Source organism: Pelophylax lessonae, assembly GCF_965119305.1.
Source record: "Pelophylax lessonae genome assembly, chromosome: 1".
Classification (NCBI taxonomy): domain Eukaryota; kingdom Metazoa; phylum Chordata; class Amphibia; order Anura; family Ranidae; genus Pelophylax; species Pelophylax lessonae.
The window spans coordinates 258,714,982-258,859,160 of NC_138768.1; the positions used below are offsets into that span (position 1 = coordinate 258,714,982).

At 46.0% G+C, this 144,179-nt stretch overlaps 3 protein-coding genes across 4 annotated transcripts; all 3 read right to left on the bottom strand.

Moving 5' to 3' along the window:
- Positions 1-8,035: 8,035 nt before the first annotated feature.
- On the bottom strand, positions 8,036-71,718 carry LOC309546256 (serine/threonine-protein phosphatase PGAM5, mitochondrial-like). Of its 2 annotated transcripts, none has more exons than XM_082245830.1 (6): positions 71,476-71,718; positions 62,108-62,286; positions 44,800-44,925; positions 44,024-44,112; positions 43,799-43,932; positions 8,036-8,571 (listed from the first exon to the last, which is right to left on the bottom strand). In XM_082245830.1, exons 1-6 carry the CDS (start codon positions 71,628-71,630, stop codon positions 8,421-8,423), a joined length of 834 nt encoding a protein of 277 aa, XP_082101956.1. In that variant the 5' UTR covers positions 71,631-71,718; the 3' UTR covers positions 8,036-8,420. The 2 variants fall into 2 exon arrangements, with proteins under 2 accessions (XP_082101956.1, XP_082101957.1); XM_082245831.1 differs by having other exon boundaries at positions 43,799-43,929; positions 71,476-71,716.
- Positions 71,719-90,651: 18,933 nt separating this feature from the next.
- Positions 90,652-114,035, bottom strand: LOC309544877 (serine/threonine-protein phosphatase PGAM5, mitochondrial-like; the record flags this gene model as incomplete). The annotated part of the gene is made up of 6 exons (XM_082243873.1): positions 90,652-90,799; positions 95,640-95,770; positions 99,760-99,848; positions 104,458-104,583; positions 110,183-110,280; positions 113,893-114,035. The coding sequence occupies 6 exons, from the start codon at positions 114,033-114,035 to the stop codon at positions 90,652-90,654; spliced, it is 735 nt and encodes a 244-aa protein (XP_082099999.1).
- A 15,544-nt stretch (positions 114,036-129,579) lies between these two features.
- Positions 129,580-141,034, bottom strand: LOC309544928 (serine/threonine-protein phosphatase PGAM5, mitochondrial-like; the record flags this gene model as incomplete). Its single annotated transcript, XM_082243934.1, has 6 exons — positions 129,580-129,727; positions 132,779-132,909; positions 134,567-134,652; positions 134,996-135,121; positions 137,527-137,699; positions 140,892-141,034. 6 exons carry the CDS (start codon positions 141,032-141,034, stop codon positions 129,580-129,582), a joined length of 807 nt encoding a protein of 268 aa, XP_082100060.1.
- Between the last annotated feature and the right edge of the window lie 3,145 nt (positions 141,035-144,179).

Below are 144,179 nucleotides of genomic sequence, written 5' to 3' on the forward strand. Positions count from 1 at the left end.
GTGCCTTTTAATGCGCAGGTAGAGGAGCAGAGGAATCATCCTCACTATCTAAGCATGCAGGGTGCATGAACGCAGACTCAGAAAGATAACTCGTATCCGCGGCGGCTGAATTCTATTCAGGATCTGATGAGACAGATGAAGCAGGTAAAGGCGGGGGACGTATTTTGCTAGCCTGTTTTCCCAGGACCAAATCTACCTTGGACACCAAGGACTCCAGGACCGCCATCACTGCAGTCAGTTGTTAAGACCCGAAGGGCCCAGCAGCCTCTGAGAGGGGATCAAGTGGTGAAATATGCTCCAGGGACTCCATTAATGGAGAGGGGAACCCACAAAAAAAAAAAAAAAGTGTATAACACACTGCAAGGGACACCCCACCGTGCTGGTGGCACTACAAGGCCCAGCACAGAGCACTACTGCTGCTACAGCAGAGGGAAGGAGAGAGAACCCCACAAAAACTCACCACCCAGGGTTCATACACATTTTCACCAATGAAATTCCATGACTTTTCCATGACTTCACGTAAATATTCATGACCTAATCTTTCATGAAATGTCTATGTATACGTGTTAAATAAGAAGAAAATCTATGTCACACCCAGCATATTTTTACTAATATAAATGACAAGCTTTGTAGTGTACAGTGGAATATGAAATATTTATTTAAATAAAGCTTGCACAGTAACAACGTTTCATAAGATAAACCCTGAGAACCGCTTAGAAATGGATTAACGTAATCCACAGGAGATATAACATAAATCAAGGGGAAGCAACTAAAAAATAAAAAAGTGTCCAGCAACACTGTTCTGAACTTAAAGTGCAATTGACCCGATAACAGTCACAAGTTAACTTAAACCAGGCCTCGACAAACCCCGGGCGCCAGGTCGCATTTGCGACTAGAATTAGCGACCTGGCGCCTGGGGGGCCCTGCAGGAGCTGTCCTGTCCCTTTTGCGCCCCCACCTTCTTTCCCGAGTGCACGCACTTCCACGCCGTCCATAAATTGAGGCCCCGGCTTTTCGGCCTTCTTCTGTTAGATGATAGGCTAGGGGAACTGGCGCCCTCTTGTGGTGGCCGGGAGTAATGCATGTTCTCAATGCCTTCCTTCTCATCTGCTCTTTGGAAGGAGATGGGAAGTTTTTGCAGGCTTCATCTCTCTGTCCAGTTACCTTTGCTTAAAGGTAAGTGGACAGGGAGTGTGGTTATTATTATTAATTTATTTTTTAAATTAAAAAAAAAATAATACATTTTTTTCTTTTTTTTAATTATTAAAAAAAAAAAACAAACATTTTTTTTTTTTTTCAATTCTTATTAAAAAAAAAAAAAAAGATATATATATATTATATCATTTTTTTTTAATAAGAATTGAAAAAAAAAAGTGATTATATATACAGCCGAAGGCCCCTTTCACACGGGCTGTCTGATCGGGTCCGCCTGTCAGTTTTTCAGACAGACCTGATCGGACCCCTCATTCTCCTCTATGGAGCGGTAATCGGAGGATCGGATCAGATGGCATTGGATGGAAAAAGACAGACAGTCTGTTTCCATCCAATTGCGCTATAGAGGAGAGTGGGGTTCTAGTCGTATTTATGTGTAAATTTAGTATCCGTTTTATTAAATAAAGCTTGGTTGTTAGTTTAAAAAAAAAAAAACTGGCTCCTAACTTTTTTAGCTGGCTCCTAGATTTCAGGCAAATTTGTCAAGCCCTGACTTAAACATTGCCAAAAAACAATCAACACCATTTAATTTTTCATTTCTGAAAGCTTCTCATCAATCTGTTTTTCAATTTTCAGCAGAGAATCTTTCTTTTCTTTTGCAGTACGGCGGAAACTGTTGGATTTGCTGATAAAGGTCAGATTGCCTGAAGATTCAGCCTTTTCAGCATATTCATCCGCTGATTTCTCGAGAGCACAAATGTCCGCCTCCATCCTAGCCCTCTTTTTTTTTCAAATCTTCCAGCTCATCTGTGAAAGCCTTCCTCTTTAAGTCAACAGGTTGTTGTTCTTTCTTTCTCTTTTCTTCATCCAGGTACCCATGGTACTTCTGCCTGGCTCCTGCAGCTGAAAGGAGCAGCTCCTTTGTGATTTCTACCTTGGTTATGCCCCCCTACAGATCTGACATGGTCAACAATGAGCCTCTGAGCCACCAGAGATCTTTCCCTCTGATTCTCAACTATTAATTCTTTATTGATTGAAAAACCTCTTTCGACGCTTGCCTGACCATGTGATAACACAAAAAGAAGCTTCACCACATTCCACACTCTGGAAAGTGATGGTTTTGTTCCCATTGTCTCATACAGCAGGGTGTCCACTCAAGCACTTTTGGGGTCAAATTCCCTGAACTTCACCTGAAGAGCAGCCAAATCACAAAACTCTCGAAACTCCCTAAGGATATTGTCGCACACTGCCTCATTTACATGTTTAGCCTCAACAAGTATGTGCAACATCCTTCTCATTTGCGTTACGCAGAGTTCCTTACTACTTCCAGCCATGCGTCTCGGGTCAAGGCACTGCATGCTTCTCACCAACATGTGATGCACTGGAGCCTTTTTCAGCAACTTGTCCAGGAGTGTGATCAAAAATTTCTTGCAGTCCATCTTAATCTCTAGGTTTTGCCTATCTGAAATTTTTTTGGAAGACTTGAGTTGGGTCAGGGTGGTTTCTGCTGCAAACCCAATGTCAATCTTTGAACTGTCCTTGTGCAGACTGCTGTCTTGATAAGGGACATGGAGGAGCTTTAGAGTGGATGTGGCCTCTTCCAGATGCTTTTCCTTTAGAAATCGTCCCATGATGCCTATGAAAAAGTAAAATTAAGTGTTTTTTGCTAATTTACAAGCCAAATTGTAATGCACTGCAGTGTATATCATAATATTAATAAACATTATTAGCAAAAACAGAATTTATGTTTATCCTTACCTTTTATCAGTTTGTATATATCACCGGAGAGAAACGGCAGCATTGGTTGGTCAGACTGATACATGGTGAGGAATAGGTCGACTTCTCTTGCAATGCTGTTGAATATTCCCACTTTCACTGGGAAGAGAGGATCAGCACAGCGCATCTTCACCTCTTCAAATGACTTTATTTTTGGATTGGGTAGTTTCCCTCTCTCTACCATCTCGATGTATTGTTTGACGTGTGGCCAGAGTTGCAATCCTCTTTCTGAAACATTGACATTCTCAATCCACCGGTGCTTACAAAATTTAAGCATGGGAGTTTTACAACCAGTTGCTGTCACTAAAATCCTCGTGACGTGCAGGGCAATCATGGAACAGCCAATACAAGCTAGAGAGTCCATGTTCAACTTCCCATCCGGTGGCTTTACATCCATCTCTGAACGCATTGTGCAGTATGTGCAACCCGCACGAACCAATGTTAATTAGGGACTTTCCAGCATCTTCCTGCACTTGCTTCTGGAGTATTTTGAATACTTTCCAGTTGACGTGCGGTCCGTCCATTGAGCTCTGGACAAGATTCTTGATTCCGATCTCTGAGAGCAAGTTATTCATTTTTTCAGCAATGTCTTGAGCTGATGAATGGCCCATGAACTCTGAGCCGATGTATTTAGTTTTCACCTCGGAACCGTTCCACAGCCTGACATGCATGTCTAACTGTTTAGACTGTAAATAGTGATTGAGACTTTCATCAAAGAGCATAACATAGACGCTTTGCTTCGATACATCTGTCAAAGTCAGTTTCTTAAAAAAAGGAGCCAGTCCAAAAGTGCATAAATATGAGCACTTACGTTCGCCGCATGCAAAGCTGGCCGCTATCTTGCTGCCTGGGAACATAGTCTGGAAAAGCTGGCCTGTGTCTTCACAAGACTTGTATGAATAGTGTGAATTAGCCACCTTTAGAGCCCACAGTACCTCTGCTGTTAGAGTTTCACTTCTGGATACAGCGTGACTCAAAATGGTCCCTTGTTTTACAGTAGATGAGGTGGAAGCACCGCTGCCGCAGCTGTGTGCCGGTGTCACTTCAGGCGCACGGGTGAAAAAGCCAGCGATCGGATTGGAAGCGGTCGAGCACGCATCTGCAGACTGGTGCTTTGCACCTTTAGCATGGCTAGACAGCGCTGCCTCTCCCATGTTCGAAATGTCAAATGTTTTACGACAACACTGCACATTTAGCACGTCCCGGGTCCTGATCTTTCTCCAGCCACCTCTCATACTTTTCGTCATGAAGCCATACATTTATTAAGCTGCATTTCCCTGGCATTGCTGTAACACTGTGAACGGACTGGTATGGATGGCACAAAATGCAGCACTTAATCTTTTTAGGCCCAAGCCACAGTTATGAGGTGCAGGTGGACTGGTATGGATGGCACAGACAGTGAGATGCACAAAATGCAGCACAGTAATCTTTTAGGCCCAAGCGACAGTTATGAGGTGCAGGCGGACTGGTATGGATGGCACAGACAGTGAGATGCACAAAATGCAGCACAGTAATCTTTTAGGCCCAAGCGACAGTCATGAGGTGCAGGCGGACTGGTATGGATGGGACAGACAGTGAGATGCACAAAATGCAGCACAGTAATCTTTTAGGCCCAAGCCACAGTCATGAGGTGCAGGCGGACTGGTATGGATGGCACAGACAGTGAGATGCACAAAATGCAGCACAGTAATCTTTTAGGCCCAAGCCACAGTCATGAGGTGCAGGCACACTGGTATGGATGGCACAGATCTGATGGTGCACAAATGGGGCACTTACTCTTGGAGAAAGAACAGTGGTGCTCCTGCTTGCCCAAATAAAGCTGTTCAGGCAGTCATGAAGGTGCAGCTGGACAAAATGCGTCGCGCACACTACTCTTCAGCCGAACCTAACAGTCCCATAAACAGGCAGAAAAGAGTTCTCACAGAAAGGCGACTCAGGATTGGATGCTTAATAATTTATTTACATTTATTTTTTTAACATTCCCGTATAGGACTGGTACAGTAGGTGTCCTTCCGGGTCCGCAGTTTGCCCTACTGTCGGTCACTGGCCAGCATCAGCCGAGGAGATGATCGTGCACCAATCACTGGCAGCGGGGAGGGCCGGCCGCGGTTTGCCTGGATGTGACTGGCCAGCAGCAGCAAACCAATCACAGGCAGCGGAAGCGTCACTGGAGGGCGGGCCGGCCGCATGAAGGTGATGACGCGGGGGTACGGTAACCGAAACGGTTACCGCCCCTTCCGCGTCATCATCACGTTCATGCGGCCCGCCCTCCAGTGACGCTTCCGCCGCCTGTGATTGGTTTGCTGCTGCTGGCCAGTCACATCCAGGCAAACCGCGGCCGGCCCTCCCCGCTGCCAGTGATTGGTGCACGATCATCTCCTCGGCTGCTGCGGACCCGGAAATCAAATAGTATGTGGCACAAACATTAAATAAAATAATACATTTACACTAAAGTCTTAAGCATCCGCTCCCCGCTCCTCCCCAGTTACATTCCCTTGACTTTTCCATAACATTTGTGGAATCCTAATTTTCCATGACCTTTCCAGGCCTGGAAAGTGTCATCTCCAAATTTCAAAACTTTTCCAGGTTTTCAAGGACCGTACGAACCCTGACCACCGCTTATCAGGCACTTACAGCACCAAACTAACTGAACACCATGCGGCGATCAGGAAGAGAAAAATCCTGGGATCAGCACTAGAGGCCGAGGAGGGGCTCCCACCGCCCATCCAGCTTAAGAAACATGGCTGCTGCTATTTTTTAATGGGAAAACACAAGAAAATTACCACCTACCTGTAGCATAAAAAGCTACAAGAAAATGGCAGCTCCAAGGGGCAGGCACCCCCACCAGGTCCAGCCCCCTCCCAAAGTTAGATTGTCTGGTCGCCAGCGGCGCACTCCCCACCCACCCCCATTGCCAGCTCAACACCCAGACAGACCTAAGAAGGTATGTCCACCCCATGGGGGGGGGGGGGTGGGCAGATGGGGGGGTGACAAAGGTCTGCAGAAGACCACAGAGAAAGGGGGAGCGCTGTCTGGGAAGAAGGGGAGCCCGGGGGTTCGACAATCCCAGGGAGGGGCCCACATCCATCTCAAAACCCTGCAGGGGTTAGGGGGGACAGCTACTTACCACACCAGGAACAGGGTGGGCAAAGCTCCGGACAGACCACCGCTCCATCGTAATGTGGGTGCTGTTGGCCAGGAGGAACGCTGCGACTCAGGCCGAAGCCAGTTCGTATGCGCCCTCGCAAGACATTTAACTCGCAGTTTGGCCCCGTCCAGTGGGGTTATGTCGTGGACGACCTAGCGCAGAGCTGCGGTTTGCACGCGCTCGCTGGCCAGACTGGGGGGGACCCTCTGGATCTTGATTCTCAACAGGAACAAGATAATAAAGAGAGGAAAAAATTCCATTTAAAAAGTACAAAATCGTCAGGACCAGATATCCCAGCAAGGAACTAAGTCCTTACTCCTTACTAGGCAGAAAAAAAAAAGTGAATACAGTCCAAAAAAGTTCCAGCGCTAAAGCATGTGATAATCCCACTCTCAAAGAATTAAAGCTGTCCACTGGTGCTGCTTGCTTGAAGAGTTGCTGAATCAGCATACCAAAGTGCAAAGAGAAGGGGAAAGCAGCGCTAGCCACTGTGGATAAATGGCGACACTCGGAAACCAGCCCGTATAACCAGCATCATAGTTTATTGAAAGAACACATAAATGATTAAAATTAATACGTTTCCAAACCGGTAGGTTTTCATACTGACGCTGCTGAGAAGGTCACACAATAGCAGAGCCGCTGGGTTGAACGATCGGTTGCAGCAATGGCATCTGAGGGGCTACTGGATAGCAAAGCCTAGTGTTCTAGATGGTAACGGACCAGCCAGTATCCAGTAGCCCCTCAGCAGCGTCAGTATGACAACCTACCAGTTTGGAAACGTATTTATTTTAATCATTTATGTGTTCTTTCAATAAACTATGATGCTGTTTATACGGACTGGTTTCTGAGTGTCGCCATTTATCCACAGTGGCTAGCGCTGCTTTCCCCTTCTCTTAGAAAAAAAAAGTACCTATAGCAGAGAGTGTGAGTATACTCCCTGGGACTGCCCAATAGGCGTAGTCAAGTTCTTTACTTCCTAGTGTCCTACTCCTGTAGGGGGCAGCATAACCCACGTAGTCAAGAAGATGAGGAGCTATGTCCGTCATTGAACGAAAGAGAAAATGACAATACAAAAAAATCCATGTAGTCTTCCATTTATTAAAAAAAAAAAAAAAAAAAAAATGTACTGGGCTTCCCAGTTTTTGTGTAATTTCCTTAGTTTTTTACATTGAGAAGGGGAGTTTGGGAGAATGTAATGACATGACCTGAGAGAATATGGTCACATACATACTTGATAGAATATGGTCATAGACATACATGATATAGGGAATTCTAGACTTGTTCATTAACACTTGGCAAGATCACAGATTATGTGCAAAGAGTTGTAACCTCAAACAACAAGTACACTGTCCGTCATGATTGGACAAGAGATATGCTGGTATGGTTTACTGTACTTTGCTTATCACTATAGTCTTTAGCACTATTTTATTCACCACAATATGTGGTAGGTAAAGCTCAACTTAAGCCCAAACTAATTTTATTTCTTTAGGTTTAGAGCAGGGAAAGGTTTAGAACCTCAGTCAGGTTTTTATTGCCGTCTGTGTGTTCGTGGAGATCGACCCTCTCTACATGTGATGGAAACATGCGACAGAACATGATGTAAAGTACAACATTTTACAGTTGTCACAGTGGAATACAGAGAAAATCTTCAATGATGATAGCTGTTCCACTGACAACAGGCTCTCCATGCACTGGAGAGATTTCCTCCTTCTCTGTTGCATTTCATGAACAGGAAGTAAAGTGAAACCTCCCTACTCAGCGTATAATCAGTTAAAACTTTTTTTTTTTTTTTTTTAATATATCTAAAGTTTTAAAAAAAGGGGTTTGTCATTAGATATTAACAGTAAATATCATCCCTGAATTTTTTTTTTCTTGAACCTGAAAAATTCTATTTTGCAGAAAGCAGCTGTGATCGCCAAATTTTCCACATTAATATACATTTCTTATGTTGTAAAAAAAAAATAATTAGGAATAAATTCATCATGAACAACACAACCGGTACTAATACTACTTTCCCTTCTGTATTACAGCATGTACGGTAGATAGCCACCTGTGCCGTACTTCTCTTACAAAACTGAAAGCCCAAAGTGGTCAGCATCCTGTCTGCTGTATTCAGATGTGCTTGATATCCTGAAGATGCAGAATGCAAATAACATACCCTCCAAACAAAACCCATAGAGTGATTGTTTTTACAACAGTATTAAATTTTGCTAAAAATGTGTGAATCACAGAAGAAGGCACAGAAAGGGTGCGTGCTGGTCACATTAAATGCAGCATCAGATTATCCAGGTATCTTCAGGGCAGGCAGTGATGGAGCTGCATGGTGCAACAAGCTTGTGGGCACTCATGTCCGGCTAATTTTCTCAGGTGGCATAAAGCCAGAGTCACCAAGCATCCTCAGACAGACATTACCAGTGGGGCGGATAACCAAGTAGCTGATGCTCCCATTGTTAAGTGACATACGGAGCCAGGCTTCAGGAGGGATCTGCAATGCCCTGTGGAAAAGACAATCATCAAGTCAAAAAACAGGAACATATCCTTCTTATGGGGGGATGGGCTGCTGCCCTGTTCTACTGTACATCATGGAGTATACTTAAATTAATTAAATTAAAGTTTTTACTCAAGATGCACTAATTTTTCAAAGGATTCAATAAGAAAAATGGGTGGATCTTGGGCAGCTCAGCTTGAGCTTAAAGTAGAGCTATAGGCAATACTTTTTTTCTATTTTGGATAGAGCAAGGGAAGAATATAACCCGTCAGATTTTTTTTGGCCACCCGTGTCCCATTGTGGAGATTTCCCTTCACTTCCTGTCCCATAGCCAAACAGGAAGTGAGGGGAAATCCCTACAACTTAAGGGAATTCTTGGGGACCCCGAGATCACCAGAACCAGCGTCCCCGTTGGAAGATTTTCCCACTATTTCTTTTCTGGGGACAACACAAAATTTAGGATTTATTTTCCTTCCACTTTCAATGATAAAGGTAAACAGAACAAATAGAGAGGGTGAATCTCCTTAACCGGGGCACAGACAACAATAGAGACCTGACAGGTGTTCCAATCCCTCCCCACTCTATCCAAAACTAGAAAAAAAAAAAAGTTCTGCTTTGGGTTATACTTTAAGGCAATACATTTCCCAGGATCATGTGCTTACATATCTAGCATAGATTTGGCAGTACACTAGGTGGTGAAATGAATTCATATTCCTTTCTGTAAAACCTAAAAAGTGTTACTATACCCAGAAACTGCATTTACTATATCTGGTCTCCCGCAGTACACAAAACATGAAAATGCACTTATTTTATTAAATATAAATGGATAAATACCTTTTCTCATCAGCATTACATAGAAGCCTTGTGACTTGTATCAGTTCCTAGTAAAGCTTACAGGAGGAGTTTTCATTCTCTCCTGATCCTCTGTCTGGACAGTGCTGATTGGCCCTGTGCTGATCACATGCACTCTCCCAAGAAGAAAATAAAAACTCTCTAGCAATACACACCAAATTGAGCATGTGCAGCCCCTCCCCTGGCTCTGTAAATATCAGGTTATTTTTTAAAGACCATGAAAGAAGGAGGATCAGAAGAGAAGACAGGATCAAACAGCCTTTATACACAATGCAGAGGATTAACCCCTTAGGCTCCACAGTAAATTTAACAAGCATGCTTTACTGCATATACAGACTGATTTACGGTTGTGGGTTTAGTAAAACTTTAAAAGTAGTACTTATTCCTACAATTTATTCTCCGATGTGCAAATGTTAACAGGGTAGCTCGCTAGACCGCTGAAAATATCTGGCTTGCAAAATCACAGATTGAGGTTAGTCTGTTCACAGAACGACACATCACTTGAACTCAGGGTGTTTTATACAGTGTATATTCAAACAAGGTTAGGGTAATAACAAATAAAAAAAGAAGGCTCATGCTAGCAGGTTGTGTAATCCTATATGGTCTTCAATAATACATTTTATTCGTCTAGTTAGAGCATATCATTATTAACCACTTCTGGACCAGAAGGATTTGCCCCCCCCCCAATGACCAGGCCATTTAACAGAAAATTACACAGTCGTGCGACACTGTACTGAAATAAAATTTATGTTATTTTTTTCCCCACAAATAGAGCTTTCTTTTGGTGGTATTTGATCACCTCCGCGATTTTTATTTTTTGCGCTATAAACAAAAAAAGAGTGACAATTCTGATTAAAAAAAAGAAAAACAATATTTTTCACATTCTGCTATATAACATTCCCCCCCCCCCCCCAAAAAAAATGTAAAATCACATTTTTCATCCTTTTAGGCCAAATTGTATTCTGCTACATTTTTTTTTTTTTACACCAAAAATATGTCATTTTTGTAAATTGTTTTTTACTAGTAATGGCGGCGTTCTGCGATTTTTAGCGGGACTGCGAAATTGCGGCAGACAGATCAGACCCCTGACATTTGACACTTTTTGGGGGGACCAGTGACATTACTACAGTATTAAAACCAAAAACTATCAGCGCAAATCAAATAAGTGATGTAAAACTCAACACAAAATCACTGTGCGTGAATAAAGTGCATAAATATAAAACATCAACGTGTAAAAATAATAATAATATCCGGCTGCATACACCAATCGTGTTCACAAATCACAATAAACTGGTAATCATACAAAAATGTGATGCGCCAGAGATACACAATTAATAAAGGTGATAGGACATAAATAATTGTGAAAAAATCAAGTCCATAAGGCACACAGTGGTGCTCGTGCTCAGAACCAATATATAGTGTCCCAGTGTTCAATAAAGAAATCATGTGGTGACAAATAACAGCAAATTGTGAACACCACTACGTAATTCCCTCCACCAGATGGAATGGCCTCTCACCTTCCTGCAAGACCCAACCGGGCCAGCAAATGCATATAACAAAGATTATAAGACTCCAGGAAAGGACCTCCCTGCTTGTCACCTCGGGGGATCACGGGACATAGATGGGGAAAAAGATATGGCAAAATCTAGTGCTCTCTGTTTGGTAGTTTAAATGGTCTTTATTAAAGAAAAACTCACATTTATGAGGCACACAGCCGTGCCTGCTGTATTGGCAAGATCTTAGTACACCGGAGAGAAGGTCTGCGTCGGTCACGCACGCTCCGCCCCCCCTATACGCGTTATTTAAACTCGGAAACAAAAATGTTATATATTGCAGCCTACTAGTCCTTAAATGTGCTTACATTAGCTCATTTGTCGCCTTATGGACCAGTCCAGGCTATACGTTACATTAAAATACAAATTCAATAAACAATGTTTGTCAATCAATCCAATCAGGAATTTTGCCTTGCTTTTAAATTTCATATCTTGGAGTACAGTACAGGACACAGACAACTTATGCATACACCATGATTTATAGGCTTGCATCTTCAGGTGATTGGACATGGTAAGCTTTTGAGGACACACTCCTTGAAGCACCTCACCCATAACCTTATCCCACTCATTGAGTTCTGTAGTGAGCAATGGAGAGTAACAAGGAAAATGTAGGGAGGGCGGCTTGTGGAATTTACAGGCAAGTCAAAATTCTTCTTATCCCAATTTTACAGTACAGGACACAGGCAACCTATTCATGCACCATGGGACATGCCTAAGCAATGAAAAGAAAGGATGGGCAACAACTAGGCAAAAAGGAACTGTGCCAACAGGCCCAAAAAACAACAGGTGTTAAACACCGAAGTTCAGAGTGCCACTACAAGAACCTTGCGACTTAAAGCTGCATATGCACAGGACTTTGGATATTAACAATAATTAATAATCAGTTTTTCTAATGGAAGCAATAGCTTTTAAGTACACTTTAATGGCAATGGGGCGGGAGAGAGAAATCTCCTGCAGCTTCCTCTAACACTACCTCAAAATCTTCTTCATTACCCAAATTCTGCATCCTCTAGGACTAGCATATCAGGGTTGGGCTCTGAGAAATGGGAGTAGGAAAGGAGCTGAGGCGCTTCTGAGTTCTGGGCAAAGATAGCTGTACTAACCTGTTGCTGCCTGCTTAACACACATATGCGGCAGCGAAAGAGAGGGCTTTAATGTCCACACACTGCATTTATGTGTCACCGGGTGGCTGATATTTCTGTACTGACAGCGTGCTCACTGCACACTCCTATCACACAGACTGAGCAGTCAAAGACAGCTTTGGTCCCCACTAATGGATCAGCATCTGGTGGGACTGGTTCCCTATCATGTAGGGAGAGCGTGAGCACGCGGACATTCTGTTCACACCAAGGACATCCCAGAGGATCCCCAGCTATAACGCCAATTGAGTCCGGGCAACATCGCGATCAGGTGGATGGATCACCCGTACCGTGTGGCTCAGTGGGGACAACGTTAGCAGCGGGAGGACCGGGTCTTGTGTCTTGGATATGTTGTTTGCTTAACTACATCCGATTCCATGTGAGTGTGATTTTAACTTTTCAATAAAGCCGTGGTTGCAGAGTGATCAACAAAGAAGCCTTGTTTTTCCACTACACAACGAGTTTCCTATGCACCCAATCTTTTGTGTGACTTCACCCTGAGATTATCATGGACCTATGAACTTTTTGGCTTTATAACATTCACTGTTTTGATAGGCTCATTTTATTTTGCCATATACCCTCAACCTCGTCAGAGGCTGTCTTTAGCGCTGCTAGTGTTTATGTGGGCTGTGGCTCTTATACGCACCTTTTTTATGTTATGATCTGAGTTATAGCGGCTGCTCTATTGGGAATATAGGCATATGAGAATTTACATCTTGCTGAATTGCTAGTTGTATACGTTTGATCCTTGGGAGTATTGCATATACATAAGCGCTGAGTGGGTGGGATAAGGAATTATCGTTTCTTTCTTGCTCCTTTTGTGAACTAATCGATTATGAAAATAGTTCTCAACTATTTTCATGATCGATTCGTTGGTCAGCCGATTAGTTGGCCTGCATACAGAATGCATTATTTATTTACATATCAGGAAAAATAGTGCAGCACACATACAGCTCAGTACACTGTCCATACATGTCAGTAAGTACCTTGAAAGAGAACTTGTTAATGTGAATGTGTGAGGAGCAATGCCTCATGGGAAATGTAGTCCTGGGCAGGAAGTATGTGGTTCTAAAGACAGAAGTTTTTTTTACCTTGATATACTATACTTTGCAGCTTGCCATTGGGGCACTCTGAAGGCAGGAGGAGCCAGAAGAGTCCGTGGAGGACCCCAGAACAAAACACTTTAAAGACTCTGTGGAGGGAAAAATAACCTCTCAACCCAGAGAAGGTGGAGGCTTATAGACTGGGGGTCATAGAAGACATTACACTCGCATTTAACCAGTTCCTGGACCGCTTACGTTATATTTACTGCGGCAGGCTGGCTCGTACAGGCAGAGTGACGTAGGTCTACGTCGCTCTCTCCGGGGGCTCTAGGGCGTGCTCCTGCACGCCCTGTTCCGCGAAGGTCTGATTTGTTTCCGAACCGATCAGTCATCAGGTCCAGGCCAATGATTATTGGCCTGGGCCTGGCGATCCGTTCTGACCAATCCCAGATCGACCTGTGCACGTGTAATGTAAACACAGGCACAGGAAAAGGTTCTCTCTTCCCTCCTGGAGTCCTTTTCGGTTCCAGCGTGAGAGAAGAGAGGATCAACCTCTAAGTACACCCAACAGCACACTTACATACACCTAGCTAGGCACAATTAACCCCCCGATAACCCACTAGTTAACCCCTACACCCCCTGTCACATTGCACACTGTATATACAGTATAGAGCGGTTTTGCTGATTTCTGTAATAGTGTGCCTTGTGACTTCATTTAGCGTTAGCGACAGTTAGTTTCTGTCCCAAATAGGTTTAGGGTATCCGCCATGCCCCCATAAAAATTTAACTCCCTGATCACCCCCAGTTAACCCCTTCATTGCCCTGTCATAGTCTCACTTTTATAGTGTACAGATCCTTTTTTCTGATCACTATATTAGTGACACAAGTGACATTAGTTAGCGTTAACGCTAGTTAGCGTCAGTCTAGGACATCGCAGATCCCTGCCGCATAGTTAGAAATATAATTTAACCCCCTGATCACCCCCCAGTTAACCCCTACACCCCCTGTCACAGTGCGCACTATATATACAGTATATAGCGGTTTTGCTGATTTCTGTAAAAGTGTGCCTTGTGACTTAATTTAGCGTTAGCGACAGTTAGTTTCTGTCCCAAATAGGTTTAGGGTACCCGCCATCCTAAGCCAATAAAGATTTAACCCCCTGATCAACCTTCATTGCCTTGTCACAGTGTCACTTTTATAGTGTACAGTTTTTTTTTCTGATCACTATTAGTCGAGCACAGCGCAGATTCCCACCGCATAGTTAGAAATATAATTTAACCCTTTGATTACCAGTAACATACACACACCAAACACCTACATTACTAGTATAGTATCTGAACAGATCAATATCTTTGATCTGATCAGAACTATACTAGTGTCCCCAATAGTTTAGGGTTCCCAAAATGCAGCGTTAGCAGGATCGGCCACGACACCTGCCAGCACCTGCGTTTAGCCCCTCTGCCCAGCCCAGCCCAGCCCAGCCCACCCCAACCCACCCAGGCAAGTGCAGTAATTAATAGATTACCGTCACTTCCAAAAACACATCACACAAAACTGCAGGCCTGATCTCTGCTAGCACTAGCAGTTTTTTTTTGTAGCGTTTCAAATAGTCCTCGACAACCAGGTGCTTTTTTACCTGCGAATCACACTAGGTACCTGTAAATTTGGTGGCTAAATTGTCCAAACGGAGCTACACTAGTGAAGAGGCCCACAGGATACTGTCCATGTCAGATGAGAGCGATGGGGAAGCCTCACTGGCAGAATCAGGGTCAGTATACGAACCTGTAGAGAGCAGTAGCTCCCTGACAGATAGCTCAGACGATGGAAGGGTCCCTGCTAAAGTCAGGCGTACCCAACCCCGCTCTAGAGTTGCTGAGGTGCAGAGATCGCAGGGTACTCGTATGCAGCAGAGTGTTGGTACTAGTGCCGCTCAAACTTCTGGTGAACTGGCAAGCACCAGAGGCCTAGTACACCCTGGTCATAGACAAACCAGCACTGCAGTAACACTTGATGACGTGGCGAGTCCCATAAGTGCAGTTCAAGCTGGTGCGGTGGCTAGCACAAGTAGTGGCCCGCAGCCACCGAGAATTCGAACACAGGCCCGTAGAGCCCTGTGACTGTATTCACCGTCACTGGAGGTAAGGAGCAGATACTTAATGGTTTAATTGTTTCAGATGATACAGTATCATTTGTCAGCAATATCTTCATATACAAATATGAAGATTAAACCTGTTTTACACTGGGAGACTTAGACTGTTATAGAATATTGCCATGAACTCTGACTAAATAATGTGTTTATTCCATGTCCCTGCATGCCAGACAGGCTTCCCTATTGTTTGTGTATTGGGAGGGAATGTGGATTGGCTGCTAAGGGGGAGGGGCGATTGTCCCACAATGTATATCTTTGTGTATACTGTATGGGAGTGTAAAATTCTGTTTTCATTGGATTGTGAATGTCAGGGCCTGTTTTCAACAAGGTCCACCTGGGCGGTAACCTAGTGGGGGAAAACTGTATAAAAGTCTGTTTCTTGTTCAATAAAGTTAAGTTATACTTCACCCTCAATCTAGAGACCTGTCTCTCATTGGGGGAATTGGCTACAAGGGATTGCCATGTCCTCCATACTCTCTTGGATAATCACTAAGCTTGTGTAAAAGCTTGTTATGCTGCACTCTCTGGAGAAAGAGGATCACCCACGGGAACCTGGAGCCTTGTCGTAGGTCCAGGGTAGGAGACAGCGAGACCCCAACCAAGCTGCGGGTGGATTGTGGGGTCTGACGTGGTTATGGTGACTGGTGGAGTGCTTGGAGCCCTCGGGAAGCACTAGGAGCATCTGTCAACGGAGGTGTCCAGTCGGGGGTTCCAGTGGACCTGTTACAAGCCCATAGTGTCCTCCCTGATGCCCTGGCATATCCTAATTGGCAGCCCACAGATTCTACAGCACCCGTACCTCCCCAATTCACTGTCCAACCCGGAATTCAGGTGGAAACAGTTAATTTTACTTCCCTTGACTCTTATGAGCTGTTTTTTATGGAAGATCTTTACAGATCTATTGTGGACCAAAGCAATTTATATGCTGGTCAATTCATCGCCGCACATCCAAATTCGTCCCTTGCCAGAGAATTTGGCTGGAAACCTATGACAGTTTCCGAGTTTAAAACCTTTCTGGGCCTATCCCTCAACATGGGCATAACTAAAAGGAGTGAATTGCGGTCATATTGGTCCACTAACCCAATCCTCCATATGCGCGTGTTCTCTGCATGCATGAGCAAATTCTGCGGTTCATACACTTCAGTGACAATGAACTCTGTCCTCCCTGGGGGAGACCCTGGATATGATTGGCTCCACAAAATTCGGCCCCTCGTAAACCACTTCAATCAGCAGTTTGCAGCCTTGTTTACCCCCCCAACAAGTTGTCTGTGTTGAGGAGTCCCTGATTAAGTTTTCTGGCCGCCTTGCTTTCAAGCAGTTTATCCCCAGCAAGCATGCCAGATACGGAGTCAAGCTGTATAAGCTCTGTGACAGGGCCACAGGCTATACAGTTAGTTTTCGTGTTTACAAGGGTAGAGATAGCACTGTGGAGCCCCCCCCAACTGCTCAGACTACATAGGGAGCAGAGGCAAGATTGTGTGGGACTTGGTGTCACCCTTATTCGGAAAGGGGTACCATTTGTACGTGGACAATGTTTATTTAAGCGTGGCACTTTTTAGTCATCTTCAATTTCAAATTGGCGCATGTGGCACCGTGCGACTTAATCGCCGGGGCTTCCCCCAACGGCTTGTAGATTCCCATCTTAGTCGGGGGGAGAGAGCCTGCTTGAAAACTGACAAATTGCTTGCAGTGAAGTGGAGGGATACACGGAATGTTTTCGTTCTGTCCTCCATTCACGCAGACACGACGGTCCAAACTTCTACGGCAGCTGGTGTTTTGGAGAAGCCCCTCTATGTCCACAACTACAACCTAAATATGGGAGGGGTGGACCTCAACGACCAGCTTTTGTCGCTGCACTCAGTTGCCCGTAAAGCCAGACGCTGGAACAAAAAAGTGTCTGTTTATTTATTCCAATTGGCTTTGCTGAATGCTTTTTTGCTATAAAAAAGCATCAGGACGAAGTGGATCCTTCCTACAATTCCAGGTTGAGATCATCAGTGCCTACACCTGTATCCAGGAGATGCTCCGGCCCAACTTCCCCTACCAGATGCAGTGAGCTGGCTGCATGAGAGGCATTTTCCGTATGCCATCCTGAGTACCCCTACCCAAACACACTCCCAAAGCAGATGTGTCTGTAGGAAGCGCGGATTTAGGCGTGACACCCGTTATTATTGTCCCACCTGTCCTGGCCAACCTGGTCTCCGCATCGGGGAATGTTTTGAAAGCTACCACACACACTAGTGGAGTATTAGCATAGGGTACAGCACGGCACAGTCTAGGGCACACTTACACAGGGTCTCGAAAGATGTTGGCTATCGTCATTTTGAGAGACCCTAAGCTGGTAACCATTTTTTACTTTTCAGGTACCAATGTAATGTTTTATTGTTACTGTTCTATCTATCCAGTTTGCCTTGCAGGTACACCCATCAGCTGCCACACTGATTTATATATATTCTGACACAAACAGCGTTTGCGCTCAGCATATATGGAAACCTCTGATGGCAGCGCTGTAGGAGGTGATTTCATCACCGCAGTAAAAAAAAAACAAAAAAACAACAGGCATACGTGGCTTTCATCATGTATGCCCATCATTAGAGAAGTGGGTGGATGTTTTGGGCGGTCTAAAGATAGAAAATGTGTAGTATACCTATCGATCAATGTGGATGAAGGAATCGGTTAGGTTCTCTTTTCGTTTAGCCCACAGGCTGCATGAAAAAAAAAAAAAAACTACAATATATGCCAAACAAGGACCAGCAATGTACTGGTATGTTGCTTGACTGAGTGGTTATACGAGGATGATGCCTGCATATTTAGGCATCAACTTGGTATTGTTTTTTTACAGCCAGCGGTCCGCTTACATGTAAAAGCGATCCTAGTGGATAATTAGCCGCTAGACTACTTTTACAAGCAGTGGGGGGGGGGGGGGGAACTCCTCCCCCCCCCCACCCCACATCCTTCCGCGTTTTTTCTCATGGCTCTCCACCGGGTAACCAGAAAGTGCAGCCGGTGGTTCAATTATCTAACCATAGAGCTGATTGGAGACGAGAATGGCTCTAATCACCTCTATGGCATAAGATACCAGAAGCTACGAGCATTTCATGACTTCGGTTTCGCCAAAAAAACAGCGTAAGGGGGTAAAGAGGCCTATGCGCTACCAATGGGGTAAACGAAAGAGGTGGATGTAGGTATGTTGTGTATGACAAGTGGATCACTGAGATCAGCAACCAATTTAGTAGTGTCACCACATACTCAGTCAAATGATCAGAAAGGGAAAATCAGCGCTTAATCTCTAAAATTGGTGTACACCATTTTTAGAGATGGAGCGTTGATTTTCCCTTTCTGGCCAGAAAAACAGAGCTATTGGGAAATTGGGAAAACATCTCATCACACCAGTCTTGGTGTGGTCAGATGCTTTAAGGGCAGAGGAGAGATCTAGAGTCTAAAAGACCCACATTTTTTTTAAAAAAGAGTACCTGTTGCTATCATAGGGGATATTTAAATTCACTGTGATAACAATAAAAATGATTAAAAAAAAAAAAAAAAATGAAAGAGAAGAAGGTGTCAAAATAGCATAAAAAAAGCAAAATAAATAATAAAAAATAAAAATTCAAGCACCCCTGTCCCCCCGTGCTTGCGCACAAAGGCTCACGCAAGCGTCGGTCTAGTGTCATATGTAAATAGCAATTGCAGCATGCATATGAGGTATCGCCGTGAACACCAGGTCAAGGGCAGTAATTCTTGCAGTAGACCTCCTCTGTAAGTCCAAAGTGGTAACCCATAAAGACTTTTAAAAATGCACGTAGTTTGTTGCCACTGCATGGGCGTGTGCAATTTTAAAGCATGTCATGTTTGGTATCTATGTACTTGGCATAAGATCATCTTTTAAATTTTACCAAACAATTAGGAATTATATTGTGTGTATTTTTGCATTAAATTTAAAAAAAGTGTTTGTTTTTTTTCGCAAAAATTGCGTTTGGAAAATCTGTGCGCAAATACCGCATGACGAAAAAAAATTGCAACGTCCACCATTTTGTTCTGTAGGGTCTCTGCTTTAAAAAAATATATAATGTTTGGGGGTTCAAAGTAATTTTCTAGTAAATATTTTTTCATGTAAGCAAAAAGTCACAGAAAAGGCTTTGTCTTCAAGTGGTTAGAAGAGTGGGTGATGTGTGGCTAAGATTGAGCATAAAATGCCAGGACAGTTCAAACACCCCCCAAATGACCCCTTTTTGGAAAGTAGAAACCCAAAGCTATTTGCTGAGAGGCATGTTGAGTCCATGGAGTATTTTATGTTTCCCTAAGTTTCCGCAAAATTACAATTTGTTTTTTTTTTTTACAAAGTTGTCACTAAATATTCTTTATCTACCTGACCCTGGCCCTTCTTTGTCAATGGTCCTGGACCTCATCACTACCTTTGGTAGGTTCTCGGGCCTGACCATCAACTGGGATAAAATCGCAGATCTTGTCCCTGGATGTCTTCCCCCAGTCACAGGAACAGTCTCTTTTGCCGTTATTACGCGTCTCCACCCTTAAACACCTAGGAGTGCACGTTTCCCGTACCCTTGCAGATTACATCTCTCTCAATATTGAACCCTTGTACGCCCTGATTAAGCATAAGACTCAAATTTGGTCCCGCCTTCCCATCGGCGTGAACTTAATTAAGATGATTCTTCTACCTAAAATCCTATATGCCTTGTGGCATTCTCCTACGTATAGTCCTTATAAATATTTTGCGATCCTTGAACGATTACTGAAGACTTTCGTATGGGGCTCCAGTAGACACAAACTGGCTTGGCGTCATGCTCAGAAGCCTACCATATTGGGGGGACTCGCTGTCCCTGACTTTGGGGCTTATTACCTCGCGTCTCAATTACCTAATTTCTATCATATTAACGCTTTGGCTGCTTCTAGGTACATGGCTCTGGCCTGTCCCCCTGCATTGGCCTCGAGTCCTCACCCCTTTTGTGATGTTCTCAGGGGAGCGGGCGGGCCCTCGAATGCCCAGGTGTCGAGCGATGTCTCTTCTCACTATAGAAGGATATGGGATTTGGCTCTGTCCAAGACGGGTGACCCGATGTTCCACGCTAAGACTCCCCTGTGGTTTGATTGACATTTACCTAAACTGCTACAATTACCGGACTCTGGACTGTGGATGACCAAGGGGGTCTTGTATCTCTCCCATGTGTTGCGCGGGGGGGGGGGGGGGGGGCGATCAGACCCTTTTCCCAGTTGCGGACTGAATTTGACCTTTCCCTTACCATGTACTACCGCTACTATCAACTTCGGCATGCCCTTCATGCTCAGTTTGGGGGCCGCTACCCGGACTTGCCCACGGTTGACCTTTGCCCCAAATGTCTTTTATCTCCAGGGCACATTTGGGCATTTGATGTGGCACTGCCCTCGTATCCAGGGATTCTGGGCGCAAGTCGTCCGCTTCCTGTAATCGCTGGATCCTAAGATATGCCTTCTGGGTATATTTCCCGATGAGGATGTCGATAAGCATACCATTAAATTCCTCCATGAAACCCTCTTCAGTGCTAGAAAACGAATTGCCCACACGTGGATCCAGCCTGTGTGGCCTGATTTGGCTATGTGGAAGGCGGATGTTAATCAATCTCTACCCTATAAGAAAGTTATCTACACAAGTCGGGGCTCTCTTGGTAGTTATCACAAGGTTTGGGACAGGTGGCTACATGTTTCGGATACTTGCTCCCCCGGGTGATTACTCGTTTTACTGTGACCGTTTTCCCTAGTTGAGCTGCTCGGCTCTGTACATCCTCGTTCTCTACCCTAGGTGGTGTATGGGTGGGATTTGTCACTGTATGATGGCTTGTATTTCTTTCCCTTCATGGATGTTGCACCTTCCTACCCCGCGCATATTAATATTTTCTTGTATGATGCCTATGCTCTCCCTTCTCTTGTTTTTTATACTGCTGTTATGTTGACTACTCAATGTATTGACTGTTTGAGCAATTTTTCTTGTGAACCCAATAAAAGTTTGTTTTCATAAAAAAAAAAAGTGGTCACTAAATGATATACTACTCACGCATTCCATGGGTATATGTGAAATGACACCCCAAAATACATTCTGCTGCTTCTCCTGCTGCTTCTCCTGAGTACAGGGATACCACGTGTTAAACCTTTTGGGAGCCTAGCTGTGTACGGGACCCCGAAAACCAATCACCGCCTTCAGGTTTTCGAATGGCGTAAATTGCTTACTTTACTTCCTCACTACCTGTCACAGTTTTGGAGGCCCTGAAATTTTAAGATAGCACAACCCCCCCCTAAATGACCCCATACTTATTGAAAAGGGGTCATTTGGGGAGGGGGGGTGTGCTTTCTTGGCATTTCGTGGCCTCCAAAACTGTAATAGATAGCGAGGAGAGAAATCATCAATTTACGCCCTTAGAAAGCCTGAAGGCGTTGATTGGTTTTCGGGATCCTGTACTGTAACGTGACTACTAAAAAGTCTCACACATGGGGTATCCCCATACTCAGGACCCCATACTCCGGAGAAGAAGCAGAATGTATTTTGGGGTGTCATTTCACATATACCCATGGCATGTGTGAGAAAAATATAATATAGTCACAACTTTGTGTAAAAAAATAAACAACAATTATATTAAAAAAAAAAAAAAAATATTCCATGGATTCACCATGCCTCTTAGCAAATAGCTTGGTGCCTACTTTGCAAAATGGGGTCATTTGGAGGGGGGGGGGGGGGGGTTGTGCCAACTTAAAATTTCAGGGCCTCCAAAACCGTGATAGGTAGTGAGAAAGTGCACTGAGCAATTTACGCTCTTTGAAAAATTATGAAGGTGGCGATTAGTTTTTAGTTTTTCGGGGTCCCGTACACAGCTAGGCTCCCAAAAATTCTCACACACATGGTATGTCTGTACTCAGGAGAAGCAACAGAATGTATTTTGGGGTGTCATTCCACATATACCCATGGCATGTGTGAGCAATTTATCTTTTAGTGACAACTTTGTGTTAAACAAAAAAAAAAAAAAAGAAATGTAATATTCCCAAAACTTGTGGCAAAATATAAAATATTCCATGGACTCAACATACCTCTCAGCAAATAGCTTGGGATGTCTACTTTCCAAAATGGGGTAATTTGGGGGGGTTGTGCTATCTCGACATTTCAGGGCCTCTGAACCTGAGATAGGTAGTGAGAAAGTGCAATGAGCAATTTACTCCCTTTGAAATTCTGAAGGTGGTGATTGGTTTTCGGGGTCCCGTACACAGTTAGGCTTCCAAAAAGTCTCTCACATGTGGTATCCCTGTACTCAGGAGAAGCAGCAGCAGAATATATTTTGGGGTGTAATTACACATATACCCATGGCATGCGTGAGCAATATATCATTTCAATGACAACTTTGTGTAAAAAAAATATATATATATATTATTTTAGTCATTTTTCAAACACCTGTGACAAAAAAATTAAATATTCAATGGGCTCAACATGCCTCTCAGGACATTCCTTAGGATGTCTACTTTCCAAACAGTGGTATTTTGGGGGGGGGGGGGGGGGGGTTGTACTGCCCTGCCATTTTAGCACTTCAAGAAATGAGATAGGCAGTCAGAAAGTAAAAGCTGCATAAATTCCAGTATTTACACCATAGTTTGTAGACGCTATAACTTTTGCGCAAACAAATAAAAATAAGCTTATTGAGATTTTTTTGTGAAAGACATGTAGCTAAATGCATTTTGGCCAAAATATATGACAAAAATTGAGTATATTGGATATTTTTTAAAAGACAAAGTAGAAAATGTCATTTTTTTCTAAAAATTTTCGCTCTTTTTCATTAATATCGCAAAAAAAAAAAAGCGCAGAGGTTATCAAATACTACCAAAATAAAGCTCTGTTTGTGGGAAAAAAAGGACGTACATTTCGTTTGGGTACAGCATTGCATGACCGTGCAATTGTCAGGTAAAGTCACGCAGTGCCAAGTTGAAAAAAGTGGCCTGGTCATTAAGGGGGCAAATCCTTCCGGTCTTAAAGTGGTTAAAGTAAACCTTTAACAGCATTGTGCATTACATTTAAAATGATCATATTCATGGAAAAAAAAAAAAAAGTCTCAGCTTTTAGTACTACTTGAATATAAAAGATTTATATCTCCCTTCCACCCTTCATATACTGTAGCTTCATGTCTAACTCCTAGTAAAAATGCCCATATATCCTACTTCTGGGGGTGTTTAATATTATATATATATATATATTACTTTCACTGTTTCACAGTATAAATGACCCCCCTATCGTAGCAATTATCTGCTTTTTTTTTTACTATAAAGGGCTCATTTTATTTGTTTTAACCCCATTATGACAGGTGATACAAAAAATAGTATGCTGCTGCTACTAAAAGTCTTAGGCCTGGTTCACATCTATGCATTTTTTGGTGCTTTTTTCAGAAACGCACTATAGTTTTTTTTTTTTTTTTCGCCTAGGGCCCACTTTTTATCTTGCAGACGGGCCCGCTGATTTCCCGATATGCCCCTGCACTGCATATAGATATTTAAGAATAAATTGCCTATTTTTGGTAAACTCTACATATTAACTAAATTATACACCACACTTTTTTTAAGGTTAGATCAGATTAATCGAAACAATCAGCCATCTGGTCAATTATGAAAGTAATCGTTAGTTGCGGCCCTATATAAAATGTTCCAGTTTATATTAGTATTCCCCCCCCCCCCACCCTCGAAATACCTACAAGAGTACTCCCTTGATCCAGCGCTGTGTCAGTCTGCAGGAGCTCTCTCATAGCCATTGGCTCCTGCTGCTGTCAATCATATCCTGTGAGTAGAGAGCAGGGGAGGGGTCTGAGCCACTTTGTGTGTGTCTATGTACGCACACAGCAAGGTCAGGAGTGTGCCTGCACATGTGTCACCATAAGAAGCTGATTAATGTGGTGGCACACACACAAAAAAGGAGGCGCCTAGAGCACCAACAGGGCACCCCAGAAGGGGAGGATTGGTCACACATTCCAATATATAAATCGGTTTATTATTTTGTTAAAAAAAACAAAAAGGTTTACAACCCTTTTAGTTAGCTAATCTGAGAACTACCACATGGGACAGTGGGATAGCATAAAACTATCATGGTCTGTGGAATTCTATGAGAAAAAGAGGTTTAGGAAATTAAGAGTGGAGACAGGATTTAAACTGCCAAAATCTATAATTTTGTTCAGTCAGCTTCTAGATTTAGAAGCTTGTATAAAATTCTATAGGGCTAGAAAGGTGACACCACTTTTCATTACTGCATCTTTCACTGACCTATAGTCATCATCTGATCTTCCCATTGCCTGTAATGGGCCTCAACACCAACCCCTCCAGTAGCTGTTGAATAAAGCCTGTTCAACTTGCAATGCAAAAGCTTGCTCTGCTCTGGAAGATCATAAATGCTAGAAAAAAAGCCAATCAGAATTGGGCATTTGTAAAAATTTGAATCTCAGTTACTGAGAGTAAAAGAAGTCCCCAGTAGCTGCCTCTGCATCTACAAATGCTAGTTAACCTTGATGGGCAATGTAAAAGTTTATTTTTTTTAAGCCTCTTTTTTTTTACCATGTAATCCTCACAGAACCACTGTTGACAGCTTTTTGAATGTCTTATCAGCACTGAGCTGAAGCTGGAGATAAAATGGACACTTCAGTGATCACCCAGAGGTAGGACAGTATTATTATAAAAACCTAAGAATGCAGTTTATCAGACTGGTAAACTAGTCATTTTAATTAGGAATAATGGTTTTTATAGAGCTCATAAGTGGGCTAAAGGGTATTCTTTGGTTTGTCTGGAATCTACTTGACTATTCGAAAAAAAAAGCCCTATCTGAGGTGCACAATTAGCTTCTGCTTTTCCTTTTGTTCCAACAACAAGAAGGGGTTAATATTATCATTATCTTATTCCAAGAATAAAAAAATAATTTTTCCTACAACTTACCTGTAAAATCCTTTTCTTGGAGTACATCACTGGACACAGAGCAGGCCATAATAATGACTATCTAGGTAACGCCACCTATAGGTTAATGGACACTGGCAAACCAATAGACAGGAAGTTCCCCTTATATAACCCCTCCCACACAGGAAGAACCTCAGTTTTTGTAGCAAGCAATGAAGATTCCAGAAAAGGAAAACCTCTATGTCCCGTGACGTACTCCAAGAAGAAGATTTTACAGGTAAGTTGTAGGAAAAATCAAATTTTCTTTATCGTACATCACGGGACACAGAGCAGGCCATATTAATGACTGACGATCTGGGATGTCTTAAAGCAGGGATCCTCAAACTACGGCCCTCCAGCTGTTGCGGAACTACACATCCCATGAGGCATTGTAAAACTCTGACATTCACAAACATGACTAGGCATGATGGGAATTGTAGTTCCTTAACAACTGTAGGGCCATAGTTTGAAGACCTCTGTCCTAAAGCAATTCCCTTGAGGGGAAGGAACACAGTAATCCCAAGACCGCCCTCAAAAACAAAAAAAAAAAAGAATCTATACTGCTGCTTGTAGCATGCTATATCCAAATTGAGCCCACTCTCTAGCTCTAACATCCACCTGGTAGAACCTAGTGAATGTACAGTATCTCACAAAAGTGAGTACACCCCTCACATTTTTGTAAATGTTTTATTATATCTTTTCATGTGATAACACTGAGGAAATGACACTTTGCTACAATGTAAAGTAGTAAGTGTACAGCTTGTATAAGTGTAAATTTGCTGTCCCCTCAAAATAACTTAACACAAAGCCATTAATGTCTAAACCTCCGGCAACAAAAGTGAGTACACCCCTAAGTGAAAATGTCCAAACTGGGTCCAATTAGAGATTTTCCCTCCCCCGATGTCATGTTACTCGTTAGTGTTACAAGGTCTCAGGTGTGAATGGGGAGGGGAGCAGGTGTGTTACATTTGATGTTATCGCTCTCCCTCTCTCATACTGGTCACTGGAAGTTCAACATGGCACCTCATGGTAAAGAACTCTCTGAGGATCTGAAAAAAAAAAAAAAGTTGTTGCACTACATAAAGATGTCCCTAGGCTAAAAGAAGATTGCCAAGACCCCTAAAACCGAGGTGCAGCACGGTGGCCAAAATCATAGAGAGGTTTAACAGAACAGGTTCCACTAAGAACAGGTCTCGCCATGGTCAACCAAAGAAGCTGAGTGCACGTGCTCAGCGTCATTATCCAGAGGTTGTCTTTGGGAAATAGATGTATGAGTGCTGTCATCATTGCTGCAGAGGTTGAAGGGGTGGATGGTCAGCCTGTCAGTGCTCAGACCATACGTCGCACACTGCATCAAATTGGTCTGTATGGAGTTTGTTCCAGAAGGAAGCCTCTTCTAAAGATGATGCACAAGAAAGCCCGCAAAGAGTTTGCTGAAGACAAGCAGACTAAGGACATGGATTACTGGAACCATGTCCTGTGGTCGGAGGAGACCAAGATAAAAACTTATTTGATTCAGATGGTGTCTAGACATATGCCGGTTTTCGATAATTCGATATATCGCGGTATTGCATAGCCACGGTATTGTTATTGTGGCATTTTTAAAATACCGAGTTTCTCTGTCAAGTCTGCCTGAATTGATTTCTCTGTCAAGTCTGCCTATTGAATTGATACATTTCAGTGAGCTGGATGACTCATTCACTCACGCCTTTCAGCATTAAGTCTCCTAACTATAAACAAAAATGATTACATTGTATTTTTTCCTTCCCTCTGCCAGGGAGAAAGGAAGTTTAACCTCTTAAAGACTGGATCTTTTTCTGACACTTGTTGCTTGCAAGTTAAAATCAGTTTTTTTTTTTGCTAGAAAAGTACTTAGAACCCCCAAACATTTTATATATTTTTTTAGCAGAGACCCTACAGAAAAAAATGGCGATTGTTGTAATATTTTATGTCACACTGTATTTGCGCAGCAGTCTTTCAAACGCAATTAATAGACTTTAATGAATAAAAAAAAAAAAAAAAAAACGGAACAGTAAAGTTATCCCAATTTTTTTTTTTGTTACACAGAGAATCGTGAGAGAATCGTGATCTTTATTCCAAGCTAAAAAATCGTGATTCTCATTTTGGCCAGAATCGTGCAGGTCTAATATACACACACACACGCATAGCAGCCCACATTACATTATTATATAGCCATCAAGCAGTGTCTGGCCTACCTGGTGATGACTGGTCCTGGCGCTCTGATCCGATGGCCTGGTCTTTAAAGGGGCAAATCCTTGCGATCCAGAAGTGGTTAAACCTGCAGGAGGACCGGTGTGTTTATCTATTAATGACTTTACTATTGCTTTAGGCCTGGTTCACATGTATGCGGGTTGGCGGTTCACATGTATGCGGGTTGGCGGCCCACATTTGCACAGGCATAGCAGCCCATTGATGTGAATGGGCTTGAGCTGCTATGCCTGCGTTTTCAGCTGAAAAAAGGTGCATGCAGAATTTAAAAAAATGCAGTGGCCATGAAATCCATCCTTCTTTTGCACCATGCGACTTACCTGCCGTTGCTGCACACGCAAACTGTTTTTAAATGCCGTGCCCACGTATACAAAAAATGCAGAAAGCTTGCCAGAGTAGGAACTGCAGGTTAGTCGCATGGTGCAAAAGCAGGATGGATTTCAAGGCCACTGAATTTTAAAAAAAATGCTGCATGCACCTTTTTTCTGCGGAAAATGAGGGCATAGCAGCCCGTTCAAATCAATGGGCTGCTATGCCTGTGCAAATGTGGGCCGCCAACCCGCATACATGTGAACCGCCAACCCGCATACATGTGAACCACCAACCCGCATACATGCGAACCACCAACCCGCATACATGCGAACCACCAACCCGCATACATGTGAACCAGGCCTGAAGCAATAGTAAAGTAATTTATAAACAACACCTCCTTCAGGTTTAACCACATCTTGACCACAAGGATTTGCCCTCTTAATGACCAGGCCATCGGATCAGAGCCGAGCGCCAGGACCAGTTATCACCAGTTAGGCCAGACACTGCTTGATGACCTATTTTAGGCCTGGTTCACAGAGTCTGTACTGACTGACTATATAATAATGTGCATAAGTGAACCAAAGCCCCTAAATTCAGCAATGAAATTGAAGTGAGGTGGAAATTTAATAATTTAAATTTAATAATAGAATACCGTGATAATACCGTATACCGTGGCAAAACCTTAATCAATTAATCGCAGCATGAAAATCTGATACCGTCACAAGCCTAATGGTGTCAAGCGTGTGTGGTGGAAACCTAGTGAAGCGTACAAAGACAAGTGTGTCTTGCCTATAGTCAAGCATGATGGTGGGAGTATCATGGTCTGGGGCTGCATGAGTGCTGCTGGCACTGAGGAGCTACAGTTCATTTAAGGAACCATGAATGCCAACATGTACTGTGACATACTGAAGCAGAGCATAATCCCCTCCCTTCAGAGATTGGGCCGCAAGCCAGTATTCCAACATGATAACCCCAAAAACATCTCCAACACGACCACTGCCTTGCCAAAGAACCTGAGAAGAAAGGTGACGGACTGACCAAGCATGTCTCCAGACCTAAACCCTATTGAGCATCTGTGGGGCATCCTCAAACAGAGGGTGGAGAAGCGCAAGGTCTCTAACATCCACCAGCTCCGTGATGTTATCTTGAAGGAGTGGAAGAGGACTCCAGTGGCAACCTGTGAAGCTCTGATGAACTCCATGCCCAAGAGGGTATGGCAGTGCTGGAAAATAATGGTGGCCACACAAAGTATTGACACTTTGGTCCCAAATTGGACAATTTCACTTAGGGGTGTACTTACTTTTGTTGCCAGAGGTTTAATAATGTGTTGAGTTATTTTGAGGGGACAGAAAATTTACACTGTTTCACAAGCTGTACACTCACTACTTTACAATGTAGCAAAGTGTAATTTCTTCAGTGTTGTTGCATAAAAAGAGATAATAAAATATTTACAAAAAAGTGAGGGGTGTACTCACTTTTGTGAGTTACTGTATGTACTGAAGACCAAGTAGCAGCCTTGCAAATCTGAGCCATAGACACTTGATGATGCACTGCCCATGAAGCACTTACCCTCCTGGTAGAGTGCGCTTTTAAACTAAAGGGTGGAACCTTACCCTTTAAACCAGCATTCATAAATGGCGGACCATGGGCCCAAAGTGGACCGCAAGGCAATTCTACCCTGACCGTGGCTCCGCCACTTAGCAGCCTGGGTATGCTCTCCCGGTTGACAAATTCCTTCTCCCCCCCGTTGCCACAGCATTCGTCTGTAGCATGCAGAAGGCACGACATGTCTAGACAGAGGACAGGACATCCTTCTCAAGTTAACAAGCCAGTGATTCATTGCTAGAATGCGGGGCAGTCCTAGCAACCGATCCCCTGTTAATATGAAAAGCATGTCCCGCCCTCTGTCTGGACATGCTATGCCTTCCATCTGCTGTGTAAGGTGGGATCGCAAATGTTGGAGGAGGATTACAGGGATGTAAGAGTGGCTGTAAAGGGGACCAGTATAAAAAAAAAAAAAAAAAAAAAAAGGGGGGGGGGTGTGGTGATGCTGTGAACGGAACTTGGATAGGATACAAGGGTGGGAGGGTGGGGGCTGTGAGGCAGACTGGGATAAAAGAAGGGGGGGCTGTGGAGGGGACTGAGATGCAAGTAAAGGGGGGCTTTAAAGGGGACTGGGATACAAGGAAGGGGGCTGTGAAGGGGACTGAGATGCAAGTAAAGGGGGGCTGTGAAGGGAATGAGGTGCAAGCAAGCGCTGTGATGTAAAGGGAGGCTGTGATGTAAAATGGGGGGACTTGGATGCAAAGGGGGGCTGTGATGTAAATCAGGCACTGTAATGTAAAAGGGGCTGTATAGTAATGAGGGCCTTTATTGTAAATGGGTGCTCTGATGTAAAGGGGGTGCTGAATTGTAAAGTGGGGTACGGTGATGTAAAGTGACACTGTAAGGTAAATGGGGGCTGCATTGTAAAGGGGGGGGTTCTGTGATCTAAAGCGGGGGTTCTGCAATGTAAAAGGGGAGCTGTAGTGTAAAGGGGGGGGGGGCTTTGAAGCAAAGGGAAGGACTGATGACACTGATGTAAAAGGAGAAACTGTATGTAATGGGGAGGGGCTTTAATGTAATGAAACACATAACACAAACATGAGACTAGGACCTCTGCTGGATAAAAAAATTTTAATGGCCGGACCTCCGAGAACTTTAATTTAATACCCATGCTATAAAACATACGCCTGAACCATGACCTGGCGAATCCATTTAGAAATAGTCAAACTTGTCACTGTCTGGCCTCTCTTAAGCCCTTCTGGCAGGACAAAAAAAAGCATCAGTGCTCCAAACTAGTGCTGACATTTTCAAATAGACCTTGACTGCTCGTACTACGTCGAGAGAAAGTAATAATTTTTCTTCTGTGGTCTTAGAATACAGAAAAAAAGAAGGCAGAGTAATATCCCGGTTTAGATGAAAACTAGAAACCACTTTGGGCAAAAAGGCTGGATGGGGACGCAAGACCACTCTGTCCTGGTGCAGGACCAAAAAATGGTTCCTTGCAAGAAGAGGCCGCTAATTCTGACACCCTTCTAGCCGAGGTTACAGCGACCAAAAAATGAATCCTTTGCTCTGAAGTTCATTGACGGAAGCAGTCTCCGTTCTTCATAACAGTAGGGTTATACTGCCCCCCTACAGAAGAAAGACACTAGGCAGAAAAAAAAGTTCTGGCTACGCCTATGGGCAGTCCCAGGAGGTATACTCCCCTCTCTGCTATAGGATGTCAGTTTTGTAATAAAGCAGTGTCAGAGAAAACAATACCAACCCAACTCAAAATAGAGGGGCGGGTACTGCGTCCGTCAATGAACTTCAGAGAAAAGGATTCTACTGTAAGACAAAAATCAAATTTTCTCTATCGTTCATTGACGGACGCAGTCTCTGTTCTTCATAAAAGTAGGGACATCCCCAAGCAGTGCCATAACAATGAGGGGTGGGAACAGCAGAAAATAATTCCCCAAGGCTGAACCATAGCCAACCAGGCAAAATAGAACAAGATGAGATCCACCTGAAAAAAAATTTTAAACACCCTTAAGGGAGACTAAAAACACCCTTAAAAACGGCAGCCTGCAAAACTTTGTGGCCAAAGGAGGCATCTGCAGATGCCAGCACATCCACCTTGTAAAACTTTGTGAAGGTATTAACAGACGACCAGGTAGCCCCCTTGCAAACCTGAACCACAGATGCCTGATGGCGAAAGGCCCAGGAAGCACTAAGCGCCCAAGTAGAATGCGCCTTAACATGGAAAGGTGGAACCTGACCCTTAATTGAAAAAGCCTGCACAACTGAGTCTAATCCATCTAGAAAAATAGTCACAGCAGACGCAGGCAGCCCTTTCTTTGTTCCATCCGTGAGTACAAAGAGCAAATCTGACTTCCGAAAAGACTCAGGAGTCCCCAAGTACACCCTGATTGAACCACATCCAAAGTATGCAGTGCAAATTCCTTAGGATGTTTAGGTTTAGGACACAAGGAGGGTAGCACAATATCCTCATTTAAATGGAAACTGGAAACCACCTCCAGAAGGAAGGACGGATCCGGACGAAGCACCACCTTATCCCTCAGAACCACTAGATAGGGAGAACGACAGGACAACGCTGCCAGTTCCGACACCCTGCCTGCAGAAGTAATAGCCACCAAAAAGGCCACCTTCTGGGATAAGGAAAGCAGGGGACTCTCCCGAATATTTTCAAAAGGAGGTTTCTGGAAAACCGACAGCACCAAATGAAGGTCTCAAGGTGGCAACGACGGTCGCACCGCCTGGATAAAGTTATGTACCAGGGAATGGGTGGCCAACGGCTTTTGGAAGAAAATTGAGACATCAACCTGTGTCAAAAAAAACTTAGGTTATAAAATAAATAAATAAAAAAATAGTCCAAACATGTAAGTCCCAGAATGGATGATAAATTGACAGTTATAATCCAAAGAAGGAGTTCCCAACAGATGGTGAGGCAGAAGGGAAGGCACACCTGTGAGAGATGGCAAAAATGGCAGCTTACCAAAAACTGTGGGCCCCCAAATTAATGGGCAGGCCAAGGGGAGCTTTATGGTGGACCAATAATCGATCTTGCCTCCGGATGCACAGGGGTTAAACCGTGAACTCACAGGCAACTCCAACCGTTGTAAAAGCCATACAATAGGAAGGAAACTAGGGAAAACACATAGCGTAATCCAGTATATTATAAAAGCTATTTATTGGTATTGCACTTACAGCAAAATGGTAAAAACAAGCAGAAAGGTGAAACCGTGGCGTCCCGCAATGTTCCAGGGTAGCCGGCGTTCCAAGGGGCGTGGTCAGCGTGGTGTCCCGTACCGCCCTACCGGTTTCGTCATATGTGACGTCGTCCGGGGCAGTCCTTCAGCACCTGGCTTTCAACAGCCAAGCCGTTAAAGCCAGCAACTGTAAAGCAGGATTGAAGACAGCCCTGAAGGTACTCCATCCAGCGGACTAGGCAAAGCCTGATCGCTCTCAGCTCCAGAACATTAATCTGTAACCTGAATTCTTCCAGGGACCAGAAAGCTTGTCGGGAACACCTCCCCACCTGGACAGACTGGCATCCGTGGTGACAACTGTCCAATATAGAGGGAGGAAGAATTTTCCCAGTTTGAGCGCTGGGGACTGAAGCCACCATATCAGGGACCCCCTGGTCACCTGTATCTGGTTGTCCAGGGAATTTGGATCTTTGTTCCATTTGAGAAGGACTTCCTTCTGGAGGATTCTTGTGTGGAACTGAGAAAAACAGACCGCCTCGAAGGACAACACCATCAGTCCCAGAACTCTCATACATGTCTGAAGGGACGACCATTTGCTGGTCAGCAATTGCTGAATCACAGTCTGAAGTTTTTGGAGTTTGTCCGGAGGAAGAAACACCCTTGCTGAGTCCAAAGTCAGGCCCAGATAATCCAGTCTCATGGAAGGGACCAGGGACGACTTCTGAAGCTTCAGAATTCACCCGGACTCCTCCGGAGTTCTCATGGTGACCTCCAAGTTTGTCACCAGTGCCATGGGAGACTCGGCAAGTCTCACGGAGAAGCAGATCGTCCAGGTAACCCAGGACCGATATCCCCCACTGGCGTAACAACGCCAGGACCGGAGCCAACACCTTTGGGAAGACCCGAGGGGCAGAGGCGGGCCCAGAGGGTAATGCCACGAACAGATAGGGATCCTCTCCCACGGCAAAATGCAGAAACCGTTGATGTCCTGCACATATTGGGATGTGAAGGTAGGAATCTTTGATGTCTATGGAGGCCAGGAAATCCCCCTGATGTAGGGAAGCCACCACCGTGTGAACAGATTTTATCTTGAATTTTTGAACTCGCACGAAGCAATTCAGTGCTTTTAGGTCCAGAATTGGACGCATCTTGCTTTCTTTCTTGGGGACCGTAAACAGGTTTGAGTAAAAGCCCGGAAAACTTTTCAAATTCAGAACCGGAACTATTACTCTTTGTTATAACAGGTCCTGCAATGCCCCAAAGAGAGCCTTGTAAGTGATCCGGGGACAGTCGCACATTGGAATGGAAAAACCTTACTGGAGTGACGGATCGAAACTCGATCTGGTTACCCAACCGTATGTCCTCGTGTAACCACTTGGTCTTGTATCCAGGAAAGCCACAGGTCCCGGAACCGTCAAAATCATCCACCTACCCTAGATACGGTTGAGGGCGCACCTTCAGGCCGAAGGGGTCTTATCCACAGGTCTGGAGAAAACCGATTTCTGTTTGCCAGACCAGGGTCGCTTGGAGCCACCCGAGGGGGCCTTGAAGGCCTTTGATCCCTTATCACTTGAACCTGAGGGACAAAAAAACTGTTTGTGTGCTTATTTTTGTTAGCCTGTGGGAGAAACGTACTCTTACCCCCTTTTAAGACCTTTGATAATGTCATCAAGGGTAGCCCCAAACAGGCGATCACCTTGAAAAGGTAGTTCAGACAAGGCCTTCTTGGAGGTCTGATCCACAGACCAGCATTTTAGCCAAAGTATACGACCACTGCCGAAACCGACAGTCGTGCCAATAGTGGAGTCACAGTCAGCGAGGCATCGCAAAGAAATTGCAGCCCCTGAACCAACTGGTCTGCCAGCTCTGCAAAGGCCGGGGGGGGGGGGGGGAGATGTTCCCCCTCCAGGTTACTGCATAGCAACTTAGCCTATTCAGTCAAGGTTTGTGACACAAGGGCAATAGTAAACACCGCAATGCAGACCCCCGCCAGGGAGTACATATTGCGGGCCACAGACTCTGCCTTTCTATCCGCCGGATCCTTAAAGGATGGGGAATCCTTCACTGGAATCATGGAAGATTTATGCAGTCTGGAGACCGGAGGGTTCACAGTAGGTGGCACAGTCCACTTCTTTATAAGGGACTCCTCAAAGGGATAGCGTCTAGCAATCCACTTAGGCACCCCAGGGGGACGCTTTGGGCGGTCCCACTCTTTTTTGACCATGTTGTCAAAATACACGGGAAAGGGGAAAAACCTTTGCTGCTCTGAATGGCTTTTGAGTGCCAAACGTAAGCTGGGCCTCAGTTGCAGTCACAGCTGCATCCCCCATTTTTTGGGTCTAACGCTCAGATACAACCAGTGGATCTATATATCCAGCCCCTCGCCCAGATCCGGCTTAGTTGCGTGTAGATCTCACAGGAAAAAAAATCAGGAGAAAGCCAACTTAAAAAAAAACTAACTAGAAAAAAACTTTTTGCCAGGACCACAGATCCCAGCAAGGAAATAGGTCCTTACTCCTGACTAGGCAGATTAAAACTGACATCCTATAGCAGAGAGGGGGAGTATACCTCCTGGGACTGCCCATAGGCATAGCCAGAACTTTTTTTTCTGCCTAGAGTCCTACTGCTGTAGGGGGCAGTATAACCCTACTGTTATGAAGAACAGAGACTGCGTCCGTCAATGAACGGTAGAGAAAAGCCAATTTCCTTACCAAGAGAATATGCCTGATAGGCTCAAACAGTTGCTCCTGTAAACAAAAAGCACAAGATTTAGGTCCCGGGGCAGAAGGGCGGCTTGACCGGCAGAACCATGCGAATCACACCTTGCGGAAATGCTCATGCCAACGAGTGTGTCGCTATCGGACTCTGAAAGAAAATAGATAAGGCCGAGATCTGCGCATTTATAGTTCTTAATGCCAGCTTCAATTTTACTCCTAATTGCAGAAAGGCAAGAATTCCTCCAATAACATACTTGCGAGGATGCCATCTTTTGGACTTGCACCAAGAGATGTAAGATTTCCAGACTCCTAGTGTTTATCAATGTAGCTAGAGCCGGATCCAAAATCCCTCGATCCTTCAAGATTTTGGTCTCAATAGTCAGACCATCACATTCAGCGACCGTAAAGCAGGATGGCATATGGGACCTTGGGAAAGTAGGTCTGTACAGCATGGAGGGGACCATGACTCCCCTACTGCCAATTTTACAATCTTTCCGTACCAGGGTCTCCTGGGCCAGGCCAGAGCCATCAGGATCCCCGGTTTCCCCTCCACCTTTATTCTGCACAGCAGCTGTGGCAGAAGTTGGACTGGAGGAAAGGCTTAGATCAGGGAGAACCAATGCCAAGGGATCACTAACGCATCTGTTCTGATAGCGATTGAATCCCTGGTTCTGGATATAAACTCGTCCAGCTTGTTGTTGAACCTGAATGCCAATAGATCTACATCTGGGGTACCCAAAACATTGGCAAATCATTTGAAACGCCATGAGATGTAGGGACCATTCCCCTGGAAACAACTGCTGGTGACTTAGAAAGTCCTCCTGCCAGTTGTCCACCCCCGGGATAAGTAATGCAGAGGGAAACGGTATGTGTTTCTCTGCCCATGCTAGAAGGTAGTTCACGTCATTCTGGGCTCCCTGGCTCCTGGTGCCCCCCTGGTGGTTAATATAAGCCACTACAGTGGCATTGTCAGACTGAATCCTGACAGGACAATCCAGCAGCCTGGCAGTCCAAAATACAAGTGCCAACCGAGCTGCCTGGATCTCCAAGATGTTGACGGGTAAGAGCTTTTCCACCCGAGACCATTTTCCTTGGACAGATGCTTCCTCCATAATAGCCCCCCAGCCCAATAGGCTGGCATCCATGGTCACTACCTTCCAGATTATTGGCAGAAAATACATCCCCCTTCCCTAAATTGTTGGGTATCGACCACCACCTGAGATCCTGCATCACCTTTGGGGACAGAACCATTGGATAATCCAATGCTTGGAGCTTCTTGTTCCAAGCGGACAGAATGCTGTTCTGGAACAGCCTGGAATGAAACTGCGCATAAGGATTGCCTCGAATGAGGAAACCATCTTGCCCAGCAATCTCATGCACAGCCATATAGCGGGATATTTCCTCCCTTTTATGAGCTGGATCCAGACCTCTTATGGCCAGGACCTTCGCTAGAGGCAAAAAAACTCTTGCATGAGCTCTGTCCAAAACCAGGCCCAGATATTCTAGAACCTAAACTGGCCGCAATGCTGATTTTTCTATGTTTAGAATCGAACCCAGGTCTTTCAATAACTGGACTGTCAGGGTCACCTAGCGTGTTAGCCCTAGGCCTGATCGATTCTTGAGTAATAGAAAGCCTAGATATCCCGTTATTGAGATCCCTTCAGACCTTAAGAATGCCAACATCAGGGCTAAGACCTTTGTAAACGACTGGGGAGCCGTGGCTAGGCCAAATGGCAAGACCACAAACTGAAAATGACACTGCCCCACTGCGAAACGCACAAACCTTTGATGGGGTCCAGAAATTGGCACATGTAGGTATGCATTTTTGATATCTATGGATGCTAAAAATTCTATCATCATCAGAGAAGCTACCACTGAATGAACTGACTCCATGCGAAAGGACTGAATGATCAAGAACTGGTTCAGAGCTTTAAGATCCAGAATGTGTCTGAACCTCCACAATCACGCCCTGTACCCCTGTACTAGGGCCTGGAACAAGGAATTCCTTTTCACTGGACTTGTGGGAACATATGAACCTAGAAACTGAGAGGGAGGGAACTCTATCTTGTAGCCCTGAGCCACCGTGAACAAAACCCACCTGTCCTGTACTACCTTTTCCCAAGCCTCTGGGAGTTGTAGAAGCCTTTCCCCCCACCCGAGTCGGGTCGCCTTTTCATAAAGCAGACTTGGAGCCTGTCTTGGTAGGCCTCTGGACCCAGGGTTTTTACTAACCCTGACGTCTCCTAAACCCCGAAGGCTGAGGCCGTCAAAACTGTTTGGAAGACGACATATTAGGAGGCACAGGAACACTAGGGACGTTAAAGGTTGGATGCTTATTCCTTCTTTTAACAGGCAATAGCGCACTCTTTCCACTTGAAATCTTTTGGATATATTTATCCAGATTCTCACCAAATAGATGTTCCTCATGGAATGGGAATCCTGTCAGTAACTTCTTACACGGCAATTCCGCCGACCAATTCTTTAGCCACAAGATTCTGCATGTGTACTGAGAGAAGTGCAAAGCTAGACACCTGTTAAATGGAATCCTTAAGAGCATCTTCTGCAAAACACAAGGCGCAAGGAAACTTCGCCAATTCCTCTGTAGTTTGCCCTTGAGTAGGCAGGTTCCTAGTCAACCTCTTAAAACGATCTTTTAAAGACTGGCAAATTCATATTGCCACTACTGCCGGCTGACCCGCCAACCTGGCAATGACAAACAAAGCTTTTAGTAAGGACTCCAACTTTTTATCTGCTGAGTCCCTAATTACCTGGGCATTGTCAACCGGACAGGTTAAATTTTTATTCACAGAAGAAATAGCAGCATCTACCATAGGCACCACTTTCTTTTGAACCACTTTCTTTTGAACTTTTCCTACAGAAGATATAGCAAGGAAAACTGGATTTTTGGAAGAACTTATCGTAAAATCCTTTTCTCGAGTTTATTGACAGACGCAATACTCTCATACTTCTTAGCCATTGGGTTATGCTGCCCCCTGCAGGAGTAGTACTAGGCTGGAAAAAAAGCAATTCACCACGCCCACCGGGCTGTCCCTATAGGCATAACCCCACACACCCTGCTCCAGCAAAAAGTTTTGTTGCAAGCAGTGAATGAAGACAGAAAACCATCCCCATATCAGAGGGGTGGATGCTGCATCTGTCAATGAACTCAAGAGAAAAGGATTTTACGGTAAGTTCTTACAAAAATCCTGTTTTCTCTATCGTCCATTGACAGACATAGCTCTCATACTTCTTAGCCATTGGGACGTCCCAAAGCAGTGTAGGCATGAGGGGTGGGGAGAACGCAACCAGATCGTAAACGTAAACTCCAAAGGCTAAACTTAGCCAACTAGGTAACAAGGAGCTCAACCAGGAACCACAGGAGCTCACCCATGAAAGAAAAAAACCCCTAAAAAGAAAAAAATTATTCTCTTATGAAACAGCAGACTGCAAAACCTTGCAGCCAAAGAAAGCATCCGAAGATGCCAACAAATCTACCTTGTAGAATTTTGTAAAAGTGTGCACAGACGATCAAGTTGCTGCTTTACAAACTTGCACCACTGAGGCCTGATGACGAAAAGCCCAAGAGGCACTCTGCGCTCTAGTAGAATGCGGCTTCACAGATAAAAGGAGGAACCTGACCCTTCAGTGAATAAGCCTGAACAACCGTCTGCCTGATCCATCTGGATATGGTCGCAGCAGACACAGACAAACCTTTCCGAGGTCCTTCGGTAGGAACAAAGAGTATGATTTTTTAAAAGACTCAGTTACCGTCAGAAAAACCCTAATCACCAAAAAAACATCCAGAGAGTGCAAGGCAATTTCCTTGGTATGCTTAGGCTTAGGACCTAGGGAAGGCAACACAATGTCTTAATTGAAATGAAAATCCGACACCACCTTAGGAAAAAAAGACAGATTAGTTTGGAGAACCACTTTATCTCTGTGAACCACCAAATAAGGCCAACGACAGGACAAAGCCACCAACTCAGACACACTGCAGGCAGAAGTAATTGCCACTAGAAAGGCAACCTTCTTGGATAAAGCAAGCAGAGAAATCTCCCTAATGTTCTAAATGGAGGCTTTTGAAGAACAGACAGAACCAGATTGAGATCCCACGGAGGCAACAGGGATCTCCGCGGGGGAGCCAGATGGCGCACCCCCTGAATAAAAGTGCGAATCAGGGCACTGGTAGCCCTGGACGTTGGAAGTAAATGGCCAAGTCCGACACCTGGCTCTTGATAGTGCCCAAAGCCAATCGCTGCTCAACCCCTTTTTGTAAAAAAGGCCAAAACCCTAGCTATAGAAAAAAAGCGAGGGTGTAGCTGCAGCAATTCACACCATAAAATTGAATGATTTCCACGTACAATGATAGATCTTTCTAGACGTCGACTTCCTGGCCTTCAAAAGTGTAGGAATCACAGAGTCAGAAAGACCTCTATTCCTCAACACCTTGCTTTCAACAGCCATGCCGTTAAAGCCAGCGACCGTAAAGCAGGATGGAAGATCGGTCCCTGGGACAGCAGATCCTCCCGCAGAGGAAGTCTGCACAGATGATCGATGACCATTTTTACGATGTCTGCATACCAACACCGACAAGGCCAGTCTGGGGCAACCAGAACAACTGGAATTCCTTCCATCGCCACCCTGCGAAGAAACCTCAGCAGGAGTTTTAGCGGAGGGAAGGCATAAATCAGCCGATACTAGCTCCAAGGAGCCACTAAAGGATCTGTTGCGCCGGGGCCCCCGAGACCTGGCCACAAACCTCTGGACCTTTCTGTTGAGGCGAGATGCAAACAGATCCACCTCCAGGGTCCCCCACCGGGCACACAGGAGACAAAACTCCTCCGAATGAAGGGACCATTCCCCTTGATACAGCAGCTGATGACTCAGGTAATCCGCTTGCCAATTCTCCACACCCGGAATGTGGACGACTGCAGAAAGAGCCAGAACATTGTCTTCCGCCCATACCAGAATCTTGACTACCTCTTTGGCTGCCAGGACACTCTTGGTGTCCCCTTGATGATTAATGAAAGCCACAACCGTGGCATTGTCCGATTGAATCTTAACCGGAGAACCACGTAGCCAATTCGTCCAGTGGAAAAAGGCAAAAGCTTGATCACTCTGAGCTCCAGAATATTGATCGGCAAGGAAGACTCCTCTGTCGACCAAGTCCCCTGGGCACAGAGCTTCCCTAGCACTCCACCCCAGCCTGAGCGTCCGTTCTGGACCACCATCCAGAACAGCGGCAGGAAGGACTTGCCCTGACACAAAGCTGGGGACTGAATCCAATCCACCAGAACAGAGTCGACGTCCTCGAGAGATGGCTCAAACGTATCTTCTGGTCCAACGACCGTGGATCCCTGTTCATTTTGCCAGAATCTCTTTTTGCAGAGGCCTCGAGTGAGACTGAGCAAACGGGACCGCCTTGAAGGTCGATAACATCAGATCCAGGGCTCTCATGCAAGTCCGTAGGGAGGACCGATCGGTTTCCAACAGCAACCTGATCGCCCCCTGCAACTTCTGAAGTTTTTCCAATGGAAGAAAGACCTTCGCCAAGGCAGAGTCTAGAGTCAGCCCCAGATAAGTCACCCGTACGGAAGCAGTCAGAGGAGATTTTCTTAAATTGATCGTCCACCCGAATTCCTAAAGGGTCTGGTGGATGGGGACATGCAAATACGCATTTTTGAGACAGACGGAGGCCAGACAATCCCCCTGATTCAAAGATGCCACCACCGACCGAATGGACTCCATTCAAAACTTCTGCACCCGCACAAAGCGGTTCAGAGCCTTGATATCCAGGATTGGGTGCACCTTGCCCTCCTTTCTGGGCACCGTGAACAGGTTTGAATAGAAACCTTGAAAGCATTCCTGCGGAGGAACCGGCAAAATCACTCCTTGAGCAAGGAGATCCCACACAGCCTCCCGGAGATTCTTCAAACGATCCGGAGACAGGCGAAGATTTGACTGAAAGAACCTGTCCACCGGCCGGGACTGAAATTCGATCTAATGCCCGGAATTAATAAGTTCATGAACCCACTTGTCATGAACGAAGGAAATCCAGGGTTCCTGAAAAAAACGCAGACGTCCCCCCACCCCAGAAACGGCTGAGGGCGCCCCTTCATGCTGAAGAGGACTTGTCCGCAGAACCGGACTGAATGGTCTTGGGCTTGCCCCAGGGCTTCTTAGTCCATCCAGAAGCTCTGAATGGCTTACCTTTTTCTTGCGCCCCGGAGGCACGAAAAAAAAAAACGTCTATGAGCTGTGAAGGAAGGTCCCCGCTTGAGGAAAAAGAGTACTCTTTCCACCAGTCAGACCCTTGATCAACTTATCCAGTGAATCTCCAATTAATCGCTTTCACAGAAACGGAAGATCTGTTAAGGCCTGCTTGGAAGCCTGGTCAGCCAAACAGCTTTTCGGGTACAACATGCGTCTCAAGGCAATCCCCACATCTGACACCCTGGCCGCATCACACAGGAACACCAGGGCCTGGGCCACCTGGCCCATAAGTTCCAGCAGCTCCAGGGGAATTATATCAGGATCCAAGTTCCCTTTTAGAACCTTCACCCATTCCGTAACCATCTGACCCCAAAACAGACACCGGTTTAGGATAGAACCCGCCAACACATGAAGATGGCGAAAAAAGGGATTCCGCCTGTCCCCTGGGTCCGTAAAAACCGGGGAATCTTCCACAGGCACTATAGTAGATTTGCTCAACCTGGAAACAGGATGATCCACCTAAGGCGGTACTGTCCAATGGTTGGAAACCGTCTCAGCAAAGGGAAAATGGCGTTTAAAGCGCTTAAGCACTACTAGCACATGCTTGATGTGCCGCCATTGGTCATTAATAAGCTCATGAAAATTCTCGGGACAAGGAAAAACCTTGCTCCATTTTTGGGTCTTGAGGGAGCCAAAAGACACCCATGTCCCTGCCGGCGTGGGCTCATCTGCCATTTTTAAAGTTTCCCTTACTGAAACAATCAGGGCTTCCACCAAGGCACATTCCCGTGCTGCAGCTGAAGAGGACAGGTCCTCTTCACCATCCGATTGCGAGGACAGCGACCCCTCAGGCAGGGGGGCGACCATATCAGTCTCTGAATCAGAGGACCCCACCAATCATGGTGAAGGCAGCAGCTGTTTGCGGCTAGAAACCTTTTTCATTACAAAATCGACCTTGGTCGCCAGGCTTTCCAGTGCTGCTGAAATTGCGGCCAGCGACTGCGATCCAGAAGGTCCAGTAGTCGCACTAAGGGGGTCTGAGGGTGAAATCACCACCTGGGACTCCATGGTAATGCACAGAAAAAAAGGAGTACTGTCACTTTAAGAGCGCTGATCGCAGTCCCCACCACCGGTCACCGCAGCCTGCGGAGTCCCCCTTAAATATATACAGATTGTGGGCATATCCCTGCGCACTCTAAGACCCCAGTACTGTACCACCTTTAGAGAAAACCTCCTGAATTGATCTGCAGCAGGAAAGTGAGAGTCACAGGAAATGACATCAGCCTGGTATGTGAAAGGTCACGCGGCCTGTGTAGCTCCTTAGGCTACACAAAAATGGCTGCCAATGTAAGTCTATGGGAAACACAGGGAAAAATGGCTGCCCTATACAAGTCAATGGGAAAATCAGTTCTATTGCCGGACTGCAGGAATAGATGCGGACCCATTTTACAGATGTGTGAATGGACCCTATATCAGATCTTGCTTACTTTAAGACCCAGATCTGAGGTAAAAACCTCTTTGCATTATGCTGTGTAGAAAACCATGATCCAGCCTTCTGCAGCTACCACAGGTACTACTCCTCTCCAGAAACTAGTACTTGCAGCTGTGTCCAAGCCCCATAGACTCACATGCCCCAGTGAAACCTGCTCTGTATCCCTTGCAGCTTCAGCCAGCAGCTCTGCAAACTTTGCCCGCCTTTCAAGCCGATGCAGCGTGCCACGTGCATGCTCGTGATGTCACACGCATTTTTTACCATGCACGCTCATCATCAGGCACTGGAGAGGTAATCGTGCACAGAATTTTCCATGTCACTTTTTTATGAGGGGGGGGGGAACCTACCAGTCCCGCCGCAGGATCCTGAAACAGGACCCAATCATCACCCATCACGACGGGCCCTGTCCTCTCTGGACCTTCAAGTACCGGGTCCCCCTTTTTATACTGGGGCCCACACCCTTGGACGTGTACAGCCCCCTGTTGGAAAACTCCTAGGGAACAATACCCAGGGTTTCAACTTTCAGGGCCCAGCGGGTGGCATTACAGGCAAGACCTTGTTCCTTTCCATCCGAGGCCCGTGTACCATCCTATTAACGCTTAGCCATCCGAATGGATCCAAACACAATGCCCCTTTACTAGCCATCACCTTTAAGACACTGGCAAAAAAATGAGGTTCTTCCTGTATGGGAGGGGTTATATAGGGGGAACTAGGTTTGCCAGTGTCCATTCACCAACTCAGATAGTAATTTTTATGGCCTGCTCTGTGTCCCGTGATGTATGATAAAGCAAGATGACTTTAAAGTCTACTGGGCACAAATAGCATAAACCGAGGATGAATCTCACCTGCAGACCATGTAGCGGATCACATTGGCATGGCAGACAATAATCTCATAACTGTCCTCTTCTTGCTTAGGGTCAGCTCGGTGAATAAGATTCCTGAATGCAGCCTCAATACGTGCCCCATCTTCATAATACTGCTGGAAATAGTTTTCTGATCAGAAGCCATACACACTGTAAACATTTATATACATAACATAGGTTGTTACATGTATAGTAAACTCTTCTGACCTCTACGTCTGGCTTCCAGTGGCACACAGGGGGATCTGGCCGGATAGGAGCTCCTTCTCGAAGCAAATCAGAGCTAGATTTTTTTACACCTGAAGTAAGGGGAAAAAAAAGGTACAACAGAGTCAGATCCAAACCAATGGTTAACTAGTTAATGCACAATTTCTGCCTAGGAACTGCAACACAAGGGACATACAAGTTTCAAAGAATGATGGAAAAACTGGAAGAATGACAACCACCTGACTGGAAAATCTAAAATAGATTTCACAATCAGATTGTAATGTGAATGACCATCTTAAGTGCCTGTGCTAACAGGCTTTTGTTAGCATCAAGCAGGTTTTAAATTCCCTTACAAATCTATGGGAATGCAAAACCCATCTGAGGCAGGGCAGGAGGAGGTCAACTGCAGGTCAATTGCTAATTGCTGTGTTCTTTCACTCTGATTGACATTCTGTATAACTGGTATACTGTACACTGCTTGCCATTTTTTAATCATTTTTGTTATGTTTTTTTTCCACAATAAAATTTTTAATATTATAATGTATTTTGTGAATTTTATAAGTGCCTTTAAAGTCCCAACATTAGGGGAATTCTTCTTTTCCTTTTTCATCGCTATCAGGGATGTGGCACACTCTTCACGGATCCCAATGAGAGTAACTTTCTCTAATCTAATGGTAAAGACACAAGACTATATCCCACCAACACAGGCCCTAAAAAAGATCTAACTGCTCCAACTGGAGGGGGTGAGTATGGGCAACCTTACTGTAAAGGAGCCTTACCTGGTAAAAATTTGCTTATTATTTCAGTTGTTTCTTTAGCTCTGGTCATAGATGAATGTACAATATGAGTGTATTTCAACCCTAGACTTGCCAGACGTTGTCCAGTTAGCTCTGCTTGCTCACGACCTTCAAATCAAATAACAAATGCAGTTAATTCAATTGACAGCTAAAGCCAGCCATAGAAGGTTCCGGCTGAACCAGCCGAGATTCCTACCATAAAAGGAAATATAATAAAAATATGAAATATAAATGTAACCAATATAATTGTGAAATACAAAAAAACAAACTGAAAAAATTATCGCAACTATTGCAAACAAATGAATCACAAGTGATGTGAAAAGTACAAATAATAGGTGCCTCTCTTGTGATTATATGTTAATCTATGTTTAATCGACTGCTTTGAATGGCAGAGCAGAGATCTGGGATCTGAGATCTGGGTAGACCCCAGATCTCACCATAAAGAGGGCCTGTCACAGCCTATGCTTAGATAGATAGAATTTGATAGATTCTGATATGATAGAACTTAAGTTCAATTTAAAAAAAAATTAAAAAGTTACAATGTCAAATAAAAAGTAAAAATAAGTATTTTTTTACCACATACGTTTTACTGCTACAGGGCGGTACCTGTGCACCGATTCACCTATATATACACACACATGATCCGACACTTCTGGGTGAGGGGTGCGCATGTTCGCTGCTGGCAGCTCGCTTCCCCTGTGATTGCACATAGCGGAACCTGATCAGCGGGTGCAGGGTATTTGATGCCCTCCGTCAACCACCAATTGCCAGGCAGAGACACAGAATTGCGATCTGCCTATGTAAACAAAGCAGATTGCTGTTCTGACAGTAGGGAAGGGATGGAGTTGTTTGTCCCTGCAAAGCAGGGAATACATTTCATCTCTTTCCCTAGTAAAAGCACCTCAGTTAGTATAGTAAAACATAGACTAGGCACACAGTTAACTCTCTGATCGCCCCTGATGTTAACCCCCTACCAGCCAGTGTCATTACTATAGTGAGAGTGCATACTTTATAGCATTGATCTCTGTATTCGTGTCACTGGTCCCCAAAAAGTGTCAAAAGTGTCAGTATTAAAATGTCCGCCACAATATTGCAGTCCCGTTATAGGTCACTGATCCCTGCCATTACTAGTAAAAAAAGTTTTTAAAAACGTTATAACTTTTGCGCATACCAATTAATATACGCTTACTGGAATTTTTTCTTTTTTTTTTTTACCAAAAATATGTAGCAGAATATATATTGACCTAAGTTTATGAAGAAAATTGGATTTTTTTTTTACCGTAAAATCCTTTTCTCTGAAGTTCATTGACAGACGCAGTCTCTGTTCTTCATAACAGTAGGGTTATATTGCCCCCTACAGGAGTAGGACACTAGGCAGAAAAAAAGTTCTAACTACGCCTATGGGCAGTCCCAGGAGGTATACTCCCTCTCTCTGTTATAGGATGTCAGTTTTGTAACAAAGCAGTGCCAGGGAAAACAATACCAACACAACTCAAAATAGAGGGGAGGGTACTGCATCCGTCAATGAACTTCAGCGAAAAAGGATTTTACAGGAAGACAAAAATCCAAATTTTCTCTATCGTTTATTGACGGACGCAGTTTCTGTTCTTCATAGTAGGGATGTCCCAAAGCAGCGCCATAAACATGCGGGATGGGAACAGCAGAAAAAGAACTCCCCAAGGCTGAACCATAGCCAACCAGACAACATAGGACTCATAAAGAACAACAAGATGAGACCCACCCTTCAGGCCAAAGGGGTCTTATCCGCAGGTCTGGAGAAAACCGATTTTTGTTTGCCAGACCAGGGTCACTTGGAACCACCCGAGGGGGCCTTGAAAGACTTTGATCCCTTATTTGACCCTGAGGGCCGAAAAGCTGAGTTAGATTTACCGGTAACTCCTTTTCTAATAGTCTTCTAGGACAGCCCATGAGACCTAAGGCTCCTCCTACCAGGACAGGAAACACATTCAAATCAAATAAAAGGCAGTCCCCTGGTCCTCACCTTCAGTATTCTCGAGAACTGTAGGACATCCTGTAAAATATTATATATATATATATATATATATATATATATATATATATATATATATATATATATATATATATATATATATATATTACATTATACAAGATAATGCTGGGTGGGAATCCGGCTGTCCTGGAAGACTATTAGAAAAGGAGTTACCGGTAAGTCTAACTCAGCTTTTCTCAAGTCGTCTTCCAGGACAGCCCATGTGACTATGAGCAAGAAAACTTACCAGTCTAGGGAGGGACTACTGCCTGGAGCACCTTTCGACCATATGCCTGTTCCTGAGAAGAGAGGAGGTCCAGGCAATAATGTCTAACAAAGGTCGAAAAGTTAGACCAGGTAGCTGCCTTACAGATCTGTTCTGGTGAGGCACTGGCCCTTTCGGCCCAAGATGTGGACAAGGCCCTTGTTGAATGTGCATTGATACATGGTGGAACCACATTCTTTGCTATATAGGCTTCTGTAATAGTCTGTTTTATCCACCTAGCTATGGTGGCTTTTGAAGCTTTTTCACCCCTGTGTACCAGAGAAAAGCACAAATAGGGTATCACATTTCCTAAAGGTTTTAGTCACCTCCAGGTAGGTCAGAAGAGCTCTTCTGACATCCAAAAAACGAAAATTCTTCTCTTTTTCATTATTTGGAGAACTACAAAAAGTAGGTAGTACAATATCCTGTGCTCTATGGAAGGAAGTAGCTACCTTAGGTAAAAACCCTGGATCGGTTTTTTACACTATTCTGTCTTCAAAAATCATAAGAAAGGGCTCCCTAATTGAGAGGGACTGCAGTTCACCAACTCTTCGAACTGACGTCACTGCAACTAAAAATGAAGTTTTCAGAGTGAGTAGTCTTTCTGTTAAGTCCTTCAAGGGTTCGAAAGGGACTGTTACCAAAGCTTGAAGGACCACAGATAGGTTCCAAGTTGGACATGTTCTAACCACTGGAGGCTTAGCCTGGGCAATTACCTTGAAGAACCTAGCTATAATGGGATTTTCCCGAAGGGAATACTAAAGAAAAATGCTAATGGCAGCAGCCTGCACTTTCAAAGTACTAAGGGAGAGGTCCTTATCGACGCCCTCTTGGAAAAATTCCAAAATAGATGGTACATCTGGAGAAGGCCTGTTATTTTCAGTCATCCAAGAGTGAAACTTTTTCCATACCTTGGAATATATAGCTCTTGTGACAGGTTTTCGACAATTGATCAAGGTCTCAATTACCTTGTCTGAGAATCCTTGGGAACTTAATATCTGTTCTTCAGATACCAAGCTGTTAGGTTCAAGGATCTGATGTATGGATGGGTCCCTGGACCCTGAGTCAACAGGTCCTGTCTCCAGGGCAGGTCTATTGGGAGGTTTGGAGCTTAGGGCCTGTAGACGTGAAAACCATGTTTTTTTGGGGCAAAAAGCAGCTATTAGAATCAGATCTGTGTCCTCCTAGAGGAATTTCTGGAGGACCTCCGAGATTAACCTGACTGGAGGGAAGGCATAGCAGAGATTGAAAGACCAAGGGTGTGCAAAGGCATCGACCCCCAGGGACTGATCCCATTGGTTCAGGGAAAAAACGGAATTTTTGTAAAATCTTACCTGTAAAATTCCTTTCTCTGAGTCCTCCGACAGTCGCCGCCTCTCCATATTCGTCACATATGGGTATTAGACTTTGCTCCGAAGGAGTAGCTAGGCAACAGAATATGTTAACAATAAAGCTTTAACATATCCCACCCTCAAGGGGTGGTCCCCTCAGTCAATACCCTCCTACTTCCTGCAACCATATCTCAGTTTTAGTGGAATAGCAGTAGAGTATACAATCAAACCCCAAAAGAGGGGCGGGGGCGGCGACTGTCGGAGGACTCAGAGAAAGGAATTTTACAGGTAAGATTTTACAAAAATTCCGTTTTCTCTTACGTCCTCCGACAGTCGCCGCCTCTTCATATTCGTCACATATGGGGACGTCCCAAAGCAGTGCAAACATGAGGGGTGGGAAACGCATCGCCGCCGAAAGGCAACGCAGTCTCCACATCAAAGAAAGGAACCTTACCAAAGGAAGGAAACCAGCTGGGCAACAGCAAAAATAAGTGCTCAACAGGAGCAACAACCCAGGAAAAGACAAAAAAAACAGGGGATACAAAACTTATCCCAACAGCCAGGAGTCCCCAACAAGGGACCCTAGGGAACAGCCGCACTAAGAACCTTGCGGCCAAAGGAAGCATCCGCCGATGCCTGAACATCTACTTTGTAGAATTTTGTGAAAGTGTGCACGGTCGACCAAGTCGCCGCCTTACACACCTGGGCTACAGAAGCCCCATGACGACAGGCCCAAGACGTACTCAGAGATCTAGTAGAGTGCGCCATCACAGGCACAGGGGGAACCTTCCCCTGCAAAGCATAGGCCTGTTCAATGGTCTGCCTGATCCATTTGGCGATGGTAGAGGCCGAAGCCGCCATGCCCTTCCGAGGACCCTCTGGCAGAACAAACAAGGAGTCCGTCTTTCGAAAAGACTCAGTCGATTTAAGGTAAACCCTTATCGCCCGAACAACATCCAGAGAGTGCAATCTCACCTCCTTTGGATGTTTAGGCTTCGTGCACAACGAAGGCAAGACAATATCCTCATTAAGATGGGATTCCGAAACTCGTTTCGGCAGAAAAGAAGGATTAGGTCGCAAGACCACCTTATCCAAATGAATAACCAGGTACGGAGACTTGCAGGACAAAGCCGCCAGTTCCGACACTCTGCGAGCCGAAGTGATCGCCACCAAAAAGGCGACCTTTTTGGACAACATAGACAACGAGATCTCCCTGATCTGTTCAAAAGGAGCACGTTGTAACACAGATAGAACGAGATTCAAGTCCCAAGGGGGCAGAGGATCCCGCCTAGGGGGAACCAGATGTCGCACACCCTGAACAAAGGTGCCAACCAATGGGTTGGAAGCCACGGGACGTTGAAACAGAACGGCCAGAGCAGACACCTGACCCTTTATCGTAGCCAGCGCCAAACGCTGATCAACACCCGCTTGAAGGAAAGACAGCACACGGGACACCGAGTACGTGCGGGGTGAAAACCCCCTGGACTCACACCAGGCAAAATAGGCCTTCCAAGTACGGTAATAAACCTTCCCCGAGGAAGACTTCCTCGCGTTGATTAAAGTATGAACGACCTCCGGAGAGAGACCCTTCTCCTTCAGGACCTCGGTCTCAACAGCCAAGCCGTCAAAGCCAGCGACTGTAAAGCAGGATGGTATATCGGTCCTTGAGACAGTAGATCGTCTCGAAGAGGCAGACGCCACGGGGCGTCGACCGCCAGATTCACGAGGTCTGCGTACCAGGACCGGCGAGGCCAGTCCGGCGCCACAAGAATCACCGTGTTGCGTTCCGAGTGTAACCTGCGAAGGAACCTGGACAGCAACTGAATCGGTGGAAACGCATACATCAGCCTGTACTGATGCCACGGGGCCACTAACGCGTCCGACGCGTCTGCCCGAGGGTCGCGCGTCCTTGCCACGAACCTCTTCACCTTGTTGTTGAGGCGAGACGCGAACAGGTCCACATCTGGAAGACCCCACTTCGTGCACAACGTCTGGAAGACAGCCGGATGGAGAGACCATTCCCCCTGATCCAGGGTCTGGCGACTCAGATAGTCCGCCTGCCAGTTCTCCACTCCCGGAATGTGAACCGCCGTTATCGCCGGGACATGAGTCTCGGCCCAAGACAGAATGTCGGCCACTTCTCGAGCCGCTCGGGCACTCCTGGTGCCCCCTTGGTGGTTGATGTAGGCCACCGCCGTGGCATTGTCCGTCTGCACCCGAACCGGGCAACCCTGCAGCCGGTCCGTCCAGCGATGAAGACAGAGCCTTATCGCACGCAATTCCAGAATGTTGATCGGAAGGGAAGACTCCCCCTCCGACCAAGTCCCCTGAGCGGACAGAACGCCCAGAACTCCACCCCAGCCCGACAGGCTAGCATCCGTGGTGATTAGCGTCCACGAGATCGGACGAAACGACTTGCCCCCGGACACCAACGGGGACTGGAGCCACCACAGAAGGTTTTCCCTGGTGCGAAGACTCAACGAGATTTGAAGATCCAGAGATTGAGGTCGCCCGTCCCACCTGGACAGGATCTCCGCTTGGAGACCCCGCGTGTGAAACTGTGCGAAAGGAATCGCCTCGAAGGCCGAGACCATCAATCCCAGACATCTCATACACGTCCGCAGAGACGAGTTCGGAACGTCCCTGAGGGACCTGACTTCCTCCCGGAGAGTCCTGAGTTTGTCTTCCGGCAGGAAGACCTTCGCCTGCACCGAGTCCAGTATCATTCCCAGATAGGGGAGACGAACCGACGGACTCAGTGTCGACTTTGGAAAATTTATCGTCCAACCAAACTCCTGCAGAGTTTGCATTGTGACAGACAGGTCCTCCTCCAGACCCTGTCTGGTCGCAGACCGAACCAGAATGTCGTCCAGATACCCCAGGACAGAAACGCCCTGGGCCCTCAATAATGCCAGAACCGGTGCAAGCACCTTGGTGAAGACCCGCGGAGCCGAGGCGAGACCAAAGGGCAACGCCACGAACTGGTAGTGATCCTCCGCAATGGCAAATCGAAGGTACCTCTGATGACCCTCGAATATGGGGATGTGAAGGTACGCATCCTTCAAATCGATGGAGGCCATGAATTCCCCCGGAACCAGGGCAGCCACCACCGACCGCAGGGATTCCATGCGGAACTTGCGAACCCGCACAGAGCGGTTCAGAGCCTTCAAGTCCAGAATCGGACGAACCTTGCCCTCCTTTCTGGGCACGGTGAACAGATTGGAATAAAACCCCCGAAACCTGTCCCGATGAGGCACCGGAACCACCACTCCCTGAGCCCTCAGGTCCCGCACCGCCAGGTGCAGGTCCCGCAGGCGCTCTGGAGACAGTTGAAGATTTGAGGGAAAAAATCTGCTCTCCGGCCGAGAGAGAAACTCGATCTTGTAACCAGATCGAACGATTTCCAGAACCCATCTGTCCCGCACACGGGCCAACCAGGGCTGAAGAAAACCGAGCAAGCGTCCCCCCACCCCAAAACTGGGTGAGGGCGCCCCTTCAGGCCGAACTGTTATGGGCTGCAGGTCCGGATTGGCCGGACTTCTGTTTCCTAGACCAGGGCTTCTTCTGAGAGCCTTGACCTTTGAACGGTTTGCCCTTGTAGTGCGGCCGAAAGGCACGAAAGGACCCCTGAGGGGGCCGAAAATTTGCATGCTTCTTCCCAGAAGCCCCCTTAGCCTTGGGGAAATGGGGCAAGAGAGTGCTCTTACCCCCGGTGATCCCCTTAATCAACACATCCAGGGACTCCCCAAAAAGGTGAGACCCATCATAAGGCAGATTGGCTAAGGTCTTACGTGAAGAGTGGTCCACCGACCAACATTTTAACCAAACCAGGCGGCGAGACAACACCGCCACCCTGTGCACACGTGCAGCCAACGGAATCAGGTCCAGGTCCGCATCACACAGATACATGACACCCTGGTGGATCTGATCCACCATATCCAGGGTCGCCGGCGAGGCCGAATCGGCCACTAGGACGCGCCTAAGCATCTGCGTCCAACTTGCGATCGCCTGGGCCGCCATGAGAGAAGCAAACAGAGCCTTAAGCATAGAACCCGTAACAGAATAAGTATGACGGGCAAGAGACTCCAGTCTCCTATCCGTGGCATCACGGAAAACAGGAGAACCCTCTGCAGGAATCGCAGTGGCTTTGTTCAAAACCGCAATTGCATGATCCACTGGTGGAGGCACACACCACCTTTCATCAGTGGCAGGCGAAAAAGGATAACGCAGCTTGAATTTACTTGGTACCGCAAAAGGTTTGCGCAGATCGCGCCATTGATCCTTAACAGCGCGCTGAAAATCAGCATTGCAGGGAAAAACCTGCGGCGTCCTGCGTTTTCTCTGCGTCCCATAAGCCGCCAAGGCAGCGGGGGGACACACTTCGTCCTGCAAACGCAGCGTTTGCTTAATGGAAGCAATCAACTCATCCATGATTGCAAGCTCTTCAGGCGAGCCAGGGGGAGAATTATCGACCCCCTCAACTTCAGCCTCCACCTCAGACCCCACTAGATCAAGAGAGGAGCGGGACCCCGATAAGGAGGCCCCTGCCAGAACAGCCCCATCACCTTCACCCTCAGAATCAGAGGAAAGAGCAACTCTGGGCCTTTTAGTAGATTGAGCAGCCACCAGCATTTGCACCTGAGCAGCAAGGCCAGCCACAATAGTGGCTAAATCCCCCCCTGGGGGGGAAACAGCGGTCCCCTGGCTTTCCACCAATACTGTAGGAAATTTGCCCTCCTGAGAATCCATTGCCCCTGTAATGCCAGACAACCAAGGGTTAACTGCCCCTTTTTAGCAAGCGCAGCCCACCGCACCACACTCAAGCACAATGAGACCCCCACAGGGAATATGCAAACTGAACACAGGCAATGGATAGCAAGAACAGAAGGATAAAACCGGAGGAGACCCTCGCCGCTGCTGCTGCCTCGATCGGTGTTCCTGGAAAGAGGAAGTGATGCCGCCAGGGCGCTCTATGTAAGCCTATGGAGGCTACAAGAAAATGGCCGCCATGCATGTAAACCATGCGGCCGGAGCGGGTGTAGGCAAAATGGCGTCGTTTGGCGCCGAAACCGCCGCTCCACAGTGCATTAAAACACACATTACATTCCAATATAAGAATACATGTCAGATCGCCGCAGCGATCGCTGTATATGCCCAAACATGCCAAAAAAACATGCCCCACAGCACACAGCTTCTCACACTGCCCAGTCTGACACACACAGTGTCATACAGCTCCCCCCCCCCCTTGCAGCCCACAGCATGCAGCCGAGAGATAGGGAGACAAGCAGTGTGAATAGAGGCAGGTTACACAGTCCCAGACTGACACCCCCCCAGACAGACAGGTCCCCACATAAATACACTTACCTCACATGGCGTGGGGGACCCGCACAGGCGAACAAGCCGCTGCACATGAGGCAGGGAGAGTCGCAATTCAAGACGCACAAAATGGGGGTTAAGAAACCGCACAGCGTCCAGTGAGGTAGCCACCTCACCAATCATCCCTGCACCGAACAGGGATGGGTCGTTCACTATGCCAGGAGCGTTACCTGGCTGAACGCTCGATGGCAGACTGGGAAGCCACTGACCCACGACCTGCGACCAGGGGGATCAGCCCGAGACCCAGTCCGCATGATCCTCTTCGTCCGAAGAACTAACTAACGCTGACAAAATAACAGCTAATTAAAGGTAGAGAGAAAAACTCAAACAAAATATTAAAAAGAAGAAAGAGTCTGGGACAGAAAGTCCCAGCACAGAGAGAGCCAGCCACTCCTGACAAGCTAGACATTAAAACTGAGATATGGTTGCAGGAAGTAGGAGGGTATTGACTGAGGGGACCACCCCTTGAGGGTGGGATATGTTAAAGCTTTATTGTTAACATATTCTGTTGCCTAGCTACTCCTTCGGAGCAAAGTCTAATACCCATATGTGACGAATATGAAGAGGCGGCGACTGTCGGAGGACGTAAGAGAAATACAGTTTTGTTTTGCTGTTCATTTGAGCTGCAAAAAGGTCCAATTCTGGAAGGCCCCACTCGGCTGCAATTTTTGCAAATTCCTTTGAGTTGAGGGACCAATTGTCCTGACACACCTGGTGGCGGCTGAGGTGGTCTGCTAATACATTCGGAGTCCCCTTTAGATGAATAGCTGAAATGGAGGCAAGATTGAGCTCGGCCCAAGAGAATATTTTCTGGGCTATACCCTGTAACCTCCGACTTTGTGTACCTCCGTTTGTTGAGGTATGCCACCGTTGCTATGTTGTCGGATCGATTCTGCAAATTACTTCCCTTTATGTCTATCTGAAAGACCTCTAAGGCTTTCTGTACTGCCATGAGTTCCTTCTGATTAAACGAGATCTGTGCTTCCAGTGGGAACCATTCTCCCTGAGCTAGTTGGCTCTGGAGATGTGCCCCCCATCCGGAAGTGCTTGCGTCTGTGGTAATTCTTAGTGATACTTGAATGACCCAATTCAACCCTTTTGTAAGGTGAAGAGGTGATCTCCACCACCATAGGGCTCTTTTTACCCTGGTGGGAATTTTCACCTTTATGTCCAAGGAATCTGGGAATCCGTCCCAGTTCCTTAACAGGAACCTTTGAAGGGGACGCTGTTGGTACCGTGCCCAAGGGACAGCTGGAAAACAAAAGGTCATGAGACCTATGACTCTTGTTATATCCCTTAGAGAGACCCACTGGATGGTTTGTAAAGAAGCTACCATCTGACGCATCTTTAAAACCTTGAGTTGCGGGAGAAAAATCTTTTGTTCTAGAGAGGAAATCTCGTATCCGAGATAAGTCACTCTCTGGGAGGGTGTTAGGCAAGATTTCTGTTTGTTGATCATCCATCCTAGTGACCCCAGGAACTCCTGAACTATTTGGAGGTTTGTCTTCAGTTTGTGATCTGAATCCGCCACTACCAGGAGATCGTCCAGGTAGGGGATGATCATGATGGACTTTAGTTTCAATGGAGCTAGAGCTTCCCCCAGAACCTTGGTAAAGATACGAGGGGCTGAGGATAACCCGAAGGGCAGCGTCCGGAATTGATAATGTCTGACCTCTGGTCCTAGCTTCACTGCTAGTCTTAGGAACTTCTGGTAAGCCAGGTGAATAGGGATGTGAAAGTAAGCATCCTTTAAGTCCAGAGATGCCATGAAACATTTTGGATACAACAAGTTTCCTATGGAGTGTATCGATTCCATACGAAAAGGTTTGTATTTTAATCGAAAGATTTAATTTGCGTAGATTTAAAATCAATCGATAACTCCCCGAGGGTTTTCTTATCACAAAAATGTGGGAGTAAAACCCTCTGCCCTGTTCCTCTTTTGGAACAGGTATCAATACCCTCTGATCTAACAAGTCTCATATCTGGAGACTTAGAGCAGCTGCTTTGGCTGGATCCCTGGGCAGATTGGTAATCAATATCCTTTCTGAAGGTTGGGAATTGAATTCCAACCTGTGCCCTGTGGATATTAAGTCCAGAATAAAAGGGCTTGAAGTTATTTTCTTCCACTGAGGGAGGAAGGCCCTTAATCTCCCCCCTACTTTGTGAAAGAAGTCATTGTGGTTTGGTGAGGTGCTGAGGAGGGTTAAACAAGATGCTCCCCCTACCCCTACCTTTGTGGCTGGTTCAGTGTTTCTTGAATGTGGACTGAGCCTCACGTGTCCCCTGCTGTTTGCCCCTACCCCGAAAAACTTTTTGGGTATATGGGTATTTTTTCTTTTCTGGAAATGACTTATTTTTGTCAGCAGTACGTTCCATAGCCTCTGTCAGTCCAGGGCCGAAGAGATGGTCACCTGTAAAGGGGAGACTACAGAGGCGCAGTTTAGAAGCACATTCACCTGACCATGATTTGAGCCAAAGACTTCTTCTGGCTGAATTTGCCAAAGCTGAGGTCTTGGCTGTCATTCTAACCGACTCAGCGGATGCGTCGGCCAAGAACCCTATTGCCTGAAACAGAAGGGGAAAGGATTTAACAATCTGATCCCTAGGCGTTCCAGCTGATAGGTGGGCTAGAATCTGTGAAAGCCATAACTCCAAATGTCTTGCTATACAAGTGGATGCTAAGGCTGGTTTCAGACTCATGACTGAGGCTTCCCAAGCTTTACGCAACATAATGTCAGTTCTTTTGTCCATTGGGTCCCTAAGTGACCCTAGATCCTCAAATGCCAGATCTGTAATTTTGGATATTTTGGCAAGAGGGGCATCTAGCTTTGGAATTTTGTTCCATGGTTGTTCCTTGCTGTCATCAAAAGGAAACCTCCTTTTTACGTTTTTAGGAAAAAAAGGTCTCCTTTCGGGATTTTCCCATTTCCGTTTGATTGTTTCTAGCAAGGAACTGTGTACAGGAAAAACTCTAGCATTTTTCTTATGGGTTGCATACAAAAGATCATGCTTAGATAATTGCACCTTCTCCTCTTCAAGTTCTAGTGTGGTATACACTGCCTTAAGTAAATCATCTATGTCTTCCAGGGAAAGTTTAAAATTGGAATTTCCATAGGATTCTCTTTCCCTGGGTTCCCTGATCCCGATTCCTCAAATGAGGAATGGGGGACTCCGATTCTTCCCTTGTGTCATCCTCATGTACCTTTGTTGGTTTAGACATGGAAGTAGGGACCTGAGATTGTACGGGGGCCTCTACTGGTGCCTGAAATTTATCCATGAGGGTCCCAAAAGAGCTAAACGTGCTGGTTAGCTCATCCCTAACTGAAGTCAACATCCTTTGAGTAGATACAGTAGGGTCATCTTTAACAAGATTATCTACACATATGCGGCACACTGTTTTGCTCCAAGTGGAACTTAGCTTGGTTCCGAAAACTGCACATTTCTTTTTGGGGGGCTGCGCCTGGACCTTGTCCTGAGCCTTGGTCTACAACAAGAAAAATACATATTAGTTATGACTCCCAAAACAATCCCTCCCACACATTTGTGTACAGGGTAAAGAAATTGTGCCCCCTTTTACCGACCCTATTATCTAGAAGGTGAAGGAAAAGGAGAAAGACCACCAACAGGTATATGCAGAAAGGGAAACCCCCTATCGCTTACCTGGGAGGTACCGGTGCCAGAGCCTGCTTCTACCGACTGAGCAGATGCTGCCGTGGAATCCATCGTGCTCCGTTTGGTGGTCCACAGCGTGTGCTGGGTTCACCTCACACCGTTCGCCAAGACGTCTCCTGTTCACGCCTTGGAAACTGGAACTACTGTTTCCGGCGCCCGCAGATGTGCGTCAACTGGCCGGAAATTACGTGTGCCACCTCCCGAGGTCAGGGTGGAAGACGCAGGAGTTCCGCCCCCTACGTTTGTGGCGCCAAATTCAAACTTGCAGGCCGTCTCCCTGCATGAATTTGGCGGCGTCACGGGTACACAGCGTGTGCTGCTCCAAGGACGCTGCCAGGAACAGAAGAGGACTCCCCCCTGCGATCCACTAACCACATCCATGGTCCTGCCCGTGTGGACCACGAGAACAGGAGACAGCGGTCAGCCCCTATTGCAACACTTAAGGGGTACGGCACTTGGGCAGAAGAAGATGCATCTTAATCCAAGTATTCAATGACAGTCCAAGAGACCAGGAGCTTCAGTTCCAGGAGGAAACACTAATACTGAAGGTGATTACCAGGGGACTGCCTTTTATTTGATTTGAATGTTTTTCCTGTCCTGGTAGGAGGAGCCCTAGGTCTCATGGGCTGTCCTGGAAGACGACATGAGAAAAAACTTTTTGTGTGCTGAGAAGGAGGGACCCTGTCTACGCGGAGGGTCCTTACTCTTGTTAGCCTGTTGGAGAAAAGTACTCTCTAAGACCTTTAATAATGTCATCAAGGGTAGCCCCAAACAGGTGATCTCCTTGAAAAAAGAGATCAGTCAAGGCCTTCTTAGAGGTCTGATCTGCAGACCAGAATTTTAGCCAAAGTATACGCCGGAGGACCACTGCTGAAACCGACAGTCGGGTCACTAGTGGAGTCGCATCGAGCGAGGCATCGCAAATAAATTGCAGTCCCTGAACCAACTGCTCCGTAAAGGCAGGGGGGAAGTTGTACCCCCTCCAGGTCATGGCGTAGTAACTTAGCCAATTCAGTCAAAGTTTGTGACACAAGGGCAATAGTAAACACCGGTCCCAGTGCAGACCCCGCCAGGGAGTACATATTGCGGGCCACAGACTCCGCCTTTCCATCCGCCAGATCCTTAAAGGACGGGGGAATCCTCCACTGGAATAATGGTAGCTTTATTCAGTCTGGAGACTGAAGGGTCCACCGTAGGTGGCACAGTCCACTTTCTAATAAGAGAATCCTCAAAGGGGTAGCACCTAGCAATCTGCTTAGGGGGAGGGCCCACTCTTTTTCACCATATTGTAAAAATACGCGGGAAAGGGATATACCTTTGTCACTCTGGATGGCTTGTGAGTGCCAAATGTAAGCTGCGCCCCAGTTGCAGTCGCATCCTCCATTTTTAGGGTCTCACGCACAGATACAACCAGTGCGTCCACCGGCGCCTTTTCTTGCGCAGTGGCGGAGGGAGAAGTGTCATCCTCACTGTCAAGAGGAGACAGGGCGTGAGGTAGTCGACCCGGCAGGGAGACCCACGTCTGCGGTGGCTGAATCAGAGTCAGAATCTGACACATCAGATGAGGCAGGGGTAGGCGAGGGTTTTTTTTTGGCACTTCGCCCCTTAAAGGCCACCTCCACCCAGGACACAAAGGATTTCAGGACCGCTGACAGTGCATCTATGGATGACTGGGATCCGGAGGGCCCTGCGGCCTCCGAGAGAGGATCAGGTGGGGAAACGTGCGCCACAGAGTCCATGTCGCAGCAGGGGAACCCTGCAGAAAAGTCTGGAAAAAAAAAACAACCCTTTTTGTCTTTTATTTTGAACGTCCCACCGCGCTATAGCGACAGGACAGAGGGGCCCGTGTCCACCCCAAAAACCCGCTAGGGGAGAGAGGGGAACAATTACCATACCAGGAATAGGCGGGCGCCATCTCCTGACAGAACCCCTCTTCACCGAAGTGGGGGGGGTGTCGGGCTAATAGGAACGCTGCAGTTTCGGGCCTAGACCCAGTCATATGCGACCTGGTGAGACGTTTAACTCTAAAAAAGAATTGTGGAAGATAAAGGAACCTCCCTGAGAAACAGATTAACTAAGGGCACCAATGAGATGGATTACAAAAATATAGTAACTTTATTGGGCACTTATGCTGGTACACAAAATAGAATATACGTGAAAAGATGTGGCACTACTAAGTATAATAAATGGTATCTGAGACGTTTAACTCGCCGGCCCAGTCCCCGTCTGGTGGGACTATGTCGTGACTGACCTAGCGTGGAGCTGGGATGACCACTGGATCTATATATCCAGCCCGTTGCCCAGATCCGGCTTAGTTGCTTGTAGATCTCACAGGAAAAAAGTCTGGAGAAAAAAAACTAACTAGAAAAAAACTTTTGCTAGGACCAGAGATCCCAGCAAGGATTAGATTTTTTTTTTATTGGATAGGTTTTATAGTAGAGAGAAAAATTCACTGGGTATTTTTTTCAAAGTGGTTGGTGTTTTTTTGTTTATAGCGCAAAAAACATTGTATTATTTTATAGCGCTAAACAATTTTATTTAGGTACAGCGTTGCATGACTGTGCAAATGTCAGTTAACATATTGATTTTTAGGTACTGTAATTTGTCGCCCGTCAAAGGGCGTATGCAATTTTAAAGTGTCACGTGAGATAGCTATTTACTTAGTGTAACATCATTTTTTTTATTCTACCAAAAAAAAGGGTATTATATCATGTTTGTGTGCACTAAAAATTTATTAAGGGTATTTTTTCCTGAAAATGTGCATTTGATAAATTACTGTGCAAATATCATGCAACATAAATAAAAATTGCAACACCTACCATTTTATTCTGCAGGAATAAATATACAGTGGGTACGGAAAGTATTCAGACCCCCTTAAATTTTTCACTCTTTGTTATATTGCAGCCATTTGCTAAAATCATTTAAGTTCATTCTTCTTCCTCATGAATGTACACATAGCACCCCATACTGACAGAAAAACACAGAATTGTTGATATTGTTGCAGATTTATTAAAAAAGAAAAACTGAAATATCACATGGTCCTAAGTATTCAGACCCTTTGCTGTGACACTCATATATTTAACTCAGGTGCTTTCCATTTCTTCTGATCATCCTTGAGATGGTTCTACACCTTCATTTGAGTCCAGCTGTGTTTGAATATACTGATTGGACTTGATTAGGAAAGCCACACACCTGTCTATATAAGACCTTCTAGATCACAATGCATGTCAGAGCAAATGAGAATCATGAGGTCAAAGGAACTGCCTGAAGAGCTCAGAGACAGAATTGTGGCAAGGCACAGATCTGGCCAAGGTTACAAAAAGATTTCTGCTGCACTTAAGGTTCCTAAGAGCACAGTGGCCTCCATAATCCTCAAATGGAAGATGTTTGGGACGACCAGAACCCTTCCTAGAGCTGGCCGTCCGGCCAAACTGAGCTATCGGGGGAGAAGAGCCTTGGTGAGAGAGGTAAAGAAGAACCCAAAGATCACTGTGGCTGAGCTCCAGAGATGCAGTCAGGAGATGGGAGAAAGTTGTAGAAAGTCAACCATCACTGCAGCCCTCCACCAGTCGGGGCTTTATGGCAGAGTGGCCCGACGGAAGCCTCTCCTCAGTGTAAGACACATGAAAGCCCGCATGGAGTTTGCTAAAAAACACCTGAAGGACTCCAAGATGGTGAGAAATAAGATTCTCTGGTCTGATGAGACCAAAATAGAACTTTTTGGCCTTAATTCTAAGCGGTATGTGTGGAGAAAACCAGGCACTGCTCATCACCTGTCCAATACAGTCCCAACAGTGAAGCATTGTGGTGGCAGCATCATGCTGTGGGGGTGTTTTTCAGCTGCAGGGACAGGACGACTGGTTGCAATCGAGGGAAAGATGAATGCGGCCAAGTACAGGGATATCCTGGACAAAAACCTTCTCCAGAGTGCTCTGGACCTCAGACTGGGCCAAAGGTTTACCTTCCAACAAGACAATGACCCTAAGCACAGAGCTAAAATAACGAAGGAGTGGCTTCACAACAACTCCGTGACTGTTCTTGAATGGCCCAGCCAGAGCCCTGACAAACCCAATTGAGCATCTCTGGAGAGACCTAAAAATGGCTGTCCACCAACGTTTACCATCCAACCTGACAGAACTGGAGAGGATCTGCAAGGAGAAATGGCAGAGGATCCCCAAATCCAGGTGTGAAAGACTTGTAGCATCCTTCCCAAAAAGACTCCTGGCTGTATTAGATCAAAAGGGGGCTTCTACTAAATACTGAGCAAAGGGTCTGAATACTTAGGACCATGTGATATTTCAGTTTTTCTGTTTTAATAAATCTGCAACAATGTCAACAATTCTGTGTTTTTCTGTCAGTATGGGGTGCTATGTGTACATTCATGAGGAAGAAGAATGAACTTAAATGATTTTAGCAAATGGCTGCAAAATAACAAAGAGTGAAAAATTTAAGGGGGTCTGAATACTTTCCGTACCCACTGTATATTGTTTATTGTTTAGGGGCCCTAAGTAAATTTCTAGCAAAAAAAAAAAATGCTGATTTTTACATGTATGGGAGAAATGTCTGAATTGGCCCGGACGGCAAGTGGTTAACATGATCTGGACAACAACAAGAAAATGTTTTTAGGAGACCTACCAAGTGATGTGAGAACTCTTTCCTCATCTGTCTTTCCATCAAGTTTATACTGTGAATGTCGTATAAGCAAGATGTGCCTAGTGGCTTTAGGTTTGTGCTTAGTCAGTTTTGCATTCAATTCTTCCTCTCCCGTTTCTCCATTGATCTTTTGTAGGTTTACCATCGACATCGGTTCCCGGCTACAAGACAAAATAAGCATCCAAAGTTCACTATACATACTGTACTTCAACAAAAGTTACTGCAACCCTTTCGAATGTTTATTTAAAGCAGAGTGCCACTCATTTTTGTGTTTATGAAAAGTCAGCTGCTACAAAAAGTGTAGCTGCTGACTTTTAACACACACTCACCTGTCCCACGGTCCAGCGATGCGGCCGCCCGAAGCCTCGCTTCTCTCCCTCTCCGCGGTGTCGGCATTGCAAGTGTGGGCACCCGGCTGTGAGAGCACACTGTGCATGCCCGAGATGCGCAACGCCTCCCGGTTGGTTGGGCAATCTTCTGGGAACAGTGACGTGTAGGGGAGAGGAGAGCTTCCGTTTGAGTCACCTAGGCGGCTCAAGCGCAAGTGGGAGCAGGTACCTGTCAAAACTAGGTACCTGTCCCCCCTCCCACAAAAGTGGGTGGAGCTCCACTTTAACCACCTAGCTTGTAAACAACTGGCTGGTTCCAAATCACTCAACCCAAACTTTGCTGCAGTCTGCTTACTGAGATAAAGTTACTACTGCATCTGCTGACACCGATTGCTGGGGGGTTTGTAGCCCGTCCGCTGACACCGATTGCTGGGGGGTTTGTAGCCCGTCCGCTGACACCGATTGCTGGGGGGTTTGTAGCCCGTCCGCTGACACCGATTGCTGGGGGGTTTGTAGCCCGTCCGCTGACACCGATTGCTGGGGGGTTTGTAGCCCGTCCGCTGACACCGATTGCTGGGGGGTTTGTAGCCCGTCCGCTGACACCGATTGCTGGGGGGTTTGTAGCCCGTCCGCTGACACCGATTGCTGGGGGGTTTGTAGCCCGTCCGCTGACACCGATTGCTGGGGGGTTTGTAGCCCGTCCGCTGACACCGATTGCTGGGGGCTATTAGCGCGTCCGCTGACACCGATGCTGGGGGCTATTAGCGCGTCCGCTGACACCGATGCTGGGGGCTATTAGCGCGTCCGCTGACACCGATGCTGGGGGCTATTAGCGCGTCCGCTGACACCGATGCTGGGGGCTATTAGCGCGTCCGCTGACACCGATGCTGGGGGCTATTAGCGCGTCCGCTGACACCGATGCTGGGGGCTATTAGCGCGTCCGCTGACACCGATGCTGGGGGCTATTAGCGCGTCCGCTGACACCGATGCTGGGGGCTATTAGCGCGTCCGCTGACACCGATGCTGGGGGCTATTAGCGCGTCCGCTGACACCGATGCTGGGGGCTATTAGCGCGTCCGCTGACACCGATGCTGGGGGCTATTAGCGCGTCCGCTGACACCGATGCTGGGGGCTATTAGCGCGTCCGCTGACACCGATGCTGGGGGCTATTAGCGCGTCCGCTGACACCGATGCTGGGGGCTATTAGCGCGTCCGCTGACACCGATGCTGGGGGCTATTAGCGCGTCCGCTGACACCGATGCTGGGGGTTAATTTTGCTTTGCCTAACTCCAATAATGGAAGTTATTATTGCTTCCGCTGAGACCAATGATGGGGGTAATATTGCTTCCCCTCACACCAATAATGGAAGTTTATTATTGCTTCCCCTCACACCAATGATGGAGGTATTTGTTTGCTTCCGCTGACACCAATGATGGAGGTTTATTATTGCTTCCTGTATAATGTTTTAACAAAAAATGGGTTTGGTGCTGCTCTGTGCGTGATATAATATTAAATTGTGACAAAAAAAAGCCGTCATACACAGGGCCTCAAAATATCAAAACAAGATAAAACAATGCGTCAGAAATATACCATATCTAGGTAGTAGAAAAGTTTGTACCAAAAAATAATAATAAATATATGTGCAAAATAAGCAAGTGCCAAGTGAAAGTGTCCAATGTGATATATCAAGTAATTTACACTTAAATTCGATCCATACAGTAATATATATATATATATATATATATATATATATAAAATAACACTGACTGATATAAAGTGATCTTGCTCTAAATGAACAGTCCAAACATAGTATGCAATAATCATTCTGTTAATCCAGTATCCCAACCATCATTGCAAATTATAGTTACATAGTTAGTAAGGTTGAAAAAAGACATTAGTCCATCCAGTTCAACCTATGATGCGTGTGTGTGTTTGCTTTTAACCGTACATTGTATACCCCTGTATGTTGTGGTCTTTAAGGTGTTCATCTACTAGTTTTTTGAAACTATCGATGCTCCCTGCTGATACGACTGCTTGTGGAAGAGAATTCCACATCCTTACTGCTCTTACAGTGAAGAACCCCTTACGCACTTTAAGGTTAAACCGCCTTTCCTCTAGTTTTAGTGAGTGGCCACGTGTCTTATTGTATCTCCTTTCTCTGAATAGTTTGTTCCTTATGCTCGGGTCACCAGTACAGTATTTGTACATTGATATCATATCCCCCCTCAATCGTCTCTTCTCCAGAGAGAAAAGGTTCAGTGCTTGTAGTCTTTCCTCATAGCTGATGTCCTCCATTCCCCTAATTATTTTTGTTGCCCTTCTCTAGACTTTCTCCAATTCCAGCACATCCTTCCTGAGGACCGGTGCCCAGAACTGGACAGCATACTCCAGATGTGGCCGGACCAGAGTCTTGTAGAGTGGGAGAATAATCTCTTTATTTCTGGAGTGAATCCCCTTTTTTATACATCCCAGTATTCTGTTGGCTTTGCTTGCGGCGGCTTGGCATTGCATGCCACTGCCAAGCTTGTTGTCTACCAGTACCCCCAAGTCCTTTTCCATCCTAGACTCACCCAGAGGTTCCCCCCCTAGTGAGTAGCTTGCTTTCTGGTTTCTGGCCCCAAGTGCATTACTTTACATTTCTCAACATTAAACCTCATCTGCCATGTAATTGCCCACCCCGTTATTTTGTTCAGGTCTGCTTGCAAGGTTTCCACATCCTGCATAGAAGATATTGGCATGCCTAGTTTAGTATCATCTGCAAATACTGAGATTGTACTCGATATCCCCTCCTCTAGATCATTTATGAACAAATTAAACAGGATTGGTCCCAGGACAGAACCCTGGGGGACCCCACTTTCCACACCCGCCCAATCCGAGTACTCCCCATTAATCACCACCCTCTGTACTCTCCCCTGGAGCCAGTTCTCTATCCAGGTACTACTCACCTTATGGTCCATACCTACCTTCCTTAGTTTGTACAGTAATCGTTTGTGGGGAACGGTGTCAAAGGCCTTTGCAAAGTCCAGATACACCACATCCACAGGCTTACCTTTATCTAGGTGGCTGCTCACTTCATCGTAGAAGGTTAATAGATTGGTTTGGCAAGAACGATTTTTCATGAATCCATGCTGATTACTACTTATAATACCGTTTTTATTACTAAAGTCTTGTATGTGGTCCCTTAACATCCCCTCCAAAATTTTGCAGACTACAGATGTTAGGCTGACCGGCCTATAGTTACCCGGGATATATCTCGGCCCCTTCTTAAATATTGGTACCACGTTGGCTTTTTTCCAATCAGCTGGCACCATACCCGTCTGTAAACTATCCTTAAAGATCAAGAATAATGGTCTGGCAATCACCTGGCTGAGCTCATTAAGAACCCTCGGGTGCAAGCCATCCGGTCCCGGGGATTTATTTATGTTAAGTTTCTCTAGTTTAGCTCTAAGTCTATCTTCTGTTAACCATGGCGGCACTTCCTGAGGTGTATTATCGGCCTTACAAGCTGGGTTCGTGTAGCCCCCCGATTCTTTTGTGAAGACTGAAGAGAAGAAATTATTTAACACTTCCGCCTTTTCTCTGTCCTCAGTGGCCATATTTCCTTTATCATCTTTTATGGGGCCAATGTGTTCTGGCCTCGCTTTCTTACTGTTTATATACTTAAAGAACTTCTTGGGGTTCTTTTTACTCTCCTCCGCTATATGTCTCTCGTGTTCTATTTTAGCCGCCCTGATTTCATCTTTACATTTCTTATTACACTCTTTGTAATGCTTAAATGCTGCCAATAACCCCTCAGTCTTGTATTTTTTGAAGGCCTTTTCTTTATCACTAATATACATTTTTATGTTGGAGTTTAGCCATCCAGGGTTTATTTTTGCTCTTTTAAATTTATTTCCCTTTGGAATGCACTGGCCAATCCCCCTGTATAGTATGCTCTTGAAGCACTCCCATTTTCCCTCCGTGTTCTTTGTTTCCAGGGTTCTATCCCAATTGATATTTTCTAGCAGCGAGCGCAGTTTAGGGAAATTGGCTCTTTTGAAATTCAGTGTCCTTATATTACCCCTCTGCTTCCTATTACTGTAATTAATACTGAAACTTATTGACCTATGGTCACTGTTTCCTAAGTTGTCCCGTATTTCTATATCCGTGATCAGGTCTGTATCGTTGGTAATCAGTAGGTCAAGTACCGCATTGTTTCTTGTCGGTGCATTCACCATCTGACCCATAAAATTGTCCTGCAAAACATTTAGGAACTGCCTAGCCTTGGCTGAGTGCGTGGTTCCTTCTGCCCAGTCTATATCTGGATAATTAATGTCCCCCATTATAATCCTTATGATACTAATGGTTCTGTTAGAAGAAACAATGTTTGGTGGTGTTCCACAATAACATGCACCGTGCCCGGTGTCTCCACACGTGCCCCCCTCTTGGTGTTACACTCACCAGAGATCTTTCCACTTACAAGGGGTAACCAGCATTCACAGCTTCACCTGGCTGTATAAGGATATCCAGGATCAACCCTAGGGCATTTTCTCCTTCCAAATCCCCAGCGATCTCAATAATACATGCAAATGGCAAAAATAGACTACATAGTGGTATACCGTACGTATATATTTATTAAAACCAGTATTGCACTTACACGGCTTAAGATTCAACCAGCATAACACCCAAATTAGGAAGTCTGGGACGCGATGTGCCCCACGGACCCGGAAACCGGAAGTGACGCAATAATGCCGTGGCTCCGCCCTATGCGTTTAGTCACAGTGCTATCATCAGGAGCAGCCCGATCATGCTACACTCCCTGACTTATATCAGGTAAGGTATCCTAGCAACCCAAGGCACGTGACCCATGGCCATTTCGAATATCTAATTCATGGTCCAGGAGCTGTATATTTCTTAGCAACCCAGATGACAATTGAATTCATCTGACTGCGGCCTTAGTTTATATCAGTGGTGCAATAGTGAACATTAGGGGATATGTATTACCATCCTCCCTTTGTATCATAATTGTTCCATATGTAGAATGGTAGGCCCCAGAACTAGTTTCACCCTATAGTCTTACAGGGTACCCAATGAATGTGTAATTTGCCACAAAATAATGTGCCAGGGTTTATTAAATTACCACATGAACCTCCTATGTTCTATACACAATGTGAAAAAAAACATAACACCAATATTTATATATTCGAATGAAAAAACCCGTCCCATGCATGAAAAGAAGAAATAGAAAGAGGAAAAAAACAAAACAAAGGGGAGTGAAGAGAAGGAGGGGGGTTTATTGGCTGAACCGAACCCGTACTATACTAGGAACTTTATTTGAAAAAATTATAGGTGTAAAATGATATACTGTAGATATAACATTTAAAAAGGGGGATGTGTTCAATATATTCAGTCTTAGAAAGAGTTCCAAGGAGCATCCACTTAGGTGCTGTAACGGAACAATAAAGGACGAGTGTCTTTATATCAGGTCATGATGATGTAAAATTGACCATATTAAGGGACTAGGAGAGGAAGGTGTGAAAAAGGGGAGACTTTAGATATAAATGTGTTGGTCATGTGTCAGTAAAAAGAATGAGGACTAGGGGAACTTAGTGTTACAGAAGCCTATGATTGCCTTCAATCACTGGAAATGAAACAATTGAGATCTTTGTCAATGTTTAGGCCTTCTGGCTGGAGAGAATTTAGCAAGAAAATCCATTTTGTTTCATTTTGTGAGACCTTGATCTTTTTGTTAATTCCTCTTCAGTGTCCCTTTATCATGTCAATACCATAGTAATTCATCACAGATGGATCCTTCCTATGGACCTCTCGGAAATGTCTAGACAGGCTACGTTTCATGAATCCCTTCTTTATGTTATTAATATGTTCTTCGATTCTCACATAAAGGGGTCTGGTGGTCCTTCCTACATACTGAAGCTAGCCTGGACATTCTATCACGTATGTGACATGCGTACTAGTACAGGTAATCATTTCTCCTATCTTATGCTGTCTACCTGTTGCCACCGCTGTAAAAATTTCTGTTTTCTTTGGTTGTTTCTTGCTTACTCTGCATTGTAGACATTTTTTGGCATCTGACCTTTTAGGTTAGGGAACAGACTGATAGATTTCGGGGGATCAAGTACATTATGTACCAATTTGTTCCTGAGTTTGGGGGCTCTTCTGTAAATAAAATTAGGGCATTGTGGGAGTACTTTCTTTAATGTTTTATCCGATTTAAGAATGGGCCAAAATTTTTACACTATGTTGTCAACTTCTTTGTACTGTCTGTTGAAGCCCGTAAGGAAGGCCCGTTTTCGTGTTGTTTAGTCTTTTCCTCTCTGGTCATGTTTTCGTGGAACTTCTATTGCTGCAACACCACCAAACATGGTTTCTTTGCCTGAGGAAGAAGCACACATACTTCGAACACACGCACCTCCCACTCCACCTTCTACCCGGAAGTGAAGTCAGCGGCTCTTCTGAGGGACACCGCGTACCTGGAAGTTCTGGGAGCCACCAACACAGCCGAAACCAGCGAAGATTCCCCGAATCCCCGCTGCTCGTCCGCCCACTTTAGTGGATTAACTCTTTACATGCCGGTTTATCATGTCCATCCTGTGAGTTTGCATTTGTCTGTTGTTATTAAACGCATCTTTTATACTGCACTTAGATGGCGCAGCTCTTCTTTCTCTGTTGTTGTACAGTGCATGTTATTGTGGAACTTCTTTTGCTGCAACACCACCAAACATCGTTTCTTCTAACAGCACCATTATAAGGATTTGCAATGATGGTTGGAATACTGGCTTAACAGAAGGATAAATTGCACAACTGACCATTTAGAGCACAGATCACTTTATATCAGCCAACGTTCTCAAGGATCAGAACATTCAGGGGTATGAGAAATGATTACAGCCATACACACCTACACAGGTTGAATTGGATGGAGTATAGTCTTTATTCAACCTCAACTACTATGTAACTATGTTATTTTATATATTATTGTATGGCTCAAATTCAGCCCCCGTTCACATAGGGGCGACGCTACCTCGGAGCGGCCGCCACGGACTTCATAACATTGAAGTCTATGGCGGTCGCCTCCGGGTCGCCCCAAAGAAGCTCCGGACCCTTTTTCTAGGTCGGAGCGACTTGTGTCGCTCCTATTAGAACGGGTCCGCAGCTTCCCTATGGGAGGCGACCTGCGGCGACCTGTGAGGCGACCAGGTCGCCTCACAGGTCGCCCTAGTGTGAACCGGCACTAAGTGTAACTGACTTGATACATCACACTGGGCACTTGCTTATTTTGTACATATATTATTTTGAGGCCCTGTGTATTAAGGCTTTTTTTTGTCACAATTAATATTATATCACGCACAGAGCAGCACCAAACCCATTTTTGGATAAAAAATTATACATCAGACACTATCTAGGTAACCAGTTTAAGTGGGGGCAGCAGCTCTTTCACATATCTTTTAATATTTATAATCCATAGCGTGGATTACACACACTTTCATTATTATTGCTTTCGCTGACACCAATGATGGAGGATATTATTGCTTCCGCTGATACCAGTGCTGGGGTTATTGAACCAATCATTGAAACCAATGCTGGGGGTTGCTGTAATGTCCACAGACACCAATGCTGGGGGTTACTGTTACCTCCACCGACACCCAATGCTGGGGGTTACGTCCACTGACACCAATGCTGGGGGTTACGTCCACTGACACCAATGCTGGGGGTTACTGTTACCTCCACTGACACCAATGCTGGGGGTTACTGTTACCTCCACTGACACCAATGCTGGGGGTTACTGTTACCTCCACTGACACCAATGCTGGGGGTTACTGTTGCCTCTACTGACACCAATGCTGGGGGTTGCGTCCACTGACACCAATGCTGGGGGTTGCGTCCACTGACACCAATGCTGGGGGTTGCGTCCACTGACACCAATGCTGGGGGTTGCGTCCACTGACACCAATGCTGGGGGTTGCGTCCACTGACACCAATGCTGGGGGTTGCGTCCACTGACACCAATGCTGGGGGTTGCGTCCACTGACACCAATGCTGGGGGTTGCGTCCACTGACACCAATGCTGGGGGTTGCATCCACTGACACCAATGCTGGGGGTTGCGTCCACTGACACCAATGCTGGGGGTTGCATCCACTGACACCAATGCTGGGGGTTGCATCCACTGACACCAATGCTGGGGGTTGCATCCACTGACACCAATGCTGGGGGTTACGTCCACTGACACCAATGCTGGGGGTTACTGTTACATCCACTGACACCAATGCTGAGATTACTGTTACCTCCACTGACACCAATGCTGGGGGTTACTGTTACCTCCACTGACACCAATGCTGGGGGTTACTGTTGCCTCCACTGACACCAATGCTGGGGGTTACTGTTGCCTCCACTGACACCAATGCTGGGGGTTACTGTTGCCTCCACTGACACCAATGCTGGGGGTTACTGTTACCTCCACTGACACCAATGCTGGGGGTTACTGTTACCTCCACTGACACCAATGCTGGGGGTTACTGTTACCTCCACTGACACCAATGCTGGGGGTTACTGTTACCTCCACTGACACCCATGCTGGGGGTTACTGTTACCTCCACTGACACCAATGCTGGGGGTTACTGTTACCTCCACTAACACCAACACCAATAGGTTTTGATTGCAGCCACTGGCAACACTAACAGGGTTTTTTATTTTATTTTTCACTCCCACTTGCGTCAAATGTGCACTACAATATTCTGCAAAGAATGCAGCATGCATGAGAGCCTATTCATTTTGAATGGGCTGCCTACCTTAGCACAATGCACCTCAGACAATAATGCACCACTACAATGGACATCCACAAGCACCAGAGGCTGAACTCGGGGCCCTCATTTTTAGGCTCACTACCACTCTCTGTCTGCTTTCTAAAGCAAGGGAAAGGCAAATAAAGACAATCACAGCAGCAATATTAACACTGAGAGCAGCATCTGCAGCGCATACTCCAACATGCTCATCCAGCAACACGCATGCGCAAAACGCAGCCTCACCGGTCCCAATTGCGGTCCCATTTCCCGGTTGTTACAGGCGGTATCAGACTATCGGGTTCAGACTTTCCTCCGTTTTTACCGATAGCCACAGCGGCCAGAAGCGCTGCGGTGGCAGCAGCCGATCCTCCGGCCAGCAGAGCTCTACGGAGAAACATTGCGAGGACACAGAGCGAGGATCACACAATACAGAAACGACGTGCTCTCCCGGCCCCGCCCACCTCCTGTACAGTCGGCACAGATGCATTGTGGGAAGTGTAGTCTGTGTGGAAGCTGAGACTACAGCGGAGACTACAGGTTATCGTTTGGTGAGGTCTAGGAACCACATAGCCGCACACAATATGCAGAATATAATATGCAATAGAGCAGTGTTAATTTTGGCAGCAAATTTCAATTTCGTTTTAGTCTTAGGACTAAAATGGCATTTTAGTTTTAGTCCCATTTTAGTCTTCTGCAAGTGTTTTAGTTTTAGTCGTATTTAGTCGACTAAAACTCCAGTATATTTTAGTCGACTAAAACGCCCTACATTTTAGTCGACCAAAACTCATTTTAGTCATCTATAATCAAATGGGTGTAGTTCAATTGTAATTTGTACTGCATTATTTAAGCATTTCTTTACAATTTCCAAACTCATTATATACTACTGCTGGTCCTGGAGTGAAAAATCTAATATGTTATTATTTATGCTTTGAGCATGCACCAGTGTTAATTTTTGGCAGCAAATTTCGATTTAGTTTTAGTTATAGTCTTTTGACTAAAATGCCATTTTAGTTTTAGTCGTATTTTAGTCTTAAGACTAAAATGCCATTTTAGTTTTAGTCGTATTTTAGTCATCTGAATTGTGTTAGTCGACGAAAACGTTTTAGTCGACGAAATTAACACTGCAATAGAGGACTGCCAGAGGCCCCAGCCATTCTACTGTTGTTGACTGGAAAGCTTTAGCTGGAGATAGAGACTGAAGATGATAAACGTTTTTTAACTCAACCACTTGCCCTCCCAGAAGGTTTTACCCCCTTCACAACCAGGCCATTATTTGCTATTCAGCACTGAGCTACTTCAACTGACAATTGCGTGGTCATGCAACACTGTACGCAAATTAAATGTATATCATTTTTTTTCACACCGATAGAGCTTTATTTTGGTGGTATTTAACCTGCAAGGTTAAGGCATAATGGGCTAGTATACATTGCAATCTAGCACATTATGAAATGCTTACCTTACAATGAAGGCCCCAGCGGCACGCTGTCAAGGCTTCCATCTTCACCCGGTCTTCCTTTGCATCCTCTGGCCTTCTGATTGGCAACCCTGCAATGACATCACTCCTATGCATGCACACGGGAGTCACAGACTGCGGCACTAAGCTCTGAAGGGATAGCACGGTATGCTGTCCCTTCATAGTGCATGCACCAGTGACATCATTGACTGTATGCAGTGTGAATATATCCTAAACAGTGCAAGTTTAGGGGATAGTCACTGTACCTACAGGTAAGCCCTATTATAGGCTTACAGTGAAAGTATTCACAGCCTTTGCTCCATACTTTGTTGAAGCACCTTTGGCACCAATTACAGCCTCAAGTCTTTTTGAGTATGATGCTACAAGCTTGGCACACCCTCTGGCAATCTGGCTACATGGAATGTCTACATGCCAATTGTCGCACAAGTGGAACTGAGTCCCGGTTCACACTTGTGCGATGCGGGAAGGCTGCGAATTCGCAGCCTGTTCCCGCGTCGCAAACGCACATCTGGCAGTTCACACTGCCATATGCGATACGCAGGGGGTGTCAATGAAATGTTAACGACACCCCAAGTTTGATGGCATATCGCAGTGCGATCTGACAGTTCGCACAGGATCGGATCGCACAAGTGTGAACCACTGTGCGATCCGATCCTGATGCGGCTGGAAAAAAGGGTCCTGTGCGTCTTTTGTGCGGGTGCACCGCACATCCGATCGCATGTAATTAAGGAGCAGTGCGCTCCGTTATTACATGCGATCGCCGCACTCGCAAGAGTGTGAACCGGCCCTCAGGGACGATAGAACAACCTCATTGTCATCGTCTATGAGACCTATAAGATGTGACGTATATATCTTGTCATTTACTCTGATACGTGATATGTACTTTTGCTCTGTACCACAACTGTGATTGTTACATCTATGTCACATATGCCTACTGAGGCAATATATTTCTATTCTTGTTTCTATTTTTGTTTGGAAATCTCCTGTTTGAAACTGTCAATCAATAAAATTTTATTTTCTAAGCTACTAGTGCCTATTAAGTCCATATTTCCTCAATTATCTCTTTCTAATCAACTAGGATGTGGCACTTCCCCATTTATTTTGCACCCAGATTTACTGCATTCTGGTAGCGCGTCCCCCAACTTAATCTAATGATACAAGAGATGGTCAGAGACTGCAGACATGATACAAGAGATGGTATGTGTAACGGGAGCGCTGGTAAATGAATCAATTAACCGGTTGACGACCGCCGCACGACTATATACTGCGGCGGTCAGCCCCGACCAGGCAGAGTGACGTATGGATACGTCACTCGCCTGTCATTGACTTGAGAGCCAATTGCGGGTGGGCGCGTGCCCGCTGAGGCGCGCACCCGCCGCGGCTCGTTCACAGACAAGTCAGTGCGTGTGACCGGCGGACTCGATGTCCGCCGGTCACACTACGATCGTTCCGGTGAATGGAGAAAGGCGGATCGGCTTATGTAAACAAGCCGCCCGTCATTCTCCCTGGTGTAAAAATGAAGATCAGACGGTTCTACTATGTAGGACCGTTGATCTTTGTTTTTACACCAATAGCAATGTCCCTATACAGTTAGATTCACGCCCCTAGGACACACTTAACCCCTCCCTCTCCAATAAAGTTAACCCCTTCCCTGCCAGTGTCATTTTTGCAGTAACAGTGCATATGTATAGCACTGATTACTGCAGTAATGTCACTGGTAACCCCAAAAGTGTCAAAAATGTCAGTCAAGGGTCCGATCTGCCCGCCGCAATGTCGCAGTACCGAAAAAAAATCGCAGATCGCCGCCATTACGCGTTAAAAAAAAAAAACACCAAAAATGACAAAAATCTTTCCCTTTGTTAGTAAACGCGATAACTTTTGCGCAAACCAATCAAAATACGCTTTTTGCGATTTTTTTTTTTACCAAACATATGTAGCATAAAACAAATTGGCCGAAAATGTTAAATTTTGATTTTTACATTTTTTTGGGGGGGGAATTTCATATAAAAAAATGTGAAAAATATTGTTATTTTTGCAAAATTTACGCTCTTTTTTTGTTTATAGCGCATGATCAAAAAATCGCACAGGTGATCAAATACCACCAAAGGAAAGCTCTGTTTGTGGGAAAAAAAGGACGTCAAATTCGTTTAGGTACAACGTCGCACGACCGCGCAATTGTCCGTTAAAGTCACGCAGTAAAAAATCGCAAAAAAAACCCTGGTCTTTTAGCAGCCAAATCCTCCGGGGCTTAAGTGGTTAAAAAAGCTGCAACTAAAATCCGATTACCCAGTGAGGATAATTAAGTGTACAAATTATTAAAATGTGTAGTGCGCTAATTCTGTGAAACTTATAAACATAAATATGTAAACAATAGTGACACCAATATCATAAATAAATAGGATGAGATCTAAAACATAAAAGTCCATAAAGTTCATAAAAGGTCCAAATATGCAACAGTTCACATAAGTCCTTGAATGAAGAGATCCCAATACCAAACAAGTGATTTCAATGAAAACAAATGAGGGAAAGGTGTTTCAAGGTGCTTGTTAAAAGTGCAGGTTACCAGACGGGTGAAAAATAAGGTGCAATATATCTCCAAACGAAAAGATGCGTGCAGTGATATAGATAGCCCAGCTCTACCCACCTCGTGGCCGGTTTGAGAGTAGATAAGACTCTTACCAGATGACATAAAAGTTAAGGTGTATGGATAACTTCTGGATATCATTCAGCCCAATTGTAATGACCGTCCCCCAAGCTTGCGGCTCCCTGTTGTCCCTTGGAAGTGAAACTTCATCCAGGTGTTCACAGGTGATTTCCCAAAAATAAACAAGGGGGGACTAATAGTGAATTATCCTTATAACTTTTATTGCTGATAATCAAAGATGCACTTACAGTTAAGACGATATAATAAGCTTGCTGGAACCCTGTAGATCCGTGGCCGCCTGCAGTGCGGACCGCGGATGTAGTTAGTGACGGCGCGCCTCCTCTCTGACGTGTTTCCACCGAGCGGACTTCTACTGAGTAGGTGCGCCGTCACTAACTACATCCGCGGTCCGCACTGCAGGCTAACTACTGCCGCCGACTGGCAGATGATCCTCCTTCAGCTCGCCTGGGCCTCTTCCTACACGGCCCCGCTGCGCCTCCGTCCACTGCAGACACCGCCGAAGCTGCCACCACACTGGGCATGCGCAGGATGGAGCCGCCGGCCTCTCTCTCCGACTGGCCGGAATCCGCGATCAGCCGTCTCCCACGCCGAGCCGCCCCGACCGAACGGTCCTCACAGTCCGGGGCAGCCGCAGATCCTGAAGCCGTCTGACGAGCAGGCGGGGCCGGGGGAGAGGTGTGGGCTGGGCCCCGCCTGGAAGAGCTCCGCCGTAGACGGGGATTCCTCCCAGAGGCCCCGCCGGCCGCAGCAGGAGATCGCTGGGTCGGCGAGCCTGGAGGGTCCACGAATGGGCTCCCTAATCGGCGCTCAGCTCTGGGGACACAGGAGGGTTATAACGCTCCGGCGGCCGTGACCGCCGAGCGCGGGAATGTCGGCCCCCCCGAGCAGCGAGGAGACCTGAGCCTGCAGCCAAGACGTACCCCTCGAAGCGGCGGCCTCCCGGAGCCGGACAAACAGGAAGTCCAAGTCCCCCATGACAGATGGCAGACAGGCTAGAAGAAGCAGACGGTACAGCAGGGATGATTCTTCCTTCTCCAACGGTCCACGAGGTAATGCTGTGAAACTGTAAGCCCCCCCCCCAGTGTTAATCTGCCTGTAACCCCACCTACCCTGAATTGCCCAATCCCCACACTTGACCTCTAGCTGATCCCCCAAGTAGTTAATCCTTTCCTGTTAGTGTCCCCTGTCCACCCCATCATGAGGCCATGCGCTTATTTTTTATTTATTTTTTTGCTTCGGGCCTATCTTTATTGTTTTGTTGTGTTCAGCGCTTCCTTGGTCCCGTTTCTTTATTAAATCTCCTGGACTGATGAAAGAGCGCTTTCCCCTGCTTCTTTTTAGTTTGAGGAAACCCTTTATTTTTGGCTGCGCTTCTGTCTAGAACCGTTTTCAAGTCCGGTCCGAACAGTAAATCGCCTGTGAAGGGGATTCCACACAATCTATTTTTGGAAGCGATGTCTCCTCCCCACGACTTCAGCCACAGGGCTCTCCTGGCCGAATAATTTGGCCAGTGGTCCTGGCCGATACCCTCACAGATTCAGCCGAAGCATCTGCGAATAATGCTGCTGCTCTGGTTAGTGTAGATATGGTCCTCACTAACTCTTATTTTGAGGTTTCTCCTTCTAGCTGTTCTTGCAGCTGAGTCAGCCAGACTTGCAAGGTCCTAGCCATGCAAGTGGAGGCTATGGCCGATGTGATGGGAGTCACTTTGGTTGGGATGCCCGTGGAACCCAGCTTACCTTTGAGAGGTTGAGAAATCCCTCTCTCAGCTCCCTAGGCCTCTCTTATGTATAATCACCCTGTGTCTATTAGGGGGCAGAGAAAATGATGGACAGCTACTTATTTTATTGGGCACTCATTATATGGTTTGGATTACTTCAAATGGGACAGTAATATTTATCAACAATATACCTGAAGGAATATATGAAGACTCTGGGACTCTAGGCCTAGGATCCATGTTAAAGGCCTAGCTGCCTATTGCCAATAGAGGACTGCTCTGCACAGTCAGACTCATAGCATATGCTAATAATTGATTGTGCTGACTTACCCACCTATTGTCTACTAAGGGGGATGTGTTTACACTTATAATAATGTGTATTTTACTTTGTGAGCTGGATGACAGCAAGTCTGCTAGTTAATTAACTCAAGTTAAATGAATCACTGTCATCTGTTAGTTGCTGAGAGGAAAGTAGAATAATGTTTGTGTTGGTTGTTCCTTAGATATGTTAATTATATTTCTGTACACAATTTCATCTGCATATGATAATGTAATCAGGCACCTGACCTGGTGGGGTAATCTGATGTCCTCCTGTGTGGTATATATTGTGTGTGAGTCTGTTCAATAAAAGTTGTTCCAGATCTATGCAAGCTAAGTTCCGGCTAGTTGTGTATGGCGCGCTGTAATATCTGATATATATGTTTAAGACTGAAGGAAGCGGTATTCTGACAGAAGCCCACAAGCACATTGTGGGGTCGCGATTCCATGACAGCCGGATTTAGATTCACTGCTCCAGTTTCCCAAGCTCTCTTTAGCAGTGCCTCTATCTTCTTATCCATTGGATCACTGAGGGTCCAAGAGTCATCGAAGGCTAAGTCTGACTTGTTTGCGACTCTGGCAAGGTAGGAATCTACATTAGGGCATTTTGCCCAGGATTCCGTATCCTACTCTGCAAATGGATATCCACGCTTAGTTGCAGCTGGTGTTAAGAGCTTCTTTTCTGGCTCTTCCCATTCTTTCTTAACTAGGTTTTTCAAAGTTTCATATACCAGAAATGTTCTTCTTTTTTTTTGTTTGTAAGCCTTTGTACATCTTATCATGTAAGGAAAGCTCTGCGACTTTTTGCTTTTTGATGCATAGTATATTTGCTTTGGCTCTCAGCAAACTGACCATATCTTCCAAAGGAAAAAAGGTTGCCTTCTGATGCTGGGTCTTCATCATCTGAGTCCAGGAATAGGCAGTCTTCGGATTCTGAGCTATCTGAATCGGTTTCCTGCTCCACTAGGTCCATCTCTTCCCCACTGCACGAGGGGATGGATGGCATACTGGAAGACAGGGTACTGGTGTGGCTGGAACCTCCAGCTTTTCTATAGCCGAATGTAATGGCCCAATCGTGCTTTTTATTTCCTTTTAAAAAGAGTTGAGCATGTCTTTAGGGAACCCCTATGATTCCTTGGTCACTATTTTGTTGATGCATTTTTGGCATAATGTTTTTGTCCATTCTAGAGGAAACCTGTGACCGTAAGAGGCGCATGCCTTGCTACTGGTCTTTGCCCTTTTCTCTTCTGGGGTCCTTGTAAATAAGCACAAAGGACCCAGTGAGACAGGCAGTTGCCATACATAAACATAAGTAACAGTTTGTAGTGAGGTAAAGATAGAGGAAACTCCAGAGTGCCCTGGCTTACCCTGGAGCTGTCCTGACAAGCAGGATCTGCAGGGCAGGGTGGAGAAGCATCCGACATGGTCAGCCTCAGAAAAAAAAACCCTGCCTAGGGGTTTTTTAACTGCTTCCTGCTGCAGCTCCAGCCCCACCCCCAGCTGACCACATGCAGGTTATTGAACATACTTGCACTGCCATCTGCTTTCCTGGTGAGCTGCTTTTGGGAAGAGAGTCCATCTGCCTTTTTCCCCCGTTATTTCTTTTCGCTTTCTTTTTTTTAAAAAAATTGCGCCGCTGCCCGGAAATGACAAAAGCGGAAGTGCCCCGCTCTGTCGTCCAGCTCCCGGGCTTCTGCCTTCACCAAGATGACTGCGGCCTGAAAGTGCCACGGGGCTCCGGAAATTACACCGTGGTCAGCCGGAGCCCTTAAGATGCCGGTGACTGAACAGCTGGCTTGACTCCAGGTGCAGTGGTCTTTTGTGGGAATGCCATCGACATTTAGTGCAGCTGGGGGGATAGTTTTATACCCCACAGTAGGGATGAAACCTCAGGCAGGGGCCAGCTTACCCCTGACCTGCAGAACGCAAAGCCTCCTGAGCTGGACAGGAGGCTGGCCAGGGAGTCCCCTGCAATTAGCACAGAGAAAAAAAATAAACGTCTGCAGCTCCTTTGGATCCGCAGGAAACACAATAAAACTGAGGCACAGAGGTGTGACTGACATTTTTATAATGTTGGACTATTGTGGGAGGTGCCTATCTCTCAGATGCTGCCCTGGAAGATGATTATAGGAAAAAAAAAAACAGAAGAAAGAAACCACATGCACAAACAATCCATAGTATCATCATGTATCATCAGTATCTTCACCACTTGAAGTCCAGCAGCAGCAAGTGGTTATTTTTGACTAATGGCAGTATTAACTTTGCTGATAGTGTCAATAACCCTCTAACACATTGAGGCAGCATGTTAGTTCCAATGCCAAGCTGCCACATATCCTTACAGCCAGTGTTCCATTTGTGGTTGGAGAGAGCTTAATTTGTGCCCCAGCACAGGAACTGTGCCACTACTGACAGCCCCCTGTCAGTTTGCAGTCAGAGGTGGTGGGTAGGATTCCTTTTCTGACAATGAATCACATTACCAGGTAACCTATGTAATGTCTCTGGCGTGACAAATTTTAAAGGGCTAGTTCCCATCTGTAAAAAGGGATGGTCTCCCAAAGCACCCATTAGCATCTAGAATAGGAGTCTCAAAATGGTGGCCCTCCAGCTGTTGCAGAACTACAAGTCCCATCATGCCTCTGCAAGTCATGCTTGTAACTGTCAGGCTTGCAATGCCTCATGGGAATTGTAGTTCTGCAACAGCTGGAGGGCCACCAGTTTGAGACCCCTGATCTGGAAAGTCTCTGAACAATAATGCCTAAGCTTGGTTGATTGTTGGGATATGCTTCTATATAAGCACACTGGGTAAACTGTAGTTTCATAGTAGGTAAGGTTGTTGAATAAAGACAATAGTCCATCCAATTCAACCTGTGAAGGTGCATGTGGGTCAATGTCAGTAATTATTTCCCATATCTCTGTATGTTGTGTTCATTAAGATGCGTTTCCAAGAGTCTTTAAAAAATATCAATACTCCCTGCTGACACCACAGATTGTGGAAAAGTTCCACATGGTTATCACCCTGACAGTTAAAAAGCCTCTACGTTGATTAAGATTAAACCGCTTCTCCTCAAATCTCCTTGTGTGGCCCCGTGTCCTCTTACACTCCCTGATATTAAAAAAAGTTTCCTTCCTCGTTAGGATCACCATTAAGGTAATTTGTATAACGCTATCATATCTCCTCCCAAGCATCTCTTATCCAGGGAGAATAAATTTAGCGCTTGAAGTCATGCCTCGTAATTAAAGTCCTCCAGTATGTTTATTAAATTTAGTTGCCCTTCTCTGGACTCTCTCCAGCACATCCTTCCTGAGGACTGGTGACCAGAACTGGACAAAATACTCTAGATGTGGCCGATCCAGAGTTTTATAAAATGGCAGGATTATCGTTTTATCTCTGGAGTGGGAGTAAACTCCCCTTTTATGTAAGCTAATAGTCTGCTGGCTTTGCTTGCTGCAGCTTGACAATGCCTGCTATTGTTCAGTTAGTCTTCTACCAGGACCAACAGATCTTTCTCCACCCTAGAATCCCTTCAGAGGTTCTGCCCCTTGGTGAATAGTTTGCACTTATATTTTTAGCTCCCCAAGTGCATCACTTTATACATTTTTCAACATTAAACCTCATCTGCCATGTAGCTACCCACGCCATTATTTTATTCAGGTCTTCTTGTAAAATGCATTTATCGTAATGTGAAGTTATTTCCCTGCAAAAACCTTAGTTACTTACCGGTGACGGTATTTCTAAGAGCCTTTCAGGACAGCACCTGGAGAGAGCACAGCTCCACCCAATTCACAGGAAACACTGCCAAATAAAAACTCCTCCTCTTCCACCATGCCTCAGTCATAGAGTAGCCTCCAACATGCTGGAAAACAGAAAACAACAACTACCACAGGTTAAACATTTACAAAATATATTATAAACAAAACCAAGGGGGGGGGGGGGTAGCTGCTGCTGTCCTGAAAGGCTCTTAGAAATACCGTCACCGGTAAGTAACTAAGGTTTTCTCAGGTCGCCTTTCAGGACAGCACCTGGAGAGGATAAGCGAGTAACTTACACTTAGGGTGGGACCACTGCCTGCAGAACCTTTCTGCCGAAGGCTTGATCCTGAGCTGACAAGTCCAACCTGTAGTGTCTAATAAAGGTTGAAAAACTAGACCATGTAGCTGCCTTGCAGATCTGTTCAGGCGAAGCACTGGCCCTTTCAGCCCATGAGGTTGCCACAGACCTTGTAGAATGCGCCAAAATGCCTTCTGGAGGCTCTTCTCCTTGAGCTACATAAGCCTGTTCAATTGCCCATCTGAGCCATTTGCCTAAAGTGCTCTTGGATGCTTTTTCTCCTATACGGGATCCTGAGAAGATGACAAATAATGCATTTGACTTTCTAAATTCTTTAGTTACTAGGAGGAACTGAAGTAAGCTTTTCTTCACATCCAACGTATGAAAGGATTCTTCCCGAGTATTACTAGGAGTTGAGGAGAAAGTTGGTAACACAATTTCTTGTGACCTATGAAAAGATGAAGCAATCTTTAGAAGAAAGGCTGGGTCCGTTCTCAGGACTACTCGATCTGAAAAAATTGTCAAAAAAGGGTCTGAAACTGAGAGGGCCTGAATCTCGCTGCTTCTTCTGGCCGAGGTTATTGCTATCAAAAAGATAGTCTTCAACACCAAATTTTTCAGAGAAGCCTCTTTTAAAAGGTTCAAAAGGAAACTTAGTCAAACCTTGTAACACAATGGTCAGATCCCATTTGGGAAATACTTTGAGGGCTATTGGCCTGTTGCGGGCTAATGCCTTGAAAAATCTAATAATTAAAGTCTCTTGGGACAAAGTCTTTTAGAAAGAAACTGAAAGAGCTGCTACTTGCGTTTTTAGAGTGCTAGCTGCTAGTCCCTTCTCCATTCCTTCATGAAGAAACTCCAGCACTGAAACTAAATTCTTTATTTCAAAATTCTTGCTGGAACACCAGAAGTTATATTTTCTCCAGACTTTCATGTAAATATCCCTGGTCACCTTCTTCCTACTGGAGAGAAGGGTAGAGATAACTTTTTCAGACAGGCCTCTGGTTCTTCCTCAGAAACCACGCTGTCAGTTGTAGACGGTCCAGTTCCGGATAAACCAGGTTCCCCTGTGTCAAAAGATCTCTCCTGGACGGGAGTCTCCAGGGAGGTTCTGAGGCAAGATTCAGCAGGAGAGCAAACCAAGGTCTCTTTGGCCAAAAAGGTGTAATCAGAATTAAGTTGGTCTTTTCTTCCCTGAATTTTTTGAAAACCAACGGAATCAGTTGGAATGAAGGGAACGCATAAGACAAAGGGAAGTCCCACAGATGGGCGAGAGCATCCAAGCCCCAGACCTGATCCTCCCTGTGTAGGGAAAAGAATCTTTGGACTTTGGTGTTCTGTTGACAAGCGAACAGATCTATTTGGGGAAGACCCCAAGCTTCCACAATCTCCGTAAATACTTCTTGGTTCAGACTCCATTCTGATTCCAACACCTTTCTTCTGCTCAGCAAATCTGCTAGAAGATTTTGTGATCCTTTTAGATGTACAGCTGTCAGGGATGCCAGATTCTTCTCCGACCAGGAGAGTAGCTGGATTGCCAGATCTGAAAGCTGAATGCTTCTTGTGCCTCCTTGTTTTGACACATAAGCCACCGCTGTCATGTTGTCCGACAGAACTTGAACATGATGGCCCTTGACTGCCTGTTGAAAGGACCAAAGACCTAGAAGGATGGCTTTCAACTCCCGCCAGTTGGATGACTTCTTGGACTCTGCTTTGGACCATGTTCCTTGCATTGTCCGACCGTCCAAGTGGGCTCCCCAGCCCCACGCACTGGCATCCGTGGTCAGACGTTTGTTCGTCTGGAAAGACCATTGCAGACCTTCTTCCAGATTTCTGGAATTTCTCCACCACCACAGAGATCTTTTTTCTTTCGTGGTAATTCTGATGGATTTCTCCAGATATTTTGGATATGACCATCTCTGCAGGATGTCTCTCTGGAGAAGACGAGAATGCAGCCTTGCCCACTGTACCGCAGGGATAGCGGCTGTGAGCAAGCCCAGAGCTGCCATGGCCGACCTGACAGTAACTTGATGACTGGTTTGCATCCGGGCAACTGCGTTCAGAGTTTTCACTATCTTCTCTTGAGGTAGAAAGACCTTCTGGAGGACCGAATCTATTCTGTATCCCAGAAATTTTATCTGCTGAGATGGAATCAAACTGGACTTCTCCAAATTCATGAGCCACCCCAGACTCTCTAGGTGGTCCTGAGTCTCCTGGAGGTGTACCAACACCTGGCTCTTGGATTCTGCAAAAATTAGCAGATCGTCCAGATAATGGACAATGGAAATACCCCTCAACCTTAATGGCTCTAGAGCATCCGCCATCACCGTGGTAAACACCCTTGGAGAGGATGAGAGGCCAAAGGGGAGGGCCCTGAACTGCAGATGCCAGACCGATTCCCCCAGATTGACCGCCAGCCTTAGGAATTTCTGGCAATCCTGATTTATTGGGATGTGCAGGTAAGCGTCCCTCAGATCCAAAGATGCCATGAAGCAGTTTGGGGACAGTAGTTTGGTCACTGAATAGATAGTGTCCATCCTGAAGTGTTTGTACCGAATTGATCTGTTCAGGATCTTTAGATTTAGGATCATCCGGTACTTGCCTGAGGGCTCCTTTACTAGAAAAATCTGAGAATAAAACCCACGGCCTTGTTGCCCCTTGGGAACTTGAATAATAACTTCCTGTTGAATCAGCTCTCGTAATAGAGACATCATTGGGGAAGCCTCTTCCGGATCCCTTGGAAGGGGAGTAACAAAAAATCTGCTTGGAGGAGTCTCCGAGAATTCCAGTTTGTATCCCTGAGCCACTATATTTCTTACAAAGGGGCTTGCGAATTCTTCTTCCCACTGTGGGAGGAACCATAACAGTCTTCCTCCCACTGGAAAACAGCTGTCACTTGCTTTTGGCCGCCTGGTCAGGTGGTCTGAAGAGGACTCCACCTTTCCCTTTGCCTTTCTGGGAGGCCCATCTGGATCTCTGATCTTGTTCACGTCCTCTGTTGGTTTGCTGAACAGAACGAAATCTTTTTTGACGGAAAGGCCTTCTTTTTATCCGCCGTTCTGTCAAGAATTGCTTCCAACTCTGGCCCAAAAAGCAAGTCACCGGCAAAGGGTAAACCACAAAGTTTCACCTTAGAAGCTGAATCCCCGACCAAGTTTTCAACCAGACTGCCCTCCTGGCAGAGTTGACAAGGGCTGCCGACCTGGCAGACATTTTAATAGATTCAGCAGAAGCATCGGCTATATATTTTACTGCCTTTAGGAGCAGCGGAAAAGACTCCAGGAGATCTTTCCTTGCTGTTCCAGCCTCCACATGCCCTTTGAGTTGTTCGAGCCAGCATTCTAGGTTTCTGGCTACCACTGTGGAGGCCATGGCCGGCTTAAGGCTGGACGTAGAAGAATCCTAAGCCTTTTTAAGAAGAGAATCTGCCCTTTTATCCATGGCGTCTTTCAGAACACCCATGTCTTCAAACGCCAAATCCGTGTGGCGAGACACCTGAGAGGAAGCCGCATCCACTCTGGGCTTTTTGTTCCACAGATGTGCCGTACCCTCTTCAAAAGGAAACCTCCTTTTTAGGGATTTAGAGAAAAAAAGGACCCTCTCCGGGTCCTTACACTCTCTCAATGGATTCCGTAAGGACTTTATGAACAGGAAAAACCCTGCGTTTTGTCTGTTCTAGGCCCCGGTACATTTTGTCATGGATTGACACTTGCACTTTTTCCTCTGCGATTTCTAGCGTGGTGTAAATCGCCCCAAGTAATTCCTCTACTTCTTTCAATGATAATTTGTATCTGGAAGATCTAGCCACCTCTTCTTTTTCTTCATCCCCTGAATCCTTGAGGGAGCAGAGAGCACTTGCTTCATCTTCTGAGTCACTAGATACTGCAGATTTAGAAGTGGATGGTTGAGATGATGTTCCACCAGTTTGTTGGGAATCTGTTAGAATTGGTGGTGTCCTGGACAACAGGGAACCCACTGAGGACAGGGTGTCTGTAAGTTCCTTGAATGAAGAGATGAAGTCAGTATTCTGCTGAACAGTCTCTTCTTTTACCAGGTCAGCAATACAGGTTTTGCAGAGTGGCTTCACCCAGGAATCTCTAAGCGGGTTTTTGCATAAAGGACATTTCCTTCCTGATGCTGGGGCTCTGGTCTTCACTGTAGCTTTAACCTAGTAAAGAAAAAGCCACCATGAATCCTCAATAACCACCACCTAGTGATTTTTGCAAGGGAGAAACAGTGACCCGCACCCAAAAGGATCAGAGTAAAAAGACTCCCATACACACACATCCTGTCAGACTGAGAACCGTTACTCAGTGCTGCAGGGCAGGCTCCCAAGGAGGCAAAGAAAAAACCCCAATAAAAGCTCAAATGGTAAATAGAAAAGAGGCACCTCTGCACCTCTCCTACCTGAGCTTGGCCGGCGCTGGCGGTGCCTGCTTCCACCGATGCTGCAGACCTTTCTTCCATGTTCTCTCAGAAAGCGCAGCGTACTGGCAGATCTCTCCACACTGACTGGTGCAAATTTAAATACTGCTTCCTGCGTCCTCCACTGCGGACCGGAAGCGCCGACCTTCGACCTGCCCCTGACCTCAGCGTCCAATACGACCGGAGCTACAGTCGCCACGTCCCCACCGGAAGTCCTGTCCACCGGAACTGACGCCGTGCGTCCCCGGGATCAGAGTCCAAAAGTGCGGGAAATTCAAATGCAAAAAGCGATTCCCCGCCTGCTGCCGATTTCAGCCGAAAACACGGACCCCTGACACCCGGACCGGATCCTCCGATGGGTCTCTGCTCCCCTGAGCGAGCAAGGTCAGTGACTCCGGAGCGTCCCCTTTGCACCCAGGGAGGGGAGCTGGGATGGTCTTCCCTACACAGCATACAAACGGGCACCCACTTTTTCTCCCCCTGGAGAGAGCGCAGCCCTTCTGCAATGCTTCCACCATGGCGGAGGAAACACAAATGACTGAGGCATGGTGGAAGAGGAGGAGTTTTTATTTGGCAGGGTTTCCTGCGAATTGGGCGGAGCTGCGCTCTCTCCAGGTGCGGTCCTGAAAGGCGACCTGAGAAAACTGAGATTGAGCCATTTATACCGACCTCAATATAATTTATGAATTAAATAAAGTTGGTCCCAAGAGCCTTGGGGTACCCTACTTACCATTGCAGACCTGGGTACACTTTATCACCACCCTCTGGACATGCCTCTAACGAAATTTTCTATCAATGTATAAACTATGGTCCATGCGTACAGACATCGGTTTGTAGATTAAAGCAGAATTCAAGCCTAATACCTTACATTTTCCCCTGCTATATTAATGTGAGCAGCGTTCAACCTATACATCAAAATGAAAAAAATCCTAGTTTCTTTTACCTGAATTCTGTAGTTTTCAGTGCCGTTGTAACGTGAGAATTACCTACCCCGTGAGAAAAACCTACCCTCGTCACTTCCGGCCAGGAACAGCTGAGCAGCGCAGCAGTGCGCATGCTCACAGCCCCGGATACCCAATGAAAGAGCTGAGGACCTGACTAGTGCGCATGCCCACTAGTAGGAAATTATCACGGTGTCCGCGAAAAAAACCTACCCACGCCACGCTTACATTAAAACAGCTGTGCTGCAATATAAGTCATCTTTACTCCTGTCCCTGTCACTCCCCTGATCTTGGCTAGTAAATATAAAAGCGGTCTCGGCTCCGTGATTTATGTTCTCATACACCCGCCGCTTTTATATTTACTAGCCGAGATGAGGGAAGTGACAGGGACAGGAGTGGAGATGACTCGTATTGCAGCACAGCTGTTTTAATGTAAACGCCGAATTACATACAGTGCCGTGCAACCGGAAGTGACGAGGGTAGGTTTTTCTCACGGGTAGGTAATTCTCACGGAACACCGTCACATGACTTCAATTCCACTTCCTGAGTCTGAGAAGCAGGTGGGTGTGGTTACTGAAAGCTAGTGACATCACTTGCAGGGAGGGACACTGTTCTTGTCTAGACAGTGGGCATACACAGAATGGGAGCAGCTGATCATAGCTTCCCACCCAGTGTTCTCTCATTAGTAAGGATGCATTGTACATCCTAATTCATGATAAAAAGACATAACACAGGACATACATGTACCAGTATAGCTGTGCTGGGGGAGGGGGGTCCATATATACAGTATAGCTGTGCAGGGCTTTGCATGAAGAAACCATGGGGGTGGGGTGAAGAGTAGCTGGAAGTGCTCGGGAGTCTCAGCTCAGAGTCTACAAATGATCATAGTTCAGGCAACCACACTAAGTCTGCGTTTCCACTAGTGCAACTATTCAATGGCACCCGTTCCCATCTATGCACTACTTTGATCCAGAGTGTAAAAGTTGCACTTTAAATCACAATAGTGGAAATGTAGACTAACGCTCTGTTTCCACTAGCGTGACTTGTCATTCAACTTTGGACACAAGTCACAGCCCATTGATTTCAATGGCACCCATCCCCATCTATGCAACTTTGAAAAAAAGGTACCTGCACTACTTTGATGCAATTTTGATCTTACTTTCTTGATCAGTCGCATCAAAGTCACTCTAAGTTGCAATAGTGGAAATGTAGACTAAGGCCCCTTTTACACTTGACTTGTCCTGCAATGTCGCATGACTAGTCACACCATGATTACCAATGAGTACTGTTCATATCTGTGCGACTTCAAGTTGCAACAACTTCAAAGTAGTCCCTGCACTACTTTTGAGACCTAGGCATTCAAGATCAGGCAACCAAAAAAAAAAGTGATTTTTAAGCCACACATGTGTGAAGAGGGCCTTAAGCTCAGTTTCCACTAGTGCAACTAATTAATGACACCCGTTCCATCTACGTAACTTTGAAAAAAGGTACCTGCACTACTTTGATGCAACTTTGATGCAACTTTGATCCAGAGAGTGTAAAGTTGGATCAGTCAAAGTTGCACTCTAAATAATAGTTGAAACTAAAGCTCCGTCTCTACTATTGCGACTGGACACAAAGCCGCATGAAAAATCAGGCTCATTGATTTCAGTGGCACCCATTCTTATCTATGCGACTTAGAAAATCAGCAACCTTGATAAGGTACATGCGCTACTTTGATGCGACTTTGATCCAGAGAGTGTAAATTTAGATCAAAGTTGCACTCCAAAGTCACTCTAGCCTAGTGGCTATGTTTCCACTATTGCAACTCAAGTTGTGCGATTTAAAGTGCGACTGAGTGCAGCTTTGATCCAACTTTACTCTCTGGATCAGTCGCATCAAGGTAGTGCCAGCACCTTTTCAAAGCCACCGATTTTCAAAGCGGCATAGATGGGAACAGGTGCTATTGAAATCAAAGGGCTGTGACTTGTCCTGTGACTTAATGTGTCACAAGTTGCATGACAAGTGGCACTAGTGAAAACCAAACCTAAAACTCATTACTTCACATGTAAATGAGCAATAGAAATGGATCTGTATACTAAACTTCACAAATGTTCCTTTGTACCTTTCCTTTTTCATGGTGAAGGCTATGAGGGATGGGGCAGGTCCAAACATGCCTGTCTAAGCTTGACAACCTTATGAAGTGAAATACAGCTTAGCAAATTTCAGATAACAGGAAATTGTGTTGTCGGTGAACAGGAAGAAGCTGTTTGTCCAGAATAGGAAAACATTTGACTGGAGTTTCCCTTTAAGCATTTGTGGGGAATTATATCGAATGCTTTTGCAAAATCCAGATACACCATATCCATGGGCCTTCCCTTATCAAAATGGCAGCTTACTTCCTCAGAGAATGTTTACATATGGCAGGAATGACCCATCGTAAACCCATGCTGATTAGTGCCAATGATAGTTTATTAGCAAATTCTTGAACAGTCCCTTATCCTAACATTGTAAAGCGCTGCGTAAACTGCTGGCGCTATAGAAATCCTGAATAATAATTCAAGATTTTACATGCTATTCATGTTAGGCTGACTGGCTTGTAGTTATGTGGTACCAATATTTTTGAATATTGGTACCACATGGTCTTTCCTCCAATCAACTGGTACTGTTCTGGTCTATATGCTGTCCATAAAGATTAGGAATAATGGTCTGGCTATGAAACTTAAGAAGTTCTAAAGACTGATTTAAGCCATCCAGTCATGGTGATTTGCGTTAAGCTTTCCTAGTCTTTTCTAGACACCATCTATTAGTCACAAGAGTTCATCCTGTAATGTGTTACGTAGTCGGTATACCCCTCCTTTTCCTGTGTAAAAACAAATAAAGCATTTATTACAGTTGCCTTCATGTCATCTGTAAACATCTGCCCTTAAGCCCCCGTTCACACTAAGGCGACCTGGTCGCCTCACAGGTCGCCTTCCATAGGGAAGCTTCGGACCCGTTCTAATAGGAGCGACACAAGTCGCTCCGACTTAAAAGGGTCCGGAGCTTCTTTGAGGCGACCAGGAGGCGACCGCCATAGACTTCAATGTTATGAAGTCCGTGGCAGCCGCTCCGAGGTCGCGGCGCGCTGCTCGCACCGCGACCTCCGAGGTCGCGGTGCGAAGTAGCATCGATTGTATGTGAACGGGGCCTTATTGGTCTTTATGTACTGTCACATGGAGACTAGCAGCCAGGTAGTGCAATTGTAGAAATGCTTATTTTCTGAAGTTGTATTTAAAATTCGAGAGATGGTGAGCTTAGGCCAATGAGCCAGTACTACAGAAGTATACATTGATAGGCTAATTTTCTAGACTGAAAGCAGTGTGGTCATTTGATGATCCAAAACATGCCAGTTACTAAAAAGTAGCTATAAAAGTGCACATGCACAAAGAAATCTCAAAGGTGAAAATATTTTGAACTGCATTTATTTAAATTTGCCATGTACAAATGTCACCAAGCACAGGATTAAATACATAAGTGATACAAGACAATAAATAGGTAGAAAATGACTAGAGTGTACAGAAAATTTTGTTTAGGCAATAGTGCATCATTCACTTAAAAGTGCAGCTCCACCATTTTTTGTAGTAAGGAATTGTGTTGCCCATAGTTGCAGTCATCATACCTTCTATAATACAGTTACATCCACCATACCTTCTATATTACAGTTACATTCATAGTGCCAACTGAAGCAAAAAAAGTTTAATCTCATCACCACATGTTAAACAGTATCTTTCAACAAGTCTGTTTTGGTTTGGAGGCAGTTGTATTGATCCTGATCTCTGGCTTTGCATACATTTTTCAGCATCATCCAGTTTAGCAACTGAGTTTTGAAGCAGGCATATACCCAGCATCACCAAGCATTCTTAGAGTTACATGACCATTGTGGTGAATGACAAGTTCAGTGATGCTGCCATGATTCAGATCCATACGTCGCCAAGCTTCAGGAGGCAGCTGAAGAGCCCTAGGGAAGAAGAAAGTTTAGACATTTCTAAAAACAGACCAAACTGGAATCTCAATACATCTTGTATAGCTCTATTAAAAAAAAAAAAAAAAAAAAAAAAAAGACCCGTTATGACAATTGCTTATTGCGCAAATTCCAGGTGCTCCACTTAAATGGGTATATCATGTTGGGTGCAGATGGCATTTACCATTTGATAAAGTCATAGGATGAGAAACCCCACAAATGTGTAGCACTTTAGATGTGCTACTAGAAGGGAGAATAGGCTAACTATAGACTGGCCCAGGGATAAAACCCAAGTCCATGTTATTAGAGGCCAGGGCTGGATGACTCATCCTGGCCCCTCTTGTTCCACCTCTTTCTAGAATGTTAGAGAATGTTCTAGAATCTAGAAGATAGAAAGTGAAAGCTAGGATGGGTTTGCCTTGAACAAATTTATTTAGCTATTGCTTGTTCAAAATATGTAAAGATTTCAAAGATCTGTTGCCAGATCACTCACACTAAAGTGTAGGCACACTGCCATGTTATAGTGGTATACCCTGCCCTGGAACTAGCACCTCCAGTGTGTTAAAAGGCAACCTTTGCAGCACACAAGTAAACTGCCAGTACTGTGACCCAATTTATTGCACAATGCTATCCAACAATTACAGTGGCTTACAGGCTGGAGAATAGCTTAGGCCCATTTCACACATGCAGACCGTTTGTCCATTTTGTATCCATCCATTGACAGGTGAAACCAGTGGCGGCTGGTACTCAAAATTTTTTTGGGGGGGGGGGGGGGGCGCAAAAAGAAAAATGTAATAGGTATTGCTTCGCGCCAAAAAACGCAGTAAAAAAATTGCGTGACTGAAGTCATGGTACAGGTGATGGTATAGGCATGGCATAGATCATGGTACAGGAGATGGTATATGCCCCCTTTCAATGCAGAGATCAGCGTGCGTGCCCCCTTCAATGCAATGAACACTGTGCCGTGCCCCCTTCAATGCAATAAACACTGTGCCGTGCCCCCTTCAATGCAATAAACACTGTGCCGTGCCCCCTTCAATGCAATAAACACTGTGCCGTGCCCCCTTCAATGCAATAAACACTGTGCCGTGCCCCCTTCAATGCAATAAACACTGTGCCGTGCCCCCTTCAATGCAATAAACACTGTGCCGTGCCCCCTTCAATGCAATAAACACTGTGCCGTGCCCCCTTCAATGCAATAAACACTGTGCCGTGCCCCCTTCAATGCAATAAACACTGTGCCGTGCCCCCTTCAATGCAATAAACACTGTGCCGTGCCCCCTTCAATGCAATAAACACTGTGCCGTGCCCCCTTCAATGCAATAAACACTGTGCCGTGCCCCCTTCAATGCAATAAACACTGTGCCGTGCCCCCTTCAATGCAATAAACACTGTGCCGTGCCCCCTTCAATGCAATAAACACTGTGCCGTGCCCCCTTCAATGCAATAAACACTGTGCCGTGCCCCCTTCAATGCAATAAACACTGTGCCGTGCCCCCTTCAATGCAATAAACACTGTGCCGTGCCCCCTTCAATGCAATAAACACTGTGCCCCCTTCAATGCAATAAACACTGTGCTGTGCCCCCTTCAATGCAATAAACACTGTGCTGTGCCCCCTTCAATGCAATAAACACTGTGCTGTGCCCCCTTCAATGCAATAAACACTGTGCTGTGCCCCCTTCAATGCAATAAACATTGTGCTGTGCCCCCTTCAATGCAATAAACACTGTGCTGTGCCCCCTTCAATGCAATAAACACTGTGCTGTGCCCCCTTCAATGCAATAAACACTGTGCTGTGCCCCCTTCAATGCAATAAACACTGTGCCCCCTTCAATGCAATAAACACTGTGCCCCCTTCAATGCAATAAACACTGTGCTGTGCCCCCTTCAATGCAATAAACACTGTGCTGTGCCCCCTTCAATGCCATAAACACTGTGCTGTGCCCCCTTCAATGCAATAAACACTGTGCTGTGACCCCTTCAATGCAATAAACACTGTGCTGTGACCCCTTCAATGCAACGAACAATGTGCTGTGCCCCCTTCAATACAACAAACACTGTGCTGTGCCCCCTTCAATGCAATGAACACTGTGCTGTGCCCCCTTCAATGCAGAGTTCAGCGTGCGTGCCCCTTTCAATGCAACTGTGCTGTGCCCCCTTCAATGCAATGAACACTGTTCCGTGCCCCCATCAATGCAGAGTTCAGCGTGCGAGCCCCTTTCAATGCAGAGCGCCACAGCATTGTCCCCAATCACTGCAGAGCGCCACAGCATTGCCCCAATGATTGCCGAGTGCCCACAGCATTGTACCCCAATGATTGCAGAGTGCCCACAGCATTGTACCCCAATGATTGCAGAGTGCCCACAGCATTGTACCCCAATGATTGCAGAGTGCCCACAGCATTGTACCCCAATGATTGCAGAGTGCCCACAGCATTGTACCCCAATGATTGCAGAGTGCCCACAGCATTGTACCCCAATGATTGCAGAGTGCCCACAGCATTGTACCCCAATGATTGCAGAGTGCCCACAGCATTGTACCCCAGAGTGCCACAGCATTGTACCCCAATGATTGCAGAGTGCCACAGAATTGTACCCCAATGATTGCAGAGTGCCCACAGCATTGTACCGCAATGATTGCAGAGTGCCCACAGCATTGTACCGCAATGATTGCAGAGTGCCACAGAATTGTACCCCAATGATTGCAGAGTGCCACAGCATCGTACCCCAATGATTGCAGAGTGCCCACAGCATTGTCCCCCAATCAATGCAGAGACCGGCGTGCGTGCTCGCAATTTAATGCACTTACCTGGCGGCGGCGGGTTCTCCCCTCTATCCAGTTCGTCCTCTTCTGCGTCGGGGGCGGGAAGGTGAGCGGCTTCTCCCTCGTCCTCAGAGCGGCAGTGACGGCGAGTGACTGACGCACGCACCGGCACCGCCCCCATTGTGACATTGCAATCGGATGTCCTGGATGATGATTGGTCCAGGCTGGAGACTGGACCAATCACAGCCAGGACATCACGAAGGTGGGGGTGGCCAAGCGCTCTCTTGCGCCCAGGTTACGCCCCCAGAAGGCAGCCAATCGGCGCCTTTCTGGGTCGTAAACCCCACCCCCCTCTTTAGCCACCACATAGGACGGTCAGGCCGACAAACCGATTTTTTTTTTCCTAACTTTATTGTTCTTTGTCTTTTTTTTTCTTCCTTTTTTTAAGGGGGGGCGGCGCCCTGGCGCCCCCTATGCACGGGCCGCCACTGGATGAAACACATCAATGCATCTCTATGGAAAAAACAGGTATAAGTTTAGCAGCCTCCTAGGTAGGTGCTAGAGAGCGAGTATAGTTTTTGGCTCTGTCTGCCCATCAGAGGAGCAGCAGGTAAATTCTATATTGCACTCTGCTTAACAGGGAGCAGGATCTGTGAGTTAGGTCTGCTCAGTGTGTGATTCAAATGGCCTGAGGGAGTATCCCCCCTGTGCCCAATGGGGAGGCATATTGAACAGTGGAGGAAGCTTGGCCAATGACAGGCTTGGTTACAGCCCCAGGGAATCAGTGGTTCATTTATGTGGCTTGAGCCACCTGGAGCTGTACAAACAGCAGCAGGTCCTAATTTGACAGGCGTGGGGATGCAGGTGTACAGCCCGAACATAGTGTGCATTTGGGGGCCAATCACCTGCACACCTGTCAAATTAGGGCCTGCTGCTGTTTTCGTACAGGCGCTGCATCCCCATAGAATGACAGGCGTCTCCAACCCAAACCCCTCCTTCACACAGCCAGAGTTCCTGTAGGAATGAGCCCTGAATTGCATTTTTCCAACCTAAAAACAGATTTCTCCAGCGGTGTGCTGTCACTATTAAGGGATTCCATCTTCATCTGGTCCAGTTTCTTGGGCTCCAGTCATTTGGCCAAACTGATGGTGTAACTCACATGCATGTGCACGGGGTCATTGTCACAGCACAGCTCTCAATGGAGTGTATGTCATTGAGGGCACAGTGCACATGCGTCTGTGCCATCACCGGCTGCTAGGTTTAGGAGATATTCACTGCATGTACAGTTAAGCCCCATTATAGGCTTACCTGTAGATACAAGAGAAAAAAATAAGGAGTTTACTACTGCCAGATCAGTTAGTAAATGGGTAAATAGAAGGAGTTGTTACATGGATGCAGAGGGAACTGACAATGTAGGGGAGAAGCAAAGTTGCATAGATCAGGAAGCAGTCTGGGGGAGAGGAGTGGGAAGCCCAGCTACATCAAGCACACTAAACTGCACTGGGACAAGATAAAGGCAGCTATGGAACCGGCATATCCGTAAATTCTTCACCCCATGGGAATGCAGCTGATCAGCTATGACTCTCAGGAAGACAGCACAATGGAGGAGAGAGAAAAAAAAAAAAAAACAACACACAAGCTGGGACAAGGAGTATAGGAAGAACTGCAGGGCAGTGCCATCTTAAGAGCATTAATGGACCCCGGGCAATGCAGTGCACTGGGGCCCCACCTACACAATCACCCACGAGAATAAAATGCAAATTATGGATAAGGCGATATTTATTGGTACAGCAGGGCCGACAAGCGCTTGCCAACTGCTAAGTTCGGTGGCGAGGAGATGCACATGGGAATCGGGACTAATGCTTGGCTTAGGCTGGTCGCTGGGCAGGTGGGGCCCCCGGGCAACTGCCCCGTGTGCCCATTCGGTAAGATGGCCCTGCTGCAGGGAGAGAAACAGTTACAGAGATAGACTTAGGAGCAAAGCCAACATGTGTAAACATCCCAAGTCAGCACAAGCGTTACTTGTTTGCCATCTATTTTTAATTCTTGCAAAAACTTGGCAGATACCCTTACCTGCATACAATATAGCGGATAACATTGTCATGGCAAACTAGGATCTCATAGCTTTCGTCTCTCTGTTCACAGTCAGCACGGTGAATAAAGCTTCTAAAAGCAGATTCTATGCGTGGGCCATCATCAAAATACTAGAGGGGAGAGAGATTTCCAGAACAGATAAAGCATTTACAAATTAGGGAAACCAATTAACAAATATCTATAGGTTTTTTTCTCTAGTTAGAAACCAGATTTCAAATAGGCCTGGAAAAAAAAATAAGGTCATCTCAAGGTCCTAGTGTCCACCATAGACCATCTTTCCAACTGAAGCAGTTTGTTCCGCAAACTATATTTATACTGAGCAAATGGTAACAAACCTACTGCCGATTTTTGAACAAAGGGCCATGTTGATTAGTAAACTTCTTAAACTATATGGAAATCATTCTTCCCAATGGTCTAGCTGGATGCACATAGAATCCGCCCACCACCCATCCAAGCCCCTCAGCCACCTTATGTGGCTGAAGCACAAAGACAGGCCTCCTATGTTATGTCCAACAATAGCTTTCTCCCTGAACCTCTGGGACAGGCTATCTAAAACACATGCATTTCGATCTCCTCAAGCCCCCCTGGCTCCGATAGCGGGCAACCCCGATTTCACCCCTGGTCTCCAGCCTTAGGCCTTTGCCTGGTGGACTAACAAGGGGTTAATTTGCATTGCTGACTGCTGTAATCATGGAGATATTTTACCAAGGGTTTACTTACAGGAGAAACTTCAGCTTCCCAATTCAGAATTTTACCGTTATGTACAACTTACTCTCACCATCTTCGTTTGCTACACTCCATCACTGACCTCACTACCTCCACCCCGATGGAATATTTGTGTCGGTCCTATGATAAACATACGGGTCATATCTCAAAAATATATGGCATACCAACCTCTACTACTAAACTGTCTTATATGCAAAAATGGGTAAACGGTCTTGTATGCAAAAATGGGAACAGGATCTTGGGTCCACATATGACCTGGAGGACTGGTTCCGGATGGCCCAAAATGCCTCTAGGTCATATGTCAACACCTCACTCATTGAGGCCAATTTCAAGGTTTTAACGCGATGGTATATGGTGCCGACACGTATAGCTGCATTTGCTCAGGGGGCTCCGGCGACTTGCTTTCGTGGCTGTGGCCAGAGGGGCACGGTCCTACATGGTGGACCTGCCCCAAGGTGAAGAGGTTTCGGATCAGGGTGTATAATTTTATATATTCTTTAACCCAGGTAAACTTACCAAGTCCCCTGCACAAGCACTGCTGGGTAATTTTCCAGTACCGGTGCCCGGTAGAGCCAGGAAATTGGTGGCGTTCCATCTTCACTGCCGCCAGACTGGCAATTGCCAGATCATGGCGGTCTCCTACTGTCCCGTTTGATCTAGTAAAACACAAACTGACCTGGACAATGCTCAATGAGTGCCTCTCAGCCACTCTTCTAGATCAGCGCCCTCAGTTTGATGAGAGTCTGGGAACCCTGGATTCAATACCCATCGGCCTCTCTGTAAGCTCGGCCGAAAGAGCCCCCTCAGCTTAGACAGCACAGCCAACTGGCTCTGTCTCTGCCCACTCTCGGACTGACCCCCCTCTTCCTACTTCTCATGCTTTCCTTTGTCTGTTTTCTTTGTTTAGTTTGGTTATCCTGAATTCAGGCTGATGGATTGGTGCACTAACTAAAATTATTTGGATTGTCTCCTGTGCATTTACTGTTCCATCACCTTATTGCAGCTTACATTACACTTTTACCAGTTGTTTATTTTACTCGGAACTGCACTTGTTTGATTATGCTATTAACTGTTCTGAAAACCTCAATAAAAATTATTGAAAAAAAACACTCACCATTAAGTTATCTTCTATGTTTGACAAAGCATTGAGGAAATGAGTTCAACTGTTACTTAAAAAATGTGGACACTTCTATCAATAGTGTAATTTAGGATTGCAGCTTTCTAGTACAAAAAAAAAAAACGACATGCATTTCACAAGTTGAAAATATGACACTGAGGCGCTCTTTACTAAAACAGCCATTTAAATGCTGCTTCACCCAAAGAGTTAAAGCTGCCAGACTCAAGGCCTTATTAGATAGATTCAACTATGATTCTGTTCTAGTAAAATATTTATCATATAACAGGTTAGTTACTAGAAAATCAATTTCCCCTGAAACTGAAATACATTTTTAGTCCCATAGTGTCATCCAGTGGCCAAGAGCCAATGCTTGTATAAACAGAATTGATCCACCAATAGGAAATAGGGTTACACCTTCTGGAGTTCCAAATTTGCCACTAACTATAAATGGCCAGTGAAGTGACAGGGGGGAGGGGAAGACATGATACACTTCAAGCAGTGGCGGCTGGTGCTCAAAATTTTTTTGGGGGGGGGGCGCAAACAGAAAAATGTAATAGGCATTGAGGCAAAAAAAACGCTGTAAAAAAATTGCGTGACAGGTCGCAAAAGTGTGAAAGGGGCCTTCAGTAATTAAGGTATAGTGTACCCCCTTCCAATGCACAGTGACCAGCATGTGTGCCCCCTTCCAATGCATAGTGACCAGCATACGTGTCCCCAATGCAGAGACCAGCGTGCGTGCCCCCAATGCAGTGACCAGCATACATTCCCCAATGCAGAGATCAGCGTGCGTGTCCTTCAATGCAGTGACCAGCATACATTCCCCCAATGCAGAGATCAGCTTGTGCACCCCCTTACTTACCTGGAGCAGCAGCAGCGGCGGGCGGCTTCTCAGTCCCCCGGTGGCGCGTCTCCTCCATTCCTCCCGCTCCCACCTCCTCGGCCAATAGCATGGGGTTTGCCTTGTGGCCAATCAGGAAGCACGTATCTGACACGCTTCCTGATTGGCCAGGAGGAGGATCGGTGTGACAATAGCAGAATTTTCATTCGCTATTGTCACACAATGGGTGGGCTCGGGGCTCACTGCTCTGTGCTCTAATCAGGTGATTTAAAAAAAAAAAAACCATTAAGCTCCATGCGTCCGGCGCCCCTGCATGCAGATTAGGGGGCCGAATGCATGGATGGAGGGGTGCACCCTCAATACACCGGCCGCCACTGACTTCGAGACAGCCCACCCATTGATTGGCAGCCATTTCAAATCCTACGTAGTACATTTTTGAGGGTAAATATATTTTCTGGGTGAGGTTTGCTTTAATAGGCCAATTACAATAACCCTTGCTTAGGATTAGCATTTCTCCCACAATAACATAACCACTAATGATAGGTCTTTTTAACAGAATTTAGTCTTTTCTTTGGCCGTATTAGCACACACTTTTACGTATTCCAATACTTCTCATTTCTACAAGGAAAACAGATGGATTCTGCAAAATGCAGATTGTCTGCCAGGTAGTTAATGGTTGACTTTAAACCAAAATATATTCGGCTATTGAATATTTTTACAGCTTCATTGCAAATAGATTCTACATATCCCAATCTTATTTATGCTTTTGTAAAGCAACTTCTGTCAAATATAAAATTTGATAGTCTTCAGTCTATACCGACACCCAATCTTGTTAGCCAAGGAGGCACTGGTTCAAGCGATCGATTAAATGATCAATATAGCCAGCAAAGTATTGCAAATCATGCCTAAGAAGTCCCATCCCCCCCCCCCCCCATGACACCTAGCTGGTGGTAGATCCATTGAAGCCTTCATGGATTGCACTTACCCAAGAGTGGGATGTCTCACATGTGAGAAATAGAGGCTCACTGCAGGTTAAGTCAGAGCCACAGGATGCGTGAGGTTAGGGCGCAAGTCTTTACTGCTCTGCTCCTGGGCAAGGCAGGATGGAGGAAAGTCATACCTCAAAGCATACCAAGTACTCTACAAAATGAGACTAGGTTCCAGAATTAAAACCATTTCATAAGCTACAGGTGTACTGAAACCAGTTTATAGCCTAGGTCTGCATTGAACCATTAGCCACTGGGGTTCATTTTTACATGCTGAATTATATAGACAAGTTCATCTGTTAAGCAGTTCACTTGATCCTCAAAATTTTCCCCCTACGCTAAACATTCATTCACTCAATAAAGCAAAATATTCACAAGTCTGACTAGTTGATCAGTCACTGAACTTCAGTGCAGAGATTTTGTAAGGCTCACCACAACATCCGGTTTCCAGTTATGGCTTGGTGGATCTGGTCTAACGGGGGCCCCTTCTCTTAGCAAGTCAGAACCAGTGCATTTCATACCTGTGGAGAAACAAAATAACAGCTTTGACTGTCCACCTTAGTTAGCAAGTTCACATCCAAAAGACTTGCTACCAACTTATCCCAAATATGGTCATATTGCTACATGCCCCATTATCACTCAAAATATGTAGGACAGCTGAACTGTGTGGCTACTTCATGAAATTGCAGTTGGTTGCTTGTTTTCAGTTGTGTTAACATTAAAATTGCAACACAGCTACTCACTTTAGTAGCAACAGCCACTAACCAGCCTGGAAAAGGTTTAGTGGTTTAAAAGGATTCCACAAGGCCAGCAAAAAAAAAAAAAAAAAAATGGCACCCATCTCGTCACAACCGATAAGCCACTCATACCCAAATTTGGTTCAGTATTTCATACAATGATATGCCACATTTCTCCAGAGCTGGGGGGGTCCCTCAAAAACATTACCTATGACCCTGGACATCAGGTGGCCTACACCATCCATGGGCCATTGATCCTGGGAGCAAGGAAGCAGACATGCATGCCAGGCAGTCAGAGCAGCTTCCCATCCAGCAGCAGGTGCTACATACCCATTAGTGTGAATTAACAAAGGTAGGCAATAAAATGTAGTGTGAGCTGTGAAAGCTTGGTGCCACTGGACAAAGCTAGCTGACTAACTAGAGTGGGAATCTCGTGCTCCCCTGCCCGTTTGTGACTGCTGTTGCATTGACGACTTCTTACTGAAAGATTGTAAGATCCCAGTGTCCTTATATCTCAGCACTCACAACCATCAATTTCAGATGTTAGGGGGGGGGGGGGGGGGAAGAGACAGAAAGAGGCCCCCGTATGTATGAACAGATTCTCCAAATGCTACATTTTACTTGCTGACCACTGGACAAAAGCCCCCGAGTTTCAAAAACCATCCGTTCGACTTACCAGTAACTGTTTCTACAAACCTTCCAGGACAGCAAACACATGGGAGGATAATAAAGTAACCGCAGGCCTACCTTACGGTGGGAATACCGCCTGTAGTACCTTTTGGCCAAAGGCTAGGTCTTGTGGAGACAGCACCTCCACTCGGTAGTGCTTCAGAAAAGGGTCATGGCTGAACCAGGTGGCTGCACTGTGAATCTGTTCCCAGGAAGCTCCTGCTTTTTTCGGCCCAGGATGTTGCCAGTGCTCTTGTTGCGTGCATTCAGCTTTGCTGGTGCAGGAAAACCTAAAACCTCATAAGACATGGTAATGTCTTGCCTAATCCACCTGAAGGTTTTGACGCCTGCAGTCCTTCTCTTGGTCCAGAGTAGAAGATTAAAAAAAGGTGATTATATCTCCTAAACTCCTTGTCCTTTAAGCGAGGAGGCACCTCCTCACATCTAAACAATGACATTTAATTTCTAGGATTATCACAAAAAGGATGGTAAAAGGATTTCCTGCTCCCTGTGAAAGGATGATGCTACCTTGGGCAGATAGGATTATCCTCAGGCCAGATCCTCTATCTGGGAAGATCAACAAAAATGGTTCTTTAATTGAAAGACTTTGCAAGTCCCCTACCCTTCTGGCTGTCACAAATGCTAGTTTTAGGGACAAAATTTAAAGGGAACCTCTTTTATAGGTTCAAAAGGGCTTCTAGATAAGACCTCAAGAACCCTAGTCCGGTCCCAACGAGGGAACCCGTTTCTAGTGACAGGGGTAGCTATCCCTGGCCAAAAATCTTTCAACTAAAGTTCTTTTGCAAGTCTTGCATCTAGAAAAACAGAGCTGCTATTTTTGTACCTGAAGGGTGTTAACCGCCACACCCTTCTCTACCCCATCTTGTAGGAAATCCAAGATTATGGGACAGAGGAAATTTGCATCTGCCTACGCCAAGTACAAAAAGTTTTCCCAAGTATAATTTTCCTCGTTACTGGTTTCCTACTCAGGAGGAGTGTGTCTCACTCTAAGCAGCCCTTCAATCTAAGGATCTGGCACTCACTAATCAGGCTGTCAACTGGAGGAATTCTGGCCTGGGGTGCCAAACTGGTCCCTGCAATAGCAGGTCTGGGAGGTTCGGAAGCTTCCAAGGAGGTGCTACCGATAACGCTTTCAGGGTCGCAAACCATGCCCTCCAAGGCGCAATCACAAGGCGAAGGCCCGGGAAAGGACAGCTTCTGTAAAACTTGAGGAATAAGTTAGAGGGGGAAAGGCATAGACTAATTTGAACTGCCATATCTGGGCCAGAACATCCCTCTTTCTCATGAAAGGGAAAAGAAACTCCTCTTTAAAGGGGGAATCTCCTTTTCCCTGTCTTTGGTCTAACCAGACCCTTTTCAGGAAACTGCCATTCTTGAAGAATTAAGTCCTTCAAGGATTGGTAAACAGGCAATACCTTGGATTGGTTTTTAACCAGTCCTTTAGACATCTTATCCTGTGCCGAGATCTCCTTTGGGGGGGGGGGGGGGGGGGGGGGGGGAGTCCCTCCAGATTTTCCAGACCAAACAGGTTTCTGTTCAATTTGGTCTCTTCTACCTCACTATCTAGGTCCACATCAACCTCCTCACCAGAGCCAAGCTGAGACTTAGCTTGATTTTTTGTGTTACCTAGGTCTTCCTCTTCCTTTGCTTGAGAGGGGGGGGGGTACCTGGGCAGTCTCCCTCGCAATTACCCTTTTTGAAGCTAGTGCCAGCATCTAAAGGGGGTGCTTTATCAGAGGCCTCCTGGGTTCCACCTGGGGATTCTGTAAGAGAAGAGGCGATAAACAGACAACTCTTCCTGCCCCATAGTAACTTGGCTACAGACCTCGCTGAGGGAGAGCATGGGAACTACCAGGGACTATGCCTGACACTAGTATCAGCCCCAAGCAGAAGATAAAATGGCACTTACCAGGTTCCAATCTGCTTTTGCCTGTAGCCACCTGAACCGACCTTACCTCTTTCTGGCTTCTTTCGGCTGGAGAGTGCCTTCCTGCCGCCATGCAGGTCCGGTGTTCCATGAGCATTACCTACCCGTGAGAAAAACCTACCCCTCGTCACTCCCGGTTCTCGGCACTGTATGTAACGCAGCGGTTACATTAAAACAGCTGTGCTGAAATACGAGTCATCTCCGCTCCTGTCCTTGTCACTTCCCTGATCACGGATAGTAAATATAAAAGCGGCGGCGGGTGTATGAAAACATTAATCACGGAGCCGAGAGCCGCTTTTATATTTACTTGCCGAGAGCAAGGAAGTGACAGGCACAGGAGCGGAGATGACTCGTATTGCCGCACAGCTGTTTTATGTAACCGCCGCGTCGGTAGGTTTTTTTTCACGGTACACCGTGATCGTTTCATACTAGTGCGCATGCGCACTAGTAAGCTCTTCAGTTCTTCTATTAGGTATCCGGGGCTCTGAGCATGCGCACTGCTGCGCTGCTCAGCTGTTTCTCCCCGGAAGTGACGAGGGTAGGTTTTTCTCACGGGGTAGGTAATTCTCACGTTACACCGGCGTGTCCCCTGTACTCGCTTCCCTCTTCCGGGTCACGCTGCGCATACTCAGCCTTTCCTGCACAAACCAGAAGTTCCAATTTAGAAGCGAGGCTTGGAGAGTGCTGTCCGGCGTTTTTTTTTTTTTAATTCCTGCCGAATGCAAAATCCAGCTGAATGGCCGGGAGGACCGGAGGCGACCCCTGTTGAAGAGCAGGCCACAGGCTCTGGAGGGAACACCACTGCCCGACTGCCTGTATCCTGGGGCAACCTGTGAGAAATCTAGTAGGCGTGCAGGTAGAGTGGCCTTCACCGGTGTTGCTGAACCTGCCTCACACCATCCAACAGTTTTCAGGTCAGAGAAAAAGGTTTTGCTGTAGGAGAAACAATACTGAGGGACAAGGGTGGGGCCTTTTTTTACAGCTGTGAATGGATTGAGTTTCCTGTATGGTGGAGCCTCATCTCGTGTGTTTGCCGTCCTGGAAGGGGAGAGGAGAAACACTCTTTGCCTGGATTCACCAAGTGCTTAGAATCCTCTTCAGATTTAGAAAGAGTGGCCCTCTTATATTCTGCCAATTCTATAGTAGCTGGCTAAAGCGGCAGACAGCATATTTCTATTGAGCTAGAACATCTTCCATTTTCAGAAACTTTGGGCTAAACACAATTACATAGTAGGGAACAGTATAATATAATAAAATTATATAATATACAACATAGGAAGGGCCATCAAGCAACCCACCATAGTGCACCAGACAGGACCTGCCAGCAGACAGGACGTGCCAGGCATCAAGAAAAGACATCAAAACCTTCAGTGTAGAGCTTGTGCCTCAGATCCTTCTGGGCACGGGAACTCGAGGCACAGCGCTGCTCCATTCCAGCAAAATTAAGTTACAAGTCAAAGGATATCAAAGTGACACCAAGCCCAGGAGAGGTCCTTTGCCAAATGGGCATTCGAACACAAACTCCAGCTCCTACCTCAAACCCCACCTTGTAGGTCCTCTCCAGTGTCTTCTTGCAAAGGAAACTGAAGAGATGCCAGAAAGATCACCCTTTAACCTATGGATTTAGGCAGGGTTTCCTATTCCAATGGGAGGAGCCACTGTGTTATGCTGTCCTAAAGACAGCTGGGAAAATAATTCCATGCCATGGTTTTACTGAACACTTGATGCAAAAAAACGCATTGCTGTTTAACCAATCCAGTAATATTTTATACTTACTCTGCAGATGCTGTCCAATTATTTCTGAGGTCTCTTTGGCCCTTTGCAGCGTAGAGAAGGTCATCTCATTGTAGGTGTAACCCAAGTTAGCCAGACGCTGACCAGTTAAATTAGCCTGCTTACGACCTACAGCACAACGACAAAATTGAAGAAAAAATTCAAATTGCACCCTGCACCAAATCGTGAGGACACTGCCAAATTAAAAGTCAGCATTCATGGTCCTAAATAAGCAGACCTTGCATTTGGATGGTTGCTTACACCAACAAAGCAATCACATCCTCTGTTCTATCGCAAAACCAGATAATTCATAAAAATGCAACTGCAGCCATCTAGAAAAGCTATGCAATCTTAGCTGTTCACAAAGCGGCTCCTGCCAAACTATAGCGGCAGAATGATGCCACAGACGCTGGTCTAGGGTATTGTCTGTCCACTCAGAACCCCTCATACAGGCACTGCTACATACAGTCAGGTCCATAAATATTGTGACATGGACACAATTCTAATCTTTTTGGCTCTATAACGGATTTTAAATGAAACAAACAAGATGTGCTTTAACTGCAGACTTTAAGCATTAATTTGAGGGCATTTACATCCAAATCAGGTGAAAGGTGTAAGAATTACAACAGTTTGTATATGTGCCTCCCCCTTTTAAGGGACCAAACGTAATGGACAATAGGCTGCTGAGCTGTTCCATGGCCAGGTGTGTTATTCCCCCATTATCTCAATTACAAGAGCAGATAAAAGGTAAAGAGTTCATTTCAAGTGTGCTATTTGGCATTTGGAATCTGTTGCTGTCAACTCTCAATATGAAAAAAAAAAAGTGAGCTCAAAGAGCTGTCACCATCAGTGAAGCAAGCCATCATTAGGCTGAAAAAGAAACCCATTAGAGAGATAGCAAAAAAACAATAGGTGTGGCCAAATCAACTGTTTGGAACATCCTTAAAAAGAATGAACGCACCGGTGAGCTCAGCAACACCAAAAGACCCAGAAAACAACTGTGGTGGATGACCGAAGAATTCTTTCCCTGGTGAAGAAAACACACTTCACAACAGTTGGCCAGATCAAGAACACTCTCCAGAAGGTAGGTGTATGTGTGTCAAAGTCAACAATCAAGAGAAGACTTCACCAGAGTGAATACAGAGGGTTCGCCACAAGATGTAAACCATTGGTGAGCCTCAAAAACAGAAGGCCAGATTAGAGTTTGCCAAACATCTAAAAAAGCCTTCACAGTTCTGGAACATCCTATGGACAGATGAGACCAAGATCAACTAGTACCAAAGTGATGGGAAGAGAAGAGTATGGAGAAGGAAAGGAACTGCTCATGATCCAAAGCATACCACCTCATCAGTGAAGCATGGTGGTGGTAGTGTCATGGCATGGGCATGTGTGGCTGCCAATGGAACTTGGTTTGGAATGGTTTGGTTGTATTTATTGATGTGACTGCTGACAAAAGCAGCAGGATGAATTCTGAAGTGTTTGGGAAATATTATCTTCTCATTCTGCCAAATGCTTCAGAACTCATTGGACAGCGCTTCACAGTGCAGATGGACAATGACCTGAAGCATACTGCGAAAGCAGCCCATTTTTTCGGGGAAAGAAGTGGAATGTTATGCAATCACCTGACTTGAATCCGATTGAGCATGTATTTCACTTGCTGAAGACAAAACTGAAGGGAAAATGCCCCAAGAACAAGCAGGAACTGAAGACAGTTGCAGTAGAGGCCTGGCAGAGCATCACCAGGGATGAAACCCAGCGTCTGCTGATGTCTATGCGTTCCATTCAGGTCTGGTATGGATTTTAAGGGGAACCTCACACCAAAATTAAAAAACACTGTGGAGGCCCCTCCAAAATCCATACCAGGGTTGGCAGGCATTGTGATGGACGATGGATTTACATCGAGTAACACCATTTTTTTTTATTTTTTTTAATAAAGGACTTGTCAAACTGTTCTGTGTTTTTTTATTTTTTTTTCATTCATTTACGTTTTTTGTTACACTTTTGGTGAATGGGTAGGGGGTACGATAAACCTGATACCCATTCACAAAGGAGGGGTTTGGGATCTGGGGGCCCCCTTGTTAAAGGGGGCTTCCAGATTCCGATATGCCCCGACACAACCACAGCCCAGGGTTGTCGGGAAGAGTCCCTTGTTCCCATCAACATGGGGACAAGGTGCTTTGGAGCACCCCAAAGCACCCTTAACATGTTGAGGGCAAATGGCATGGTTCAGAAGGGGGGCACTCACTCCCCCCCCCCCTTTCCTGGCCTGCACAGATAAGGGTCTGGTATGGATTTGAGGGACATCACTTACATTTTGGCATGGAGTTCCCCGTAAAATCCAGACCCAAAGGGCCTGGTATAGATTTTGGGGGGGGACTCCATGCCATTTTTTTTTTATTGTCATAGGGTTCCTCTTAACCACTTAAATACGAGGCACTTTCACCCCCTTCCTTCCTAGACCAATTTTCAGCTTTCAGTGCTACTGGGAACTATGGGAAATAGTGGACAGCTTGACATGGCCCTGCTCCCTGTCTGACATTGGAATCAATGGGAAGCCTTTGTCAGCTTAGCACTGCTTACAAACTATAAGTGTCAGGGACCAAAAAAAAAAAAAAAAAAAACTTGGGGAGCACTGGGAGGAGACCCAGGACTACAATACATCTATACATTTTAAAAGTGGGGTAAGCCTGTACACTACACTGACTCACTATGCACTACCTGCCTAATCTCTATTGTAATACTATACACAGCTGCCGTGTTAAGCAGCAGCCTTATATAGTGTGGGGTGTGGACATAGCCCCTGAGCCATGATTGGCTAAAGGCACCGTGTCTTTGACCAGTCATGGCTGACAGGACATTGTGCTGCAATTGGCCAAAGCATACAGGTCACATGATTGCTTTGGCCAATCAGCAATCAATGCACTGCAACAGCACAATGCATTATGGGGCGTTCCATCGGCAGGCCCCATTTGGGTGTTCAGCGAACAGCTGATGTTCAAGTCGAACTTACGTTCGACTCAAACAAGCCCATGCCTTCTCAGCAGCAGCTTCCCTCTGTCCAGGCTGAAAGGCCCTTGCATTCTCAAAGCTGTGATCCCACAGATCCAGATTCCTCACTTCTGGTTATGAAATTGAAAGGGGTAGTCTGTACACAAAGTATACTTGCCCAAAGACTCATCTGTATCGGTCTGTACACATGCACAGAAACAAAACCCTCCTCTTGCAGGTACAGGCAGTAGCAAGTGTGAAAGTGGTTTAATAGACAGATTGTAACCCAAACTAGAAACCAACTTTGAGTAATACCATACAGTTTTTACATGGAGAGACCATAGGCATGATAGCTAGGCTTCTGAATTAAGATTTAAACTAAACCTACCAAGTGGTGTTAGAACCCTTTCAGAGTCGGTTTCACCAGCCACATTGTATTGTCCATGGCCAGGGCCGCTGATAGAAATCATGGGGCCCCGTACAGCCTACCTGACGGGGCCCCCTTTAGCCCCACCCTCAACTCCGCCCCGGGTCCCGCCCCAGACCCTGCCTTATATGTAATATGTGCTGCTTTTACTAACAGAACAGTCTGTTTTTTCTCCTTGCTTTGCAGTGAGACTAAATAGCCAGATCGCTGATCTGTGTACAAAGCATACAGCAAAGTCAGTATAACTAGCAGAAGATGGAGATATATAGGCTCACAACATGCATTGCTCTTTTACGTTTGGAAAATTGTTACTGCCATCAGAACCTTATCACACGGGTATTTTGTTACATGACAGGGTCTCTTAAAGAAATACAGTGATTATAAAAATTTGTAATCAGCCATTGCTGACCATTGCTTTTGAAAATGCTGCTTTACTGGCACATGATGCAGTGGCTTCAATACATTCTGCAATTTTAGCTAAAATTAGCAAAACTCATTTAGGTGGGTCTTATATTACAAAGCAAAGTATTCTTATTTACTTAGGGCCCCTTCTCCATGCCGCAGTACAATTAAAAATAAAAAACCTGTGGAGGAAAAAAAGTTAATAATTCACTTAGGAAACGTACTAAACCCGCAGCTTACATGTGCTCCATCCACAATATAGTGTGGCTCCCTCTGCTCACTGTAAGCTGTCTCTCCTTGCCACTGCTGCTGCCACCCGCCTCACATAAGCCTCTTGATCTCGGCTGCTGAGTGGGGACCTGAGCGGAGGAAGATCACTCCGCCAGGGTAGGCAATGGGCAGCCACAGTGGCAGGCATCCGGGACTTTAGCACAGCAGCCAGCAACATGCGGAGCAGGTGCGGGAATGCGCATGCGCCCAAAATTGAAAAAAAAAGTCCCTCAACTGCTCCGCCTCCACCATCCCATAATCAGAAAGGGGAACTGGAATTGCATGTAGTATATAACACCCCCTAAGCTAGTAGGAGTGGAATGAGCGGGGGTGCATTTTGTCTGTGAAGCTGCCCGGGCCCTCCCTGCTAAGCTCATGTACTGGCTTATCAGTGGCCCTGCACTGAGAACCCTCAAGTGTTTTTCTAATGGGGTAATGTCTGTTGAGGACCATAGCATCAGGAAGTCCTGAACCTCTTGCAAGTCAGAACCCGGGACCCATAGGACCTTGAAGTGCCTAGCCCCGAACTGATCCACAATGGGGTCGGGCCCCAAAATCATGCCAATCAATAGCCCTGTCTATGAATGACTTGTAATGTCTCTATGGGTGGCCAGATGTAAATGCACTCATATCCATTTTTACATCATGCTAGCTGTGATCTATAACATTTCTGGAAAAATATTCAATTTTTTTTTTCTAGACCTCCGCAGACCCGCAGGAAGGAGGGTGTATGGACACAAGTCCATTTACATCCAAACCCCCATAGACCTACATGGAACATTCAATCAGATCCACATGTAAAGCTGACAGGCGGACCTAATTGAAAAGCTTGGTTGAAAGGCTATTTAAGGGGAGCGGTGGTAGTGGGAGGTAAAAACATGGCTCAGCTGCATGTTCTTACTCCCCCCTTCCCCCTTCCAAACACAAGTGTGAACTAGCAACTCATGCTTATAATCATATTCATTATGATGATCACAGCACAGCATGTACTTTATGGCTCTGTGTCACATGGCTGCTGGGTGCTGACTTTGTTAAGGCTGCACTGTGTTACAATCAGTATGGCCAGAAGTTAACAAAGTCAGCACTCAAAAGCCATATAACACAGAGCCATAAAGTACATGCTGTGCTGTGATCATCATAATGAATATGATTATAAGCACACAGTCTGGGAGCTGTACCTTCCTTCCATAGAAGTCTGTCAGTGTCACTGTGTGCTGCTGGTCTGTGCACTGCTGAGACCTCTCATCCATCTCTCATCAGTCACTTCCTCATTCCACAGCATGCACAAACGAATCACTACGCCAGGGCGGCCGGAACTACATATTCATTCAGTGCAGCATAGACACAGTGCACAAGGTTAGTGTGCCTACGCCCCGAAAATGGAAATAAAGTCCCTCCCCTGCTATCACCTCCTGGGCCCCTCTCTTGACCTCATGGGGCCCAGGAAAATATATTTATACACCCTGTAAGCAAATTGAAGTGGGGGATGGGATTAAAAGGCTTTCTATTTATTTAGGCAGAAGTTAACTTTAAAGCTGCCCGGGCCCCTAGTGGAGCTCATGGAGCCCGGGCCCGGTACAGCAGGGCTGGTTGTACTGCCCTATCAGCGGCCCTGTCCATGGCGAACAAGGAAGATATGACGTCTGGCTTTTGCTTCATATTTCTGTAGCTGGCTTTTCAAGTCGTCCTCTTTATTGCCCTTCAGGTCGTTTAGATTGATCAGAGACATTGGTTCACGTCTGCAAAGTAAAAATATAGGTTTTTTAGACAGATGCTGACATGTCTAGTTGTCAATCCTAGGACACACTGGTGAAATCATTGCATATAACTCCAAGTATAACATCTGTCATTCCATTAGGGATCTACTTCTAGAAGTAATCATCCAAGATACACACTTTCAATTTGGGTGAAACACTTCAGCCAGGGCCGCTGATAGGGCAGTACAACCAGCCCTGCTGTACCGGGCCCGGGCTCCATGAGCTCCACTAGGGGCCCGGGCAGCTTTAAAGTTAACTTCTGCCTAAATAAATAGAAAGCCTTTTAATCCCATCCCCCACTTCAATTTGCTTACAGGGTGTATAAATATATTTTCCTGGGCCCCATGAGGTCAAGAGAGGGGCCCAGGAGGTGATAGCAGGGGAGGGACTTTATTTCCATTTTCGGGGCGTAGGCACACTAACCTTGTGCACTGTGTCTATGCTGCACTGAATGAATATGTAGTTCCGGCCGCCCTGGCGTAGTGATTCGTTTGTGCATGCTGTGGAATGAGGAAGTGACTGATGAGAGATGGATGAGAGGTCTCAGCAGTGCACAGACCAGCAGCACACAGTGACACTGACAGACTTCTATGGAAGGAAGGTACAGCTCCCAGACTGTGTGCTTATAATCATATTCATTATGATGATCACAGCACAGCATGTACTTTATGGCTCTGTGTTATATGGCTTTTGAGTGCTGACTTTGTTAACTTCTGGCCATACTGATTGTAACACAGTGCAGCCTTAACAAAGTCAGCACCCAGCAGCCATGTGACACAGAGCCATAAAGTACATGCTGTGCTGTGATCATCATAATGAATATGATTATAAGCATGAGTTGCTAGTTCACACTTGTGTTTGGAAGGGGGAAGGGGGGAGTAAGAACATGCAGCTGAGCCATGTTTTTACCTCCCACTACCACCGCTCCCCTTAAATAGCCTTTCAACCAAGCTTTTCAATTAGGTCCGCCTGTCAGCTTTACATGTGGATCTGATTGAATGTTCCATGTAGGTCTATGGGGGTTTGGATGTAAATGGACTTGTGTCCATACACCCTCCTTCCTGCGGGTCTGCGGAGGTCTAGAAAAAAAAAATTGAATATTTTTCCAGAAATGTTATAGATCACAGCTAGCATGATGTAAAAATGGATATGAGTGCATTTACATCTGGCCACCCATAGAGACATTACAAGTCATTCATAGACAGGGCTATTGATTGGCATGATTTTGGGGCCCGACCCCATTGTGGATCAGTTCGGGGCTAGGCACTTCAAGGTCCTATGGGTCCCGGGTTCTGACTTGCAAGAGGTTCAGGACTTCCTGATGCTATGGTCCTCAACAGACATTACCCCATTAGAAAAACACTTGAGGGTTCTCAGTGCAGGGCCACTGATAAGCCAGTACATGAGCTTAGCAGGGAGGGCCCGGGCAGCTTCACAGACAAAATGCACCCCCGCTCATTCCACTCCTACTAGCTTAGGGGGTGTTATATACTACATGCAATTCCAGTTCCCCTTTCTGATTATGGGATGGTGGAGGCGGAGCAGTTGAGGGACTTTTTTTTTCAATTTTGGGCGCATGCGCATTCCCGCACCTGCTCCGCATGTTGCTGGCTGCTGTGCTAAAGTCCCGGATGCCTGCCACTGTGGCTGCCCATTGCCTACCCTGGCGGAGTGATCTTCCTCCGCTCAGGTCCCCACTCAGCAGCCGAGATCAAGAGGCTTATGTGAGGCGGGTGGCAGCAGCAGTGGCAAGGAGAGACAGCTTACAGTGAGCAGAGGGAGCCACACTATATTGTGGATGGAGCACATGTAAGCTGCGGGTTTAGTACGTTTCCTAAGTGAATTATTAACTTTTTTTCCTCCACAGGTTTTTTATTTTTAATTGTACTGCGGCATGGAGAAGGGGCCCTAAGTAAATAAGAATACTTTGCTTTGTAATATAAGACCCACCTAAATGAGTTTTGCTAATTTTAGCTAAAATTGCAGAATGTATTGAAGCCACTGCATCATGTGCCAGTAAAGCAGCATTTTCAAAAGCAATGGTCAGCAATGGCTGATTACAAATTTTTATAATCACTGTATTTCTTTAAGAGACCCTGTCATGTAACAAAATACCCGTGTGATAAGGTTCTGATGGCAGTAACAATTTTCCAAACGTAAAAGAGCAATGCATGTTGTGAGCCTATATATCTCCATCTTCTGCTAGTTATACTGACTTTGCTGTATGCTTTGTACACAGATCAGCGATCTGGCTATTTAGTCTCACTGCAAAGCAAGGAGAAAAAACAGACTGTTCTGTTAGTAAAAGCAGCACATATTACATATAAGGCAGGGTCTGGGGCGGGACCCGGGGCGGAGTTGAGGGTGGGGCTAAAGGGGGCCCCGTCAGGTAGGCTGTACGGGGCCCCATGATTTCTATCAGCGGCCCTGACTTCAGCTATACTCACACTAAAGCACATGGTAAAAATGCAGCATTCTACTGCACAGCCAGCTATCAGTGTAAGCTTCAGCCAGGAGCTTTGTGATGCATGGTACCCAGTGCAGAAATATTGAATGATCTTGGTTGAGGAAATGGGGTTCCAGAAGTCTAAAGAAAGGGAAATTTACAATAGTCTTTTATGGATATGGGATGTGTATACTCAAAGAACCCAATTTACAGAAGAGATGCATTAACCCTCATAAAAATCAAGAGATTCAATTTACTTTGCTTACCATAGGAAGCAGGGGCATAGCTACAGGGGTTGCAATTGCAACCGGATCCCATGCTCCAGGGGGCCTGTGCAGTTCTCCTGTACACCTGGATAGGAGGGGTGGGGGCAGCATGTGGATAAATCACTGTCCTTTTTGCTCCTGTAGCTGCAGGAGGAAAATGGAGGAGATTTGTTCCTCTATAAGCTGCCCCCGCCACTCCTATCTAGTTCACTTGTGTTCTGCGGTCTCTGGGCCCCTGTGTGCTCCCCTGGTCCCCCCCGTGCTCCCTCCCCTCTCCTGCAGGCTGCGTCACAATAGAGAACCAGGAAGGGAGACGGTAAATATGTAATTTACCAGCTCCTTCCTTTTCTAAATGGACAGAGTCATAGTCAGTGACATTGTAAAAAAATAAAATGATAAATACAATTAAAATACCAAAAAATAAAAAAAAACTACTGACACCAGTGGGTGAACTTCCAGGATCGCAAAGGTTACACTTGCAACCGGGCCCTGGCATTTCACCACCACGGGGAGGCCCCAAGATGGCAGGAAGGGGGACCCACTGCAGAACTTGTAGAGGGTCCCACTACAGGACCATAATAAAGGGCCGCAACGAGCGTAAAGGGCCCCAGGATCAGTGGGAAGAGCCCTAGGCTTGAAGGGAAGGACCCTTCATGGTTTCATGCACCAGGGCCCTGAAGGTTCTAGTTACGCCTCTGATAGGAAGGCTTTGCAATAAATGGGACTTGTAAATGGTTCACACAACCACCCTGCATAGGAGTAGTAACTGGTGCACTACAATAGGTCAGGTTGATAACGGAGTTGCTCATGGCACATGAGATAATTTTTTTAACTTTTCTGCCATTAATATAAGAAGTCACATCTACTATATGAAGAACTCACCGGTCCCAGTTGGGGTCCCATCGCCTGGTGAAGGCTGGAGGCCATTGCACAGCACCTACACTTGAGTCTTCCCCGTTGTGCTTTAAAACCGCTGCAGCAAATAGTGCGGCTCCACCAGCCAGGACAGCCCTGCGTAAGAACATAGTAACTGCTTACCAAACCCACTAACACTGAGAGGGCTCTGTCTGCAGGCCTTATATAGAGAGGCACTGGGGGAGGAGTCTGTCTGCAGGTGTTAGATGTTAAGGGGACAAGGCTTTGGGGAGGGGAAATGATCAATACCTAAAGCTGCTTTAAAGGGCACAGACAGGAACATATTTGAGGAGACCCTTGCTGGCCTTTCACTGGATACACACTATGTAACTATCTTTAGAATTTTTCCTTTAAGGCCCGTACACACGTACCGATCGTCGGCATACAAACGTCGGTGGACGAAGGATCTGCCGATTGTACGCGTGTTAGTATGGTGCCTCCGACAGATGTCTGCGCACAATCCGCGGACAAAAGTCTTTCGTGCAAACATGAAAATATTTGTATGCCGACACCAGAACGGACGATTGTTCGCCTGTCAGTACACAATTCGGCCGACAGACCGCAGATTTGCAAGACTGGGCATGCTCAGAAAATAGAAAACACAGGGAAAGTTAACCATTACATGACATCACTTCTGCAGTCGGCGGACAAAATTCTTGTGCTGTCCTTGTGCTGTCTTTGCACTTTTCAGCAGACACCGACATCCCGGGGAGAAAAGAGGAACATTTGTAAGCCGACCATCGGTACGTGTGTACGGGGCTTTACCTTCAACTATGTAGTGCAAGGGCCTGCCTGATTGCATACAAATTGAAAGTGTTTAGGTCTGACCTCATATTATATGGTTTTGGTTAATCTAAAGCCCCGTACACACGCACAGATCGTCGTCATACAAACGTCGGCGGACGAAAGATCTGCCGATTGTACGCGTGTTAGTATGGTGCCTCCGACAGCTGTCTGCGCACAATCCGCGGACAAGAGTCTTTCTTGCAAACATGAAAATTTTTGTCTGCGGACACCAGAACGGACGATTGTTCGCCTGTCAGTACAGAAATCAGCCGACAGACCGCAGATTTGCAAGACTGGGCATGCTCAGAAAATAAAAAACACAGGGAAAGTTAACCATTACATGACATCACTTCTGCAGTCAGCTGAAGTCTGCGGACAAAATTCTTGTGCTGTCCTTGTGCTGTCTTTGCACTTTTCAACAGACACCGACATCCCGGGGAGAAAAGACGAACGTTTGTATGACGACGATCCGTACGTGTGTACGGGGCTTTAAGGGGTAACAAGCGTGTTTTGACCTGCTGAAAAATATAGCTAAAAAAGAGAAGACGAGAGCATGTCTGGTGTTTGAGCAAAAGTGGTGCTGGAGATTGAATAAAAGAACACCTACAATGTTTTTTGTCTGCACAGTGTGGAGTGGACTAACAAAGACGCACAGAAAGACTTTTAAATGGCACAGTATAAAGTGGAGTTATTAAAGACACACAATGCTTTTTGCAGAAACGCAGGACATTATTTTTAACATAGGTTCCTATGGAACACATTCACATCAATGCATTTTTGTGCCTCTGCATTTTTGGAAAGTCAGGGACTTTTTTAAATACAAAATAGTAATTTTTTTTGGTTTAATAGACTTCAATTGAGAAAGCTGCAGAAAAGCATGTGGTGTTTTTTTTTTTTTTGGTTCTTTATTCTTCCCAGACACCAAATTTCCCCCCAAAAAATCATGAGAAATGCAAAACGCAAATCGCAACAAAAAAAGCACTGCAAAAATGTTCAAAAGCAAACTGCATAGGTGTAGATGGAGCCTTACTAAAACTGGTGCACACTTAAGGGCCATACACACTATAAGATTTTCTGAGGACTTTTTCCTTTAGATTTACCAAAACCATAGAATATGAGGTCAAACCTAAACACTTTCAATTTGTATGCAATCTGGCAGGCCCTTGCACTACATAGAAAAAGTAAATCTGAAGGAAATCTAACCACAAAAGTTGGATAGTGTGTATCCAGCTTTAAGCTGGATACACACTATCCAACTTTTGTTGTTAGATTTCCTTTAGATTTACCTTCAACTATTAGTACAAGGACTTGCCTGATTGCAAACAAATTGAAAGTGTTTAGATTTGACCTCATATGGTTTTGGTAAATCTAAGGCCTCATGCACACTGGACGTTTTTACAGCTGCTGTTAGCAGCGTCAGACGTTTTTTTTTGCAGCTGCAGAACGCCCATCCATGTTATTCTATGGCCTCATGCACACATAGAGCTTTTAGGAGCTCCAAGTGGCATAGGCGTTTTACAGCTCCAAAAAAAACCCAGGAACTGTGGGTTCAGGAGCTCCAGCATCAAGCTGCAAAAAACGTCTGACGCTGCTAAAGGCTCCATAACGTTGCTTAACGTGCGTTAAGCCACGTTATACGTTTTTTTTCTTCCATTCAAAATCAATGGTTCCCTATGGGAGCCTATTGATTTGAATGGAAGTCACACCGCAGGTCGGATCAGGGTGATCCGACTTGCGGTGCGACCTGCACTGTGAGAATCTTGAGGGGGAACTCCATGCCAAAATGGGGAAAAAAACGGCGTGGGTTTCCCCCCCAGGTTCCAAACCAGGCCCTTCGGATCTGGTATGGAATTTGAGGGTAGCCCCGCGCCGAAAAAACGGCGTGGGGTCCCCCCCAAAATCCATACCAGACCCTTATCCGAGCATGCAGTCCGGCATGCCAGGAAAGGGGAGGGGACGAGCGAGCGGCCCCACCCCCCTGGATCATACCAGGCCACACGCCCTCAACATGGGGGGGTGTGGGTGCTTTGGGGCAGGGGGGGCTCTGCACCCCGCACCTCAAAGCACCTTGCCCCCATGTTGATGAGGACAAGGGCCTCATCCCCATAACCCTGGCCGGTGGTTGTGGGGGTCTGCGGGCAGGGGGCTCATCGGAATCTGGAAGCCCCCTTTAACAAGGGGGCCCCCGATCCCGGACCCCCTCCCTATGTGAATGGGTATGGGGTACACTGTACCCCTACTCATTCACCCCATAAAATGCAGTGTATGGAAATAACGACAGGAGACGTTTTGGAAAATTTATTAAAAATCTTCATCCGGCTCTTGTCCTCTCCGGGGGTCTTCTCCTCTCCGAGGGTCTTCTGCTCTTTTGCTGTCCGCCCTTCTTGTCTTCTCCTCTCCGGGGTCTTCTGCTGTCTTCTGCTCTTTTGCTGTCCGCCCTTCTTGTCTTCTCCTCTCCGGGGGTCTTCTGCTGTCTTCTCCTCTCCGGGGGTCTTCTGCTGTCCGCCCTTCTGCTGTCCAATCTTCTTGTCTTCTCCTCTCCGGTCTTCTGCTCTTTTGCTGTCGGCTGTCGGCTGTCCTTCTTCCTCCGGTCCTCCTCCTCCGACGTCTTCAGCGATTATGCCGGCCTCTGGTCTCTGCAGCTTATTATATAGCCATTAGGGGCGTGGTCGCCAGATGACGTCATCGGGAGACCACGCCCCCTTGTGTCACAGATGAGAGAGAGGAGAAGACCCCCGGAGAGGACAAGAGCCGGATGAAGATTTTTAATAAATTTTCCAAAACGTCTCCTGTCGTTATTTCCATACACTGCATTTTATGGGGTGAATGAGTAGGGGTACAGTGTACCCCATACCCATTCACATAGGGAGGGGGTCCGGGATCGGGGGCCCCCTTGTTAAAGGGGGCTTCCAGATTCCGATGAGCCCCCTGCCCGCAGACCCCCACAACCACCGGCCAGGGTTGTGGGGATGAGGCCCTTGTCCTCATCAACATGGGGGCAAGGTGCTTTGAGGTGCGGGGTGCAGAGCCCCCCCTGCCCCAAAGCACCCACACCCCCCCATGTTGAGGGCGTGTGGCCTGGTATGATCCAGGGGGGGTGGGGCCGCTCGCTCGTCCCCTCCCCTTTCCTGGCATGCCGGACTGCATGCTCGGATAAGGGTCTGGTATGGATTTTGGGGGGGACCCCACGCCGTTTTTTCGGCGCGGGGCTACCCTCAAATTCCATACCAGATCCGAAGGGCCTGGTTTGGAACCTGGGGGGGAACCCCACGCCGTTTTTTTTCCCCATTTTGGCGTGGAGTTCCCCCTCAAGATTCTCACAGTGCAGGTCGCACCGCAAGTCGGATCACCCTGATCCGACCTGCGGTGTGACTTCCATTCAAATCAATAGGCTCCCATAGGGAACCATTGATTTTGAATGGAGGCAGAAAAAAACGCTGCTAACAGCTACTGTGGCCAAACGTGCAATAACGCTAGTAGAAAAAGCTACTGAAAGCACGTTTTTACAGCTGCTGTTTCCCGGCGTTATGTAAACAGCTTTGGAGCACGTTTTTATGACGCCCTGTGTGCATGGAGCCTAAAGGAAAAAATCTAAAGACAATTGTATAGTGCGTATGGCCCATTAATCTAGTGCAGCTGTGCTTGGTAACCAATCAGATTCTAGGTTTTACTTGCAAAGCTTAATTGAAAAAGCTTAAGTTAGAAGCTGATTGGTTTCAATGCACAGCGGCGCCATATTCTATGTGCACCAGTTTTAGCAAATCTGCCCCACAGAGACTTTTTAATTTAGATATTTTATGATATATGCTTTTTATTATCATATTGGAATATTGTATTGTGTTATAATTCACAGATGTATATGTAAAAATACCATTGGCAAGGAGTGGCGCAGCACTGTTTTTCACACATACTCCTGCAGCATGCAGTTCTCCTGTGAGCAACCGTCACCCACACCCCCCAGAATTTTTTTCTCTGGGTTTTTTTTTTTCAATCAAAATTCATGTTGGAAAGTGAGGGGCTGTGAGTAAAATGGACTATCCACTTTTATTGTACCCTTCAACAGTTCTGAATTCACAGCCCTGGGACAAGTATGTGGCAGGTGATGTGAGAATTAGGCCTCATGCACACATGGCATTTTTGCAGCATCTGTTAGGAGCGTCAGACGTTTTCTTTTGCAGCTGAAAAACGCCCCTCTATGGCCTCATGCACACACAGGCATATTGAAGCTGTAAGTGGCACAGGCGTTTTGAAGCTGCAAAAAAAAAAAACCAGGGCCAGCGTGTTCTGAGTACGGGCGTTACAGCTGTAAAAATGTCTGATGCTGCTTAAGGTTGCTTAGCGACACATACAGCGTTAAGCCCCGTCATACTTATTTTTTCATGTGAAAATCAATAGTTCCCTATGGGAGTCCATTGATTTGAATGGAAGTCACATCCAAGTCGGATCATGATGATGCGACTTGTGGTGCGACTTGCGCTCTGAGGACCTTGATGGGGAACTCCACGCCAAAAATGGAAAAAAAAATAACGGCGTAGGGGTCCCCCCAGTTTCCATACCAGGTCCTTTTGGGTCTGGTATGGACTTTGAGGGGGACCTCACGCTGTTTTTTTTTTCCGTGGGGTTCCCCTCAAAATCCATACCAGACCCAAAGAGCCTGATATGGAACCTTGGGGGACCTCCACGCCGGTTTTCTTTCCATACCAGACCATTATCCGAGCATGCAGCCCAGCAGGTCAGGAAAGGGGAGGCTACTAGCTAGCGGCCCCACCCCCTCCTGTACCATACCAGGTCACATGCCCTCAACATGGGGAGGTGGGTGCTTTGGGGCAGGGAGGGCTCTGCACCCCCCCACCCCAAAGCACCTTGTCCCCATGCTGATGGGGACAAGGGCCTCTTCCTGACAACCCTGGGTTGGGGGGGTCTGCAGGCAGGGGACTTATTGGAATCCGGAAGCCCCCTGTAACAAGGGGGCCCCCCATATCCTGCCCCATGCTACATTGTACCCCATACCCATTCACCCCAAAAAAGGCAGTGTAGTGTAAATAATGACAAGAGACGGTTTTGAGAAGTCCTTTATTAAAAATCTTCCTCTGATCTTCTGCCTCAGGTCTTCTCCCTCCGGGAGAAGATTTTTAATACAGGACTGCTCAAAACCATCGCTTGTCATTATTTATAGTACACTGCCTTTTTTTGGGTGAATGAGTAGGGGTACAATGTACCCCATACCCATTCACATGGGGGGCAGGATCTGGGGGGCCCCCTTGTTACAGGGGGTGTCCAGATTCCAATAAGTTATCTGCCCACAGACCCCCACAACCACTGCCCAGGGTTGTCAGGAAGAGGCCCTTGTCCCCATCAACAGAGCCCCCCCCTGTCCCAAAGCACCCACCTCCCCATGTTGAGGGCGTGTGGCCTGGTATGGTCCAGGAGGGGGTGGGGCCGCTTGCTCATCCCCTCCCCTTTCCTGACCTGCATGCTCTGATAAGGGTCTGGTATGGATTTTGGGGGGACCCCACGCCGTTTTTTTGCATGGGGTTCCCTTCAAAATCCATACCAGACCCAAAGGGCCATGTATGGAACCTGGGGGGGACCCCCATGCCATTTTCTTTTTTACATTTTGGCGTGGAGTTCCTCCCTCAAGATCCTCAGAGCGCTAGTCACACCACAAGTCGGATCATCATGATCCGACTTGGATGCGACTTCTATTCAAATCAATGGGCATTCACACGGGTGGCCACTGCTGAGAATTTGCCTGTCCTGTGGGCGGAGAAACTAATGGCTGCAACTTCCAGCAGTATGGCCCTATTTGTAATTTTTATAAATTAATGGCCAGTGCCACTATTCATATATAACAGCTCATCCTTATGGTTATATGCAAATAGGGACTCTGACTGGCCCTTGACATGGACAAATGTCTATAGCCTCCCATCTGAATGAGCCCCAATAAAATGATTTTGTTTTACCAATCCTCCTTGGTTACACTTATGCGATGCGGGAAGGCTGCGAATTTGCAGCCTGTTCCCGCATCGCAAACGCACCCCTGGCAGTTCACACTGCCATATGCGATACGCTGGGGGTGTCAATGAAATGTAACGACACCCCCAGTTTGATCGCATATCGCAGTGCGATCTGACAGTTCGCACAGGATCGGATCGCACAAGTGTGAACCACTGTGCGATCCGATCCTGATGCGGCTGAAAAAAAAGGGTCCTGTGCGTCTTTGCTGCGGGTGCAGTGTGAATTTAGCCATACAAAGTGTATGGCTGAATTCGCACCGCACAGCCGATCACATGTAATGAAGGAGCAGTGCGCTCCGATATTACATGCGATCGCCGCAGCCGCAATAATGTGAACCGGTGTTCCGTGAGAAAACCATACTCGTGAGAAAACCATACCCTCGTCACTTCCGGTGCACCTACGGAGGGTATGGATTTCTCACGGTAGTTACATTTGCGGCGGTTACATTAAAACAGCTCCTCTGCAACATTAATCATCTCCGCTCCTTCCCCTGTCACTTCCCTGCTCTCGGGTAATAAATATAAAAGCGGATCACGGAGCCGCGATCGCCGTCATTTAAATCTCATACACCCGCCACCGCTTTTATATTTATTAGGTGAGATCAGGGAAGTGACAGCGATAGGAGAGGAGATGATTGATGTTGCAGCCGAACTGTTTTAATGTACCCGCCGCAAGTATAACATTACACACAGTGCCGTGATTATTTCATGCCCTCCGAGCATGCGCACTTGTCAAATTCTTTGATGTTCAATTACGTATCCGGGGCTCTGAGCATGCGCACTGCTGCGCTGCTCAGCTGTTTCACACAGGAAGTGACGAGGGTATGGAAATCTAACGAGGTATGGAATTCTAACGTTACACCGGCACTTACTGGCTGCATTAACATGTGCATTTGTACCACCTGGGTCCTCTGGCATCTTCTGCAGGTTTTTTTTGGTTCTAAGCAATGGACAGAACCAGGGCTCGAATCCTGCAGGAACGCATGGGAACGGCGTCCCTGCACTTTTTTCACAGCAGGAACGCTGTTCCCATTGCCAGCCGCGTCCTGCAGGCAGGGCCACTGTCAAGGGGGAACCACAATCCCCCGCTGTGCAGCTATGTAGAAAAAAAAAAAAGGCTATGGGCCCCCTGCGTTCCATGGGAGCGGGTAAAGTCAGTGGACTATTTTATCAGTTTCGAGTAGGCGGATTAATTCTTCGCAGCGCGCTATTCAACTCCAGCCTGGTCACCTGCCTCTTCAATGTTAATAGATGGTGACAGGCTGGGAACACTGTGGCGGATTAATCCGCTTACCCGAAATTGATAAAATAGTCCACTGACTGTTCCCGCTCCCATGGAACACAGGGGTCCCCGACCTGCGATGTGGGCAGTGGGGGGATGTCAGGCCGGTGTCCTGCAGGGCGCCGCTTCGCTCTGTGAAGGAAGCTACAGTGGCACTGTGACAGCTCCTTCAGTGTCTCGCGGGGTGCGGCGGCAGAAAGAAGGTAAGTGCCTGCTGTCATCATGCTGGGCAGCCTCCCTGTGTGCTGGATAGGAGGGGGATGGGGCAGCTGCATAAAAAGGAATTGATCTTTCTGTATTCCGCCGAATGCCTGATTCTCCTCCTCTCCCTCCTGCAGGTATTCGGCGGCTGCAGGAGGAATACAGAAAGATCAATTCCTCTTTATGCAGCTGCCCCATCCCCCTCCTATACAACTGGTTTTTGCCTCCCCCCCCAGTGCTCTTAACCTACCCAGTGTCTTGGCCCCCCATGCTCTTTAGCCCCCCCCGTACTCTTTTGCCCCCACAGTACTCTTCAGCCCCCCACAGTACTCTTCAGCCCCCCACAGTACTCTTCAGCTCCCCCCATGCTCTCTGGCTCCTCCAGTACTCTCCACCCCCCTGTACTCCCTAGCTCCCCCCTCAGTGATTTCCAAGTTCCCCCTTTCCCAGTACTCTCCAGTTCGCCCCCTCACTCCATGCTCTCCATCGCTCTGGTTTTCCCTGCCAGACCCCCCCCTCCCACCCCCCCAGTGCTCTCCACTCCCTGCACCTTCCAACCCCCCTGCAATGCTTTCCAAACCCCCCTTAATTCTCTCCAGTCCCCCTCCCCTTCAGCTCCTCCAGTGCTCTCTGCTTCCCCTGTGCTCCCTGCCCCCCCCCCCTTGTGCTCCTCTATCTTCTATCATGTCTGCAGTCTCTGACATATCACATATATGCAATGACAGACCTTACATGTGATGTGCAGCGCACTGCTGTGCAAATCACATGTGATGTGTGTGCAATGCGAATTCAGCCATACAGATTGTATGGCTGAATTCGCATCGCATTGGGACAACTCGCACGGGACCCTTTTTTGGGTCCGCACCAGGATCGGATCGCATGGGTGTTCACTGTGAGTTCCCACACTTTTTTCCCAGGACTTGACCCCTGGACAGAACTATTCATAAAGCTTAGTACACACTAGTATTTTTATTTTTTGTAAAACCCAGCTGGCTGAACGAAAAAGAACTGAATAGCTCAGGAGGAGCCACTGTACTCACAATCTGATGTTAGTACAGCGATCCCTGCTGTGCTATTGTGTTCTGACAAAGGGGACCCCCCCCGGCCAGAACACACTGGTCAGCGCTCTCAGCCACTCACTGATTAGATGTTGATCGGGGCGTGCTACTATGAGGGGCCCGCCCGTCTGTTCGTTCCACCACACACACATGGGGGGGTTGCTGCTGGCCACTGAGGGGAGACACAGAGAGAGAGACAGAGAGAGAGAGAGGCCATGTAAGTATACGGAGGTAGACACTGAAAGAGAAAGTCAGCTGACACCAAAAGAGTGAAAGGGGGAGGAGCTCTCCCCTCTACGAGAAGTTCCCATGACACACAGGCATCCCTGTAGCCATGTGAATACTGAGGGGAATCCACAAACTAACCAAGTAAGTGACATATTTCCAGTGCAACTGATCCCAACAGAGGTGATGGGGGGATAGGAATGAGACCTGTGGTGGTGATTGGACCAGTAAGAGGCATAGGGGGTGGTGGGAGAGGATGGCACCACTGATGCCACTAATCCCACCCCCTCACCACTGCTGCCACTAATCCCACCCCCCTCACCACTGCTGCCACTTATCCCACCACCCCTCACAACCTTTACTGCTGCTATTAATCCCACGCCCCCTCGCCACCACCGCGACTAATCCCACTGCTCCTCACCACCACCACCACCGCTGCCACTAATCCCACCCCATTCACCACCACCGCTGCCACTAATCCCACCCCACCTCACCTCTGCTGCCACTAATCCCACCCCACCTCACCACTGCTGCCACTATTCCCACCCCCCTCACCACCACCCCCCCCTCGCCACCGATGCCACTAATCCCACCCCCCTCACCACTGCTGCCACTTATCCCACCCCCCCTCACAACCTTTACTGCTGCTACTAATCCCATGCCCCCTCGCCACCACTGCCACTAATCCCACTGCCCCTCACCACCACCACTAATCCCACCCCACTCACCACCACCGCTGCCACTAATCCCACCCCACCTCACCACCGCTGCCACTAATCCCACCCCCCTCACCACCACCACTAATCCAACCCCCGCTGCCACTAATTCCACCCCCCTCACCACCAACATCGCTGCCACTAATCCCAGCTCCCTTCACCAACACCACTGCTGCCACTAATCTCACGCCCCCTCACCACCACCGCCACTGATATAACCACCACCTCTGCCACTGATCCTACCCCCCCTCACCACCACCATCACCGCTGCCACCAATCCCACCCGTCCTCACCACCAACACCGCTGCCACCGATTCCACCCCCCTCACCACTACCACTAATCCCACCCCCCTCACCACCATCACCGCTGCCACTGATCCTACCCCCCTCACCACCACCGCTGCCACCGGTCAAAGTCTTTGGAAAACGTAGTGGTCATGTGAAACAAAGGAATATGAGGCAATAAAAATTCACAGAACTATGTGTATGAGGAAGGGGAGGAGGGGTGGAATAATGCTAGATGCTATGTCGGCCTGGGGAGCCAATGATGGCAGCAGTCAAGTGAGGAAAAATGTATCTAAAATAAAACAAACTCTTGAAGAATTTTTCCTTAAAAAACGGATGATTTCGCGTGTGAAACATGTAAAGGGAGAGGACTACACAAAGATTCACATGGAGAAAAATATATGAAAAAAATGTGATGAATGAAAATGAAATAAAAAATAAAAATTCTAATAGAAAAAAAAAACCCAATGGAAAAACCAATGGAAATGAAAAAAATAAAAATGAAAATAAATATAAAAACAAAAAAAAATAATATATTACTCCAAAAATAAAAACAAACATAAATAAATGTAAAATGTAAAAATAAAAATGAACGACAAAGAAAATGAAAAATTAAAAAAAATGAAAAAGACTAATATAAATAAAACAAAAAAAAGGATGCAATGAACGATGTGAGAATAAAAAGATCTTACGATCTAAAACGATGTAGAAATAAGAATGGATTAACAGATTGTGGGAATAGGCTAGATAAGGATTTCTTAAAACTATGAATATGAAAGAGAATTTGGGGGTAACAGTGATGACTGATCATATGAGATATCAGCCTTACATCACTCATAGGGAGTAATTATAAGTGCTATATGTATGTATATATATATATATATATATATATATATATAATTTAAGGAAGTATAAAAACATTTATTAATACCTGAGTGAGTGAGTGTCTGCAAGTACCTGAGTGTCAGTGAGCGTCAGGGAGTACCCGAGTGTCAGTGAGTACCTGAGTTCCAGGGAGTACCCAAGTACCTGAGTGTCAGTGAGTGCCTGAGCGCCTTTTGATGACAAAACGCGTCAGCGGCACCAGACGCAACGTCCACACACCCCCATCCGTCCGGGCTACACTTTCCTATGCTGTTTGGAACACACGGGACGCCGCGATCGGGCTGACAGTTTCTTCTATGTTGTACATGCCTGCTTTATCGTCCATGCTTGTGAGTAGTGTTTTTTAACCACTTTACCACTAGAGGATTTTGCTGTCTTACGTCTGGGCCACTTTTTGCGATTCGGCACTGTGTGACTTTAACGGACAATTGCACGGTCGTGCAACGCCGTACCTAAACGAAATTTACGTCCTTTTTTTCCCACAAACAGAGCTTTCTTTTGGTGGCATTTGATCACCTGTGCGATTTTTACTTTTTGCGCTATAAACAAAAAAAAAAAAAAAAAAAAACAAAAAGCGTTTATTTTGAAAAAATAACAATATTTTTCAAATTTTTTTATATGAAATTCCCCCCCCCCCAAAAAAATGTAAAATTCTAATTTTTTTTTAATTTTTGGCCAATTTGTTTTATGCTACCTATGTTTGGTAAAAAAAAAAAAAAATCACAATAAGCGTATTTTGATTGGTTTGCGCAAAAGTTATTGCGTTTACTAACAAAGGGAAAGATTTGTCATTTTTGGTGGTTTTTTTTTTTAACGCGTAATGGCAGCGATCTGCGATTTTTTTTTTGCGGGACTGCGACATTGCGGCGGACAGATCGGACCCTTGACTGACATTTGACACTTTTGGGGGTACCAGTTACATTACTGCAGTAATCAGTGCTATATATATGCACTGTTACTGTAAAAATGACACTGGCAGGGAAGGGGTTAATTTTATTGGAGAAGGAGGGGTTAATGTATGCCTGGTGCTTACTGACGTGTGGGGGGGGGGGGAGGTGACTGTGTGACACAAGGATAGATCGGAGGGTTCAACTATGCTGAACCCTGCAATCTGACCCTGCCTGTCACTTCAGAGATCCGCCCGCTTGTGTTTACACAGGCGGGCGGATCTCCACACTCGATTCCCCGACGATCGGGGAAGAGCAGCGGCGATCGCCGCTGCTCCTCCCCTGGCCCGACTCCCGCTGTGACTGAATACAGCGGGAGCGAGCCTCCGGCGCCGCCGAGAAAGGGGAGTGTCTGACGACATAGGTCTACGTCAGACGATAACGAACCACTTTGCCCCAGTAGGCTCAACGTGAGCAGACGGCAAGTGGTTAATAAACCTATGTTTTATTGAACACGGGATCACGCTATGGTCTTTTGTTATGTATTCCCCATATGCTACTATCGCCTGACCACTGCTGATTCTCTATGAGGATTTGGATTTCCCTGTCGCCGATTTTCCTTTGAGACTTTGGAATCTAGGAATGATTATCTCATGCTTGGTGAGGCTCTCTCATTCATTTGAGTGGCCATCTGGCTTCGGTAAGCTGCTCCTCATTACTTCCACTTGGTGGTGTCCTCTTCCCTGCACTTCCCTGGGTGGTTGAAGGAATTTTTGATCTTCACGTTACTGTTGTATTATTGAAGGTTTGAGCCTTCACTATTTATTGATCTGGGACTTTATTTTTTTTAGTTCATTTTTTTGGACTTTACACTATACATTGCTCTTTTCATATGTATCACAATCATATGTTTTTGCTCTTTGTATATTGATTAGGGCTGCACTTATTTTGTATTTGATCATTGTCTGTTTGGTCTAGTGTTAGCAGCTTTTCACCTGGTTTTTATCATTTATGGTCACCTTGTAGTGCAGAAATTCCCCCAATTTTTTTTTTTATACGAGTTTAACTTGTCAAAAGTATTGGACGCTTGCTTTTACAAGCGCATAAACTTCAATAGCATCCCAGTTTTAGTCCATAGGGTTCAATATGGAGTTGGCCCACCCTTTGCAGCTATAAATGTGTTAACCCTTCTGGGAAAGCTGTCCACAAGGTTTAGGTGTGTATATGGGAATGTTTGACCATTCTTCCAGAAGCACGTTTGTGAGGTCAAGCACTGATATTAGACCAGAGACTGCGAGCCAAGCCTTTTCCAATTCATCTTAAAAAAGGTGTTCCAGCAAGGTTGAGGTCAGGACTGTGTAGGCCAGTCAGGTTCCGCCACCAAAACTTGCTCATCCATGTCTATGGACCTTTCATTGTGCACTGGTCCAAATCATTTGGCAGAGGAGAAATTATGGTGGGGTGGTTTTCAGGGGGGGGGGGGGGGTTTGGACCCTTAAATTCTAGTGAAGGGAACTCTTAAGGCGTCCTTATACCAAGACATTTTGCACAAGTTCATGCTCCCAACTTTGTGGGAAAAGTTTGGCGATTGCCCCTTCCAGTTACAACAGGACTGCGCACAGTCCATAGAGACATGGATGAGTGAGTTTAGGGTGGAAGAATGATAGCACACCTTTGAGATGAAGAGCAGAAACTGCAAGCCAGGCCTTCTCATCCAACATTAGTGCCCAACCTCAAATGCACTGGAAGAATTGTAAAACATTCTCAGTCACTACTATACCTTGTGCAGAGCCATCCCAGAAGAGCTAAAGCTGTTATAACTACAAAGGGTGGGCCAACTCAATATTTACCCCTACAGAAGAAGACTGGGATGCCATTAAAGTTCATGTGCATGTAAGGGCAGGTGTCTCCATTTATATATAGCACCCTCTAGCTTATTGTACATAGCTGTAGTGTAGATACATTTTTGCCTGGCTGGGTTGAATCTGGGTCAGGGTTGAGTGACTCAGGGAGGCTGGACGACAGCAGCTCTGGTACCCCCCTACTTGCTTGAACCTTGGAGAAGCTTCTAGAAGAAAAAATAGGGGGGAGGTTACCAGGAGCTGCTTTGAGTATTGAGGGCCCCACCCAATCCCTGGCAGGTGGGCTGGCACCTCTTAATACTCCCGAGTCATGCCAGCAGGGGCAGTCAGGTGGAACATGGAGTGGGGCCAAGGAGGCTGTCAGTGACCCTTAAGGGTGCCCCCTAGTATAGCCTGGGTGCAGGAGGGACCATCTACAACACAAAACAACAAGAGTGTCCCATCTGTTTCTCGTCAAGCAAATGAAGTGTATTTAGCTGTACATTGCAAGAGTTGTCAAATGGGCATGCCATAATATCCCTACTCCAAGTTTTATCCCCCTCAAAAATGCAAATCCAAGTGCTGGAAGACCACCCCCCGAGATCTAAACAGACTCCAGCTTTCAAAATGGCTAGGATTTGCTTGAAAATTCAGCCAAGACATACCACACAAGTATTTTAATTATTTTTTGGGCACATGTGCATTATCCCCTGTCTTGAACCTAATGGGGGGGGGGGGGAAGAGAAGATGAAAAAAAAAAAAAAAAAAAGGAGGGGGGCATCCTGATTTATGGCAATCTACTGGCAGAACCGTTAACAAGCCTGTTATGCAGCATTTGCGTTTATGTTGCCCATAGATCACCAACCCCTTAAAACCAGCTCCCATTAGCTGGAAAGGGTTGTCAGCATGACCATCCCATTAGCATGTAGGGACTCCTGAACCACACCAGAATTTGACATGCTTCACATCTTCATGTGGACCCTTAACTCAGAATTTTACCCGTTCTGTTATTGTCCATAGAAAAACACCACTGCTGCTAAGAGTAGTTTTATACATATTTACATGAACAATTTTCAAAAAGCTGAATTTTGAACTGCATTTTATTTTGTTTGCCATGTACAAATTATGCTTTGCCAAGCACAGCTTAATACAAGTTCCAACACATAATAGAAAAGATACAAGCGACATTAAAAATGGGTACAAAATGTGTGTACAGGGTACAAAACATGTACAGACAAGTTAGAGTGCTTCATTCACTTCACACAAAGTGCAGCATTTACTGGGTGTTTAGGCATGTGTACCCTGTAATTTGCAGTCACCATACTTTCTATATTGCAGTAAACTTCCATAGTGTCACCAAAAAGCGTTACTCCCATCACCATGTTATAGTATCTTGCATCAAGTCTTGAAGTATGGAGGCAGTTGTATCGATCCTGAGCCCTCTGGCTTTGCATAACAATCATCATCCAGTTTAGCAGCTGAGTTTTGAAGCCGGCATATACCCAGCGTCACCAAGCATTCTTAGAGTTACACAACCATTGTGGTGAATCACAAGTTCAGTGATGCTGCCATGATTTAGATCCATGCGTAGCCAAGCTTCAGGAGGCAGCTGAAGAGCCCTATGGGAAGGGAGAAAGTCATTAATTTTCTAACTGGATTTTACCACCACAAGGGGGGGGGGGGGGGGGGGACAAAAAAAAAAAAAAAAAAAAAAAAAAAGGACCTCCAGCCCCGACAAAGGCTCCTGCTGTCTGACAGCTCATGGTCTTTAGGGGCTGTCAGATGGCAGGAGCCTTTGTCAGGGGTGGAGGATTGTGGATCTACACCAGGGGACTTTTTTTTTTTTTAAGTGTCAAAAACTGCAATTTTACACAACACCTTTGGTGAATGAGTACGCGTACTAGGTACCTAGGTACCCTATACTTATTCACATGGGATCTGGGGGCCTCTTGTTAAAGGCCGCTTCCAGATTCCGATAAGTACCTTGCCTGCAGAACCCCCCCTCCCCCACAGAAAGCCAGGGTTGTGGTGGGGGGGGGGGGGGGGGGAAGAGACCCTTGTCCCCATCAACATGGAGACAAGGTGCTTTGGGAGGAGGCATAGTCCCCCCATTCCCCAGAGCATCACCTGTGTTGAAGACATGTGGCCAGGTATGGTTAGGAAGGGGGGGGGATGAGTGAGCTGGTTTTCATGCTTGGATAAGGGACTGTATGGATTTTGGGGGGACCCCACACCATTTTTCTTCATTGCCGCATTTTCACAAGTTGCACATTTATTATGCAGGCGCAATTTTCATGAAAGCCGAACCAAAGTGGTGCAGGAGTGACTAAGTCACATATACGATGGTATGCATTGGTAAACATGGGGCGTGACTTGTCATGCAACTTGGGGTCCAAACTCGCATGGCAAGTTGCACAAGTGTGAATGGGGGGGGCCTAAAAATCAAACCACAGGATAAATAACTGAAGTGAACTTGCGGAACAGCAGCTCAATAGCTTATTGCCTCTTTTCCATACCTCCAATGTAATTATAAGCAGTGTACTGTCTGAAGTTTGCAGCAGAAAAGAAAAGCAATTCATACTCCTATGTAGAGTACCATAGATGAGAACCTCAATTGAAGGCTGGTAAGAGAATTTATAAATTTTCAGATAACCCATCTGGCAGTTCAAGCCTTTTACTACTTCTTGATTGCCAGTTTTCATGCGTCGAGAATTAAGGGATTGTAAAGGCAGAAGACTTTTTTATCTTATACATTCTTTGCAGCAGCCTCTCAGCCCCCCAATCCTTTACCCAAACCCATCTATCCAGTGATGTTGCAGGAGTTTACTCAGCTGCCCAGAACTCTCCTCATTGGCTGAGACAGCAGCATGGTGCGATTGGCTGACTGATAGCAGAGGAAGCCAATCAGGAGAGGGAGCAAGGCCAGGGCACAGCTCCATGTCTGAATAGACAGGGAGCTGCAACTCAGGTGCCCCCACAGGAAGTTGCTTGCTGTGGGCGCGGCCCCCTCCCCAAGAGGGACCTGAGAAAGAAGGATCCAGGCATGTATAATGTATTTTTTTTTTTATTTAATGAAGCTTTGCAATCACCAAGTCCTCTGTGCTGACAAGCTGCTCAATATAGCTGTTGGTATTCGCTGCTAGCACCATCCATACTGGCCATCTGCATTGCCCTGGAACTGTAAGGGCTCTTTCACATGGCCACTCCGCTCCGTATGTCCGCATATCATCCCATCCGTTTGCGGATGATATGCGGACATATGCAAGTCTATGGGCATTGCGGATGTCACCGCTGACATCCGATTTTCCTTCCTTTCCGTTTTTTGAACGGAGGAAAAATAGGGTTCTGTTCCAAAAAACGGAACAGAACTGAAAGGAAGAAAATCGGATGTCAGCGGATGGTATTCCGCTGACGTCCGCAATGCCATTGACTTCCATTATGTCCGCAAAAAAATAGGATGATTTGCAGACATACGGAGCGGCCGTGTGAAAGAGCCCTAAAGGGCCTGGTATGTGTGAAGGACATCAATGTGTTTGCATTTGGACATAGCTTAGCTTCATCATGATGTAAGGAACTCCTTGAAGCTTCACACTCTTCATGACCTTCCAAAAAGGATTTATGGGGCCCAACTCAGCCGATGTGTGATTTTACATCCTCTCAGCACTTTTCCCATTGTTGGTTAAAAAGGCATTCCTAAAAGCAATCTATATCTAGGCACCTGATGGGGGTAATAGAATATAAAACAATGATCAATAGACTACTAGGAGGGGGTTTAGGAATCATCTATGCCAAATTGGCTTAAAGTCTGCCTGGTTCTGCTAAACAAAACTTTAAATTGCCTTGGCTGCACCAGATTTTGCACTCTTCAGTTTTAGTAAATAAACCCTGTCCCTGTTGTCTTCAGTCAGGTGTGGTGAAGGTTATATTTTGTATCAATTTGTTAGGCATAACAAAAAAAAAAAAAAAAAAAAAAAAAAAAAAAAAACACACCACACAAAAAACACTGGTACTGGCATCTATAAATCAAATATATTACATGCCACATGGACTCATGTACAGTGGTCACTTTTGGGTTTCTGGTGTTTATGTCATGACCCATTTCCTATGTTCATGTGTACTTCTATGAAGACACATCACAGCCAGTTGGCAAATTCCCCCCCCCCCCCCCCCCACACACACACTTATCACACCACATTAGAAACAATCCATCAATTACCTCTTGCTCCTATGGGATTTTATGGAATACCCACAAGAAAGTCAGGTTTCAGTTGGATTATAACAATTTACAAACCTGCTGGCTGTTTGTGTTACAGCTTGCCAGTGCTGCATGATCTGAGCACAGGTTTAAGTTATCTGTATGCACTGCCATTTGGATTTGTTTGCAGAATACCCGCTCCTGAACTAGGGCCTCCAGTGTGGAACAAAAGCAGCCCTAGCTGAACAAAACTACACTGCCATTACGGTGACCAATTTATTGCACAATGCGGTCCTTCAGCAGTTACTGTCCAAAGTATTAGGTCTTCATGGACTACCAGTGTGATCAGGCTGCAATGATCACTCACTTGATGTGCGATTATACCAGAGCAAACTTGACAAGCATTTTCACATAAAATATAGAATGTTGGCCATTTTTTTTGGAAGCATAAAGGAGGAGATGGCAGATTCCTTACCTGCAAACAAGGTAGCGGATAACATTATCATGGCAGACTATGATTTCAAAGCTTTCATCTTTCTGTTCATAGTCAGCACGGTGAATGTAGCTTCTAAAAGCAGATTCTATACGTGGGCCATCCTCAAAATACTGGAGGAGAGAGGAGATTTCCAGATCAGATTAAGCATTTAGTAAATGAGCAAATTTTAGGAACAAAGCAGCACAAACTAGTTCAAATTCCCAAGTGTATAATGTCTAAAAAGGGAAGTAGTCTGTCTTAGTCTAATGCAAGCGACACCTAGATGGCTGCAATTCCATTGAAGCTTTACCATTCATGCATTGTACCTAGAGCGGGAGTCTGCCACATGTAGGCAGTCCAAGCTCACTGCAGTAAGTTCGTGCCACAGAGCAGCATGAAAGCAATGGCTTCCTGCCCTGCTTGTGGGCAAAAATAGGACAGAATTCATACCTCAAAGCCAAAGCAAGCCAATAGCCATGTGCAAGAGACATTCTTGTTCTTTTGAAGGCATGTGCCCAGGGCCGGTGCTAGACTATTTTACGCCCTAGGCAAGACCAGCTACTTGCGCCCCCCAAAAAAAAAAAAAGGGAAAGGGTTAAAAACTCCTCTATGTCATACCCAGTGACCCTGATCTGATGGCTCCTCTATGTTATGCTGTCATACCCAGTGACCCCTATATTCCTCCATGTCACACCTGGGGACCCTAATGTCCCTCTATGCCACACCAAGGGACCCCGATAATCCTCCATGTCACACCAGGGGCACCTGATGTTCCTCCATGTCATACCCAGAGACCCTGATGTTTTTCCATGTCACAACTGGGGACCTCAGTCCCCCATGGCACACCCAGGGACCCCAATTCCTCATTGCACACCTGGTGACCCCGAAACCCTGTTACACCCGGTGACCCCTATCCCCCATGGCACACGTGGTGACCCCGATTCCCTTTCACACCAGGGAACCTCCATGTCACACCCAGGAACCCTGATCCCTGTTCTGGGGACACTCACTGGGCGGTATGAAGAGAGTGGCCCTCACTCTGCCCTCCTTCACTGTGATCCTGCTGATTCCTTCTTCTAGGATGCTCCTCTTCTGGACCACAGTGCTCACCACAGCTCCAACCGGCTCCTAGTGAAGGGAGAAGCAGCAGTCCGAGAACTCCGCACGTCCCTAATCCCAAACCTCCTCAGACCATTCCGGTGCCTCGTCGTTTCTGCTCCAGTAAAGGTGCCACCCTCCAGTGCCAAACTTGGGGTCAGGTTTACACCATTCAGCTCCAGCCAAAGAGGATGATCATGCAGGCAGAACTCCTGTGGGCTAATTTCCAGCCTCTTGGCCCCCCCCCCCCCCCAACAGTGGTGGAAAGCCAGGGCCTGGTAGTTCAGCCACTGTCCCAGACACCTGGCATCTTTGTCCATTCTTCCTCCCCCACTGCCGCCCCCTCCCCTCAGCTCACAAGGATCATTCATGATGGACAGAGAGTGCCAACTCATTGCTGCGCCCCTAGGTTGCAATGCGCCCTAGGCGGCTGCCTAGTTTGCCTAGTGGAAGCACAGGCCCTGCATGTGCCATCTTGCTACCAAATTCTATAAGCTACAGATGAGTACTGTTCCAGGTCTTATACCTCACAATTAGCTTCTGGGGTAATTTTTACATGCCAATTCTGCCACACACTCCTCTTTAGATTTGCTTACTTCATGTTTTCTACATAAAGTACATGCCTCTAAAGCAAAAGTTTAAGCTCATAAGGACAGTCACTGAAATTCAGTGCTGAGATTTAAGGCTCACCACAACATCTGGTTTCCAGTCAGAACATGGATCTGGTCTAATGGGAGCCCCTTCTCTTAGCAAGTCAGAACCAGTTCGTGTCACACCTGTGAAAAAGCAGAGATTGGGTCCCCATTTTAGTACACATTACATGCATACCAGCCTCTTGGCCAGCAGCATATCCCAAATCTAGTGCATGAACACAATCATTTCCATCATCACTTTAAATATGTAGGGCAGCTGTACGAGTGTGGTTAACTGAACTGCAGTCACTATAATGTCCTGTAGTGTTGACAAACTGCTCCTGTTCCAACAAGCCCCTGTGAGTTATTAGCACACTTGTCAAGCAAAAAAGGCAACCATCTGGGCACCTTTGTTAAAAACTAGTATTCAAAATGATTAAATGTCTTAGCTACACCTTTATATGCCGACAGTTCTCCAAAAACTTACCCTGCAGATGCTGGGAAATTATTTCTGAGGTCTCTTTGGCCCTTTGCAGTGTAGAGTAGGTCATCTCCTTGTATGTGTAGCCCAAATTAGCAAGGCGCTGACCAGTTAAGTTAGCCTGCTCGCGACCTACAGCATGAAGACAATGCAGTAAGAAACACAAGTTGATCTAATTGTGGAGGGACCTGATTGACAAGTAGGAAATCCTGGGGCCAAGTTAATACATATAAAGTCAAACTCAAGTCTTGAGATAAGCATACTAATTATATACGGGATCCCCAGCTTTCCCAGGATCTTCCTGAATGCTCATGACCCTAACCTAGCACTGTAGGCAGAAGCTGGAATGAAAGAACAAACCATTCCCCCGATTTCCCACCTAGCTTTAATGGTAATTCAGCATCTTACATTTAAATAGTCTGCTTTAAAACAGCACTCGGTCACTGTCTTTGCTGCTGAAGCGCAAGACCAAGTACAGTGTCTCACAAGGGTACACCCCTCACATTTTTTGTAAATATTTTCTTCTCTTTTCATGGGACACTGAAGAAATTACACTTTGCAATGTAAAGTAGTGAGTGTACAACTTGTATAACCGTGTAAATTTGCTGTCCCCTCAAAACAGCCATTAATGTCTAAACTGCTGGGAGTACACCCCTAAGTAAAAATGTCCAAATTAGGCCCCAAGTGTCAATATTGTGTGGCCACTATTATTTTCTGGCCCTGCCTTAACCCTCTTGGGCTCCTCAGAGCTTCACAGGTTGCTACTGGAGTCCTCTTCCACTCCTCCATGACATCATGGAGCTGGTGGATGTTAGAGACCTTGCGATCCTCCACCTTCCGTTGCTTGGCCAGTCCATCACCTTTACCCTCAGCTTCTTCAGCAAAGCAGTGGTCGTCTTGGGAGGCGTGTTTGGCGTCCTGTCATAATACTGCCCTGCGGCCTAGTCTCCAAAGTGAGGGGATGATGCTCTGCTTCAAGTATGTCACAGTACATGTTGGCATTCATGGTTCCCTCAATGAACTGTAGCTCCCCAGTGCCGGCAGCACTCATGCAGCCTCAGACCATGACACTCCCGTCACCATGCTTGATGGTAGGAAAGACTCTTTGTACTGCTCACCTGGTTGCCGCCACGTGCGCTTGACACCATCTGAACCAAATAAGTTTATCTTGGTCTCAGACCACAAGACATGGTTCCAGTAAACCATGTCCTTCATCCACAGCAAACGGTTTGTGGGCTCTGCTTTAGAAGAGGCTTCCTTCTGGGACACAGCCATGCAGATAAATTTGATGCAGTGTGCAGAGTATGGTCTGAGCACTGACAGGCTGACTCCCCATTCAACCTCTGCAGCAATGCTGGAAGAACTCATACGTCTATTTCCCAAATACAACCTCTGGATACGACGCTGAGCACATGCACTCAACTTCTTTGGTTGACCATGGCGAGGCCTGTTTTGGGTGCAACCTGCCCTGTTTAACCACAGTATGGTCATGGCCACCATGCTGCAGCTCAGTTTCAGGGTCTTGGCAATCATCTTATAGCCCAAGCCATCTTTATATAGAGGAACAATCTTTTTCAGATCCTCAGTTCTTTGCCACGAGATGCCATGTTAAACTTCCAGTGATCAGTGCGAGTAAGAGCGATAACACCAAGCTTCACACCTGCTCCCAATTCACACCTGAGACATGCAACACTAACAAGTCATATGACACTGGGAGGGAAAAATGGCCAATTGGGCCCAATTTAGACATTCACTTAGGGTGTAATCACTTTTGTTGCTAGCCGTTTAGACATTAATAGCTGTGCGAGTCATTTTTGAGGAGACAGCACAAGTGTCATGTCGTCAGTGTTGTCACATGAAAAGATAATAAAATGTTACAAAAGTGTGAGGGGTGTACTCACTTGAGATACTGCAAGTCAAAAGCTGAACTGCAGCCATCTAATCTAGCTGTTAACTGTACATCTGCAAAGTGGCATTGCATACACAGGTCTCAGATGTGCTATGCTAATGTAGGAGACTAGACAATTACGCAAGTGACTGGGTTTTCTAACTCACAAAAGACTTCTAATAAGTCCAGAGGACAGATTCCCCTGCTTCCCTGCAAGGGCAAAAATGGAAATTGCAAGTTTCATTTACCAAGACCTAATAAAACCATGAATCTAACAGAATTCAGGTTTACTACATAAGCCCATTTGCCTTGATCTCTGCTGGTACTGAGTCAATTTACCAGAACCAGAGCCGGGGAGAAACAAGGGCAGTGACTCAACCCAGTACCTTAGCTGCAAATTCCCTCTGAGGTGTAAAGGCTGACTGATCCTACAGTCTCAAAGGCAAGATCCTACAAACCTAGGGGCAGCCTGTACCAATAGTAAAACCCTCCTTCAGACCTAGAAAAGTGAAAAAGTTACTTGTTTAAAGCCAGTCAGATGGCAATCCTAATTAAAAAGAATGTTGAGGATTAAGACCATGCACCTTTTCACATAAGGAGACCATAGGCATGACAGCTAGTGTTGAAAGTAGGTCCAAACTAAACTTACCAAGTGGTGTTAGAACTCTTTCAGGGTCAGTTTCACCAGCCACATTGTACTGTCCATGGCGAATAAGGAAGATGTGACGCCTGGCCTTTGCTTTATATTTTCTTAGTTCACATTTCAAATCCTCTTTATTTCCTTTCAGGTCATTTAGATTGATCAAAGACCTTGGTTCACGTCTAAAAATTGTAAATATACATTAGTGGGTTAGTTTGCGCAGAACATAATTTTACTTGTAGGCAGACGTTTCAACGTCTAGCAGACAATCTTGGGATATATATGGTAAAATTTTGGAGTGATATGCAGAGATTAACACTTGTCATTCTTTTTTGGAAGAGCCTACTTTATGTAGTCACCCAAGAGTAGAGAAAGTAAAAGAAAATTGAATCTTGAGAAGTTGTAAAACTAGAGTGAATACACAAAGATATCCCAATTCAGCCATTACTTAATTGCCCTGTAAATTTATTTTTTTTTTTTTAATTTATTTAAAGAGTCTTCTTGCCTCTTTGTAAGGCCTCATGCACACTGGATGTTATCAAAAATGCCAGTAGAAAGCTGTAGGATTTTCAGCTTTCTTCCGCTGTAGAGTTTAGCCATTTTTAACAAAACTATACTTACACAAAACCTTATGGCTCAAAAACGCAGCTTTTCGGCATTTAGCATTTTTCTGCGTTTAAGCTTTATTAGCGTATAGCGTTTTTAAAGCTAAAACGCCTCAAAACCCACTGGGGTTTCTTTTTGGGGGGGGGGTCCCAACTAGAAAATGCCCCTGCTAAAAACTGCTGATAACAGCGTATGTTGGCATGGATTCATAGAACAACATGCTGGGGAGATTACTGGCTGCAGGAAAAATGTCTGATGCCAAAGACAGCAGCTGTAACAACGTCCATGAGGCCTAAATGTCCTTGTGAGCTCCCAAACCTCTACTCCGTTTAGAGTGAGCAGTACATGTTAGTTGTGGTTATGTGTTCTGCTCTATGCACACTACAGATCCCATAGTAATTGGAACAAGCAGAAGGTTACTACATTGTGGGACTATGGAGAATGAACAAAGCCACCCAGTAACAGGATTTACAGCAAGAAGAAACTTTTTTTTTTTGAGAAGGCTCAGAGCAATAGAGGGTACTTGAGTTAATACATACATTAATATATCTGGAATATTTTTAAGCCAGAGCTTAAATTTCACTTTTAAAAAGGTTTGTTTCAAACTTTGAGAGAGGCTTTGTTTTTAAAATCTGAATAGCACAGGGTGATTAAGTGACCACACATTTTCTAGGCCATTTTCACAGTGACAGAAGCTGGCCAGAAAACTGCCAATGCTTTTCATGGCTCCATCCTGATTTCAAAATACTAGGACTTTGTATTGACACCCCCAGCGACTCGCATATGGCAGTGAACTGCCAGTGAGTTGTGTGCGATGTGGGAACCTCCAGTGGATTTGCAAGGTTCCAGTATTACATATATGTGAACCAGCACTTCATTTGAATGCAACCAGGCAGGGCCTTGTGCTACATAGCTGAAGGCAAGTGGCAGCCCACATACATAATGCAGGAACCCTACATCCCACTCGGCAGCAGCTCACACTGCCATATGCGAAAAGCTGGGGGTGTCAATACCCCCAGATCAGTTCGCATATCACAGTGCGAACTGTCAATTTGGACATATATCGGATCACATAGGTGAACACCTATGCGATCCGATTCTTATGCGGGAAAAAAAAAAAAAATCCTGAGAGACTTTGGTCCAAACGCAATGCAAATTTAGCCATACATTCTGTATGGCTGAATTCGCAACACAGACATCGCATGTGATTTGCAGAACAGTGCGCTGCAAATCACATGCAATGTCTGACATTGCATGTGTGTGAACCGGCACTTAATCTAAAAAGGAAATTGAAGAACAGGATGCCCCTAAGGTTAAAGTTTTTATACTGCAAAGAGTGATGCATGTGCAGTTACTCTACGCAAAGATCTCAAGCTGCCAATTTGGGTGGGAACCATTGAGAATAGGTCATTTGTTAGTCAAGATTTTTCTCCATTAATACAAAACCAACACACCGGTTTGGATCTGTTCACAATCTCCTTTGCATTTCCAAAACTAATAGGACACACCTAAGCAACCTAGTCAATTTGTAATCAGGTAGGCCCTTGCACTAGGAGATTGCACAAGCGTTCCTTCCCATAGAGTTCTGCTTTCCCTTTTGTAGGTTTCTTTTGGATTTTATGGTTTGTACAATGCACATTTAGTGTGTGCACATCATCTCCTTAAGCCCTCGTTCACATTGAAGCGGCACAGTTGTCTGAAGTAGCACCTAAAATCACACTGATCTGCTACTTCAAGTGAGCCAGGGCTTAGAGCTACCATCAACCAAGTAGTGCAATGGCCAGCCTGATTGGATTCAAATTGAATGGGTTGTTTAGATGCATCCTTCTACATAGCATAAAAGTAATTTAGAAAATTCTAAATGTAAAAGATTGTATGGTATATAGTCACCCTAAAATGCAACTTGAGAAAGCAGAAGTTGATGTGAAGGAAAGCCTGTACAATCTTACATGGAATTATGTATTCCTTTTGTGAAGACTATAGTCACATTTTACATACAGCACAATACATAAAAAGGTGAATTGGGTTTGCCTGAAAGCTACAATAATCCTTACAGTCAAGAGATTAGGAGAGCATCTACTTTGCACACTATAGGCAGCCTGTAAACTGTCCACACAGCCCCACTCTTTATGAATGGTAATACATTACACTACGCCTAACCCAATCAAAGGCAGGAGGCAATAAAAGGAGAACCCAAGTCGCTCCATTGATGAGGGGGGATGCTCTTTCCACATGAGATAGTAAGAACTTAAAGTAGAGCTATAGGCAAAACTAACCCCCCCCCCCCCCCATTTTGAATAGAGCAAAGTAAGGTTATAACCCATCAGATTTTTTTTTTCTCCCTTCATCTGTGGCCAATTTCAGAGACTTCCCTTCACTTCCTGTCCCACAACCAGAACAGGAAATGAGGAAAAAAAAAAAACCCACCACAACTTGAGAATCCCTTGGAGACCCCAAGGTCATCAGAACTACTGTAACCATGGAAGATTGGAAACACTTTTCTGGGGGACAACCCAAAATCCTCTTGTACTTTCAAAAACTTTAAACCACACAAAGAGAGTTAATCGCCTTAACAAGAACACAGACAGCAATAAAAAAAAAAAAAAAAAAAAAAAAAAAAAAAAAAAAAAAAAAAAAAAAAAAAAAAAACTGACAGGGGTTCTAATCCCTCTCCACTTCATCCCAAAAAAAAAAAAAAAAAAAATTCCATTTGGTTATACTTTAATTTCTGTTGAAATAAAATCACATCTACAATGTGAAAAACTCACCGGTCCCAGTTGGGGTCCCAGCTCCTGGTGAAAGCTGGCGGCCATTGCACAGCAGTTACACTCGAGTCTTCTCCAATGTTCCTCAGAGCTGCTGCAGCAAAAAGTGCTGCTCCACCAGCCAGGACAGCCCTGCGCAGGAACATGATCACTGCTCAACAAACCCACCAACGCTTGAAGGTGCAACCACTGGAAAGAAGCCTGTCAGCAATCCTTATATAGGGAGGTACTGGGGGAGGAGTCTGTCTGGAGGATTATATGGTGAGAGGGTGCAGGATTTTGAGAAGGGCAATTATCAATACCTAAATCTGCCTTAAAGGGAACGGTCACTGAAAGATGTGAGGATACCTTTGCTGGCCTTCTGCTGGAAAAGCTAGTTCTGCTATCTCTGACCTTCAAGGCATATTACACATTTTTCAACAAAATTGTAATATTTGTATCAACATTAATTAAAAAAAATAAGTATGTGTAATAATGTGTATGTATTACATTTTTGCATTAACCACTTTACCACTAGAGGATTTTGCTGTCTTATGTCTGGGCCACTTTTTGCGATTCGGCGCTGTGCGACTTTAATGGACAATTGCGTGGTCATGCGACGCCGTACCCAAACGAAATTTACGTTTTTTTTCCCACAAACAGAGCTTTCTTTTGGTGGTATTTGATCACCTTTGCGATTTTTACTTTTTGCGTTATAAACAAAAAAAGAGCGTTTATTTTGAAAAAATAACAATATTTATAACATTTTTTTTATATGAAATTCCCCCCCAAAAAAATGTAAAAATCGTTTTTTTTTTTAATTTTTGGCCAATTTGTTTTCTGCTACCTATGTTTGGTAAAAAAAAATCACAATAAGCGTATTTTGATTGGTTTGCGCAAAAGTTATTGCGTTTACTAACAAAGGGAAAGATTTCTGTCATTTTTGGTGTTTTTTTTTAACGCGTAATGGCGGCGATCTGCGATTTTTTTTGCGGGACTGCGACATTGTGGCGGACAGATCGGACCCTTGACTGACATTTTTGACACTTTTGGGGGTACCAGTGACATTACTGCAGTAATCAGTGCTATACATATGCACTGTTACTGTAAAAATGACACTGGCAGGGAAGGGGTTAATTTTATTGGAGAGGGAAGGGTTAATGTATGCCTGGTGCTTACTAACGTGTGGGGGAGATGACTGAGTGACAGAAGGACAGATCGAGGGTTCAGCTATGCTGAACCCTGCAATCTGACCCTGCCTGTCACTTAGGAGATCCGCCCGCTCTGTTTACACAGGCGGGCGGATCTCCAAACTAGATTCCCCGACGATCGGGGAAGAACAGCGGCGATTGCCGCCGCTCCTCCCCTGGTCCGACTCCGGCTGTGACTGAAAACAGCGGGAGCAGGCCTCCGGCGGCGTGCCCGCGCCGCAGAGAGAGGGGAATGTCTGGTGATGTAGACCTACGTCGCCAGACGATAACGAGCCACTGTGCCGCAGTAGCAGCACAGTGAGCAGTGGTAAAGCGGTTAAAGCCTGCAGAGTATTGCAACTGCAATCAGTACATCACATGTGCAATAGACAGGCTGCTGCATTGTATACCTCCAGCCTTAAGTCCCCGTTCACATCAGCGCAATTAAAAAATGCGATTTGACATGTCAAATCGCATGCCAAATCACAGCCTATTGCCTGCAATAGCACTGTTCCAATCAGTGCAAAACTGTATGTGCAGCGCCGCACCCATTTTCAAAAGTAGTTCCTTCACTACTTTTGACGACTTCAGGAGCAATTTCAATAGACATCTGGGCATGAACCTGCAGGTTTGAAATTGTGCGCGTTCAGCCCTTGTTCACATTGGAGCAATTTGTCATGCGATTTGACCTGTCAAATTGCATGACAAATTGCAGCCAATACCGACACTGGCACCGTTCCAATGCAACGCCGACTTTGCAGCACTGCACTGATTTGCAAAAGTAGTTCCTGCACTACTTTTGCCAATTTTGGGTGCGACTTCAGTAAACATCTGTGCCTGAAGCCGTACAGATGCCTTTTAAGTAGCACCTGAAATCGCACTGACCTGCTACTTTGAAATCATGCTACTTCAAGTAAAGGCTGATGCCCCGTACACACGTGCAGATTATCTGAAGACTTTTGTCTTCAGATTTACCTTTTCTATGTAGTGCAAGGGCCTGCCGGATTGCATACAAATCGAAAGTGTTTAGGTTTGACCTTATATTATATGGTTTTGGTAAGTCTACAGACAAAAGTCTTCAGATAATCTGCACATGTGTACGGGGCATTAGTTCACACTGGTGGGATCACAGACATTTGCATGTGATTCACACCACCTTGCTGTGCCGATCACATGTGATTTCTGTGTGATTGGAATTTAGCCATATAGATTGTATGGTTGAATTTGCATCACATTCAGACCAAAATGGCACAGGACCCCTTTTTTGGTCCGCACTGGAATCGGATTGAATGAGTGTTTACACCCATAAATTCTGTTTCCTGTACCATTTCACAGTTTGCACTGCGAACCGATCTGGGGGTGTCATTAACTTTCAATGGTTTGCAGAGTGCAGTGTGAACTGCCTGTGAGTTATGCCTCATACACACGCAACCAGGGCCGGTGCAAGGATTTTTGACACCCTAGGCGAAATCAAATTTTGCAGCCCCCCCCTGGCTCTGCCCCTGACTGCACCCCTTTCCCCTGCCCATGTATACGGTGTAGGTGGCAGGGGTCAGGAGTGTGCAATGCACAGAATGCAGGGGAGTGCAGGGTTGCGGGACGCGCTACATAAAGAGTGCAGGGTTGTAGGGTGCTCTTCGGACTGATTGCAGGGTTGAGGGGTGCGCTAGGTACTGAGGGGGAGGGGAGGGGAGGAGAGGAGGGGTGGATGGAAAGGGGGGAGTGGATGGAGAGGAGGGGGGGAGTGGATGGAGAGGAGGGGGGAGGAGGAGGAGGGTGGATGGATGGATGGATGGAGAGGAGGGGGGGAGTGGATGGAGAGGAGGGGGGGTGGATGAAGAGGAGGGGGGAGGATGGATGGAGAGGAGGGGGGAGGAGGAGGGGGGTGGATGGAGAGGAGGGGGGAGACGGGGGGTGGATGGATGGATGGAGAGGAGGTGGGGAGAGGGGGTGGATGGATGGAGAGGAGGGGGGTGGATGGATGGATGGAGAGGAGGGGGGGGAGAGGGGGGTGGATGGATGGAGAGGAGGGGGGGAGAGGGGGTGGATGGATGGATGGAGAGGAGGGGGGGAGGGGGGTGGATGGATGGATAGAGAGGAGGGGGGGAGAGGGGGGTGGATG

What these genes read in the sequence shown, in the direction of transcription:
- LOC309546256 (XM_082245830.1), bottom strand. Translation starts at nt 71,630, where the DNA reads ATGTTTCTCCGTAGAGCTCTGCTGGCCGGAGGATCGGCTGCTGCCACC. An exon ending in TGGGACCGCAATTGGGACCG is followed by an intron (nt 62,287 to 71,475) that starts GTGAGGCTGCGT and finishes TTTGTCTTGTAG; the next exon opens with CCGGGAACCGATGTCGATGG. An exon ending in ACTGGAAGCCAGACGTAGAG is followed by an intron (nt 43,933 to 44,023) that starts GTCAGAAGAGTT and finishes AACTATTTCCAG; the next exon opens with CAGTATTATGAAGATGGGGC.